The sequence below is a fragment of the Carcharodon carcharias genome, chromosome 4, assembly GCF_017639515.1.
Source record: "Carcharodon carcharias isolate sCarCar2 chromosome 4, sCarCar2.pri, whole genome shotgun sequence".
NCBI lineage: Eukaryota > Metazoa > Chordata > Chondrichthyes > Lamniformes > Lamnidae > Carcharodon > Carcharodon carcharias.
Genome location: NC_054470.1, coordinates 65868303 through 66012481, shown reverse-complemented (window position 1 = coordinate 66012481; position 144179 = coordinate 65868303). Strand labels below are relative to the sequence as shown.

General features: G+C 43.5%; 1 protein-coding gene across 9 annotated transcripts; it reads right to left on the bottom strand.

Moving 5' to 3' along the window:
• Positions 1-36226: 36226 nt before the first annotated feature.
• On the bottom strand, positions 36227-134198 carry mfhas1 (malignant fibrous histiocytoma amplified sequence 1). 9 transcript variants are annotated; one of them, XR_005942819.1, is made up of 6 exons: positions 131119-134198; positions 50413-50636; positions 48863-49069; positions 44568-44603; positions 42744-42891; positions 36227-37711 (listed from the first exon to the last, which is right to left on the bottom strand). XR_005942819.1 is itself a non-coding variant. In XM_041186189.1 (4 exons), exons 1-3 carry the CDS (start codon positions 133958-133960, stop codon positions 44590-44592), a joined length of 2979 nt encoding a protein of 992 aa, XP_041042123.1. In that variant the 5' UTR covers positions 133961-134198; the 3' UTR covers positions 36227-37711; positions 44568-44589. The 9 variants fall into 9 exon arrangements, 2 of the variants coding, with proteins under 2 accessions (XP_041042123.1, XP_041042124.1); XR_005942818.1 differs by lacking the exon at positions 42744-42891; XR_005942820.1 differs by lacking the exon at positions 48863-49069.
• Between the last annotated feature and the right edge of the window lie 9981 nt (positions 134199-144179).

Here is a 144179-nt window from a genome sequence, read left to right as displayed (position 1 = left end):
GTCAATGTCAGGGTTGGACCTAAGAGAACGGAGTGCAGCAAGTTCAGAGAGAGACAGGTTAGAGTGGGTGAGAAGAGCAGAGAAATTGAGACGACTAATGTCACGCCGACAGTTCTCAATGAAAAGATCAAGAGAAGGTAAGAATCGAGAGGGAGGGGTCCAGGTGGAGGCGAATATTGGAGGTGGATAAAAGGATCCGTTGAACGGGGAGAGGACTCCTGCCCAAAGAAGTGAGCACGGAGACGAAGGCGGCGGAAGAAGAGTTCAGCATCATGCCGAGCCCGAAATTCATTGAGATGAGGGCGTAAGGGTATGAAACTAAGTCCTTTGTTCACATAGAACTGCTTCAAGCAGATTTACATCGATTCAGCAGCCAGAATTTATACCTCATCAGGCAGGCGCACGCCCGACCTGAACAAACGTAAAATGACGCTTGATGACATCGGGTGAAAGTCCCAACATCATCGCACACTCGTGCGATATTTTGGTCGGCGGGCACGCGCAGAAATTGGCAGCGCGTCCGCCGACAATTAACAGGTCTATTAAGCTCATTAAAGTCCCATTAAATGTAATTTTTTGTTGCCTGTCCAACCTTACGGTTGGCAGGCAGGCAAAAAGGCCAAGCGCCCTTTGCACTTTTTAGGAAACTTCAACTACGGACGGGATGAGGTTTCCAACAGCAATTAAAAATACAATAAAAATTTTAACAATTCATTAAGGGCATGTCCCTGCTCATGTGACAGAGTCAATTAAGGCCAGCCCAGCATGACGTGCACCCGGTAGCGCTCAGTGTTACCTGTGCGGACGGTGGGGGAGGAGGGAGAGTCGGGGCCTGCACTCTTTTGCGCATGTGCGTGAAAGAGCACAGCAATCTCCCTGAGGCATGGAGCGTGTTTATCAATTGTCAAAAAAATTTTTATTCAGTAAAACCTTCATGAAACCTCATCCCGCCTGTGGATGAGGTTTCATGCAAAACGTGAAAGCTGCCTGGGCTCATCACATGCTCACCAACCTTAAGCTTGGACAGGCAGCCCTGTCGATTTAATTGGTTTATTAATGGCCTTAATAGGACTTTGACAGTTTGGCGGGCGCACAGTCGACTCTGGTGCGTGTCCGCCAAACAAAAGATCGGAATGATGCGCGGTGACGTCAGAACGCACGTCCGACGTCACCACACATCATTTTACACATCGGCATGTAGGGCCTGTCACCGCACGCCAAAGAGAAAATCCTGCTCTTTATTTTTCATTTTCAAAACTCTTTATCCCCCTGAGGCAGCTCTGTGCCTCAGAGAGCTTTTCCTCACGCATGCGCAAACTTGCGCGCTCACCCTCCTCCCCCCGCCAACACAAGCAGCGCTGGCCGCTGCAGCATATGTTCCATGCCGGACAGGCTTTAATTGGCCTGCCAACATGGAATCGCAGTCCGGCCCCGATCATGGGCGGTGGTCAGCTTCCCGACCTGCCCCTACCGAGCCCACCCAACGAGGGCAAAATTCTGCCCAGAGAAGGTAGACAGAATACTTGGAAAGTTTGATAGAATTAGATTAGGCAATAATAAGTCATTAAGATGGGGCCAGAATAAAGGGGAAAGTAAAAGGGCCTAAATCAGGGCTAATGTGCATGCATATGAATGCTCGGAGTGTGGGTAATAAGATTGGTGAACTGCAGCCACAGGCTGTCAAACGGAATGATATTATTACTTTAACAGAGACCTGGCTCAAAGAAGGGCAGGACTGGGTGCTAAATATTCCCATGTACAAGATGTTTAGGAGAGACAGGAAAGGATGAAAAGAGGGTGGAGTGGCATTATTGATTAAAGATGGCATTACAGTACTGGAGAGAGAGGATGTTCCAGCGGGGTTAAGAATGGAATCTCTCTGGCTAAAGGTAAGGAATGGGAAATGTGCAATAACATTGATTGGTGTAGTTTATGGACCACCAACTAGTGGAAGGGATGTAGAGAAACACATTTGCAAAGAAATTACGGAGAGATGCAAGAATTATAATCATAATGAGGGACTTCAATTGTCCAAATATAGACTGGGATAGGAATAGTACAAAGGGACAAGAGGGACAAGAGTTCCTGAAATGCGTTCAAGATAATTTTCTGCAACAGTATGTTTCCAGTCCAACCAGAGGACATGCACTTTTGGACCTGGTTCTGGGGAATGAGTTGGCTCAAGTGGATCAAGTATCCACTTGAGAGTCTCTAATAAAAGGGAATCCCAAGGTCTTCTATAAGCATGTAAATAATAAAAGCGTGGTAAAAGAAAGAGTAGGGCTGATTCGGGACAAAAAGGGGACTTGAATCTGGAGGCTGGCTAGCGCAGGTATTAAATGAATACTTTGCATCTCTCTTTACAAAGGAAGAGGACCCTACCCAGGCCGAGGTGAGAGAGGAGGTAACTGGTGGGAGTATCTCTAGGGGACAGTGATCATTGTATCATAAAGTTTAGGTTAATCTTGGAAAAGAACAGGGAACAACCCAGAGTAGAGATAATTAATTGGGGAAAACCAACTTCGATTGGATGAGAATGCACCTGAGTCGAGTGAGTTGGAATCAAATGTTGGCAGAAAAGACGGTGGCTGAACAATGGGCCATCTTCAAAGAAAAAGTATTGCAGGCAATGTCAATGTATATTCCTTTGAAGGGGAAAGGTAGGACAAATAAATCCAGAGTTCCCTGGATGACGAGAGAAATAGAGGTAAAGATAAAAAGGAAGAAGTGCGCATATGACAGATGCCAGGTATAAAATACAATGGAGAATCAGGCTGAGTATAGATGGACCAGAGGGGAAGTGAAGAAACTAATAAGAAAAGCAAGGAGAGAGCATGAAAAGAGGCTGGCAACGAACATAAAAGGGAATCCCAAAGTCTTCTATAAGCATGTAAATAATAAAAGCTTGGTAAAAGAAAGAGGAAGGCTGATTAGGGACAAAAAGGGGACTTGCATGTGGAAGCTGGAAAAATAGTGCAGGTATTGAACGAGTACTTTGCATCTCTCTGTACAAAGGAAGAGGACCCTACCCAGGCCGAGGTGAGAGAGGAGGTAACTGGTACACTAGAAGAACTTACTGTTGAGAGGAAGGAGCTGTTGAAAAGGCTACATTTACTTAAAATAGATAAGGTAACAGGACCGGATAAGATGCATCCAAAGTTCCTGAGAGAAGTGAGAGTGGAAATTGCTAAGGCACTAGTGATAATCTTTCAGTCTTCCTTAGACACAGGGGAGGTGCCAGAGGACTGGAGAATTGTGAATGTTACACCCTTGTTCAAAAAGGGGTGCAAGGGTAAAGGCAGCAACTACAGATGAGTCAGTTTGACCTCAGTGGTGGGGAAACTTCTGGAAATTATAGTATGGGATAAAATCAATAGTCACTTAGACAAGTGCAGAATAGTTAAGGGAAGGCAGCATGGATTCATTAAGGGAAAATCATGTTTAATTAACTTGCTTGAATTTTTTGAGGAGATTACAGAGAGGGTTGAAAAGGGAAACACTGTTGATGCAGTGTATATGGATTTTCAAAAGGCACTCGATACGTTGCCACACAACAGACTTGTGAGAAAATTCGAGGTCATGGAATAAAAGGGAAAGTAGGCACTTGGATAAGAAATTGGCTGAGTGACAGGTAACAGAATAGTGACAGATGGTTATTTTTCAGATTGGAGGAAGGTTTGTAGTGAAGTTCCCCAGGTATCAGTTTTGGGACCCTTGCTCTTCCTAATATATATTAATGACCTAGACTGTGGTGTGCAGGGCATGATTTCAAAATTTGCAGGCAATACGAAGATTGGAAATGTTGTCAGCTGTGATGGGAATAGTCTTGAACTTCAAAAAGACATAGACATGATGGTGGATTGGGCAGACAAGTGGCAGAAGAAGTTCAATGCAGAGAAGTGTGAGGTGATTCATTTTGGCAGGGAAAATATGGTGAGACAGTATAAAACAAAGGGAGAAACTCCAAAGGAGATGCAGGAACAGAGGAACCTCGGTGTATACGTACATAGGTCATTAAGGACGGCAGGGCATGTTGAGAGAGCAGTTAATAAAGCATATAGTATCTTAGGCTTTATTAATAAGGACATTGAGTACAAGAGTAAGGAGGTTATGTTGAATTTGCGTAAGAGACTAGTTAGGCCTCATCTAAGTACTGCGTCCAGTTTTGGGTGCCATACTTGAGAAAGGATGTGAAGGCATTGGAAAGATTACAGAGGAGATTCACAAGAATGATTCCAGGGATAAAGAATTGTAGCTATGAAGATAGATTGGAGAGGTTGGGACTCTTCCTTGGAGAAAAGAAGGCTGAGAGGAGACTTGATAGAGGTATTCATGATCCTGAGGGGTATGGACAAGGTAAATAGTGAGATACTGTTCCCTCTCAAGAGAAAATCAAGAACTAGAGGGCACAGGTCCAAAATAATTGGCAAAAGGAGTAAATGTGTTGTGAGGAAAAGTTTTTTTCACCCAGAGGGTGAACAAACTTCCTGAAAGAGTGATGAGGCAAGATCAATCGAGGTATTCAAAAGGGAATTGGATTGCTACCTGAAAAGCGAGAATGTGTAAGGTTACGGAGATAAGACAGGGGTGTGGGACTAGGTGGAATGCTGTTTCAGAGAGCCAGTGCAGACTCAATGGGCTAAATGGCCTCCTTTGGCGCTGTAAAAATACTGTGATTCACTGTGGCAGGCAGCATCCCAGGCTGCTTCCTGCACACCCCAGGCAACATTCTTCAATTATGTCAATGGAGAATTTCTCCCCATAGGTTTCTGTCGACTTCATCCTTAATTATTTCAACACCATTCATGAAGTTCGCATGACATCTATTTTTCCTGTCTTGGTGTAGCATTTTATGCTTTCCTGCATTACCCACTGGTTTGTCCAATTTGAACTTTTAAGCCTGGAGGTTTGGAAAGGGTCTATTCTTAGCAATGCTACCTCAATGATGGATAAATCCTAAATCAGAACACCAAGATCTGTAGGTATCCCAAACACAAGATCATAGAATTAAAATTGACATTTATCCACTTCCCTTTAAAAAGCTTTTTATGAATTCTGCTTCCAGTCCTGTTTTCAGTTGACATTCTTTGTCCTAGTATCTCTCTGTGTAAAATAATATTCTTCCAACCTTTCCCTTTGTTTTTTTGGATGATGATCTTATGCTTATATTCTCTAGAAACCAACTCGCTGACCAATGGAAATAGTTTTCCCTTATTTACTTTAATAGAACATCTCTATCAGTTTGTCTCTTGACTTTCTCGCTCCTGGGATCATCATAATGAATCTCTCCTGCACCCACACCACAGGTGTGACATCCTTCCTAAAGAAAGGCAGATAGAACTGGGTTCAACCCGAGTGAATTTCCAAGCATGTTCTCCCAATGGTCTATAGTAACCAGTGGTAGAACTGCGCATCTGTCAGAAATACTGGTTTTGTCATATTCTTGGATTTTCACAGCAATTCTGTTGAAGTTGCAGAGGACGAGCAGAAACTCACCTTGGATATTTCAACTGTGCCCTAACCAATGATTGGTATCAGTGCTGCAGTATCGCTTTGCTCTTGTACCCTGTGCCCGAATTCATAAAACCCAGGATCCCATATGCTTGTTTTATCACTGTTAATCTGCCCTTCCACTTTCAAGCAGTGCATCACAGGTCACAACTTGCAGCATATGAAGGTATTATTTTGGTTCTTTTGCCAATTCCTGTAAGTCTGCCTCCTCTGGTTACTGATCCTTCTGCTGTTGGAAACAGTTTCTCCTCATATACTCTATCGTAACCCCTCATGATTTGAACACCTCCATCAAATATTGACAGATTTATATATCTGAACCCTAAGTTTCTCTGATCCTCAACTCCTTTTAAACACCTAATGTATATTTCCTCCCTTTATTCTGCTTCTCAGCACTTATCGCCTCAAATTTCTCAGTATTAAATTCCATTTCTTCTCTGACCAATCTACTAACTTGTCCATATCCTCTTTAAGCCACTTACAATCTTCTTTACAGTCAAACATGCTCTCTATTTCACACCATCTGCAAATGTTGACATTATGCCATCCTATACCTAAACCTTGATCAATTATATACAGTTGAGAAGATTAATGGTCCCAACACTAGACTCCAGAGAGACCATTGTTTAAATCCTTCCTGTTTAAAAAACATTCAGTAGCTGCTACTCTCTATTTTCTATCCTTTAATCAACTTCCTATCAATTCGACCACACTTCCTTTATCAATAAACCTCCTCTGTGACATCTTATCAACTGACTTTTGCAGAATTATGTATACAACATCTACTGCCAGGAGAGATTTGATGGAGGCATTCCGCTTCATAAAAAGTTATGATGGAGTAAATAAGGAGAAACTATTTCCAATGACAGAAAGATCAGTAGCCAGAGGACACAGAATTTTGAGTAATTGGCAAAGAAACCAAAACAACCTTTTTCATACACAGTGAGTTGTGATCTAGAATGCACTGCCTAAAGGGGGTGAAAGATTCAATAGTGCCTTCCAAAAGGGAAATGAATAAGTAATTGAAATGGAAGAATTTACAAAGCTGTGGACAAAGTGCAGGGACTAATTGGGTAGCTTTTTCAAACAGACAGCACAAGCACAATGAGCTGAATGGCCTCCTGCTATGCTGTCTCATTCTATGGTTCCATGATGTTGTCCTTCATCTATATATTTTATTCTCTTTGTTCAATTTGTCAGACCAACTTACTTTTTATCAATCCATGACCGTCATTAATTGGGCCATGTCTTTCTGGCTGAGTATTAATTTTATCCCAACATATGGAAACTAGGCAGAACATTACATGACTTAATCATAGACCAATACAAACTTCACATACAGACCTGAAAGCAGCAAGGAATGGACTATTTAGCCCAAAGAGGCAAAAAGATTGGAATCCCTTCAGTGTAAGGGACTGGATGTCAGTATATTCTGTGCAGCTTAATTACTGGACCTGCCTGTCCCCTTCCAGTGATCACTAATTGAGTAACTGATGATGACTTGGCATCAATAAAACTTTATGTTACAAAAAGTTCAACAGGCTCAGTTTTATAAGGCAGTAGTTCTCAATAGTCAAATAAAACATATGAAACTCATCAGCCATCCACTGGTTTGATTGCTGATGATCATTAGAGATGGTGCAGGGGTGGGGAGAGATGTGGCTAGGAGTGGGACTCCTTTGCTGAATTTTGCCTGTTCAGTAGCTGCAGCAGATAGTGCTGAATTATTTGACGTCGTCCTGTGAGTATTTAATCAAACCACCAGGTGGGGTACTTTACTAAAGGGAGAAGCTGAAGCATTGGCTGCTGTTTTTATCTCTGTGTTTAACTGAAGTTTTTCCAGGTAATTCTGTTTTTGTTTTGGATTTCCAGCATCCGCAGTTTTTTGTTTTTGTCTCTGTGTTTAATTGACTGCCACTCCTCTTCAAGAAATGCCTACCTTGAAGAAGTTTTGTTCCTCTCTGCGACAAGATTTCCGTATATCTCTTTTGCCTTGTTCACCTTCATTGCTTTCCATTTCTCTCCTGGTGTTTGACAAGGTGTTTACTACATCTTTTGATTATCTGCTCCTATCACTGCTTGCTTGTCCCTACAACCACACCACCACCACACCGCACCACCCCCCCCACTTCTCTCCCCCCACCACCCCACCTTAAACCAGCTTATATTTCACCCCTCTTCTAATATTCAATTAGTTCTGTTGAAGGGTCATGAGGACTCGAAACGTCAACTCTTTTCTTCTCCGCCGATGCTGCCAGACCTGCTGAGTTTTTCCAGGTAATTCTGTTTTTGTTTTGGATTTCCAGCATCCGCAGTTTTTTGTTTTTATTTGCTGCTGTCCCCAGCTCTGATGATAGAGTTCAAATCTACCAAACCTATAGTGGGATTCTAGCACACTACTCTGTTCATATTTTAAAGGATCTGGATAGTTCCACCAACTCTCTGAGGCATTTATATTCTTACTGGGACATACCCAGAGTATAAAAATCACAAACAAAATTGGATGAAGCCGGAAGCAATAGATCAAGCAGAATCTTTGTTTCGGATATGGACCCTTCTTCAAAAGGGAAGCATGGGTGCACCGCTAATACATTCCAGCTGGTCTTTCTTCCCATTGGTTTGTATGTTACACAATAATGTGTCACATTATCAGGGCCGCCCTCTTCACAGATCCAGACTGATCAACAAAGTTTTACCAGCACTTCCTGTTTTGTTTTTGGATTTCCGCCATTTACAATTTATTTTTGTTGCATTTTGTTTAATGAAAACTGAAGATTGAGATTTTATAGAACCCTTGACATTGTAAACATCCCAAAGTCATCACAGGAGAGAAGAGGATCCTGAGCATCAGGAGGAGCAAACAGAAAACATGACTGAAAGGTTTGGCCTTGAGAAGCAAATGTAAAGAAGAATCAGTGAGGGGCAAGGGCTTTGGAAGCATGTTTCAGAAAATGAGTGGGTCAAAGCAAAGCTTCTGCTACTGGGAGCGCAGCAGAAGGATGGCGTGGTGAAAGGCCAGAGAAGCTGACAGAGGTCTTTGTGCCTCAGATCAGACAGTAAGTAGGGTTACCAACCTTCCAGAAGACTCCTGGAGTCTGCATGAGTTACGGGTTAATCTCCTGGAACTGCTGCGAGCGATCTGAGAGAAAAATGGTAGGGGCATTGAAAATATTTATGTGTAATGATTATTTATCATTATTGGATGGGCGGGAGTGAGAGACCATGTGATGAAACCTCCAGGCAACTTTAACAGTGGGAGTTCCCAGGCTTCGTCAGGGCTGCTGAATTTGCCTTTCAGCAACAATGTATTCAACCAGCTGTAGCCTGGTCCCTATTGTGACCGTTGTAGTAATGGTGACGAACACACTTTTTTGGCATTGTCTTTCTCATCTCACTCTTCTCTTGCAGAATAAGTGTGAGATGGTGGAAGGCTTCACAGACTGATAGGCCACACATGAACACTCCTTCAATATTTATACTGGCCAATAGTTGATTACAGCAAGAGAGTTTCACGGGCTCCCACGCTTTAGTTACTTGTTGGGACTGTCTGACTCAAAGGTTGGAATGCTACCACTAAGTTAAAGACTTGGTTCAGACAGTGTGGAGTTAAACAGGCTATCTCTGTTGACTTTTTAAAAAAATAAAGTTTCTCTTTGCACCAGTATGGAGGTATACATCTGCCTTGTGGTTTGTACCATATCTTAAATGAATAAATCATATTGATGACAGTGACAATTACTCCAGGTCCCAGTTGGAATCCAGTTCCTTATTACAGCTATCCACAATGCAGTTTTGGTTCTGATTCATTCTCAGGATGTAGGTGTCACTGGCTAGGCCAGCATAAATTGCCCATCCCTAGTTTCCACAACTGAGTGATTTGCTAGGCCACTTCAGAGTGATAGCTAAGAGTTAACCTCATTATGTGGGACCGGAGTTAGATTTAGGCCAGACTGGGAGAAGACAGCAGAATATAAGAAATAGAAGCAGGAGGAGTCTACTATACCCAACGAGCCTGTTCTGCCATGCAACACTATCATGGCTGATCTCCTTATCAATTCCACTTTCCCACTTGCTCCTCACATTTCTTGATTCCCTGAGGCCAAAAATCTATCTGTCCCAGCTTTGAATATGCTCAACACGAGAGCATTTATAACCCGCTAGAATAGAGAATTCCAAAGGTTCACAACCCTCTGGGTGAAGAAATTTCCTCAATGATTGACCCCTTATCCTGAGGATGCTGCCCCCATGTTCTAGATTCCCCAGCCAGAGGAAACAATTAGGTTTCCAACCCACCTGCAGCCTTCAGTTAATGCTGCACAAACAACAGCCTAGGTTAAAAACAACTTCCTTGATGTAATTCACTTCAATTGCTAAAATGTCTTCTTATAGATCCAAACCCCCACCCAAAAAAGGGACATCTCCCATGTTTACTGTCAATTTAAAGCTTATTGTAGTTGACAATGGCAAGGCCTTAAGGACAAGGCTGAAATTGCTTTTTAAAAACCCTTTCATGAATTTAATTACTAGTTTGAACAATGATACCCTTTGAGAACATAATGATCTATTTTATGAGGCCGGCTAGAATCCCGCTATCCAGCTTGCCCTGCTGCGGAGTAAATGACACCCAGGCATCCAAGTAATTGTGCCAATCCATAGCAGATCAGCAACCAGCAAAGCCAATAGGATGTTGAATTACACCATAAAACAGTAGAATACAAATTAGAGGAGATAGTGGCCCAACTGCACAGTGCTCTGATCAGCCTTCAGTTTGAGCATTTCTGGTCACCAAGAAATGAGAGGGATACTTGGAGGCATTGCAGTAGGGCAGAGCCGCTAGACTGATCCCCAATGTCGGAAGAAAGACTGAAGAATTATGGGACTTTTGGCCTGGTTTAAGCTGAGATAGGAGAGTAAGAATTCTGTCCAGTTGGTCAGCCTTGTTTTGGGGGTTGGTTACTCAGATATTGTGATGTCTTTGCAACATTAAAATGCTGAGTGTAACAATTTTTGATCCACAAGGCACCTGGTATAAAAGAGTTGGTGCTGTACTTATAACCAGGAATTGCCCCTTCTGCCATGCCTTTGGAAGAAAAGGGCCAACATTTATATAGCAACTTCCATAACTTTAGGACATCCAAAAGTGTTAGTTTCACAGCCAGTGAAGTACTTTTGAAGTACAGTCACTGTTGTAATGTAGCAAAATGCAGCAAATCCATCTCGGCCTCCTCCGGAGGTCCCCAGCATCACAGATGCCAGTTTTCAGCCAATTCAATTCACTGTACATGATATCAAGAAACGGCTGAAGGTACTGGATCCTGCAAAGGTTTTGGGCCCTGACAACATCCCAATAATAGTACTAAGACTTGTAGTCCTGAACTAGCCATGCCCCTAGCCAAGCTGTTCCAGTGCAGCTACTGGCATCTACCAGACAACATGGAAAATTTCCCACATATGTCCTGTCCATAAAAAGCAGGACAAATCCAATGCGAGCAATCATCCTCCTCTAGATCATCAGCAAAGTGATGGAGGAAGGTGTCATCAACAGTGGTACCAAGCAGCACTTACACAGCAATAACCTGCTCACCACTCCTCAGTTTGGGTCCTGCCAAGGCCACTTGACTCTAGACCTCATTACAGCCTTGGTCCAAGCATGCACAAAAAAGAGGTGAGGTGAGAGTGACTGCCCTTCGCATCAAGGGAGCATTTGACCAAATGTGTCATCAAGGAGCCCTAGCAAAACTGAAGTCAATGGGAATGAGCCCAAAAACTCTCTACTGGTTGGAGTCATACCTAGCACAAAAGAAGATGATTGTGATTGCTGGAGGCCAGCCCCAGGATGTCTCCGCAAGAGTTCCTCAGGGTATTGTCTTCAGCCCAACCATCTCCAGCTGCTTCATCAATGACCTTCCCTCCATCATAAGGTCAGAAGTGGGGATGTTCGCTGATATTGCACAATGTTCAGTACCATTTGTGACTTCTCAGATACTGAAGCAGTCCATGTCCATGTGCAACAAGACCTGGTCAACATTCAGGCTTGGGCTGATAAGTAACATTCGTGCCACATAAGTGCCAGGCAATGACCATCTCCAACAACAGAGAATCCAACCATTCAATGGCATCATCATTGCTGAATCCCCCACTATCAACATCCTGGGGGTTACCATTGACCAGAAACTGAACTGGACTGGAGAAGCCCTTTAATTATAGTGGCTATAAGAGCAGGTCAGAGGCTGGGAATCCTGTGGGGAGTAACTCACCTCCTGGCTCTCCAAAGCCTATCCTCAAGGCACAAGTCAGGAGTGTGATGGAGTACTCTCCAATTGCCTGGATGAGTGCAGCTCCAAAAATACTCAAGAAGCTCGACACCATTCAGGACAAAACAATCTGCTTGATCTGCACCCCATCCATTAACTTAAACATTCACTCCTTCTACCACTGATACTCAGTAGCAGCAGTGTATACCATATACAGGATGTACTGCAGCAACTCACTTCGACAGAACCTTCCAAACCTGCTATCTCCACCACCTAGATGGAGAAGGGCAGCAGGAAACACCAGCACCAGCAAGTTCCCCTCGCTTGGAACTATATAGCTGTTCCTTTACTGTTGCTGGATCAAAATCATGAAGCTCCCTTCCTACCAGCACTGTGGGTGTACCCGCACCAGATGGACTGCAATTGTTCAAGAAGGCAGCTCACCACCAAGTGCAATTAGGGATTGCCAGTGACACCCACATCACATAAAATATTTTTTTTTTCCCCCAGAGCAACTGATGGTTTCCAGGACAATAGATGACATGATTTGCTCATCCCTCGCACTAAAATTATTAAATATTAAATATTAGGAAGGCTGAAGGCATTGTCCTTGATATCAGGAACAAACTCTGCTCTGTAGCCAGCAACTCCATCCTCCCCAAGGCAACTGTCTGAAGATGAACCAACTTTGGTGCCATCTTTGACCCTGAGGTGAGCTTTCAAGCACATATCCGCACCATCGATAGACTGCCTATTTCCACCTCTGTAACATTACCTAATTCCCCCCGTATCAGCTCATCTGCTGCCGAAACCCTCATCCATGCCTTTGTTATCCCCAGCCTTGACTAATCCAACACACTCCTGACTGGCCCCTCAGCCATGATCTTATTGAATTGTGGGGCAGGCTTGAGGAGCCAAATGGCCTACCTCTGCTCCTATTACTTATGTTCTACTCTCTTGAAAATTGAGGTTATCTAAAAATTTGCTGCCCACATCCTAACTCACACCAAATCTCATTCATACATCACTCCTGTGCCCGCCAACTTATATCTACACTTATATCATCAATTTCAAACCCCTGCAAAGCCTGGCCCCTCACTATCTCTGGAATCTCCCCCAGCCTTGCATCCTCCAAGAAAACTGCGCCCCTCTAACCATCTCCAATTTTGCTCTGCCATTGGTGGCCGTGCTTTCAGTTGCCTTGCCCTAAGCTCTGAATTCCCTCCATACAGCTTTCTGCCTCTCTACTTCTCATCCTTCCTTTAAGATACTATATCTTTGACCAAGCTTTTTGGTCACGTACCCTAATGTCTCCTTATGTGTTCAGTGTCATAATTTGTTTTGTAATGCCCCTGTGAACTGCCTTAGGACATTTTATTACGTTAAAGGTGCTATATAAAGCAAGCTGTTGTTGTAATGGACATGCAAATCTGATTTTCTATCCTTACCTCTGCAGGTACGAAGAGTTTTTTCTTCTGGGAAAGTAATCCACAGCTTCGCCTGAATCAGGCAGCCATTTTACGGAAGTGTTAACACCCACTCCAATGTGCCCTTCTGCTCCTGAAGAGATTGGCATCTCAAGACAATTAAAATATATTCATATATAAAACTGCTAATTGTTTACATTCCAAGTCGATGTACATAGACTCTTTACCCTACAGAACAGGCTCAGATTTCCTGGATATGCAGCCTGAGGCCAGAGCGTTCCTCCAAACTGTGCAATCATTCACAGAACGTGGGACTTTCAGAAAGGACAATTAACCCAGCCTTACTTTGGTTTGTTATGGTCTCCATGGCAGCATCTTTCTGAATCACTCGCTTGCTGCAGCATGTTACAATTGTGACAAATCAACTCCAGCCAAAAGTCCCATGACTCCCCTCTCCTGTCCATACACAATAATTTGATTAAAATTGCACAATTAAGGATTGTTTTTTCAGCTACCACTGAGATTACATTTTATATGCTGTGAGATATTTTAGGTATGTATCTTATGTTGGGCACTGGGGATTCCGTCCATATTTGTAAGGGGCAGAGTGGGAAGTGGGAAGGGGGATTAGAGGAAGAAAGGACACACACAAGCAGACATGCCAAGACAGAGGTCTCCTTGCTAACTTGAAGATTCAGTGCAGTATCAGCATCATACAGATGAGTGCAGGCATAGCAGGCCACATGGCCCTGTGCTGTTTGATGTGCTATAGGAATTTCATTTAATTGACTCAGTGCAATGACCAAGGTTTCCTAACCTCCCCAGTAATGCCAGAGCCCTAAGAAATTGGAGATTAAACTCCTGGGAGACTGTCTGCTAGTTTGCCCACTGCATTTCGGAGAGATCTATTAAAATGAGAACAAGAGTCGTATATTCAGAATCAATTACTGCAGGGATGGGGATTTATTTTAGTTTCTTTTCCATTCCTCCCCACTTCTGCAAATTAGTTGGACTTGAGTGTTGCTGAAAAAAAGACACATTGTCAAAGCTTTTTATCTTGCACTCATCAGGACAATTAGCAAGAATACCAAATGTAAAGGTATCAACAATTTATATTTCATGATAAGAGAGGACTTCTCATAAAGTCTAAATTGTTGTTCCCTTTATTTTTGGTATCCTTGCGAATTGTCCTAATGAATGCAAGATGAAAAACTTCAACAGCATATGTCTTTTTTCAGCAACACTCAAGTGCTGCACTACCAAACAACTATTAGCTGGACTTCTTGGCCCAGCCAGATCAAGGGATTAATTAAAACTAAAACTGAGCTCTCTTATTGAAGTTCACACTGAGCATTGGTCTCCTCCATGCCTGATAGTGTATGCACAATTCCTAAGCAAGGAAGATTGGCTCAGTTTATTTGTTGGACAGTGCTTTTATACAGGTCGGGACTTTTCTTTGGTGCTCTGCGCTGTGGGTCTCTGTGTCCTCCATAGACCTGAGATTGAAAACGCAGACTTGTTGAACGCCATTGAATGCCCTGCCAGAACTCATCTTCCCCATCCCAGCAGATTGTACAGTAGAATCTTACAGCATGGAGGAGGCCATTCAGCCCATCATACCTATGGGACCAGCAATGCCCTTGGTTGGAAATTACTGATGAGCAAACAATAAAAGAAATGGAGTATACAAATTGCTCCTTTTGATAAACAGACCTCAACAGCCTGGAAATGACTGACGGGAAGTCACTGCCCAGAATACGTCTAACCAGAGATGCCAACACTAACCACATGGTCAATGAGACTTATTGCTTTGTGCAGGGGCTGCATATACAGTTTAAACCACTGTTCCCACTCTTTCTGCAGATATCTCAAGTTGTTGATACTAATAGATATCAGTGCTCTGATTTGAGATTTATCCGCCAATGAGGCAACAGTGTTAAGAATAGCCCTTTCCAAACCCACGTAATTTGCATGGCCAACCAGAAAATGAGAAATATAAGCACAAATGGAATTGAATTACCTGATTTTGGTGCCAGCTTGACAGGGCTGGGGTGGGCCTTATGTGGCCCATGGGCTGCAGGTTGGACAACAAATCTCGCTTATATAGCGCTTTTACGATGGAAAAGATTCCCCAGGAGAGAGAAAATAAATAGGTGAAAGGAGAGAAACTGATTATAAAGATGTGAGATTTAGGGGAAATTACCAAACCTTGGTCCAAAAAATACTTCTTGAGAATTTCTAAAGATGGAGCAGAGCAGAGCGATTGTGCCACCATTATTGGAACAAAGGGAAGGAGGGATGCATGGAAGGTCAGAGTAAGAAGAAAGAAGGGTGTGATGAGGGACAGATAGTGGAGGACAGCCCGGTTTTGGTACAGTGATGCAGTTGAAGATGATAAGGCTGAGGAAAACCTTGACCACCTTCCTGAATGTCTAGCCACTGGAAGCCTTTTCCATTGATCTCAGTTTTGCTAGCACTGCTTGGTGCCATACTCGACCCAAAGCATCCTTGATATTCAGGGCAGCAATTCCCACCCAACCTCTTGCATCCATGTCAGATTGAGACTGTGATGAGCCAAGTGGTTCTGGTAGATTCTGAAACTAAGCATCAGTGAGCAGGCATTGCTTGATTGTTTGCTTAATGACTTCTTGTCAGCTTTAGCTCAGTGGCATCACTCTTACCTCTGAGACAGAAAGTCATGGGTTCAAGTTGTAGTCTGAGTCTTGAATGCATAATCCAGGCTGACACTTGCAGTGCAGTACTAAGGGAGTGCTGCACTGTCGGAGGTGCTATCTTTTGGAGGCGATACTAAACCAAGGCCCTGTCTGCTCTCTTAGATGTATGTAAAATTCCCATGGCACCACTGAGAGAGGAATAAAGGGGTTCTGCTCCGTGGCCTGCTTAACATCTATCCCTCAACCAACATCACTAAAGGAACAGGTTGTCTGGTCGTCCTCTCATTGTTGTTCATAGAACCTAGCTATGCACCTATTGGCTGTTGTGTTTCATACATTAGAGCAATAACAATGCATAAAATGTACTTCATTTGACTGTGAAGTGCTTTCGAATGTCTTGCGGGTCAGGAAAAATGCGCTACAAATACGAACATGCAAAATAAGAGCAGAAGTAGGCCATTCAGCCTTTCGAGCATGCTCCACCATTCATTTTGATCATGGCTGATTTGTTTGTTCTTGAGTTCTACATTCCCATCCACCCCCAGTAAAGTTTTATTCCCTTGCCTAATAAGGACCTAACTACCTCTGCCTTAAAAATATTCAGTGACCCCACTTCCACTGCCTTCTGAGCCAGAGAGTTCCAAAGTCACACAACCCCCTGAAAGAATAAATTTCTCCTCACCTCTGTCCTGTAAGGGTGACCTCTAATTTTAAAAAGTGCCTCCTGGTTCTGGACTCACCCACAAGTGGAAATAATCTTTCCATGTTCACCTTGTTGAGACCGTTTAGGATCTTATATAGTTCAATCAAGTCACTGCTCATTCTTCTAAACTCCAGCCACTGCTCACTCTTCTAAATAAGCCCAACCTGCCCAACCTATCCTCATAAGACCACCCATTCATCCTACATATCAGTCTAGGAACTGCCACCAATGCATTTACATCCTTCCTTAATTAAGGAGATTAAAACTGCACACAGTATTCGAGATGTGGTCTCACCAAAGCCCTGTATAACTGAAGCATAACATCATCTTATGTTTAATTCCTTTTGTAATAAAGAATAACATTCCATTAGCCTTCTTGATTAAATGCTGTACCTGCATACTAAATTTTTGTGACTCATGCACAAGAACACCTAGATCCCTCTGCACCTCAGAATTTTTCAGTCGTTCTCCACTTAAGTAATGCTCTGTTTTTATTCTTCCTGCCAAAGTGAACAAGTTCACATTTTCCCACATTCTCCATCTGCCAGATTTTTGTCCACTCATTCAACTTATCTATATCCATTTTCAAACTCCTTATGTCTTCTTCACAACATACTTTCCCACCTATCTTTGTGTCATCTGCAAATTTAGCTACCATGCCTTCACTCCCCTCATCTAAGTCATTGGTGTAAATTGTAAGAAGTTGAGGCCCCAGTACAGACCCCTGTGGGACCCCACTAGTCACATCCTGCCAATCAGACAAAGACCCATTTATGCATACTCTCTGGGCGGAATTTTCCCAGATTTTCACAAAGTGCAGTAGCAGGCATGTAAAATGACGCGGTGGCAGGTTTTCACACTGTATCATCCCAAACCTGCCTCATTACTTATGCGTTCCTGGGAAACATGCCGTTTCCATGACAGATGGGCTCTCATTCGCCCTCCCACCATCACCCCGCCGTTGCATCACGATGGCCACCATGTTTAAAAGGCAGCCACCAGCACACCACTCATCGCTTCTAGCTCACCACCACTGCCCAGGAGACATGGCCAGCAAAGGAAAAATGACTGCAGCCTCTCGGTTTAATGACAGGTCCCTTGAGTGACTGCTGGATGCCATAGAGGCCCACTGGGATGTCCTGTACCCGCGCTCTGGCTGCAGGATGGGCAGCAATGTGAGGCGTTGGCAGCAGTTGTCAGTGCCAATGCCTTTCAGAAGAGGACAGCACCCAGTGCCACAAGAGGATGAATGACCTCCTCTGTTCCACCAGGGTAAGTCACTCTTGTCATCACTCTCAACTCTGACACTCACAAACCCATCACACATCCACAGGGCCCTCACTCACTGCCAGTTCAGGGGACATCACCATTCACTCTCTAACACTCACTGTCATTGTCCTCAGCCCATTCATGGGACCACTAACCACCTGCACAAACCAGGCACATCTATCATCTGATAAAAACAAAAAACTGCGGATGCTGGAAATCCAAAACAAAAACAAAATTACCTGGAAAAACTCAGCAGGTCTGGCAGCATCGGCGGAGAAGAAAAGAGTTGATGTTTCGAGTTCTCATGAACCTTCAGCAGAACTAGGTGAATCCAAGGAAGGGGTGAAATATAAGCTGGTTTAAGGGGTGTGTGTGTGTGTGTGTGGGGGGGGGGGGGGGGACGGTGGGGGTTGGGTGGGGGGAGAGAAGTGGGGGGGTGTGGTTGTAGGGACAAACAAGCAGTGATAGAAGCAGATCATCAAAAGATGTCACAGACAACAGAACAAAAGAACACATAGGTGTTAAAGTTGGTGATATTATCTAAATGAATGTGCTAATTAAGAATGGATGGTAGGGCACTCAAGGTACAGCTCTAGTGGGGGTGGGGGGAGCATAAAAGATTTAAAAATATTTAAAAATAATGGAAATAGATGGGAAAAGAAAAATCTATATAATTTATTGGAAAAAACAAAAGGAAGGGGGAAGAAACAGAAAGGGGGTGGGGATGGAGGAGGGAGTTCAGGACCTAAAGTTGTTGAATTCAATATTCAGTCCGGAAGGCTGTAAAGTGCCTAGTCGGAAGATGAGGTGTTGTTCCTCCAGTTTGCGTTGGGCTTCACTGGAACAATGCAGCAAGCCAAGGACAGACATGTGGGCAAGAGAGCAGGGTGGAGTGTTAAAATGGCAAGCGACAGGGAGGTTTGGGTCATTATTGCGGACAGACCGCAGGTGTTCTGCAAGGGGCGACCGCTTTGCAGAACACTTGCGGTCTGTCCGCAAGAATGACCCAAACCTCCGTCGCTTGCCATTTTAACACTCCACCGTGCTCTCTTGCCCACATGTCTGTCCTTGGCTTGCTGCATTGTTCCAGTGAAGCCCAACGCAAACTGGAGGAACAACACCTCATCTTCTGACTAGGCACTTTACAACCTTCCGGACTGAATATTGAATTCAACAACTTTAGGTCTTGAGCTCCCTCCTCCATCCCCACCACCTTTCTGTTTCTTCCCTCTTCCTTTTGTTTTTTCCAGTAAATTATATAGATTTTTCTTTTCCCACCTATTTCCATTATTTTTAAATATTTTTAAATCTTTTATGCTCCCCCCACCCCCACTAGAGCTATACCTTGAGTGCCCTACCATACATTCTTAATTAGCACATTCGTTTAGATATATATCACCAACTTCAACATCTATCATCTGGCCTGGCAGGCATCCTGCTTACACTTCCTCCATCTCTATCCATGCAGGACAAGCTGGTACACAACAAGAGAGGTTGCAGACCGGTGGTGGAATGACTGAAATCAAGGTCCTCATGGACTTTGAAATCAGAGCCATCCAGCTGGCCAGTGAGGATCTGGATGATTCCTGTGCTGATGGTGAGGTCGGTGCTGCTCTACCAAGTGAGGATCCAGCAGTGCAACATCCATCAACCATGCTGTGAGTGATGTGTCCTGTTTCATAGACCACTGCCATGCACTAATAATCTCCCCTTACTTTCTCAGGCACATCTGCCAAACACCCGATGGAGTCCATGACCCAGGACCTCCAATCGAGCCCTGAAGAAACGTCTGAAGGGGAATCGGAAGGCACCCTCCCTGAAGTCCCGTCACAGCGCTCACCCACACCCTCCACCAGCACAGAGACACACACCTCAGTGGGACCTAGCTTTAGAATAGACACGGGTCTACAATCTGGTGAACACATCGCACTGTCTGATCCATAGCAGGCGGCAGCAGGGACTTCCCAGGTCCCCAGTATTCGGAGGACTGCTGGAGGCCACAACATTGCTGAGTCTGAGTCAGATGATGAACCTCTGGACTCAGTCATGTCACAGTTGCTGGAGCTGTAAAGGCAAGCTAGGGAACATCAGGAAGAGATGTCCGCTGCACTCCTCAGATTGCAAGGCACAATGAAGGAATCCGTCTGCCTTCAGGCTGAGGTCATAGCGTGGCATGCCAACGCACCGAGGTCAACACTGGTAGGATGGCGGCCGCCATGGTGATCTTGGTCCAGGACATAGCTCCTGCACTGCAGCACAGCCTCAACTCCATTGCTGACACCATAGTTGGACTACAACAGTGTGTACATGAGAGGGGTGTGCGGTAGCTCGGTCTCACTCCAGCTTCCCCTTCCCCTCAAGGAGTCAGCCAGGGGCCCATGGGCACCCATGGGGAGGAGGATCAGCAGGTCCACACCTCTGGCCATCCACCCAAGTGACTTCGGGAGTGTCCCACCCATCTGACTACCCTCTTCCTGTGACCTCAGCAGCTCCAGCTTCACAGGCCGAGGAGGGTGCCACTGCCATACAGCAGAACCCCAAAAGCAGTCCGGGGCCTTCCAAGTCTTGGTCCTCCAGAGGACGCCTGCCAAAGGCATCACAGACAGGGTGTCGCAGTCAGCAGGCTGCCTCCACCTCTGCTGTGGATGTCTGGGGAGCACCAAGATGTAGAAGTGGGTTAGGAAAGTTAAGGAGAACTAGATGCACAGCCTGTGCATGGATGTTAATCACTTGTACATACTGTTCACTATTGTCAATAAACTCCCAAGGATGTCTCCCTGCCTTCGGCTCCTTGTTCTGATGAGCAGTGTTTGTGTCACTCAGATGTGAAACCTTTCTGGACAAGATAAAGGCTGGAGTCTCAGTCCAGGGCCTCCTCTGTGCTTTGTGCAGCCTTCAGACCAAAGTGATGGTCCATCCTCACACTCCCTAGAAATATTAGTGATGCCGACACTTCGGCGGTGTTTGTCATTGCTGCCAGAATGTAATGGGTAGGTGCCACAGGGTCCTGTCATTCTCTCTGTGTGCTCTCAGCACCTTTAAGGAGGGGCTGGCCCCCATCTCTTCAGCATCTGTGACCACTGATGCTGTGCTCCAGATCCTGAAGGGCTCAGGTGTTGAAGGTGGAGAAAGCACCAGATGCTTCGAAAGTTTCTTGGCTGCATCTCTATGATATGACCCCAATCACGGAACGCAAGCGAGCTGCCCTCGGCCAGACAGGAGTCAGACATTCTCAGAGGCTGTGTGAAGATCTATGGAGTGTCCTCACTGCATGTTGTCATCATCCTCCTGCAATCGAGTGAATCTTAGGGCCTCCACTGCATCTCCATGACAGGAGCATTCTCACAGACGGTATTCACGCTGCCATTAACCCGACTGGAGTCAAATATTCACAGACGTGATGTCAGGATCTATGGTGTCTCCTCACTGCATGACATCATCATCCTCCACAAATCTAGCAGCTACGGTGGACTCCCAAGTGTGCCTGCCTCGTCTAGTCCGTGCGAGGGCCTCATCCCTGTCATTGTCGCCTCCGAGGACCTCCTCACCCTCATTCCTGCCAGTGTCCTCCTCAGCTGAGGAGACGTCCAGCTCTTCCATTTCCTCCTCAGTCAGCTCCTCACCCCGTTGGAGCTCCAGGTTGTAAAGGGTGCAGCAGATGACGATGATGTGTGACACCCTCTGCGAACTGTATTGCAAGGCTCCACCAGACCAGCCCAGGAACCGGAACCTCATCTTCAGCATCCCGATGGTTTGCTCCACCAAGTTGTGAGCTGTAGCATGAGCCTCATTATACCGTCACTCTGCTGCAGTCTGAGGCCGTCGAACAGGTATCATCAGCCACGGCCTCTGCGGGTAGCCCTTGTCCCCGAGGAACCAACCCTGCAGACTCTGTGGACCCTGGAAGATTGCAGTGAACTGTGACCGACTGAGGATGTAGGCGTCATGCACACTCCCTGGAAACCGTGTGCATACCTGCAGGATGTGTTTCTGGTGGTCGCACACCAGCTGCACATTCAGTGAGTGGAATCCCTCGCGGTTGATGAAGTCCACCGAGTGGAGCAATGCAGATCTGAGCGCCACATTAGTGCAGTCAATCACACCCTGCACCCATGGGAATCCCGAGATCAGGGCAAATCCAATGGTCCTTGCATCCTGGCTGTCCCAGTCCCGAACGAAATGCACAAAGTTGTGTACCATGGAGAAGACGGCATCCGTGACCTCATGGATGCATTTGTGGGTCGTGGATTGTGAAATTCCACAGAGGTCGCCTGTGGAGCCCTGAAAGGAGCCATTGGCATAGAAATTGAGCACCGCAGCCTCTTTCACAGCCACTGGCAGTGGATGCCCTTCATGTCTCCTTGGCACCAGGTCCTGCAGTAAGGGGCAGGTGTGAGCCACCAGGTCCCTGGACATGCGCAGCCGTCGGCGACACTGGATCTCAGTCATCCACAGGAATGGCAGGTGGTGTCTATAGGACCTGGGTGTCACTAGGTGCCGACCAGCCACGGCTTGCTGTTGCTCCTGGGCAGCCTGTGCGGGAGCCCCTGCTGCCCCTTATTCATGAAGTTGCTCCTGCCTATGCACAGCCAGGAGCCTCAGTCGCTCTCTCCTCCGTCTTCTTCGCTCTCTGTAGGCGATCAGGCACACAGCTAGGTCACCAGGATCCATGCTCCTGATGTCCTCCTGCAGCATGAAAGAGAGAGAGACGTGGTTATCATGACTGCACTTAGCACCTTTCCTGGCCCTGTGTGACCACCCCTTAATGCTTCCCAGAGAGTGCTGGTCACCTCTCAAATGGCCAGAGGTAAGTGCGCTGCATGGCTGCCCTATCAACCTGTGACATGGGGGAGATAGCTCCTAACTGGGTTGCTGAGGTTGCAAGGGGCTGTGAGTGCCTCCAGCAGTGACAGCTACATGACCAGTGTTGGCGAGGAGATTGTACAACGTGTGCAGTCCAACTGCTCTGCGGTCCAATAAAGTGGTCGCAGGCTCGCTTTCTGTGCCAGGGGAATGGGGGTTGGGTAGGGGGGTGGGGGGGGGGTGTAAGGTATGGAGCGCTCAGTGGCCCTTTGGTGCCTCTACGTTGCTTGCATGGGTGGGCAGGCTAGGAGCCCGACCCCAATCATATCACTGTGGCTGTGCCTGATCTGTCTCAGTTGCAGAGGAATAATGAGTTTATACAGGTGCCCCTAATATGTGACCACTTCCCTCGCTTACCCTGATCCTCACCTCGATTTCTTGTGTACAGGATCCAATGCCAGGGCAGCAGTTGCTCCCCCCCTCCTACCGCCACCACCGACAACAGCAACAGTCACCTCTGAGGCTGGTCAGCAGTTGCCCCTGGACACCACCATAGACTGTCGCCTCTGAGGCAGGGTGGCACTTCACCCAGGCTCCTTGGTGCCCCTGAAGCCTGCAAAGCAACAGGCGACCTTGGTGAGCTATGGATAACGCTGCTGTTCACTCACCCCAGTTCTCCCAAAGTGAAGGCCGCCAAGTGCACATCGCCTGTGTGCTGTGGTGAAACACATCGACGTGCTTTCCCGCTGACATGGACAGACGATCCAGCGGGGGTCTAAGAGCCTGGCAGGATGGCCTTTTAATGACATGCTGATGTATTACAATGAGCTCCCCAACAACCATTGGCTGGAAACACAGTCCGCCATTGGCAGGCTGAGCGGAAAATTGCAATATGTCTTGCCACCGTCATGAAACCGATCGCACCATATAGCTGCACCAAGGGTCTACCTGGCCACTTCCATGGCTGTAATGGAGCTGTCACTGGCAACTTTTGCAGTTGCTGACATTGCACAGCTTTCTATTTCGCCATCCATCCCAGGCCGCCATAGATAGCTGTGCGCTATTGTCTTCATTCGGGAAATTCCTGCATGTGCACTGTGCAGCTCAATTAAAAGTGGCTCCCTCCCCTTTGGAGGAACTATCACTCGGGTCCCCACAATAAGATACCAGCCTGGCTGGTGATTTCATGTCTTCTAATGAAGCACGGTTTCATTTCATCAGATACAGGCTCCTGTGACCAGCCATGTAGCACTTCTTCTTGTACCTGAGATAGGACCGGGTCCCGACTTGTCCAGTTTTTGATCTGTTGAGCACATACTGAAGAGAAATCTAAGAAATTTAGCAGTAAAAAAAGTTCCTGTGGAACTGGGACATGCTCATCATTTTCTTGTAAAGGCAAACAACTAAGGGCATCGGTGTTTGCAATTCGATTGCCAGGCCTATGTACGAAAGCGTATTCGTGTGCTGCCAGAATTAGCCCATCATTATATTCTTGCTGAGGCTATGGATAGTATAGCCTTGTCCTCACTAAATAAGCCTAACAATAGTTTGTGGTTTGAAATGATTGTAAAATGGCGGTCATATACGTACTGGTGAAATTTTTTGATACCAAAGGTGATAGGCAGGCTTTCTGTTTCTATCTGCAAGTATCCCTTTTCCACTGTGGTGAGCGTTCTTGATATGTAACCTATGGGCTGATCCAGAGGGAGATGCATCCCATGTCAGTACCAATTCTTTTGTCTGGTCATAATGCACTAATAGATTGGATGAGTGCACCAATTATTTCACCTTTATGAAAGCTTCTTTCTGGGGCACCTCCCAAGGCCTGTATTGGTTCTTTTTGAGTAGAGAATGCAAGGGGGCCAGCACTGTACACAAATTGGGTAAGAACTGCCCATAATAGTTGATCATTCCTAGGAATGATTTGAGCTCTAAGGTGTTCTTTGGTGCAGGTGCCTCTCTTATGGCTCTCATTTTCTCCTCAACTGGGTGGAGGCCCTGTGAATTTACCCGATGACCCAAATAGATTACCTCCCTCGCTTGGAAAGTGCACCTATCTTTCTAGTGCAGACTTTAACCTCGGCTTTCTTTATGACTTCACTGTTGATTGGACTTCTGTCTGATGCCAGCTCAACTTGTCTGAGCTCAGTTGCTTAGTCTCCCAAAATTTCATTACCTGTCTGCTTCTTGGAAAATTCTGCGATTTTCACTTCTAAAACTTCTTTCGCTTCATTTAGCTGATTCTTCAGTTCTTTGCCAGACAGCGAGCTTCACTGCGCTGGCACTGCCTTGGAGTTTATCCAAACTCCTGTCTCCTGGCTGTATCCAGCTATACACGACTCCCAGGACTTCTTGTGAGCCCTCTCCAATTACCAGGGCTTCTTCTGAGCCCTCTTTGCATTTCTTCTGCTGTTCTTCTACTCTACTGTTTGAGACAGCCTTCATTTCTTCATGTTGCTGAATCATTACGCATTCCTTTTGCATTTGATCTTAAAGGACAATCAACTGTCCTTTCAGCTGTCTAATTTCTTGTTGCTCTCCCTCTGGGGTCTCCTGCTGCCTTTGGCGGAGTTGCCCTCTCCCTGGGATCTCTTGTTCCCTTTGGCAGAATTGCCCTCCCTCTGGGGTCTCTTGTTCCCTTCTGCAGATTTGCCCACTTTCTGGGATCTCTTCCAATTTTCTGTCCGTAGCAATTTTTCTTGTATTTACCACTTTAAATGTATTGCTGCTTTAAGAGCTGTCACTTTTTTTTAACTTGAGCAATCTCTGCAGCTGTTGGCATTTCCGTGTTGTGTTTTCTGTGTTTTTCGAGTTTTGGTAGGATCCCCACGATCGTGGGCCTTCTTCTCATTTAACTTTTAAAACTTAGTTCCTGTTCGGATAAAAAGCACAGCAGTGATTTCTTCTCCCTTTTGTGGGCAATTCTGCCATTTTCTTTCCTTTAATGCTTTGCTCACCCCGTCTTTTGGATTCTCACTCCGGGGTCTTGCAATTTTGGTATTTTTTTAAATGTCGGGAGTACTGCAGGAAATTTCTCAGCCATTTGGATCAGGGGCTGTTTTTTCTTTAACTTAAAGCGACAGCATACCTGGTGAGTATATCCTCCTTTCTTTTTAAATATCTTAGATACTCACAATTGCTGGGTGAGGGACAGTACCGGATCTGATTTATCTTCATCGCCAGTTTGTTGTAGGGTGGCTGAGTTGTACTATTAGTGATAGAGTTGATCTGCAGACACTTTTTGCGTGGAAACATTAAGTTTATTTACAATATACTTAGTATCAACTACATGTGTGCTTTTAACTCCAACTCCATTTCTTTACTGCCTGTGGAGGTAGCCCGTGCTACTCTCCTATTGGTTACTACAGATCATGTGATCTTCCTTAACAAATGTTATTCTTAAAGGTACATTGCACATTAATTAAAACCATAATTACTACAGTGGGCCCTCCCTTTAATATTTTTCTTTATAGTAGGAATATACTTATTCTGAGTATCCTGAAAAATCCCCTGAAATGTCTACTATTGCTTCTCAATTGATCTATCCCATAGCCTAATATACCATTAACTTAAGCTAGCTCAGCTTTCATGCCCACATAGTTGTCCTTATTTTAAGCTTAAAATACTAGTGTTAGACCCACTATTCTCCCTTTCATACTGAATGTAAAATTTAATCATATTGTGATCACTGCTGCCAAGGGGTGCCTTTACCCTGAGATCATTAATTAGTCCTGTCACGTTACACAACAGCAAGTCTAATATAACTTGCTCTCTGGTTAGTTCCAGAACATGCTGCTTTAAGAAACTAACTCAAAAGCATTCGATGAACTCCTCATCCAGGCTGCTACTGCCAATCTGATTTTTTCAGTTTATATGTCAATCAAAGTCAGCCATGATTATTGCCATACTTTATCACAAGCACCCAATATTTCTTCTTGTCCTACTTTGTGGTTACTATTAGGGGCCTTGTAGACCACTCCCACTAGTAACTTCTTTCCATTACTATTTCTCATCTCCACCTAAACCGATTCTATATCTTGATCTCCTGAACCAAGGTCATCTCTAATTATTGAATAAATGCCATCCCTGATTAAAAATACTACCCCTCCACTTTTACCTAGCTTCTTATTCCTCTTGAAGGTCATATACCCCATAATATTCAGGACCCAATCCTTGTCATCCTGCAGCCATGACTCCATAATGGCTATCAGATCACATTTATTTACTTCAATGTGAGCTATTAATTTGTTTACTTTTTTCTGAATGCTACGCACATTCAGATGCAAGCTTTTCTAGTCCTCTAACATATTACTCATTAGTTAAAGGAAGCCCAGTTAGATTTATGACTAGAACATAGCTAAGTAATTTCTCACATTCTTGGGTAAATGCTAGAGTCATAGCTGCACAGCAACAGCTTGGGAAGGGTGATGGCACCCCTTAAGTATTCACTGCTTCCATCACCAGTGCACAGTGGCCTGCAGTATGTAGGTGCACTGCAGTAACTCACCAAGCATCCTTTGACAGCATTTTCCAATCTCACAACCTCTACCACCTAGAGAACAAGGGCAACAGCCACATTGGGAGCACCATCATCAGTTGCAAATTCCCTCCAAGCCACACACCATCCCGATCCGAAAATATACCACTGTTCCTTCACAGTTGCTGGGTCAAAATCCTGGAACTCCCATCTCCACAAGGACAGCAGCACAGAATCACTGAATTGTGGAGGCCATTCGGCCCATCGTGTCTGCACCAGCTCTCTGAATGAACAACTCTCCTACTTCCATTCCCCCGCCTTCTCCCCGTAACCCTGCACATTCTTCCTTTTCAGATCACAGTCTAGCTCCCTTTTGAATGCTTCAATTTAACCTGCCTCCACCACATTCTTAGGCACTGCATTCTAGATCCTAACCACTCACTGCATCAAAAAATTTTTCCTCGTATCACTTTTGCTTATTTTATGAATTACTTTGAATCTTGGCCCTTTCATCCTCAATTCTTTCACGAGTGGGAACAGGTTCTCCTTATCTACTTTATCCAGGCCTCTCATGGTTTTAAACATCTCCACCAAATCTCCTCTCAACCTTCTTTCTCTAAGGAAAATAGTCCTAACTTCTCCAATCTACCTTTGTAACTGAAGTTACTTATTTCTGGAACCATTCTCATGATTTTTTTTTGCATCCTCTCTAATGCTTTCACTTCTTTCCTTATGTGTAGTGCTCAGAACTAGATACAATACTCTAGCTGAGGCAGAACTAGTGACTTATATGAATTCAGCATCAACTCCTTGGTCTTGTACTCTATGCTCCTATTAATAAAGTCCAGGATATTGTTTGCTTTATTAACCGCTCTCTCAACCTGTCCTGCCACCTTTAATGATTTATGCACAAATACACCCAGGTCCCTCTACTCCTGCACGAGCTTTAGAGTTGTACCCTTTATTTTATATTGTCTCTCCATGTTCTTCCTACCAAAAATGCATCACCTCACCGTTCTCTGCATTGAACTTCAGCTGCCACCTGTCTGCCCATTCCACCAATTTATCTATGTCCCTTTGAAGTTCTACACTATCCTCCTTATAGTTTACAATGCTTCCAAGTTTTGTATCATTTGCAAACTTTGAAATTGTGCCCTGTACACCAAGGTCTAAGTCATATATATGTGGATAGCATGTTCAGAGTTGTGGTCACACGGCAGTTTCAAGGCCTGGAGACAGAGGAGGAATGGGTGACCACCAGGCAGTCCAAGAGAACTAGGCAGGTTGGTGTAGGAGTCCTCTGGGGCCCCACTCACAAATCGGTTTTCCTTTTTGGAAGCTGGTGAAGGTGTTGGGTCCTTAGAGGAGTGCAGTTAGAGCCAAGCTTGTGGCACCACCAACGGCTTGGTTGTACAGTAGGGGAGGAAGAAGAAAGGAAGAGCAAAGTGATAGGGGATTCATTAGTTAGGGCAGCAGACAGGCGTTTCTGTGGCTGTGGACATGACTCCAGGATGATATGTTGCCTCCCTGGTGCCAAAGTCAAGGATATCACAGAACAGCTGCAGGACATTCTTCTGGGGAAGGGTGAACAGCCAGAGGTCATGATCCACATTGGTACCACAGACTTAGGTAGGAAGTGGTCAGAATTTAGGGAGTTAGATTGAAAATTAGCAAGCAGGACCTCAAATGTAGTAATCTCCAGATTACTCCCAGTGCCATGTGCAAGTGAGTACCGAGATAGGAGGATAAGGCAGATGGATTTCAATGAACGACATGACGCTAGGAAGTTCTGAGGAACAAGAGGACCTTGGCATGTGTGTCCATAGATCTCTGAATGTGGAGGGGCATGTTAGTGGGGTGGTGAAAAAGGCATACGGGACACTTGCTTTTATCAATTGAGGCATAGATTACTAAAGTAGGGAGGTCATGTTGGAATTGTATAGAACCTTGGTGAGGCCACAGCTGGAGTAGTGTGTGCAGTTCTGGTCACCACATTAGAGGAAGGATGTGATTGCACTGGAGGGGGTGCAGAGGAGATTCACCAGAATGTTGCCTGGGATGAAACATTTAAGTTATGAAGAGAGATTGGATAGACTTGGGTTGTTTTCATTGGAGCAGAGAAGACTGAAGGGCGACCTGATCGAGGTGTACAAGATTATGAGGGGCATGGACAGGGTGGATAGGGAGCAGCTGTTCCCCTTAGTTGAAGGGTCAGTCACGAGGGGAAATGGGTTCAAGGTGAGGGGCAGGAGGTTTAGGGAAGATGTGAGGATAAACTTTTTTTACCCAGAGGGTGGTGACGGTCTGGAATGCGCTGCTTGGGAGGGTGGTGGAGGTGGGTTGCCTCACATCCTTTAAAAAGTACCTGGATGAGCACTTGGCACGTCATAACATTCAAGGCTATGGGCCAAGTGCTAGCAAATGGGATTAGGTAGGTGGGTCAGGTGTTTCTCATGTGTTGGAGCAGACTCGATGGGCCAAAGGGCCTCTTTTGCATGTGTGATTCTGTGATTCTGTGATTTTGGATGCATGGCTGGGAAGATGGTGAAGGAGGGAGGGCTTTAGATTCCTGGCACACTGGGACTGGCTCTGGGGAAGATGGCACCTGTACAAGCCAGACGGGTTGCACCTGAACAGAGCCCGGGCAGAGTTCCTTGCGGGGTGTTTTGCTAATGCTGTTGGGAAGGCTTTAAACTAACTCAGCAGGGGCGTGGGAACCAGGAGAGAATAATAGAAAGGAATACCAGGGTGCACAAAATACTGGGAGAGACAGCACTAGTATAGAGAATAGTAAGTTAATAGGTGGAGTCAGAGTAAGGGAGAAAGTCATGAAGTCTAAATCAGGGTTACTTGTGCATGTTTGTGAATGCACGGAGTATAGTAAATAAGATTGGGGAGTTACAGGCACAGGTTGCCATGTAATATGATGTTGTAGTGATAACAGAGACCTGGCTCAAGGAAGGGCAGGACCGGGTGTTAAATATTCCCAGGTACAAGGTGTTCAGAAAAGATAGGAAAGGAAGAAAAGGAAGAGGGCTATTGCTTAAGGAGAGCATTGCAGTGCTGGAGAAAGAAGACGTCCCAGCGAGTTTAAGGACAGAATCAATTTGGCTAGAGCTAAGGGACAAAAAGGGTGCAATTAAACTGCTGGGTGTAGTCTATAGACCACTAACTAGTGGGAAGGATGTAGAGAAACAAATCTGCAAGGAAATTACAGGCAGGTGCAGACGTTATAGAGTAGTTATAATGGGGGACTTCAATTACCAAATGTTGACTGGGACAGTGGTAGTGCAAAGGGCGGAGAGGGGAAAGAGTTCCTAGATTGTATTTAGGAGAATTTTCTACAGCAGTATGTGTACAGTCCAACAAGAAAGGATGCACTGTTGGACTTGGTTTTTGGTCTACTTGGCCCACATCATTTCCAAGTGTCAGTGGGGAAACATTTAGGAGACAGTGATCATTGTATCATAAGTTTAGGATGATGATAAAAAAGGAGAATGTGCATTCCAGGGTAAGAATAATTAACTGGCGAGAGCAAACATGAATGGGGAAAGAATGGAGCTTGGCCAGATAGGCTGGGACCAAAGGCTGGCGGGAAAAGCTGTAGCTGAACAAGGGGTTACCTTCAAATAAAAAATGGTTTGGGCACAGTCAATGTATTTTCCCTTAAAAGGGAAAGGTAGGGCAAAGCCAGAGCTCCCTGGATGAAAAAGGAGATATAAATTAAGTTAAAGAAGAAAAAGTGTGCTTATGACAGGTGTCAGGTAGAAAACACAATTGAGAACCAATACAGAAGGTTCTGAGGGCAGGTGATAAAGCAAATAAGAGAAACAAAGAGGGATTATGAGACAAGACTGGGAGCCAACATAAAGGGGAATCCCAAAGTCTTCTATTGGCACAAAAATAGTAAAACAAATTCCATCATACCACGCTTAACAGTTGGAGGAATGTTAGGAACATATTGATTCTAAATATATAATCATTAACAATACAGTGTTCACATTTTAACAGAATTTTCTACTGCTATTCTACAGCTCTCCCTTCTCAAGGACAAGCATATATCACAGCAAACGACAAGGGCTTTGACATCCGTGTTAACATATAAATGGTCATGACCCATTAAATATTTTCCCTTGAGGTTTTCCTCATCATTCTGTGATTTGTTTCGACTTTCTCACCGGCCTGTGCAGGCAATCCCTATTTCATCTCAGTTCAGGGGGCTTCCAGATCCTTCCCTTGCTGTAACATTGGCTGGAATTTCACCAGCCCTTTAAATGACAGGCTGGGAAGCCAGAAGGCTGGAAAAATGGTGCGGTCAGACATTGGCGGTGCCCATCTTCCCATCGCTATGCCATTTTGCTAATGGTGCCCCAGTTGGCACATCAGCCAGCTACCATGGGCCCAACTGAGCCAATTAAGTGGTTAATTAAAGGCTACTTCCCACCTTTGTGGGCATTTTGCTTGGCATCCCCAACCCCATTTACCCCTCTTCAAGGGTGCCAGGTCACGGAGGTGCCCTCTCCTTGCAGCTTCAGCAATGGCCACTGCCAGCGGTAGCGTTGCTGAGCTATCGTCCCTCTGATTGGGCAAGCAGCTCTTGCAGGCATGCCACCATCCTTAATTGGAATATGGCCGCCTACTTTCAGCCCCTGTGCTGGAGTCTTTGCAGTTCCAGTGAAATTCAGCACATCATCTCTGAACAACAATCAATATTGTTTTTTTCCATTGATAGTCATCCTTGGGAAATTTAAGGAGAAGTCTTTGCTTAACAGTCAAAAACACTGCTGGTGCAGGGTCAGCAAGAAAGTTGGTGTTAGGCCTTTTGTAGCATCCAAGCTTAAATAAGCATGGGCAAAAGTTAACCAAATTCACACAGCAATGAATTTATTACAATTGTGTACACTCAATAGTAAAAACAGAACCGAATACATACTTGAAAAGCAAAGGTTTACAAGGCAATGGAAAAAGAGCGGAGGTGGGGGTGGGAGTCATTGGATTGCTCTTTCAAAGAATTGGTAAAGGCACAATGGGCTGAATGGCCTCCTTCTATGCTGTATAAGTCCATGATTTGACGATTTAGTGCCTACAGTAGCTGGAGCAACCAGAAACAATTAAAATAAAAACAGAAAATGTTGAAAAATCTCAGCATATCACACAGAATCTGTACAGAGATAAAGGTCAAGTCCAGAACCCATCAAAGATTAACGGGATTAAATGGACAGTGTCAACAAAACTATTAAAACAGGAAACACTGGGAAATACACAGGAGATCGCCCAGCATCTGAAGAAAGCTAAGAAATTGTTTCTGGTTTGCCACCAATTGCAGAAGTCTTTGTCACGTGATAGATGGGCCTCCTTCCAGTTATTAAAAACAAAAAACTGCAGATGCTGGAAATCCAAAGCAAAAACAGAATTACCTGGAAAAACTCAGCAGGTCTGGCAGCATCGGCGGAGAAAAGAGTTGATGTTTCGAGTCCTCATGACCCTTCCACAGAACTGAGTGAATATAAGGAGAGGGGTGAAATATAAGCTGGTTTAAGTTGGGGTGTGGGGGTGCGGTGGTGGGAGAGAGAAGTGTTGGTGGGGCCGGTATGGTTGTAGGGACAAGCAAGCAGTGATAGGAGCAGATAATCAAAAGATGTCATAAACAAAAGAACACAGAGGTGTTGAAATTATCTAAACTAATGTGCTAATTAAGAATGGATGGTAGGGCACTCAAGGTACAGCTCTAGTGAGGGTGGGGTGGAAAGACTAGCAGGGCATAAAAGATTTAAAAATAATGGAAATAGGTGGGAAAAGAAAAATCTATATAAATTATTGGAAAAAACAAAAGGAAGGGGGAAGAAACAGAAAGGGGGTGGGGATGGAGGAGGGAGGTCAAGATCTAAAGTTGTTGAATTCAATATTCAGTCCAGAAAGCTGTAAAGTGCCTAGTCGGAAGATGAGGTGCTGTTCCTCCAGTTTGCATTGAGCTTCACTGGAACAATGCAGCAAGCCAAGGACAGACATGTGGGCAAGAGAGCAGGGTGGAGTGTTAAAATGGCAAGCGACAGGGAGGTTTGGGTCATTCTTGCGGACAGACTGCAGGTGTTCTGCAAAGTGGTCACCCAGTTTACGTTTGGTCTCTCCAATGTAGAGGAGACCGCAGGAGAGACCAAACATAAACTGGGTGACCACTTTGTAGAACACCTGCGGTCTGTCCGCAAGAATGATCCAAACCTCCCTGTCGCTTGCCATTTTAACACTCCACCCTGCTCTCTTGCCCACATCTGTCCTTGGCTTGCTGCATTTTTCCAGTGAAGCTCAACGCAAACTGGAGGAACAGTACCTCATCTTCCGACTAGGCACTTTAGCCTTCCGGACTGAACATTGAATTAAACATCATTAGATCTTGAACTCCCTCTTCCATCCCCACCCCCTTTCTGTTTCTTCCCCCTTCCTTTTGTTTTTTTTAATAATTTATATAGATTTTTCTTTTCCCATCTATTTCCATTATTTTTAAATTGTTTATGCCCTGCTAGTCTTTCGACTCCACCTTGTGAGCTGTACCTTGAGTGCCCTATCGTCCATTCTTAATTAGCACATTCGTTTAGATATCACCACCTTTGTTCTTTTGTCTGTGCCATCTTTTGATTATCTGCTCCTATCACTGCTTGCTTGTCCCTACAACCACACCAACCCACCCCCCCCACCCCCGCCACCCACCCTTAAACCAGCTTATATTTCACCCCTCTCCTTATATTCACTCAGTTCTGTGGAAGGGTCATGAGGACTCGAAACGTCAACTCTTTTCTTCTCCGCCGATGCTGCCAGACCTGCTGAGTTTTTCCAGGTAATTCTCTCCTTCCAGTTACTTGCTTGAATCTAGAACCAGGACCAACAGGTAAGATGAGCAAATGGCAAAATGGAGAAACAGTTGCAGCAAGAAACTGAGCTTCATAAAAGGAGGGGGAAGTCAGCTTCACCACAGAGATGCCTCTTTGCCAAGGACTTGGATTAATGATGTTAGGGCCTGGATTAAGTACCTGGTGTTGTGGTATATTTTGACAAACGGACCACAGGAGGCTCAGGTACAGGTCACCATCATTTATTTGAGCAATTGCAAGGAGAGAACCATCTCAAGGCCGCTTGAGATAGCACTCTGCTAAATTACAAGTGTTCAGCATATTTATACTTTACTGATCACGTATATCTCTGGCATCAGGTACATCCCACTTTTCACCCACGCAGAGACCTTCCCTCCTATCTAAGCTGGAACCATCTGTCCTTCCCCTATATGTTAAAGAGCACACTTAATCTTAGTTATTTTCCAACCTAAGTCTCCAGCCTGACTCCAAGGACACCCAATCTATCTTATTTTTAATTCCTTCATGTCCAGTCTAGCTCCAAGGACCTTGCTGGTGATTGCAAGCCCTGTGGGTGTACAAAGTTTATCTGGTTTAGCTGTTGATTTACTGCTTTGTGCTGACCTGCCTGTAGATTCTAATTTAAGTAATTCATTCCCTTATAATGAATTCTCCCTTACAATAAATTCTCACTTACATTCTTCCCCCTAACACTGGTGACGAGTAAACCAGATTATCATTAAAAACATAACCGACTCACTAATGTCCTTTACGGAAAGAAACCTACCATCCCTTGTCAGTCTGGCCAACACACGGCTACAGACCCTCCATCAATTTGGCTACCTCTTAACTGTTCTCTGAAGTGGCCCAGCAAACAGCTCAGTGTATCAAACCTTGACCAGCACTTCAAAAAGGCAGCCACCATCACCTTCTGAGGGCAAATCTAGGGATGGGCTATATATGTTGGCTATGCTAATGACACCCACATCCTGAGGGTGAATTAAACAGAAAACCACAGACTGGATATTAAAACAAGTGTTCATGGAATCAGGGCTCGGTGCCAGCCACGATTGGGTTGCAGTTAGGAAGCTCCGCTTGGTAAAACTACCATTTGATGAGGTATTGGTTTATGTTTATACTGTAGTCAGGAGCATTCTAGTATTACACATATGTGCTTTGTGGTGCCCACCATGGAGTTGTGAAGATTTGCTGATACCCAATGTCCACTTCATGAGGAGTCAAGCTCGTCATTTGATAAATGGCCAATTCGTGACTGACCCCCTGATAAAGGGTGGAAAGCAAGGACTGTATTGCGGCTTTGGTGGCTTAATAGAATTACACAAACTTCAGCATAAAAATAGGCTGCTTGGCTGTGTTAGGCAGTACAGTTGCTAGTTGTGGGTTGTTGTTGTTACCTCTCACCCTTGTATGCTACGCTGTTGATTAACGAGCATGTTGCACTGTAGCAGTGTTGTCCAATACTTTGGTTCTCAGGTACCATGACAAGGCATTAGCTGCCATGGATTTCCATGTGTTGGTCCATGGTTATGCTTGGTAAGATATTTCAATGATTAGCCGTTACCTTCTGCAAGTTCTGGCTGGCCAGGAAACACTTGCATCCTTACCGCCTGTCATAGGCATCTTGGAAGGATTTGCAGATTGACAATCAACCTGCTTGGCCACATTATGCACCTTCCTTGGAGTATATACATGCTTCCAAAAAATTTCTACTATGTAGAAGTATCTCACCCCCCCCCCCGCCCCCACCACCCCACTACCAATTCCTATTTGGGGAGGAGTTTGAAAGAACATGCTACAGCACGTTCAATGGCGTCTTCATTCATGGTTCTTGGTGACAACATTTTAAAATGGGGGCAAAATTCAGTTTATTAAATCCGTGAATGTGGGCTGGCATTAGAGGATAAAAATGACCTTGCAAAAACTGTTGGGATTTTTACAACAATACAACTGGCTCATTAAGGTTACTCCATCAGGCCTATATGAGATACACTACACGGATAACTCAATATCCTATTAAATGCCTTTACAAGCACCTCAGTTGTAAAAGCTATGTCTTCAGGGTAACTAGGGATGGGTAAGAAATGTTGCCTTGCGAATCTCGTTACATCCTGGGAACAAATATTTAAAACAATGCTTACCAAAGCAACTTTCTACATCACCGGCAAACTTATAAACATCATTCAACCTTTGCACATTATTGTGTGTTTGTGTAGTTGGGATGACAAAAGGGAAGCATGAAAATTTTCCACTGATCTTTTTAATAAGTGTCATTTATCCAAGGTGACTTGATGTGCAAATGTTTCAGTTCCATCACAATACGCTTATTAGCAACACAAAAAATAAAATAGTTGTAAGCTGCATGGATTTTCCTTCTTCCTTCCAGATGTATTCATTTTTTAAAAAATGGCTTTGAAGATGCACAACTTTGAAAAGCCTTTTGCAGCAGAAAGTAATTGTCTTCTTGTCTTTCTAAATTGTCTTATCATGCTTAATGTCCCAACATGGTTCACATTCAACGGAATACTTTCAGAAATATAGTCACTGTTTTGTGTGCAAAAACAGCCAATATTTTGCCACACAGCAAGATCCCACAATTAAAAGAACAACAAGGTTAATTTTTTTTGGTGGTGTTGATTAAGAACAGCAAGAGAACATCCCTGCTCTTCTTCAAATAGTGCTTTCACATCTCTTCAATAGGGAGGGCAGAAAGGGCCTCTTTTTAACACCTCATTGGAAAGATGAACCGACAGTGTAGTACTCCCTCGGCACTGCACTGGAGTGTCAGCCTGGATTATGTGCTCAAGGTCTGCAGTGGGGCGTGAACACACAACCTACTGACACAGAGATGAGAGTGCTCCCACAGAGAAGGGCAGAGCATACATTGATAGGGTACAGAAAGGCTGAAAGAATAATGTAGATTTTGTATGTGCTGTTTGAGATATTTTTTTGTAAAAAAACAATGCATCTTCCAAACAGCTCTTGTTCCCCAAGACCCTATTTTAATGAATACCCCTGAACAAATATATAGAAACAGTGGGAGCTTGCAGCTTTAACCTAATCCTTTGTCCGTAAGGAGATCTGACGGATAGATCAGGATCAATTGGAGGTCTCGCTCAACTGTGATTCAGGGGAAGGGTGAATATAACACAAAGTGAATAGGATTACTTTATCACACCGAGTATTGCACAAACAGTTCCTTGAAAACTCTAAATTAAATGTTTCAGTGGGTTTAAAGAAGAAAATAGTGCTGATGTGCTTACACAGACTCAGTGACATCTGTGCCTCAGACTCAAGGGCAGAACAATCGCGTTTGGCATTTAATTCCTCCAGCCTTTAGACAACACTGAAAGTATGGCTTTAGAAAAACACTGCAAAAAAAAATCCCTGAGGAGCCACCGGTTCCAAAAATAAGTGGTGGAAACCCTGCGTCTACACTATTCGTTGGAAGAATGGGTGTATCAGGTCAACTTGCTTTCAAATGATGAAAATCCCTTGCTCCACATCCAGATGAGGACTGCTTAGAATGGACGAGAAAACCTCTCTCTATGCTTTGTGTAGACAATTAGTCGTTCAGTCAGGTGCAATACTTCCAATGTCCTGTGCCCATCATGGAGCTGCTTGGAATCCATTGTTTTAGAGCTTCTGCAGGTTAGCTCTTTCCTTCCACATATCCAAGGAAAATAGACATTCCACGACTGGTCACAAACACTCCAGCTCAATATCAACCTAATTAAAAGAGCAAAAAGGAAATTAAAAGTCTTAACATAACACAGCCTTGTGTCTAACACCAGAGAACTGCTCTTGTCTGCATTTACACCACAGATGCAGCATTGGTTAAAAGTAATTTTTAACCTGACAACACAAAATAATTGAAGAGGAAGGAAGGCCATTCAGACATCTTAGAGTACCTATGCAAAAAGGCCCTAAACTCCCCTCACTATCGCATCCAACTGGGGTTTTAAATGATTTCAGAGTTTTTGCCTTCACTATTCCCTCCAGCGGTTCAATCCAAGCAGCTCTTCTCTGCACTGCGCCCCTCCCAGTGCTTGTGTGACTGTGACCAGAATTAGATACAGTGTCCAAGGTGGTGAAAGGTTTGGTACAGTTTGATCGCTACTTCCTCTGACTTATACAAATGCGAGACTGCAGGAGGGAGCCTTGCTCAGATGTCATCAGATCAGACCTCAACTCTAGATTTATACAACATGAAACCTTTAGCATTTGCTAACCACATTGCACTAGCCTGAAACCTGCTGTATGATGGTAATTGAACACCGTAGAAAAAGTTGTTAATAGCATTTACATGTCTGTCCAGTGAAAACTCATTAATCCCACTCAACTTCCACAGCAGCAATTAAAACATAGAAAGCTTCATATACCTTTAAAACATTGGCTGGGATTTTCCGTGTTTGATCGGGATGGGCATGTTTGGTTTGAAATCACAAAATACCGAGAGAAGGCTCTAGGCACGTTTCCTGATGGCATAAAACCAGGAAGCGATTGTCCCCTCGTCCCACCAATGTCGGACCACGTTTCCCACTGCTGAACGCCGTGAATGTCCTTAGCATGCATTTACATCTCAATATTGTGGCCACACGTTGGAATTACCCGCCCACATCAAATTCAAATGCCCCGTCGGCATGAATGGAGAATTGCATTCGAGTGAAGCAACTTTGCCCACTCAAGCAATACTAATTCCTGAGAGAGCCAATGATTGCTCTAGTTTTAACACCTCAGGTGCAGACTTCAAAATCTATGGAGTGTTATGGAGCAGCAGAACCATTGGGCAACTGGGCAAGCCTGAGGATTCCCTTGGGAGAAGTGGGCATGGAACACGCACTGAGGGTAGTGTTCTGAATCCCTAGCATTAATGTTATGTAGGCATTGAACATTCACCGTCATGGTCCAACGAAATCTCACAGCCTTGGGAGTGCAGTTTAGGACAATGCCGGTGCCTGAGAATGCAGGATGCAGTCAAGTCACTGAAGCTGTCATCACTCAGTCATGTGGTGTGGGGCGGAGGTGGGTGGGGTTGTGGTGAACCTTCATGTGCACTAAACACTGGGCATCCATTTGGTGGCCATGACTCTCCAGCATGAGTGAAGGGGCCTTGAGACAGCTGAAGGCAATGACTTGACCAAGAGCAGCCCTTAGGAGACAATTGCTGATCCTTGCATCTCTCTGTTTGATGCTGCAGTGAGGAGACCATCAGGAACATGGAGCTTGGTGAGTTCGCTGTCTGCCTGATTGCCTACAGGGAGGCGAGAAGGAGAAGAATGTGACAGAGGTGCCTGGCTCTGCAAAGGGAGGTGCAGAATCCTCAAGACTATGGGGGGGCTGGCCTTCTCCACACACAGAGGGTGATCGTCAGAGCCATCGTTCGTGGGCACCTCGTTGGACCCAGGGTCTATAGCCAATGGTGGTGAAAGTAACTGCTGTGCTCAATTTCTACGGCAGTGGCTCCTCCCAGGGCTCCACTTGGGACCTGTGCAGGATCTTGCAAGCTTCCACCTGCAAATGTATCCAGGAGGTCACGGACGCCATTTTTGCCAAGGCGCACAACTTGGACAGAGATCAGGCAAGCCAGGATGCAACAGCACTGGGATTTGCTGAGATTTCGGTCTCCCACAGGTGCAAGGTGCCATTGACTGCACTCGTGTGGCTCTAAAATCTCCCTGGCATCGTGCAGTCCAGTATGTGAACCGCAAAGGTTTCCACTCACTCAATGCTCAGCTCGTTTGCGACTGTAACAAATGGTTCATGCAGGTACACGCAAGAAACCCTGAAAGCCTCCACAACTCGTACATCCTCAGCAGGTCTCAGATCCTTGATGTCTTTGAGGGTCCACACAGGCTGCAGGGTTGGTTCCTCAAGGACAGGGGCTCCTCACAAAGGGTGTGGCTAATGACACCCATGTGTCAGCCTCAGATTGCTTTGGAGAGAAGGTACAAGGTTCATGCCACAACCTGGAGGTGGTGCAGCACACCATAGGGATCCTGAAAATGAGGTTCCAGTGTCTCAACAGATGTGGCGGAGCACTCCAGTACACTCCCCAGAGGGTGTCACGCATCATCGTGGCTTGCTGCGCACTACAAAACCTGGCGATGCAAAGGGGGGGGACCTGGATGATGAGGAGATGGAAGAGCTGCACATATTCTCCGAAGAGGAGGAAGCAGAAGGGGATGAAGGGGATGAAGTTCTGGAAAGTGAGGATGCAGATGAAGAGGCCATCACACTGGTCAGGCATGTTCGTGAGGGCATAAGATTCCACAAGGATGATGATGAGATGCAGTGGGTACAATTCTGAGATCTTCACATTGCATCTGGGAACATCTGACAGCTGACTGGCTGAGGGCAGTGCACATACGCTCTGTGAAGAGGCTCTTTTGGAGGCACTGCTGAGATGCAGCAGACACAAGGACTTTAACAGCACTTGATCTTTTGGCAAGCTTCATCACCTGTTCCCTTCAGCACCACACCTTCACCAGTCAGGAATGGTGACAAGATGGGGGTGGGGGGGGGCAGCGGCCCTGCCTCTAAAGTTCAGAGAGCACATAGAGAACATCACGGAGCCCTGCGACGCTTGGATACGAGACTCTTGCAGCAAAAACAAACCACATCAAGGTGCAGGCATCACTGATCCAGAGAGTGACTTTGGAACAGGACAATCACTGTGACCAGAAGGTTACACACTTGCCTTTAGTATGTGCAGGAGCCAAGGTTTTACGTTTGATTTCCACAAACAGTGCTCTTCATAACAAGGAGCCATAGACAAGGAGACACAATTGGGAGTGCATTTACAATTGTCAACATTCTGTACAAGTAATTAACACCCATGCCCACGTTGTGCAACTACATCTTCTTAACCTTTCTAACCTTGCCACTACATCTTGGTGCTCCCCAGGCATCCACAGCGCAGGTGGAGGCAGCCTGTTGTCTGTGATGACATTGGCTGGTGTCCTCTGGAGAGCTGAGACCCTGCTTTTGGAGTCCGGCTATGTGGCAGTTGCACCCTCTTCAGCCTGTAGAGCTGGTGCTGATGGGATCACATGAAGAGGGGATTCGGATAGGCTGGTAACTCCTGGCATGACCAAGGTGGATGGCCCCAGGGTGTGCATCTGCTGGTCACCTTTCTTCTGGGTGCCCAACCACCCCTGGCTGACTTTTTGAGGAGAAGGGGCAACTGCAGTGAGATGGAGATGCCACGCCCTCCTCCCTCATTGACAATGATGGATGCTAGCAAGTGCCTCAGCGGTGGAGAACAGCTCCTGCAGCAGTGCAGGACTGATGTCCTGGACCAAGGTCTCCATGGAGGCCGCCATCCCATCAGTGTTAACATTAATGCAATGGTATGTTGGTGCTATCACCTCGGACTGAAGGTAGATGGACTCGTCCATCATGCCTTGCAATCTGAGAGGTGCAGTGACACCCCTCCTGATGTTCCCAAGCTTGGATTTGCAGCTCCAGCCACTGATGTAAAACCATGTCCAGAGGATCAGCATCTGACTCAGACTCAGCAGATTCCTGGCCTCCAGCTGTCCAAGTGCCAGCACTCTGGAATGTCCCTGCCTCCGCCTGCTGTGGATGTGCTCACCAGATTGTGACCCCGAGGCTACTCCTGAACTAGGTCCCACCGAGGTGTGTGTCTCTGCGCTGGTGGAGGATGTGGGTGAGGCTGTGATGGGTCTTCAATTAGGGTTTCATCAGATTCTTCTTCTGAGGTATCTTCGGAGTTGAGTCAAGGGCCTGGCTCATGGACGCTCTCGGATGCTTCCCAGATGTGCCTGCGAAAGGCAGGAGAGGTAATTGATGCATGGCACGGGATTGTAAAACAGAAAACATCACTCACAGTATGATTTTCTAATGGATGTTGCAGTGCAGGGTCCTCACTTGGTTGAGCGCCGCCGACCTCACCGTCAGCACAGGAATGGTCCACATCCTCGCCGGCCAGCTGGATGGCTCGGTTTTCAAAGTTGGTCAGGACCTTCAGTTCCGTCATTCCATCCACGGTCTGACAGCTTTCCCTTTTGATGTGTGCCAGCTTGTCCTGCATGAAGACAGTGTAAGCAGGAAGCCTGCCAGACCAGATGAAGGTGTATGTGAGAGAGTAAATGGTGATGTCCCTTGAGCCAGCAATGAGTGAGATCCCTGTGGATGTGTGATGGGTTTGAGCGTGTGAGAGTTGAGAGTGATGAGAAGGGTAACTTACCCTGGCGGAACAGAAGAGATCATTCATCTGCTTCCTGCGCTGGGTGGCTGTCCTCTTTTGTAGGGTATTGGCACGCACCACTGCTTCTCATGCTGGCTTTGTCACCTTGGATGAGGTTCTTTGCTCAGAGCGGGTCTAGAGGACTTTGCGGTGGGCCTCCACTGCGTCCAATAAGCACTCGAGAGAGGTGTCACTGAATTTGGGAGCAGAATGTTTCCATCCTTTGGAAGCCATGATTTTCCATCATCTTTTGATCTCTTAGGGAGAGAGCACTCTGGGAAGGGCACCCTTTAAATATGGCACTCAGATTACAGAAGGCCTGGGCTCATGGCGGGGCTGGCGAATCAGAGGCCGCCCCACCAGCGATTCAACATGAAACCCGTGCCTCTCAATTTTTTCCACCAAGTTGCGCATGCCAAGGGGTGAAAAGTCACCATTGCCATTGGCAGGTCAAATGCCAATTTCCTCACCCACTTTCGGACTTTGCCGATTTTACAGAAAATCCCGGCCCTTGAGTTTTATGCTAAAATGAGGAGTGATTGCTCTCACCAGAATGCATCCACTTGGCTGGAAGTTTAAAGAATTTCAGGCCAAGTAAAAATCCTTTCCATGCGTGGAGCTTTCTGATGCACAGTCATGGTAGACAGAAACCCTGGAGTATCTTTCCACCTAACTTGAGTCAGTGGGACACTACAACCTTGAAAACAGGTGCAAGAAGAACAAACTTGCATTTACATAGCACCTTCCAACATCATTAGAGTATTTCAAAGTACTTCACAGCCAATTAAGCATTTGAAACGCAGTCACTATTGTTATATAGGCAGTGACAGCAAACTGAACTCAGCAAGATCCCACACAAAACAATGAGGAAAAATAACAAGTTAAGATTGAAAAGGAATAGATTTGGAGGACTCCAAGGGAAAAGCAGACGAGTGGAACAAACTTTTTTCAAAGAGCTGACACAGGCACAAAGGATCAAATGGCCTCCACCTGTGCTGTGTAATTCTATGATCTGTTTCAGTGATGTTGGTTGATATATAAATGTTGGCTAGGATGCTTGCTCTGTGTAAAAATAGTTAGCATTTCTGTAAGTACAGTTCACTCTTCCCATGTTTCGTTTTGGTCAGTCTTACAATGCAGGGATGTCCAATGTGCAGTCTGCGGGCCACATAAGCCCTGTTGAGTCAGCCCTCTTTGCACTAATATTCTTTATTCACTGACCTGTCCTGTATACCTTATCGGCCTGGCAAATTGGAAAGGGCTGCTCTTGGATCTTTACCTGATTGGTGTTCTGACTGAGGATGTATCCACCAATCATCAGTAACATGAAGTCACTGCAAGTTAAGACGGACAAGCAGGTGGCTCCATAGCTCAGTGGTTACAGCACTGGTCTTTGTAAGTCAGGGACCGCGAGTTCAGTTCTCGCTGGAGCCTGTGGATAACCTTCAGCAGAGAATGGAAAGCTGAGAGGCTGCAGAATGATATTAAGAGGGACAAGGGTTTAAGCTTTTTATGTAAGCTTGACATTACAAATCTGTGTAGCTCCTGAAGACAGAAACTTGAGGCACCCCTACTATGAAGGAACTTGTGCCCTTCCTAGTCTGTGTTGCACTGCCAGGTACAGCATACTGGATCACCAATCCGCTTACACTTTCCAGCAGCTAAACATTGCATTTATTAAACTTTGTCTGAATGATTTAAATGTAACCATCGAAGGGGCAATGCTGTGGAGATTGAATGGAGCAAAGATCTTTGGGATTGTGGGACTTTGAAAAAGGTTATAGCTTCAAGCGCCAACTGATGCAGCATGAGCTTTGCCATATAGATTTTCATTTCTTGTTTCATTTTAAATTGAAAATAAATTTCAGAAAAGATAACTTGCAGCATCAGACATGATACTTGCATATCATTCCACTGCTGGTCATTATGTACTCTGTACACACAGTTTATGATAAGATATCCTGCAAAATATATTTGTATGTTTGTACATCGTGCAGTGTACAATGATAAAAGTAGGGAATTTAGTCAGTGTGGAACCAGTATGAGTCACTGAAGCACTATTGACAGGGTAAGCTCAAAGTCCAAGCTCACAGTAACGCCCAGTATGTTTACAGATGCAAAGACTAGGTTATTGAATCAATCACAAAGGCGTTAAGTATGTTTACTGAATAAATGCAGAGGTCCTAAAAATCTCACTCAAACCTAGAATAATTACTATCTATCCACATGGTTAGATGGCGATAAAGCTAGTCTCCTGGTAACACTAATACTCATGAACTCTTATGGTGCCTCTTTAAAGACTCTGGGACAGAGCTAAGGGCCAGTCTATGGAGCAGATGCCAATATAATACAATACAATGGGGAAGAACATACCTTCAATTTAGAGTGGAGTCCTCTACTGACACAAGCCTGCAATATAAAAACTAATCAAATTAAATATCCATCATTTGAAAGAAAACAAAGTAAGTTTCCTACAGTCCAGAAATTTCAAGGCATTCTCCAATGAAATAACCTACAGTGGTCATGACCTCCATGGATATAGATAATCAGCCTCATCACCCTTGCACCAATGTCATGACAGCTTCCTACAAGAACCTCGATATTTACATTGCAATAGAGTATCCTGCAAACCAATAACTAGCTGAGAGAAAAGCAGGTGTGTTATGGAAATCACTGATTCGCATTGCACAACTTGCTCAGTTTTGGGAATCTTTCCATTGACTGGGGAAAGGTGCACTTGTTTCCTAGATTTCAAAAGGGTAGTATGTCAGAACAAGCAAATTATAGTCCTGTTTGTTTAACTTCAGTTATGAGCAAATTATTAGAAGGGATCATAAAAAATAGAAACAGGATCCATTTGGCCCATTAAGCCTATAGTGCTATTCAATAAGATCATGGCTGATCTGATTGTGGCCTTACCTCCACTTTCCTGTCTGTCCCCCATAATCCTTGACTCTCTTGTCAATCAAAAATCTAACTCAGCCTTGAATACATTCAATGGCCCAGCCTCTACTGCTCTCTTTGGAAGAGAATTCCAAAGATTAACCACTCTCCGAGAAGAGAAATTCTTCCTAATCTCTGCCTTGAATGGGGCCTCATTTACTTTTAAACTATGTCCCCTGATTCCAGATTCTCCCATGAGGGGGAACATCCTCTTAGCATCCACTGTGTCAAGCATCCTCAGAAACATACATGTTTCAATAAGATCACCTCTCATTCTTCTAAACTCCAATGATTAAAGGCCCAACCTGCTCAACCTTTCATCATAAGACAACCCCTTCATTCCAGGAATCAGCTGAGTGAACCTTCTCTCAACTTTTTCCAAAGCAAGTACACCCTTTTTTAAGTAAAGGGACCAAAATTGTTCACAGTACTCTAGGTGCAACCTCAACAATGCCCTATATATTTGTAGCAAAACTTTCCTACTTTTATTCTCGACTCCCCTTGCAATAGAGGCCAACAGTCCAATTGCTTTCCTAATTATTTATGTACCTGCATGTTAACTTTGTGATTCACACAAAAGGACACCCAGATCCCTTTTTGCCACAACATTGTGGTTTATCGCCATTTAAATAATATTCTGCTTTTCTATTCTTCCTGCCAAAGTGGTCAACCTTAAACCTTCCCACATTATACTATATTTGCTAATTTTTTTGCCCACTCATTTAGCCTATCTAAACCCCTTTGCAGACTCTTTGTATCCTTGTCACAACTTGCTTTCCTACCTATCTTTGCAACATCAGCAAATTTGGCTACAATACAGTTAGCCAGTCCCTTTATCAAAGCCATTGATGTAGATCATAAATAGTTGAGGCCCCAGCACTGATCCCTATGGCACTTCATTAGTTACAGATTGCTAACCAGAAAATGATCTATTTATCCCAACTCTGTTTCCTGTTAGTTAGCTAATCCTCTATCCATGATAACATATCACTCCCACCACCATGAGCTCTAATCTTGTGCAGAAATCTTTTATGCAGCACCTTACCAAATACCTTTTGGAAATTCAAACACACATCTACTGGTTCCCTTTTATTATCCTGCTTCTTACATCCTCAAAGAGCTCTAATAAATTAGTCAAACATAATTTCCCTTCCGCAAAGCCATGTTGACTCTGCCTGATTGCATTATATTTTTTCTAAATGTTCTGATACTACCTCTTTAAAAATGGATTCTAGCATTTCCCCATGACAGATATTAAGACTAACTGACCTATAGCTTTGTGTCTCCCTCCTTTCTTGAATCTTGTTAGATTGCAGTTTTCCAATCGACGTGGACTTTTCCAGAATCTAGGGTATTTTAGAATCTCTGCAGACACTTCCTTTAAGAGCCTAGGATGCAGGTGATCAGGTCCGGGGGCTTGTCAGCCTTTAGTCACATTAGTTTTCCTAGTGCTTTTCCTGGAGTGATAGTGATTGTTTTAAGTTCCTCCCTCTCTTTTGTCCTGTCAATGTGTCTTAGGTGTTGGTTAATGAATTAGATGTATAAGCCTAGCCAGAGGGTAGTTACTATTGGTAGCAGTTCTGGGTGAGGGATGGTCACTAGAAATGCTCCCAGGATCAGTGTTGGTTTTCAAAACTTTCGTCAGTGATTTGGATGAAAGCAAGTTCACAAGTCTGCATAATACACAAAGATATGTTACGTTCTTGGTTGAAAATAAATGGCCTGAATCTTGCGAGGAGTGGCAGTCAGTCCATTCCTTTTTTGCACCACACCAGAGCTCTGTATTTCTGGCTGGGACTTTCAATTCTGGCTTCTTTAGAAATGCCTTCAAATATCTTCAAGTACCTTCAAATCAACTGCTTCCTCACAGAGCTGGGATCGTCAGGGAAAGATCAGCTACAACCTCTTTTTACAGCACTAGCAGTCATATTCTGGTAAGTGTTTAAAGGTCCCAAAGCTTCTCAGCGTGTTAGAGTGTATGAGTGAATGTGTGAGTGAGTGGGTGAGGTCAGTTGGCAGGTGGATAGGTGGGTGAGTTGGTGAGGGGGGGCGGGGAGTTGGATTGGGTCAGGAGGGGTTGTCATGTTAGGAGCAAGTCAGGTCAGATCGGGTTAGTCAGGTCGGGTTGCGGAGTTGGGCAGCTGGTGGGTTTTTCTGCCTAGCGTTTCTTGGGTGACCACCCGGATAAGTAAATCACAACTGTTCGAAGTCTCTGGCTCTAACTCAGAGTTGGAGGATTTTTTGGAACTTCCCAGGGAGCAGGGGAAGTTCAATCTAATGGGCAATTCCCACGGATTCAATGCATTGGGACTTCCGAGGATTCTCATGGTGCATCTTGGGGGGATATTTTTTTGGTCTCCAATTATCTGGAGATCAGAAGATCTGGGCCAATATTCTGCAGGTAGGTGTAAATAAATTGGAGAAATGGGCGAAGAGGTAACAGAGATATATTGTAATATGAGTGCAGTATAATGCTTTTGGGCTTGGGATAATTCCAGGCATGCACGCATCATGCAAAGTCAAGGATGCAAGGCCGCTGAGTAGAAGAAGGACCAGGGTGGGAGTTCTGGAGCTCATAGTTCAGGAGTCATTGAAGAACCATGACCAGTGCTGTGAAGCCATTGAAAGCTCATTGGGTATTAGGATGTGTAGCTAGAACAATTAAATGTAAAAACAGAAGGGAATATCCAATTCCTGTTGAGAGTATAAACAGATCCCAATTGTGGGGGCAAGGGGAAAGAGAGAGTTTAATTTTGCCTCTATCTTCCTTAAAGGAGTTGATTTTCTTATGTTGCAGTGCATGGTGTTGATTCCTGATGTATTCCAAGGTTTTACAAAGTACTTACATCATAGAAACAGGCTATTCAGCCCAACAGATCCGCGCAAAGCCTCCTCTCAACCTTTTTCATCTAAGCTCATCATCTATCCTTCTATTCTTTTCTCCCTTATGTGCTTATCTAGCTTCCCTTAAATGCATCTATCTTACTCACCTCATGCTAGCTAGTGAGTTAGTTCCTCTTGAATTCCCTATTAGATTTATTAGTGACTATTTTATATTTATGGCCCCTAATTCTGATCTCTCATACAAGTGGAAACATCTTCGCGACATCTACTCTATAAAACCCTTTCATAATCTTAACAAGACCACTATCAGATTGCCCCTCAGTCTTCTCTATTTGCTAGAGAAAAGAGCCCCAGCTTGTTCAATCTTTCCTGATGTGTATAACCTTTTAGTTCTGGTATCATTCTAGTAAATCATTTTTGCACCTTTTATAGCTCTTTCATTATATCAAAACCAGAACTGTTAAAAGTACTCCAAGTGTGGTTTAACCAAAGTTCTATAGAAGTTTAACATAATATTTTGTTTATTAAAGTTTCCCAGTATTTTGTCACAGTCATTTCCCTATATGAATCACACATTCCCCCAATTTGATGTCATATGCATATTTTGAATTGTAATTCTGATTTAAGGATTTATTTTAATTCAAGTAAATGGAAACTGCAGTCCCAGCACTTATCCATGTGGAACACTACTTCCCAACGTTTGCCAATCTGAGTAACTATTAACCACTGCTCTCTGTTTTGTACCAGTTTGCTATCCATTGTCTCCCCTGCTCCTGGACTCCACAAATTCTGACCTTAGTCATGAGTATACCATGCAGCACCTTATCAAAAGGACTTTTGGACGTCCAAATATATACATCCACTGCATTAATTTTACCTACCCTTTCTGCTCTTTGGTTTGGTTCTTCTGCAGCCAGCTTCACTGGGGGCAGTGGGAGCCTGGCACGGCAGTGTCTGTCAATATTTCCTGATGTCAGTGGACTATTGTGACCATTACTTTGAGTGAACAATGATCAAACCGAGGAGATTAAATCAGTACAAGTATCAACTGGAAGCATCTTCTTTATGCTGGATTCATTAAAAAAATGCTGCAAAAACATAGATTTAAGATAACTGGCAAAAGAGCAAGAAGGGAGGTGAGAATTTTTTATGCACTGAAATATGATGATCTGGATTGCATTGCCTGACAGCAATGTGGAAGTACATTCAATAGTAATTTTCAACAGGGGAATGGGATATATACTTGAAATGGAAAAATTTGCAGTGATACAGGGAAAGGGTGGGAGAATGGAACTAATTGGATAGCTCTTTCAGAAAGCAGCACACGTTAGATGAGGCGGATAGCATCTTTGTGCTGTATGATCCTATGGTTCCTAAATAAAATTCTTTCCTTTTACAAGGCCTTAGTCTGGCAATGCCTAGCACAGTGTCAGGTTCTGATCACCTCCATGCTTGGGGATACTAAGGCCTTGAAGAGGATTGTTCAATTGGTACCTAGATTGAAAGCCTTTCATTATCAAGAAAGCATTTCCAAAACTCGTGATCTCCACAATCTGGAAGGACAAGGGCAGCAGGTGCATAGGAACACCACTCCCTGCAAGTTCCCCTTCAAGCTACACTCCATTCCAGAATTAGAAATATATCACCATTCCTTTATTGTTACTGGATCAAAATCTTGGAACTCTGTACTTGACAATTAACTATTAATGAATATGAAAATGCTTATAGACCAGGTTTTTGACCTGGAAGAGGTAGACTTTCATTAAGTCTGTGATTAAGTGTTTTAAAACAATTCAGGTATTATATTCTGTCTGAGTGAGTGGATTATTTGGGCTAGGTGGGCATGAAGAACTAGAGGCATCAGTAAACGTTATTAAAGCGGAAAGTCAACTTAGAAGGCAGGACCATGAGTTGCCATGAAGTGTAGTGACTTAATGCAAATGTTCATAAGGTAGCTGGATGTGTTCCTGCAAGTTATAGAAGGGGTGTGAGTTAACTGGGCTAGCATCACCAGTAACTGTGGAGCCCTAGATTCTAGTCTGATTGCCTCTGGGAGGTCATAAAGAAACTTCCCTGGATTTTTATTTTCCTAAAATGGCACTTTTCTCTTTTTGCTTTGCCTCTGCGGGAAGATTAGAATTGAATGACTGTAGGGCAAGGGGGCTTCAATGGTGCTTGCATCATAAGACAGCTTTGACCAGCTGTTCTTTTGTTGCTCTTTTTCTTGTGTTTGATTGTTTTTAAATTCATCTGGTACATAAAATGTCAAATCATTGTATTGCGCTTCAATTGGAAGATCCACTCAAATAAAAACTCAAATCGATTTTGTTTGTGATTTAGACTTAAGATTCAGGGGGCTGCCATGCTGAATCTTTAATGGTGATTGAAGAGCACGCTACAAAATCCATCATTTTAAGCGCGCATACCCTACCTTATTCTTGCCAAAACCTTGTTGTCTGCCAAATATTTGAACAGAATTTTAAAGGTATCGTTTCTGATGAGGACTAGCAGGGAGGCCCACTGCTCACTTACAGCAGGGACTGATCACAGTGGGAGTCGGGGGATAAACCAGAGCCACATCCACACGCTCACTCCCATTTTTGGGACAGATGATCTCAGTCACTCCTTCCGGCCTGGATTGGGTCAAGAGCTCCCCTGCGGATAAATGGGAGAGAGAGAGAGAAAGAAAAAAGTTCATTAATGAAAGTAGTTTAATCCCTTTATTTTAGACTCCCGTTAGCAGTTTTCATTTGAAGGATTAATAAATGAATAATCCCAAGCTCTCCAAAGAATTGGGCAGGGACAGCACATGAAGCTCCTACTGATTGACAGCATTGTAGCTTTAAGCAAAACACACCAATTCTTAAGCTCCCCTCACGGCCAGCTTGGGAAGTAACTTAACCTTCAAAACACTGAAAAATTAACTAATTGTTTCTGAATTTGGATTGTGATTCCCATTTTGGGAGTAATCCCAATTTTGGATCAGTGTGTCAAACAGGTAATATTGGATTGGCCAACCATTATACATCCTGCTCAACTGTCCTTCTCATTGTCTTCAAAGGAATCGGCTCCTGTGGTGAAAATTAAAATTTCCCCCTCTGGGACAAGTAATTGTCAATGAATAGAAACACGACTCTTTTATGGAGTATTTACAGATGCAAACACCTTGAAGTAAATTGTTTTTTCTCTAGTTACTGAATAGACTTATTGAATTACAGCTCCAACAGGTGACGGCTTTCCAAATATCATAACTGGCATGATATTTTAATCTTTGCATTTATATCTTAATGTGAGAATTACCTGTAAAAAGCTATGTCAACTGGATATATGAGAGAGTGTATAAAGCTATTCATTAGACATTGTCAAAATTCAGCCTAACAATATTAAAGGGGTCCAGGCAGTTATAATCAAACAAAATGGTTTCTTTAGATTGATAAATGGCAAGTACCAAACACCACAAACCACATATCATTAAAGATTACAGACAAGGCCCAGGTTTGATTTTTAATTAACTTCAATCTTCTTCATTCTCCCTCATCCAATAAAAATGCATAAAACTGTACTTGAAGATTTATATGCATATTTATGTTTCCTGCATTAAAACATTGAGCACTTCATTGATTGTAAAGCTCTTTGGGACATCCTGAAATTGTGAAAGGTGCTATATAAATGAAAGGCTTTTATTCTTATGAGCAGTCTTCAATTAATCAGGTTATGTGCAATGACTATTATAATGTGAAAATATGTTCGATTTATGTCCTTGAATTAATTTTATTCCTCTCTTGTCATCTCCTCTGCTGTGATCTCTACCATCAAAAACACAAACAAGAGAAGCAATGTTATGAGAACAATCATCACCCAATTCGCATACACCCTGTTGGACATATATTCCATTACTGTTGCCAGGTTAGGATCCTGGAATTCCTTACTGAACACTATTGTGTGAGCACCATCATCACAAGGGCTGCAGCGGTTTAAGGAGAAGGCCTACCACATTCTCAGGGCAACTGAGAATGGTCAATGAACGTAGACTACAATGGTGCCACTTTCTGAGAACACAAGAGAATCGGATGAATGAATCTCTTCTCTCACCAGTTGATCAGTCATGCTGACAGTTGTTAGCATGTCTCTGGCCTGGTCCCTCTCAATTTGATCACCAGGTTAAATACTCAACTCAAGTTTCCCCTCATTCACACAACAGAGGGAAGAAAGACCTGCATTTGTATCACATCTTCCACATTTTCAAAATATGCCAGAGCACATCACAACCAATTAATCACTTTTGAAGTGCAGTCACAATTGTGCACAGCATGGTCTCACAAATAGGAATAAGATGAATGATACTTTGGTCTGCTTTGGTAGTATTGAACTGGGGTGAATGCTGACCAGCACATTGGGAGAGTTAACCTACTCTTCACAGGATAGTGTGATGCCACATTTTACATGAACCTGCACAAGCAGATGATGACCTTGGCTTAATGAGCATATAAAAGACAGCACTCCCTCATATGGCACCAAAATGTCAGCCTAGAAGGAAGCTAAGTCAGTGGGAGCTGGGAGGAAACAGAAGGCAAGAGGAGAGCTAGAAAGGCTAGGACAGAAAGACAAGGTTAGACTTGGCACTACTGGGAAAAACTTGGGTGGATGTGGCTATTCATGAAGGAAATTTGTATTTTGGATTTAAAGGCCTTTTCTTGCTCCCAAAATAATCCAATTGTAATGTTACAAATACAAAGCAAACCCCTTTGATAACTTTATTTCTGTAGTTTTAGTCTGTCTCCATGCCATGGTGAAAGCTTAAAAGTTGGTCAGCCCCAGGAGATAGTCCTTTCTCTGGATTTGCCCAGCAGATGAAGGGTTAAGTATGTAGAGTATAATTTGTCAAACTTACACTATACAGGGAACTCCAACACTAAATATGGCAATCTGATACTGGAAATAAAATGATTCCAATTTCTTGTTTGTTTTTTGTTTGAATGGAAACCTGCCCACATATTTTAATATTTGTTTTTACTATAAGGTGTTCTTATTAATAAGGTAAACTGTTAAAAATCTTCTGTCAGTACAAATTCTATTACTTTGCAATTAATTTCCAGTGTAACTCTTTCGAGTACAAACCCGTTTCCATCTGTTCCTATTCAGATGAAGTTACATTGTTTCATAGTTTGCCATTGTGAGATTTGAACTCTTAATCTTAGGGTTACAAACCCAGTACCATAACCACTTGGCTATTTAGGCCAAGCCTAAATTCCAGTGTAATCTCACCTAATAATCTTAGCACTAATTGTCACAGGCCTCACCTGCATAAATTAGAGTGTATGGAACCAACAAACCTTTCAAATTAACCAATGTCAACTAAATGATGCAGATGCAGGAGCGACTGAACAGAAATTACACACTTATTAAGAACCTGGTTCAACCATGATTCAATATAAAAGTCCCAGAACTCTCAATACTATATGTTTATTTAAAGATAGCATGGAGCAACTGTACGGTTTCAATATTATAAAACCAAGGACCTAACTAGTGATTTGCAATGAACAATTCTGAACCTAACCAGTGCTCCCGATATGGTATCATAATGTGACAGAAAATGTTTACTTGGGAAATTAGAAGTTATTTATATACAGAATCCTATTATAACTTTATATACGCAGTTTTCATTATAAATACTGACATGATAGATGTTCCAGGGAGTTAAGTTTGTGGAGAGGAAGTAAACAAATGTACAATATTAAAAAAAAAATAAAGATATTGGCACTTAGATTTCACAGAAATTAAGGTCCTCATAAAATTACCGTGACCTAGGGCATCGAGATAAAACCCTCTCTGATGAGGGGGCTAACCGGGAAGGTGGAAAACCAGTCGCTGACAGCTGTGAATGCGAATTTGGATGGAAGTCACTAACTAGCTCATTAATGTAGACCTACTCAGTGTGGGTGTGAACATTCACATTACATGAGAACCTTATTGGTCTGGGTTGTCTATCAGATCAGCATATGATGATTTAAACCAACTTTCTTTTGCACTAGGAGTGCATTGGGTAAGTGGGCCTAAGGCAAAGGTATCTTTTCATTAAAGGAAGGGGATGGAATGTGTAAAAGTGACTCAACTATGTCCATGATGATTTGGAATATATTAATTTGGTCACTTGTGTTTATATTAATAAAATGATAGGAAGAGCTTATAAGTTGATTTTGCAGGGCCAAGTGCATTGGCTGGTTCCATGTTGTTATTCTGTTATCAGTTTTATGCATTTTTGATATACTATGATTTATTGATATTATGCATGGATAGGAATATAGAGATCAAAGGTATTATTTGTATAAGAAAGGAGAGTCAAACTCTGTAGTTTGCGCTCATACTGGAATTGTGAAATATGATAAAGGCCTGTTCAGTAAAGCCCTGATCTTGTAATTTTGCAACAGCAGGTATGTATATTTTGATGCTTAAAGCAAAAAGATAAATTAGAATAACAGAGCAGACCAGCACTTGGCAGCTGAGATAATTAATTAGGGATCTTCAACTTTCAGCAAAAGGAGCTTCCTAAAGGGCCTAAATCATTAATGTAAGTTCATAAGCAAATGAAAACTAATGGTTCTCAGTAGGGCAAGCAGATTGAAGTAAAATTGATACATGACGGAGCAATACAACTCAAATTGCCTGAAGGTTAATAGAGAATTTCCTGCACATGGAACAATAAAACCAAACCGGCCTCAGCAGCAGGAGCCCACTCCCATTCAAAGCAAAGGCTCTTCTCTGATTAGAACAGGACACCAGATGGATGTATTACTTCCACTTATCCAGGAGTCATACAATTATTACGGCATAGAAGATGACCATTCAGCCCATCAAGTCCATGCTGGATTCCAGCAGACTGTGGCATATTTCACGACTTAGCTCTAGTCAGCCTCTCTACCTGCACATGTTGGAGTCTGTACTAGATTAATTGTGTCTGTGTCAGTATTCTCACAGAGGGCTTAAACATAATAATATGCAACATCATGTTGATTATTTCTCATTAGGAAGGTGCAAACTATGGCGAAAAAATAATTTTAATCTAAACTTTTACTGCAAGAACTTTCTAGTGATTTGATACACTTGAGTGGCCAGTCAACCATGTTGGTGTGGGACTGGAATCAGATATAGCTACATCAGGTAAGGATGGTGGGTTTTACTTCTTTAATTTAAACATAGGAACAAAAACACACCGGCTAAAAAGGAAAAGATACCTATATAATGCTTCTAACACAAATATTTGAATACTTAACAGCAATCTGCCTGTCACATCAGATGTCTCAGTCAGAGAAGGTGAGTCCCTCTTTGATCTATGGGAGGATCTACCAGAATGCTGCTCTCACTTTTTGAAAGAAAGAATTACATTTACACAGAGCCTTTCAATAATTTCAGGTATCCTAAAGCACTTCACAGCCTCTGAAACATTTTCTTTTGAAGTGCAGCAACTGTATGGAAATTCAGCAGCTGAATTTTCCACTGCAAGGTCCCAACAAACAAATAATCTGTTTTAGTGATGACAATTGAGGATAGATGTTGGTCAGGATGCCAGAACTCCCCTGCTCTTCTAATAGTACCCTGAGATCTGAAAGGGCAGGCAGAGTCTCGGTTTAATGTCTTAGCTGAAAAATGGCACCTCTCAGTGCAGCACTTGCTCCGTATTGCAAAGTTAATACCTATCCTTTAGCGAGGACATAATTCCAACCTAAGACTGCATTTACCCAATTTTTATAAATCCAAAGCCTAAACCTTGCTATGTGTCAGTCTGGGTCACCTACTCACATCCAGAGAGGGGAATGCATGACCTTCCAATTTAAGAGGCAGGAGTCACAGTTGATGACTAGGGATTAACACCCTCAATTTTAATACGAAGATAGTTCAATGTCAGCTAGAATCATATCCGTAAACATTCTTCACTGAACTCCTGGCTTGTATTGAACAATGTAATGGCCCAGTCAATGTCAAGGAATTGAACAGTGATGCCTGCGCCAAGCAACAACAGCAATCACTGACATACCTACCTCACTCAGTAATGGAGAAGGTCTACATGCAATTACCCAACATGGAGTTTCTCTAAACGGTTGTTAGAAATATTTTGTCAGGACATTTATTCGGGGGAAGGAAAAGTGAATACTTCCTCCACCCTCATGTTCTTTCCCCATAAGTTAAGGTACATCACAAGACACAGCTCCTTTCACAATGGTAACAGAATTTAAAGTAAATTTCCTGTCAGTAATGGGTGTGTTCCAGAGTTCATATCATATCTCCACATCTACAAACAGAGAGTCAGAAACTATGGGATTCAGTGCATGAAAGCTTTAAACACGTCTGATTTATCAGCACTGATTAGGGTCAATAGAAATGCTTCTTCACACGTACAGACTGGACAAGTTCTAATTGGCTGGAATCTGACATTTTTCCAAATCCCATAGGTGTCTATGGTGTAATCAGTTAAAGGGGTCAGCATCCAAATAATCAAACAATCGCTAAACCTGGAAGTGGCAACTAAATAGCACTAATATGAGAAACTCCAGAAACATGAGCACATAATTCATGTTGGCACTTTAGAGCAGTACTGAGGGAATGCTGAACTGTTGGAGGTGCCATCTTTTTGATATATCATTAAACTGAGAACCCAACTGCCCTCTCAGTTGAATGTCAAAGATTTCATAACACTATTCAAAGAAGAGCAGGGGTTTCTCCTGGTTTGCTGGGCAATAGCTAGCATCCAACCAACATCACAAACACATTCTTTAGTCATTGCATTTTTCTAGCACCATTTACAACCTCAGGACGTCTCAAAGCCAATTAATTACCTTAGAAGGATGGTCCCTATTGTAATTAGGAAACGTCATAGCCAATTTCCACACAAGATCCCAAAAACGGAAAAAGTGAAAACGTCATCTGTTTTAGTTGCTAGTTGAGGGATGAATATGGGCCAGTGCACTGGCCAAGCTTCTCAGCTCTTGTTACAATAGCACTGTGGGAACGTTTCTGTTCATCTAGGAGGGCCGACTTGTATTTATTGTCGCATCAGAAAGATGACAACTCTAACAGTGCAACACTCTCTCAGTAAAGCACTGAAAGGTCAGCCAAGGCTATGTGCTAAAATCTCAGGAATGGAGCTGGAACCCACAAACTTCTGACTTGGGCGAGAGTGCTAGCACTGAGCCACGGCTGACACCTGTTGCCTCAGCCTGCCACCCACATATCAAATACTTCACAACATTTTGCTTGGGCAATACAGCCCATGTTGATTTAATAGTTCCTTCATAATCTATAGAACTTAACCACAGATGTTTCCTTTTAAGCAAAGTTAAAAGATGGGCCTCCTCAAATCACCCATCAGATTGGAATTTAGGTGACTGGCTCCCAGTAACGCTCTCTAGGACTTTGCTGATCACAGGATAAATCCTATATGGGTTGTAAACCCTCCAGGATTGTGCTGGAATCTCCAGGGGCAGAACTTTTCCCTTGTTGGGCAGGCGCACGCCCAACCTGAACAGGAGAAAAATAGTGCGTGATGACTTTGGGCAAGTGTCCCGACATCATTGTGCACCCACACAATATTTCGGTCAGTGGCTGCGCACGCGAGTCGGCAGTGCGCCCGCCAACAATTAAGAGAGCTGTTAAGCCCATTAATCAATTAATTAAATAGAATTTTTCCCTGCCCTGTCCAACCTTACGGTTGGTGGGTGGGCCAATCGGCCAAGTGGCCTTTGGATTTTTAAGGAAACCTCAACCAACGTTGGGGTGAGGTTTCCGGTGTAAATTAACAATAAAATAAAAAGTTTTAGAACTCAGTTTCAACATGTCCCTGCTCATGTGACAGTCACGAGGGGACATGTTTTCCTTTTTTTTGAAAACTATTTTTCATGTGAAAAATCTTTGGCCCCAAGGCAGCTCTGTGCCTTCAAGGAGCTTTCTGCGAGCACACCCGCATGCATGTGCTGACTTCTGCGCTCGCCCTCTTCCACAGCAACCCACCCCCTGGCAGTGCTGAGGTTATCAGCATGCGTTTCACACTGGCTGGCTGTTAATTGGCCAGCCAATGTGAAATCACGGGCAGTGGTCCGTTGCACGTCTGCTCCCGGGCCTTCCTGCTGCGCCCACCCGACGAGGTAAAAATTCTGCCCCAGGAATTGAATAATAATGTCCAGGATGCTGCTGCAAGCAACCCAGTAGAAAAATCCCAGGGGCATAAAACAAAATGGTGTTTTGCTTTTTGAACTGCTCAATTTATTAGTTACACAACCATTGCTGGTAGAGAATAAGGCTGTTTCATTAACAGTCAAGATTAATCCAGTTAGATAATGAAGAGATTATGCCCTTTCCATTTGGTGTGGCAAGGCTGTGCGCCTGCAGGATGGAGAACGATCCTGGAGAACGGGATTGTGGGGATGGAGTAGTTTGAGGTCGGAGATCATGAAATGAAACCTCCAGGAATACACTCAACCAGAGTTGCCAACCTCAACCCCATAGTGTAACAGCGCCATCACCATTGGTGCTCCCAGCTAGCAGAGTTTTCCAGCTGCAGTGGACACTCGCAACATTATCCCCATAATCTCATCCCACATTGATGCAACATTCACATTGCTAGGTAACAGAATATCTATTGAAAAAGCACTGCATGAAATACAGCATGCTGCAACAGGGGACCACACCTAATCAGCTCTCAGCACTTGCAAGAGACATTTTACTCACTGAAGAATATTCACATCCCTCATCTTTAAAATGGAAGCAGCCAACTCTTCCAAATGATTTCATAAGAATGGATGATTGTGTCCCATGACCAATGACACCAGCCATTACCATGGTCACATACATCTCATGGGATGCACCAGAAATGGTCAAATGCCATTGCTTCAACTCCCCATTCCTAACTTCATTACAAGGATTACAACAGAGACAAGTCTCGCCCAATTATAGGACTTGGGTGTGGGTCATGGTTCAATGGGCCATACAAGCAGTATGTGAGGCAGGAAGTTGTGGTTCAAACTTTACTCTCAGGGACTTGAACATGTAACCTAGGCTGATACTTCAGTGCATTACTGAGGGGTATTGCACGGTCGATAGCCTGCACACCATTGCTCTATAGAAAGTTCAGGAGTTTGCTAGATTCCTGCTTACACATCTGAATTTGAGCTTTAAGCTCCAGTAAGCTCAAGAACCAGATACAAAGCTCTCCTGAAGTCTTTTGATCTTCTATTTATTAACAAGCTCTACCACATTAGCTGGAATGAGGCAAACCCAAACAAGCCGGGGCTTGCTCAACCGACTTTTGTGTTAATAGTCTGTCTTATTGCAATGAACTGATGCGGTTTTTATTGACTTCTTCTTGCTAAATTCATTGACCAACAATCCAATAAAATGCCAACTATGTTAATTAATAGAACAGAATAAATTCAGTTACAATGAGTGTCTCCGTACAACTGATCTTTGTTTTCAGTACAATGACTGCCAGGTTATTGATGGGAGAAATTCCAGAGCTTTGGGCATAGGTAGCTGAAGGTACAGCTGCCAAAGGTGGGATAATGGAAACTGTGGACACATGAGGCCAGAGTTGGGTGAACGTTAAAATATTGGAAGGCTGAAGGGATGGAGGAGGTTACAAAGAAGGGACAGGTGAGGCCATGGAAAGATCTGAACACTAGGTTAGAATTTTAAATTCAATGAGTTGTTAGACTGACCAGGAGTCAATCTCGGTCAGTGAGCACAGGGGAAATGGGTGAATGGGACATTGTGCACGTTAGGATACTCCTCCTACTTTTAAACCTCATAAACTTACAAGGCTTCATCTGCTCTCTCATAAAAGATTCAATTGCACTATTTGAAAAGGAGAGTTCTTCCTGGTACCTTAGCCAATATGTATCACTCAACCAACACCACAAAAACAGATTATCTGGTCATTTACCTCATTGCTTTTTGTGGACCTTGCTGTGCTCAAATTGGCTGCCATGTTTCCTATATTACAATAGTGAGTACACTTAATAATTGGCTCTGAAGCATTTTGGAAGCCTGGAAGTCACGAAAGGCACTGCACCATATACCTGCACCAATGTGAATCTGTCGCCCTCTCTGGACAAAGAGCCAGCACAGGCACATTGGGCAGAATGGCCTTTTCCTTATCCTGCAAAATTCTATGATCTTTGGTAGTTATTTCCACAGCCCATTTAAGAATTTGAAGAAGAGCAGCAGCTCTGTCTTTATCCCCGATCTACAGTACCAGACATATCTAAAAATGAGATGACAACCAGGTCAGGCTACAACACAGGACCATGTGCATGCTAAACAGGGGAAGCAGCATATGATTGACAGAGCAAAGCCGAGTCATGTTAGTACAGCTACAACCTGACCATGTGGAAATTGCCCAGGTATGTCCTATTCACAAAAATCAGGACAAATCTAATCCCCAGCCAATTATCACCCCATAATTCTAAGCTCAATCATCAGCAAAGTGATGGAAGGGGTCATTGACAGTGCGATCAAGCAGCACTTACCCAGCAATAACCTGCTCACCGATGCTTAGTTTAGGTTCCGCAAGGACCAAATGGCTCCAGGCCTCATTATGGTCTTGGCCAAAAATGGACAAAACAGCAGAATTCCAGGGAGGAAATGAGAGTGCTATCAAGGCAGCATTTGATTGTGTGGTACCAAGGAGCCCTAGTAAAACTCAAGTCAACGGGAATCATGGAAACCGCTCCACCGGTTGGAGTCACACCTACATAAAGGAAGGTGGTTGTGCCTGTTGGACGTCAGTCATCTCGGCTCAGAACATCACTACAGGAGTTCCTCAATGCAGTGTCCTAGGCCCAACCATTTTCAGCTGCTTTATCAATGATCTTCCTTCCATCATAAGGTCAGAAGTGGAGATTTTCATTGATGATTGCACAATGTTCAGCACTGCTCGCAAATCCTCAGATAATGGCAACAACCATCTCCAACAAGAGAAAATCTAACCAACTGCCTTTGACATTCAATGACATTACCATTGCTCAAACCCCTACCGACAACATCCTAGCGTTACCATTGACCCAAAACTTAAGTGGACCAGCCATATAAATACTGTGGCTATAAGAGCAAAGCCTGTCCACCATCTACAAGTGACAAGTCAGGAGTGTGATGGAATACTTCCCTCCTGCCTGGATAAGTGCACATTACTCAATAAGCTTGACACCACCCAGGACAAAGCAGCCTGGTTGATCTGCACCTCATCCACCACCTTAAACATTCATTGCTTCCCACCATCTTTTCCCATCCAGAAGAAAAAGGATAGCAGACACATGGGGCAGGATTTTATGGTCCCACCATGGTGTGTTCTCCCTCAGTGGATGCGGCGAGCCATTTAAAATCTTCATTCAGTTTGGCGGGACTGGCCGTAAAATCCAGGCCATGGGAACATCACCACGTTGAAGTTCCCCTCCAAGCCGCTCACCAACCTGACTTAGAAATATATCACTGTTCCTTCACTGTCGCTGGGTTAAAATCCTAGAACTCCCTTCCTATCAGCACGGCGGGTGTACCTACACCAGATGGATTGCAGCAGTTCAAGGCGGCGGCTCACCACCACTTTCTCAAGGAGAATTAGGGATGGACAATAAATGCTGGGCTTGTCAACGATGCCTACATCCCATGAGTGAATAAAACAAATTCCCTTCAAGAAATGCTCTTGGAAACATTAACTGACCTAATTAATTGACTATAGGATCTTCCTGTGAGGTATTTAATTGCTTTGCTATCTACATAAGAACAGCTGACTATGCTTTTAAAAAGTAACTGTGGGAAATGCAAAACTTATAATGAGGCAATATGTACTGGTAGGTCAAGGTCTTTAAATGTACTGAAAAAGAAAAACACTCTAGCCCACCCCTCGTTTTTGCTACCTATTTTTATACCAAGATGATCGCCTTGGCATTTCCTGAGGATTTAATGTTTATATGGAAGTAAACAGAGGGGTGTGCCAGCGGAATGATAGAATGGTTACACAGCACAGGAGGAAGTCATTCAGCCCTTTGTGTCCATGCGTCTCTCTGCAAGAGTAACTCAGTTAGTCCCACTCCTCTTGCCCTTTTCCCAAAGCTCAGCAATTTGCTTTGGCTGCAGGTGCTTATCCAATTCCCCTTAGAAAGACACAATTGAATCCGCCTCCATCACACACTCAGGCAGTGCATTCCAGATCTGAACCCCTCTCTCTGTAAAGAGGTTTTTCCTCGCGTCGCCATTCACCCTGAATCGGTGCCTTCTGGTTCTCAACCCTTCTGCCAAATGGGAGCAGTTTTTCCTCATCTACTCTGCGCAAACCTCTCATGATTTCAAAACACCTCTACCAAATCACCTTTCAACCTTCTCTTCTCTAAGAGGAGCATCACCAGCGTGCCAATATATCCAAGCAATTGAATCCATGTTAGGGGAGCAGTCACAGGGGGCTTAAAAACCCTGCAAACAATGAATCTAGAGGGACTCACAGGGCTTTGGGATGCAAGCACCATCTGAACTTCAAGATCAAGAAATGCCATAGACTTTCCAATTTGAAATATTTGAGAGCTATAATCACATAATCCCTGGCTTTGGCACAGTCTTGGATGAGTGAATTTGGGGGATTCTGCTCTAGAAACTTCAGTGAATCTTTTTCTTCCCTCTGTATGATATTGTTGCCATTACAAAATCATGTTTAAAAAAAATGGAAATGTGTTTGGATTCTAGGAGCTGAGTAAAAGAGGTCACCTTTTTTTTAAACTAAAATAAGTGAAGCTTAAGAAGCTTCGAGGTTGTACTAAATGAGTACTAAAATGCCTTTTTTTGCAAGTCCTAACTGCAAGATAATCACATGAGATTTGACCCCTCAATCTCCTAAACTCAAGGGATTAATAACCAAGTTTATGCAACCTGTCCTCATAATTTAACCACTTAGGTCCTGTCATCATTCTGGTGAATCTGTGCTGTACTCTCACCATCACAAATCTGACCATCACCTCCTCACTTTTGCATTCCAGCTCCTTTCTGAGATAAACATTCCATCAGTCTTTTTGAATGCTTTTTGCACCTATGCACTAGTTTTTAGTGCCTATGTACTAGTTTTTAGCAATGTGTACACTGACACCTACATTCCTATGCTCCTTCACAGTTCCTAGTGCCTCACCATTAAGAAAATATTCCAATTTATCTTTCTCAGATCCAAAGTGGATGACCTCACACTTCTCAACATTGAACCCCGTCTGCCATAGTTTTTCCCCATTAACTTCATCTATCAATGCTCCTTTGTAACTTCCTGTTCCCATCTTTACAACTTAATGTGCTTCTAACTTAATGTCATTTGCAAAGTTAGATGTACAATTCTCTATTCCTTCACCAAAGTTGTTAATTATGGATGGCGAAAAGCTGAGGCCCCAAGATAGATCCCTGGGAACACCACTTACACGTCTTAATTGCCAGAGAATGTTCCCATTATAGAATCATTTAATGGTTACAGCACAAGAGCAGACTCTTCGGCCCATTGAGCCTGTGCTGGCTCTGTGCAGGAGCAATTTACCTATTCCCACTTCTGTGCCCTTTGCCCGTAGAGCTGTAATTTTTTTCCCTTCTGGCGTGTATCCAACTTCCTTTTGAAAGCCACAATTCAACCTGCCTCGACCAGCCTTTCAGACAGTGCATTCCAGATTGTAACCACTCATTACATAAAAGCTTTTCTTCATGTCATCTTTCGTTCTTTTTTCAAACTCTTTATCCCTACTCACTGTCTCATTCAAGCTTCCTTGAATTTTGGGAATTTATCAGTGTGCTTTTATGGGTGGCAGTGCCATGTAAAGGAGCCACAATTCCCAAGGGTCACATCTCCTGAATGAAAGCACAATCCAACAAAACTATAATGGCAATGTCAAGTCATAAAAGAGGAAATGTAGAGGAAGCATTTTTGGTTTTCTTGCCAAGGTCAACTTGTGAGAAAACATAACAGCTTTTTCAAGCACCATGGGGACCTTCATGTAGAATCTCCTGCCCCCCCAAGGCCTCGCTATGGGCAGCATCCCAGAGCAACGACACTGCAAACAGTAATGGGCCACCATTTCAGGTGAGCTCAAGGTTCTGCATCAATGCCAGCTAAACCTGTGGGATAACTATGCTGGAGGATGCAAACTTCCCAGCTGGAAGGTTTGGTTTCCTGGCTCTCAAGCCTCAGTCAGGAACATGAGCCAATCACAATTTGGCGTGCAGCCAGCGTCAGATGGAGTTGACAATCATGGGAGTGCTACATCCCTGGCTATTGGCTACTTATACCTGAAGGGACTCTGCTGGTTGCTTACGTCAAACATCATTATTGAGTCAATAGCTCTGCCTGCACCTGAATATATCTACTGTCTTGAACTGTGAGTCAGCTTCTGTAATAATCCTGGGTAACTGGAATCTCCTTTCCAGATGACTTTGCTCCTCACCAGTTGTCAGAAAGTGCAATGCAGTCAGCGTCCAATAAACTGGACTGGTATAGAATCATAGAAGGAGACTGGGTGAATTCTATCTGCCTTTGTCCGCTTCTATTTGGACCTCTGTATACCATCAAACAGGGCATGCTGCTGAAATCTCTCCTATGAATCAAGCAATTGATCTCTAAAAGAATGGAAAGATTTTTTAAACTCCCAATTTGAATCTTTAAAATGCCAAACCCCACACTTCAGTTAGTTCCCTAAATCATAGTGAATACAGTAGAATGATAACATGCTCCAGGACTGCAAAGGGTCAATTAGCCCATCATGTTAAAATGGAGTTTTTCAGCACGAGTCATCCAGTTGAATCCCACTTTCCTCCTCAATCCTATACCTATCTATATTGCAAAGAATCTACAACACAGAAGCAGACCATTTGGTCCAACTACTTCACATGAGTCTCCTCCCATTCCATCTACCCCACCTCAGCATATCTTGCTATCCCCTCTTCCCTCATGTACTTGACTAGTTTTGCTTTGAAAGCATCTAAGCTATTTGCCCTCAACCACTTCTTGTGGTAGCAAGATCTATATTCTAACCACTCTGAGTAAAAACATTTCTCCTTATTTTCCTATTACATTTATTAGTTGCCATCTTGTATTTTGGCCCCTAGTTTTAGATTTTACTCACACATGGAAATATTCTCTCCACACATACCCCGTCCAACTCACTCAAAATTTTAAGGACCTCCCTCATCTCCTCGAAGTTTTCTCCTTTCTGTAGAAAAAAGATCTTCAATCTGTTCAATCTTTCAATAATCGTAATCGCTCAGTTCTGATACTTTCCCTGAGAGACTTAGTTGCACTTTCTTGAGTGCTTCCATTTTCTTTTTACAGTATGGAGACTAGAACTATGCACAGTACTCCAAGGGTCCTATACAAGTTTAACATAACTCCACTACTTTTGAATTTTATCCCCCATGAAATAAATCCCAGTATTTTTGATTGCTTTGCTGACTGCAATAATACTTTTAATGATTTATTCACCTGTATCCAAGATCTCTTTACTCTTCTACTCCATTCAGATCCTTCTTTTCTAAGGTATTGATGATTTTTCTATTTTCCTACCGAAGTGCATCAGTTCACATTTATCCATGTGAAAGTTAATTTGCTGCTTAAATGTATGGTCTGCAAGTTTTTAACCCCTTTTTGTATCATGTTCCTTCCTTAGGGCTAGTTATACCTCCCAACCTGGTATCATCTGCACATCTTGATATTGAGTTACTTATTCCTAAATTCAGATCATTAATGGAAATTATGAATGAGTGGTCCCAGCACCGATTCTAATGGGATACCACTTTCTACCGGCCTCCAATTTGCATAACTACACTTCAGTTTTTCTCTCTGCTTTCTATCTTTTAGCCGGTTTTCTATCCATTCAGCTACCTGTCTCCTAACTCCACATGCTCTAACCTTTGTCATGGGCCCAACCATGTCATATCTGAACAAAGGCATTTTAAAAATCTCCGTCTGGCTGAACTTGTTCTCACACTGAACAATTTCTCCTTCAACTCCTCTCACTTCCTCCAAATAAAAGGCGTGGCCATGGGTACCCGCATGGGCCCCAGCTATGCCTGTCTCTTTATGGGGTATGTGGAACATTCCTTGTTCCAGTCCTACTCCGGCCCCCTTCCACAACTCTTTCTCCGGTGCATCGATGATTACTTCCGTTCTGCTTCATGCTCTTGTCGGGACTTGGAAAAATTTATTAATTTTGCTTCCAATCTCCACCCCTCCATCATTTTCACGTGGTCCATCTCTGACACTTCCCTTCCATTCCCTTCCTTGACCTCTCTGTCTCAATTTCTGGTGATAGACTGTCCACCAATATCCATTACAAACCTACTGACTCCCACAGCTACCTTGACTACAGCTCCTCACCCCCCGCTCCATCCCATTCTCTCAGTTCCTTCACCTCCGTCGCATCTGTTCCGATGATGCTACCTTCAAAAACAGTTCCTCTGACATGTCCTTCTTTTTCCTTAACCGAGGCTTTCCACCCACGGTCGTTGACAGGGCCCTCAACCGTGTCCGGCCCATCTCCCGCACATCCGCCCTCACGCCTTCTCCTCCGTCCCAGAAACATGATAGGGTCCCCCTTGTCCTCACTTATCACCCCACCAGCCTCCGCATTCAAAGGATCATCCTCCGCCATTTCCACCAACTCCAGCATGATGCCACCACCAAACACATCTTCCCTTCACCCCCCCTCCGTTGGCATTCTGTAGGGATCGTTCCCTTCTGGACACCCTGGTCCACTCCTCCATCACCCCCTACTCCTCAACCCCCTCCTAAGGCACCACCCCATGCCCATGCAATAGATGTAACACCTGTCCCTTCACTTCCTCTCTCCTCACCGTCCAAGGGCCCAAACACTCCTTTCAAGTGAAACAGCATTTCACTTGCATTTCCCCCAACTTAGTCTACTGCATTCATTGCTCCCAATGTGGTCTCCTCTACATTGGAGAGACCAAACGTAAACTGGGCGACCGCTTTGCAGAACACCTGCGGTCTGTCCACAAGAATGACCCAAACCTCTCTGTCGCTTGCCATTTTAACACTCCACCCTGCTCTCTTGCCCACATGTCTGCCCTTGGCTTGCTGCATTGTTCCAGTGAAGCCCAACGCAAACTGGAGGAACAGCACCTCATCTTCCGACTAGGTACTTTACAGCCTTCCAGACTGAATATTGAATTCAACAACTTTAGGTCTTGACCTCCCTCCTCCATCCCAACCCCCTTTGTTTCTTCCCCCTTCCTTTTACTTTTTCCAATAATTTATATAGATTTTTCTTTTCCCACCTATTTCCATTATTTTTAAATCTTTTATGCTCCCCCACCCACACTAGAGCTATACCTTGAGTGCCCTACCATCCATTCTTAATTAGCACATTCGTTTAGATAATATCACCAACTTTAACACCAATGTGTTCTTTTGTTCTGTTGTCTGTGACATCTTTTGATGATCTGCTTCTATCACTGCTTGTTTGTCCCTACAACCACACCACCCCCTCCACTTCTCTCCCCCCAACCAAACCCACCCCCCCCTCCCCAAACACCTTAAACCAGCTTATATTTCACCCCTTCCTTGGATTCACCTAGTTCTGTTGAAGGGTCATGAGGACTCGAAACATCAACTCTTTTCTTCTCCACCGATGCTGCCAGACCTGCTGAGTTTTTCCAGGTAATTCTGTTTTGTTTTGGATTTCCAGCATCCGCAGTTTTTTTGTTTTTATTTTAAAAATCTAAGCTGGTGACATCTACCACATTACCCTTGTTTGTTCTTTCTATTGCCTTTTTAAAGAATTCTATCAGGCTAGCTAAGCATGGCTTAGCCTTTCAGAATCCACACAGAATATTTCTGATTATATTTTCTGTTGTCTCCAGACCTGGGGTTTTATCTTTTTTAATTTTGCTAGTTTGTGAATTATTTCCTCCCTTTCTATCCAAACTGTATTTCTATATTTTTAAGATCATCCTCTAGTGAAGTGGCCATTTTGTTATCCTCTTTAGTGAAAAATGAGGCGGAGTAGTTACACTGCCATTTCTTTATCATTTCCCACGAGTTTACCTTATTCATCATTTAGTAGCAATATCCCTATTTTCATTTTTATGTTATTCATGTCCAGAGAATGCCTTCCTATTTTTTCTATTCCATCATAATTTGATTTTGTAATTTCTCTTTGCCTAATTCTTGATGGTTTTATCTAACTTCTTTATATTCCTTTTTGTCCTTCCCCTTTTAGCATGTAAGTATTTTGCATATGCTTTTTCCCTTTAAAATTAAATTTTCCCTTTCGTTCTTTATTTATTCACATCTCCAAGCTCACTTGCTTTTGGCTTTTGGTGGAATACATAGGATAAATTCTGATGGTGGAGAATGTGCAGGGAAACAGGGAGAAGGCAAAGGAATGACACTAGGTAAATTGCTCCTTCAGAGAGCCAGCACAGACACGATGGGCCAAATGGCCTCCTTCTGTACTGTAACCGTTTTATGATTAATTTCTTTTGAACTCTATTGATTACCTTTTAAAGATTTCTCATTTTTAAAAAATCTCTGTTTTTCAAGATTTTTTCCCCAGTTTACCTTCTTTAGTTCCAGCCTCATTCCCTCTTAGCTGGCTTTTTTCTATTATCTTAACCTTTGTCCTATTTATGTCACTCTCAATCCTAATCTTGAACCTTAGAATGCAGTGATCACTACTACCTCCTGCTCTGGCTGATTACCCATTGTAAAATCCAGCAGCGACTTTTCCCGTTGGACTTATATACTCAGGAGTCCTAAATACACTAAAAGCTTGATTTCCCTTTTCTCCTTTTGCTACTATGCTCTACCAATTTATCTGGAAGTAATTGAAATCTCTCATGATTATTATTCTGTGTCTACTATTCATCTCGTAGATTTGCCGACATATTTCTTCCTCCATTTCCCTTCAATTATTTGGTCTAAAATAACCCATAAGGATTCTATATTGATTTTACTGATAGTTACATCCTTTTTTCGACCACCATGAAATTCTTTTTAACAAGTACAGCTATTCTACCTCCCCTTCTTCCTTGCTAAACATACAATATTTAGTTGCCAATCCTCTTCTCTATATAGCCATGTTCCAGTCATTCCTACGAAATCCAGATCATCTCTACAAGCTATTGCACCCATTCATCTATTTTGGTTTATATACTTTTCAGTTCTGTACACTTTATGCCTCTTCGTTATTTTACCTTTACACTCTGACTCCAATCTCTAGCCATTAGAGTTATCCTTATCCCTTTAGTTTGTCCTTTACTCTCCTTCCCTGATCCTTTTATTGTAAGGTTTCTGTCATTTCTAGCAGTTCCCTCCCATGTATTAGTTTAAAGTTTTATTTACAGTCCCAGTTACCTTTTCCACTAGGATCTTGATCCTAGCCTGGTTCAGGTGCAATCGGCCCCAATGGTACAGCTCCCTTCCCTCCCAGTACTGCTGCCAGTGTCCCATGATATACAGCGCCTCTTCCCCATGCCACTCCTGTTGCCACATATTGACTTTCCTAATCGGTTTGTCCCTATGCCAATTTGCACATGGCTTGCGTAATTGTACCAAGATTATTACCTGCTTAATTCTGGCCGGGATTTTCTGGTCCTGCCTGTGGTAGGAATTGTCACGGGTGGGATGCAAAATTTGATGGACCAGCTAAAGATCCGTTGACTTTGGGCGGGAATTTCCAGTGCCGTGGCAGGCGGGACCAGGAAATCCCGGCCCTTGCTTTTCAATTTAGCTCCTAAACAGGACAATCTAGTCTAATCCCACTCTACTCCTCCTACCTTTTAATATCCTACCTTGTCTGATTCCACTTTCCTCCTCACTCGCAATGCCCTTTAATATTCTACCTAGTTTAATTCCGCTCTCCTGCTCATTCGCAGTACTGTTTAATATTATTCTTTTTCCAAGCCATCCAATTTAATTCCACTTTCTTGATTGAACCTATACAGTTTAATATTCTCCCCAGTTTATTCCCAATTTCTTCATTACACTCACTTCTTTTAATATTCCACCCAGTCTATATTTCACTCTGCTGATTGCAGCCCATACCTTTTAATATTCCACTCTCCTGCTCGCTCCCAGTTTGTTTAATATTATTCCTTTTTCAAGTCACCCAATTCCTTTTAAAACAAATTAATTATTGACTACTTCAGCAACAGTTTGAGGCAGAGGATTCCAATCTAGCCATCCTATGTATATAAAATATTTTCTAACCTCCCCTTTAATATTTCCCCCCCCCCGATTATTTTAAATGTACTCCTTCTCATTACCATCTCAGTGAGCAGTGGAAACAATTGCTCATGGTTTACTTAAACCAAACCATTCATGAACTCAAAAGCCTCCATCAGATCACCTCTCAACTCAAGTGAAAAACAACTGCCCCTCTCCCTGACTGTAATAATTCCTTACCCCTGATACTTTAATGTTTTCTATGTCAAAGACAGTTCATATTTTGGAAGATAATAACTCTCCATTTGTGCATGCTGCACAAAAATAATATAACAGTGCAAACAAGTGCTTTCAATGTGAAAGGAATATTGTTGTTAAATCAAGAAATCAAACGCTTTGACTTTTGAAGTAATCAAAACATCTCTACGCATTATTAGACAACCAACTCTAAATAAAATTGCCAAATCAGAGACACGACTCTGCCAGTTCCTATTTATAAAAAAAAAATTGCCCTTGAATTCCATTTGTCAACAAATTAATCACTTGGGCCACAGAGCTCAAGGCTGTGAGAGACATGGTTTCATTCACAGACACAGCTTTCATCTTTTCAAAGGGTTATTAGAGTGAAAAATAAAGCAATTCTCAGCCCACTGCACTTCCCCATATTGTGCACTAAAATTAGGAAAAACAAGCTACATTTCCCATATCCTGCAGTGACAGCAGAATGGGCTTTTCTTGTTCATACTGGATCAGTTATTGTAGTTACACATGTTGCTGTGACAATATACACTAGCCAATCTCTAGACTCGGCAGCCTGGTCTATTCTCTGTCTCAGCTACGCTTGTGGAAGTTTTGCTGGCCCTGACTGTTGTGATATTGACTGATGTGTTTTCCCACAGTCACCAAGTTTAGATTTTTTGTTGGGATGGTGGTGGTGGGGGGAGGGGGCAGGGAGTTCGCATTGAGGCAGAAAGAAAGGAGAAGCTGAGACCAATAGTTGGTTATGAGCACATTTTTGTTGGAGAAACAGGAACACTCCTTTTTCAATCCTTTCATGGTCTTGTAGAATCTCCCAACCTATTGTCATTTTCCTCCTCCTAGTTTTTAGTCTTGTGCTATAAGCGCTTCAAAAAATGTTCCTTGAGTGACCTTATGACTAATTTAGTTTGAGCCATGAACTATTGACATTTGAACCATGAACAGGAAATGACCTTTGTTACAATTGTAAGAACATAAATTCTTTACAAAATGAAAAAGCCCATTCAGCCCATTACACTTGTGCTGGCTCTGTCAATGAGGTACCCACTTAGTTCGGGTCTCCTACATTTTCCCCATACCCTCCAGTTTTTCTTTTTCAAATATTGATTCACTTCCCTTTTGAAAGCCAATATATATTTTGCTTCCACTGTTGGTTTTGGTATTCCATGTCTTAACAACTCTTAGGCCGGGATTTTCCGTGCCCGCTGGCATCGGGCATGTTCGATGGCATGAGCAGACAATATGGCATGATCAGTTTCACAAAGGAGTGAAACCAGTTTACCATCATCCGCTCAACTCGCCAATAGTGGGCCATGTTTCCCACCATCAGACATTGGCAACCTCTGTCATACACCAGCATATCATTATAAGGCCAGCCCGCCGGACTCATCCCCCCACCCCCGCTGGATCGTCCGCCCACGTTAGTGGGAAAACATGCCGAAGTGTTTCACAACAGCATGTAAGAGATGTGCACCTGGCGAGCTGCACTTCGCTCGGGACTTCAAGGATTGTTTGCCTACCTTGCTTCAGGCAGCACTCACAGTCATCAGTGCCAGGCTTCACAGACATCAACACATCACTTTTAGGGGGAGCTCACAGGCAGGTCTCTACCTTCTAGATCAGCCATGTGTGGGTGGCTTTTCAATGGCTGCAGGGCAAGGTCTTGCTTGGGGAAGGGGGAGAAGTGGCCTCAGGCAAGGGACAGAGGCTGCAGGACGAGGCCTGTACTGGGGAAGGAGGGTATCCCAGGGTGTGTGTGGAGGTACATGCTGATTTGTGCATGTTGCCTCAAGATGGTGAGTGCTGAGGAGGCAGTCTACAGAGGAGATGAGGCCAGATGGACATGTGAGGGTATGTGTGTGAGAATGGGTGGTGATGTCCCTTGAGCTGGCAGCAGTTAGTGAGGTGCCAGTGAAAGTGTGATGGGCTTGAGTATGAGAGTTTAGAGTGATCAGATGGTTGCCATACACTGGCTGCACATATGAGTTTATTCATCCTCTATCTGCTTTGGATGGCCAACCTCTTCTGTGCTGCATTGGCACTGACCACCGCTGCCATATTGGATTGGTGATGCTGCTGCCCATCCTGTGGCCAGAACAGGGGTAGAGGACATCACTGCAGGCCTCCATGGCATCCTAATGGCATTCCAGTGGCGCATCATTAAACCTGGGGTCTGCAGTCTTTTTGCCTTTCGTGGATATCTTCCCTGCAGTAGTTGTGGGCTGGAAGTATTGAGACGTGTGCATGCGGCTGGAGTTTAAATATGGTGTGATGGGAGAATGAAAGCCCACCTGCCATGGAAACGGTGCATTTCCCAGGAATGCATAAGTAATGCGGGAAGTTTGGGACCATAGGGCATGAAAACTCACCATCACAGCTGGTGGGTAAAATGTCATTTTATCCACCCACTGCAGCATTTAATGGAAATCTGGGATGATTCTGCCCCGGGTGTAAGAAAAAAAATCAACTTCATTATTTCGATGATGTTAAGTTTATGCCCTCAAGTTCCTGACTCCCCAACCGGTGGAAAGCATTTTTCATCACTTTTATCTCATCAAAACCCCTCATAATTATGAACACTATAAGATCTCTTGACCATCTGTTCTAATAAAATAGCAAGTTTCTTCAGTCTGTCCCTGTATCTAAAGCTGCTCCATCCCTGTATCATCTTAAGGTGAATCTCCCCAGCACCCTCTCCATGGCCTTTATAGCCTCCCTAAAGTAAGATGCTCTATACAATATTCTAGCTAGGGACTAACTAGACTAACCAATATATAATGAAAAGCGTATGAGGAAACATAGAGAGACTGTGAAATCGGGAGAGATTATAGGATAAACAATGTCTACCCATGAATTACAGATACACAGAAATGATTACAAGGCCACTCTCTCATCAAGGGATCCGTAGGTCATCTGAAACCACAAGAGCAATTAATATCTATCGTCCCTATTTACAAAGTCAAAACTGCATCTCTGAAATACTTCAGTCTTTTAAGGTGACGCGGCTTAACTAGAAGGGGGAAGTTATAAGATTTCTGTTTCCTGCACAGAAGGCCACAATGTCTCAGGAGGCTCAGGGTATCATGGCAGGTGGTGACAGACATTTTGCAGGCTGCTGGAAGATGACCTGGTGAACACACTTTACCAGTAACTGTCAAAGTCACACTGCTCTCAAACTTCTTCGTCTCTGGCTTCTTCCAGGGCTGTGTCGGAGACATTCGCAGGAACTCAGCACACTCAGTGGCACACAAATGCATAAGGCCATGTTTGCCTGGGCAGGCGATTTTGTACACTTTGCCACTGAGGATGCCAATCAGAATGAGCTGGTGTTCAGGTTTGTGGGGCTTCCCACTGGTGCAGGCGTCACCATCTGCACGCATGGGGCAATTAAGACAGCCCCCAGATTACCCAGGAGTACTCGTTAACCTCAAGTGTTTCCATTCCATCAATGTGCAGCCAGCATGAAGCCACATAGAGATGTTTAGGTAAAAGTAAACTGCTGCAGAAACCCGAAATACAGAAAGAAAATGCTGAGAATGCTCAGCAGGTCTAGGAACATCTGTGGAGAGAGAAGCAGAGTTAACTTTTCAGATCTGTGACCTTTTACCAGGACAGGGAAAAAAATAGAGAAGTATCAGGTCTTAAGCAAGCACAGAGGCAGTGAAAGGTGGGAGGGGATGAAAAGAACAAAAGGGATGGTCTGTGTTGGGTGGAAGACAGGAGAGATTAGAGATGTTTAGGCAAGTATGCGTAAGATTCCCAGGAAACTGCCATGATGCTTTCATCCTGCACCAGTTCATTCTCCCTGATCTGGTCACACCTCGAACCAGACTTAAAACTAGCTGCTCAAAGACAAGGAGTACCCACTGAAATCAGAGCTGGTGACACTCATGAAGAACCCAACCAATGACACCCAGGAGTAATACAATAAATGCCATCCGACAACGGGGTGGCACTGAGCAGCCATCTTGAAATCCAAAAACCAAGCATCCCTGTCACAAACCTCTCCACCACCCTACTCATTGCTCAGTGTTAATGCTGATCTTAACATTCATCATAAATGAAAAGGCCTCATGCCAGGCAAGACAAAAATGGGCAAATCAGGCAAGTGGTGTAAACGAATGTAAACAATTACATGGTTCAAAAATTAAACAGAAACTTAATCTTCTAATGTTGTGTAACACACCCATATACAAGTTCAGGGTTGTGATTCAAGTCCCACTCCAAAGACTTGAACATAAAATCCAGGTTGATGTTAGTATACAAATCTTTACTGTTTGCTTCCTAGCACTTCTGCATGGTTTAGCCTCTGTAGTTTCAGTAGAGGTAGAGGCAGCCTGTTCAGATCCCTGCTCTGGCTGCGGAATTGCTCTTTGCCAACCCCCTCTGGGTTTTGGACCCCCTGAGAGCCCCAGCAAAGAGTGCTCCACCTACGCCTGTGTGGCAGCATACCTGGTCATTGGGAGATGAGGCAGTATGTGAGGTTCTGACTGGCAGTAGGGAAGAGGGAGTTCTCAGAAAGTAGCAACTGCCACATGACGATTCAAGAAAGCAGAGAGAGACATAACAGAGGATTTCAGGTCAGTTCAGCCAACCAGTCGTCAAGAAAATGCTGGAACCCATTAAAAAGATGTTTCTTAGGAATGTAACTAGCAGGGTAAATAAAGAGGAATCAGTAGATGTGGTATATTTGGATTTCCAAAAGGTATTCAACAAGGTGCACATAAAAGGTTAACATACAAGACAGGACACATGGAGTTGGGTTAATGTATTAGCATGAAGAGATGATTTAGCTACTGGACAGAAAGAAGAGGGTAGGAAAAATCAGGGCATTTTCACGCTGGCAGGCTATAAATAGTGGAGTGGCACAAGGTTCAGTGCTGGCGCCTCAGCTATTTACTATCTAGATTAATGACTTAGATGAAGGGACCAGGAGTAATGTGTCTGATTTTGCTGACAATATAAAGCTTATTGGGCTTATTGAGCTGTGAGAAGCACACAACCCATCTAAATCCCTCTGTGGACTTTTTAAAGTGAGTTGGCAATAAGATGACAGATGGAGTATGATGTGGGGATACGTGGGGTTACTGACGTTGATAAGAAGAATTTAAAAAATCAGAATATATATTAAATGGTGAGGAGCTTCTAAATGTTGGCATTAAGCGAGGCTTGGATGAACTTGTACAAGAAACACAAAGTTAGCTGCAGGTACAGTAAGCAATGAGGAAGGCAAATGGTATGTTGGCCTTTATTGCAAGGGATTGGAGTACAATTCTAAGGAAGGCTTATTGTAATTGTATGGGGCTTTGGTGATAAGACACTGGAACACTGTGCATAGTTTTGATCTCCTCAGCTAAGGAAGGATCTACTTGCCTTGGAGGTTCACCACACTGGGTCCTGAGATGAGAGGGCTGTCCTATGATGAGAGTATGCTGAGTAAATTGGGTCTACACTCTCTGAAGTTTAGAAAAAATGAAACAGACAAGGTTCTGAGGGGGCTTGACAGGATAGATGTAGAGAGGCATTTCGCCTGACTGGAGGGTCTAGAGCTAAGAGTCACAATCTCACTACAAGAGGTCAGTCATTTAAGACTGAGATGAGGAGAAATTTCTTCACTTAAAGTGTAGTGAATCTTTGGAATTCTCCACCGCAGAAAGCTGTGGATGCTTAGTCATTGAGCATATTCAAAGCCAAGGGGAACTCTAGGGGAATCAATGGATATTGAAATTGGGCAGAAGAGTAAAACTGAGGTCCAAGATCATTCAGAAATTCACTTGAGCGGCAGAGGAAGGCTTGAGGAGCCCTATGGCTTACTTCTCCTCCTATTCCATATGTTCTTACCACAGCACCAGAGAGTGGGGCCAGAAAAGGGAGCTGGAACATAGTGAGCTTGCCACCTTATCTAACTTTCATCTGGTGCCAAAACTAACAATGGAATCATGACAACCGTTCTTGTTTGTGTCGTGACTTTAACACAGAAAATCTTTCACAGATGTCATAATTCAGGGGTGTTTTAGTGGGGCAAGCCATTAATCACGTATTCCAACTTTGTGGCAACCTGTCAAATTTGTTTACAGTAAAGGCCCAAGACCTTCTCAGAAGATTCCTGCTTAAGTTGAATTCTAGGGCAGAACAGGTCAAGGGAGCAGATAGGTGATCTGAACCTTGGGCAAAATTTATGGCTTCTGAGAAGTTTTGTGAAAGTGGAACGGGAAGAGGCACACATTGTTTGAATTACAGTGAACTTGTCCTTACAGTTGACTGGAATGTTCCATTCGAGACGCCAGATTCTAGATTGTGGATGTGATGCTGGGTTCCACTACTGTAACCATGAGCTCCACTGACATTCTGCTCTTGTCTGGGAGCCCAGCCAAAGAATTCAGAACATGCAAGAATCTTCTGGAAGCTCCTTGGGCTCTTACTGTAAATGTACATGACCGGGTTGCCAGGAACTGGGTTATGTGATCTACCACAGTGGCACTCCTGTCTGAGGCATTAAATTCACAAAAACAGTGAAAAAGAGTGAGCAGCCTCAGGGTGATATGTTTTACTGAAAATAATAAACTTTGCATAAACTGTGCAACTCCTAATGTTAAGTCACAGATAGAATTAACACACAGCTGCTAGGGAACAAAGTTCTTAGGATGTGGGTGCCCTGGCAAGGGTAGCATTTATTGCCCTTCTCTAATTGCCCTCAGGAATGTGGTGGCGGGCTACCTTCTTGCAGCAATTTGATGCAAAACAGTGGGCAGTTCAAAGGATAGTTTAGAGTCAACCATGTTGACATATACCCGATGGGATAAGAGGTACAGGTTTCCTTCTTTGAAAGATATTGGGTTTTTTTTACAATCTGACAGCTTCATGGTCACTTTTATAATGATACCTGCTTTTTATTTCCAGATTTTTAAAAACTGTATTCAAGTTCTGATCTCTCATTTTCAGGATTATTAGTCTAAGCCTCTTGGAATTACTAGTTCAGTAACATACCATGTCCCTCAAAGCCAACTTAGATTGAAATTTAACAAAAAAAAGTCAAACAACTATCCTATCCCAATCCACTCCCACCGGTTTGTCACAGCTTCTGCAGAGGTATCTCACAGCTCTACTTCTCAAATTGACACAAGTGAACCCTCACAATTCAAAAGTATTCTATAAAAGTCAGGATGTGAACAGCATCTTGCACATGGTCCAATGATCCTTTGCCCTATAATCCCGCTTACAAAGGTCTACGCTTTGTGCCAATTTCACCTTTGTAGTACTATAGAAACCAACTCATAATAAACTTCTGGAAAGTGCCATACTTTTCAGTCATTCGCAGTCCTTGTCTGGTTAGTACAACTATCCCAATCTTTCCAAGTCTCTTCAATTTGTCTGTCTGTGCAAATAATTGACTCATATTTTCTCAAATGCTGCAAGCTACAGGCCAAGGTCTGTAAAATAAATCAAAAATAATGGAACAGCTTCAAGCTAGCTGTAAATATAGAAAAGTTTAAAATGGTCAACACTGATTCTTATAATTAGGATAATCTACACTTTCTACCACCTGTGACTGCGCTCTCTTTATAGTTGTAAAGCAATCTTCAAATGTTCTGTGCTTCATCAGCTCCTTCTCCAACGTATCTGTTCCACAATCACTGCCAATTCCAAATTAACCTGTCAATCCAATTTACACAGGGCTCTGCTCTGCACTCTGATCTGCCCATGATTCATCAGAAGAATGCAAAGACTTAAAGCAAAACACAGCTCAGTCATTACACCTCTAGCTTTTGCATTAATACAGAGAAAATGTCTTATAGCAATGGCTAATATCCAGGAAGACATAAGCACTTAGCACACCAGCAAACATATAGACGTTCACAATGGAACAAACCATCTTCTTTCAATCAGAAGAACCAAGGTACAACGGAAGATTGATGCGAATGAGGAATAGTTCTCTGCTGTACAGAAAAAAATGATCCAACTGAGAGTAATTCCCCCTAAATAGTGCAATGGCCATTGTTCGTCTTCACCTGAAACATGTTAAATTACCAAAGATAGACTGTCACTGTAGCCTCGAGTGAGGAGAGCTTTGAGAATATACACTGCTAGCATATCAGTGTAAAAACCAGTGCATGACTACTCTGTTTTTTAATGAAAGCTTTACTAAAGAAATATTTATTCTCAGACTGTTATTTGTTACATGCTAGACAGTTTTCTCATTTCAACTGACTAAGTCAGTCTGCATATGCTGGCTTGTAATCAATGAAATTCAGACAGTGCAGTTTGAAGGACTGCATAATTGCAAGGTCTCCTCATCTGGATTAACCCCTCCTACCCTGCCCCAACTCCTCTTTGTAATGCAACAGTTGTCTACAGAATATATACACACACAAAAACACATAAACGTATTCCTGCATTACAGGGGCTATGTCCACAAAGTACAAAATGCATTCACTACACAGAGACTGTGTACACAAAATACCATGCAGTGAACAGCATATGGACACTGTATTTGGGAGATACCACGCACATAGCACAAGGCTATACTTAAAAGCACCAAATGTTATGCTGCATACAGGCACTCACGTGCACAACATCCATGGATTGCATTACATACAATAACTTTGTGTAAAAAATATCTCACATATAGAAACATAGAAAATAGGAGCAGGAGTAGGTCATTCGGCCCTTCAAGTCAAGTCTGCCTGAGAATTCAGCTTAAGCAGGAATCTTCTGAGAAGGTCTTGGCCTTTACTGTAAACAAATTTGACAGGTTGCCACAAAGTTGGAATACGTGATTAATGGCTTGCCCCACTAAAACACCCCTGAATTATGACATCTGTGAAAGATTTTCTGTGTTAAAGTCACGACACAAACAATGGAATCATGACAACCGTTCTTGTAAGTTTTGGCACCAGATGAAAGTTAGGTAAGGTGGCAAGCTCACTATGTTCCAGCTCCCTTTTCTGGCCCCACTCTCTGGTGCTGTGGTAAGAATATATGGAATAGGAGGAGAAGTAAGCCATAGGGCTCCTCAAATATGATCATGGCTGATCCATTATCGCAACGCCGTACTCCCATGCTACCCCTTGACGTTTATAAGAGTCCAGGAATCTAACTATTTCCTCTTTAAACATATTCAGTGACTTGACCTTGACAACCTTCTGTGGTAGAGAATTCCATAGGTTCACCACCCTCTGAGTGAAGAAGTTCCTCCTCATCTCAGTCCTAAATGGTCTACCCTGTATCCTGAGACTGTGACCCCTTGTTCTAGAATCCCCAGCCAGAGGGAGCATCATCCCTGCATCCAGTCTGTCCATCCCTGTCAAGATTTTATATGTTTCAATGAGATCTCCTCTCATTCTTCTAAACTCCAGTGAATACAGGCCTAGTCGGCCCAATCTCTCCTCATACAACAATCCTGCCATCCCAGAAATCAGCCTGGTGAACCTTCGCTGAACTCCCTCTATGGCAAGTATCTCCTTTCACAGTCTCCACAGTCTATAGTCTCCACCTCTATTAGTGGGTGTGTTAGTGTGAATGTGATTTGCCTGCTATCCATGATGGCTGGTATAACATTTGACAGGCTTTATGGTGAGCGTTACCATCCCATATCGAATATCTGTCAAATTACAATGAGAAAATTCAAAATAATACAAGACAGTTCTGTAGGAGGGTCTGTCCAACCAAAAGGTGAAAACGCTTCAATTTCATTAGGTCACGCATTGATTTGGCTATTTTTCTTAGTCTTGCACCATATTAATCTTTGATCTCACAATGCAGTCGGACTTTGGGAGCTCTGTATTTCATGCATGCTCATAAAAGTCATGAACATTTTTTTTTCTTCATTCTTTCATGGGATATGGGCATTGCTGGCAAGGCCAGCATTTGTTGCCCATTCCTATTTGCCCTTGAACTGAACATTTCAGAGGGCAGTTTAAGAGTCAACCACATTGCTGCGGGTAGTCCTTGTAGATATGTAGTCATATCTAGGCCAGATTTCTTCCCTAAAGGATACTGGTGAACCAGATGACCAAAGTCATTTTATACTTGTCATGGTCACTGTTACAGAGGCTAGCTTTATATTCTAGATTTATTAACTGAATTTAAATTCCACCAACTGCCATGGTGGGATTTGAACCTGTGATTCCAGAGTATTAGACTGGGCCTCTGGATTACTAGTCCAGTGACGTAACCACAACACCACCGTCTCCACCTAATTTTGTTTATTGATGTAGCTCCAATACTTTCATACTGATTGTGGGAGTAAATACAACATTGATCAGCATTTTGATTGAATGTGGTAACATTGGCTAGTGCCAGTCTCATGGGATGATTATTGCCTGACTGAGTGATGTCATAAGCAAAGTGCGGCAGATGCTGTAAGTCTGAAATAAAAAAGCCACCATCGAACACATCTTCCCCAGCCTTCCCCTTTCTGTATTCTGAAGGGACCAAACCCTGCTCAGCATCCTTATCCACTCCTCAATCACCCCAACACCCCTTCCCTTCACACAGCACCTTCCCACGCAAGCACAGGAGATGCAACCCCTGCCCTCTTACATCCTCTCTCATTACTATTCAGGGCTACAACCACTCCTTCCAGGGAAAACCGCAATTTACATGTACTTCTTTCAATTTAATAAACCGTATTTCACTGCTCACAAATAATTAGGAGCAGGAACAGGCCATTCAGCCCCTCGAGCCTGCTCTGCCATGTGATAACATCATGGCTGATTGGATTTTGGCCTCAGCTCTACTTTCCTGTCTACCCTGGTCAGTCAAGAATCTATCTAACTCAGCCTTAAAGATCTTCAATAACCCAGCCTCCATTGCTCTCTAAAGAAGAGAATTCCACAGACTAACAACCCTCTTAAATAGGAGACCGATGCGGTCTCCTCTACATTGGAGACACCTGACACAGATTGGGTAATCGCTTTGCAGAACACAAGCATGACAATGAATTTTTGGTTGCCTGTCATTTTAATCCTCCATTTTGCTCCCACTTTGACCGTTCTGTCCTTGGCCTCCTCCCACACATTGCTGTGGGTCTGGAGTCACAGACCAGGTAAGGATGGCAGATTTCCTGAACCAGATTGGGTTTTTACAACAATTGGCAATGATTTCATGGTCATCATTAGATGATTAATTCCAGATTTTTACTGGATTCAAATTTCACCATCTGCCGTGGTGGGATTCAAACCCAGGTCCCCAGAGCATTACGCTGGGTCTCTGGAATACTAGTCCAGGGACTATACCACTATGCCACTGCCTCCCCATAAGGGTCATTGACATGAAACATTAACTGTTTCTCTCTCTTCACAGATGCTGAGTGTTTCCAGCATTTTCTGATTTCAAATGAGTGATGAGATGTTCAGGATTTAAAAGGAAGCATCCCTATTTTCTGACAACCCCAGCCTACATGATACTATTTTAACACGCTGTGCATCTTAGCGAGTTGCGAATTAGTGAGTAAACCCAAAACAAATAGAAAGCTTAAGATGTGATAACTGGCAACTTTGAAATTGGCATTAATGCAAATGGATAATGGCAATCCCTGTTTGGGAGGGATAGTCAATACTGAGGTGGACTGCAACAAATTACAGGAGGGCATTAATAAACTTGCAGAATGGGCAAATAATTGGGAAATAAAGTTCAACACAGATAGACGTGAGGTAGTACATTTTGGTGGGAAGTATAGGGAGGAGTACAGTCTAGGTGGAGTAGAAAAACAAAGAGATCTCACTAATCATTATCACTGACAATTATGCTACAGATTAGCAAGACCATTAAATAAAAAGCAAAGCAAGCACTTTATTTCTCGAGGGATACAATCAAAAAGTAAAGAAGTTATGCTAAACCTGTACCAAACCTTGGTTAGGCCACAACGCTGGCTGGACATATGCCGGGAGATGTCGACGGAGGTGAAGTCACGGAAAGCCGGCAGGGTGGCGCGAATGGATTCTAAGGGAGCGCGCGAGAGGAAAACAAAACAACTTTAATTAGGTAAACGGAACAAGTTTGCAGCGAGGGTGAATAATGATTAAGATTTAGAGGGAAAGAAGCTTTGCTCATTCTTAAGGGGCTTGATGCGAGTTCCAACACCATGGTTTCAATCATGAATATTAAAAACTGCTAAAACCAAGGAGCAAATAATGTTTTTCTCTCTCCATCTCTGTGTTTTTCATGCAATTAAACCCCCCACTCGCACCCAGTGCACTCAGGCAAATGCTTGCTGCTCACGCCTAATCCCTCTGAAATTCAAATCCCAGCAATCCCATCGCTACCTCTAAAATCCCAACCAATTGGAGCCCTCCTGACTTTTTCTTTGGCTTAAGGTTTGAATTTGATTGGGCGGTGCTGTGTCAGATGTGATGTCACTGCGTGATAATGCTCAAGATGGGAGTTGTAGCTTCTTCCCCTTCTTGGTGGTTGCACATGACGAATTATGGGGCTGATTTGTTTAAAATGTCATTTTAAAATATCCTAGATTGCTTTCTTTGGCTTGCAGGAGAACGAAGCCGATTCCAGGAGAATTCTGGGAGAGGTGTGCAGTTCCGATCGTCTATACAAAGGGTACAAAGGCACCGGTGAGGGTGCAGAGAAGATTTACAAGGATGGTACCAGAAATGCGTGCCTATAAATATCAGGAAAGGATTGACAGGCTGGGTCTCTTTTCTCTTGAGGTGACCTAATTGAGATCTTTAAAAGCATTAAAGTCTTTTTTTGGAACGGATATAAAGAGAATGCTTCCTATTGTGGGGAAGAGCATAACTAGAGGCCATCAATATAAGGTAGTCACCAAGAGATCCAACGGGGAATTCAGAAGAAACTTCTTTACCCAAAGAGGAAGCTAGATAAGCAAATGAGGGAGAAGTGAATAGAGGGTTACAATTATAGATTTAGAGGAGGAAAGATGGGAGAAGGCTCAAGTGGGGCATAAACCCTGGCATGGACTGGCTGGGCTGAATAGTATGTTTCTGTACTGCATATCCTATGTAATCCAATGTAAGCAACTGCTCATTTTAAATGTGGGTATTTTCCGTTGTGGAAACTGTATGGGTTGGATTTGGAAGATACCAGACGTGCTTACAGTAATATGTTCTAGAGCCCCTAAACCTTATATTGTACATTGGGTTGTGTTAATCTTACAGGGTTTAAACAAACAAGAATTAATTCAAAGTGCAACAAATCTGTCCCTGAACAAGAGAGGGGACAGCCTATTCTCGATTAGCCACATTAAGCCATTTGCAGTCACCAGCACCATTCAAGGTTAGTCCTAAAGGTCAACTTTCAGAAAGGCCTGAAAGTGGGCCCACATTACTTGGAAGGTGCTCAGCAGCAGCTCTCTTTACCCTCCTTCAAGCTAAACAAACAGACCAGCCTTCCTGAAGCACATTCCTTGGAGGGCAAAGGTCATGTTTGATTGACATTTGGCAGGAGAAACTCCGAACAAATTTTCTGGCAATTACCGACTTAGGACAAGATGTAATTTGGGAGGAGATCTTTCAAACAGTCCAGAAACTAAATCCAACCACTGCTGCCCATGGAGTTTCAACAAGAACAGTTCACTGCATTTGGAGAAGTGTCAGAAAAACTCATTATTACTGGGATCACAAAGCCAGGGATTGAACGTAATCAACAGATTTAAAAACACATGCACAAAATGCTGCAAATTAAGAGGGGGGACCCTGCTACAACTGGAGACCGGACTGGGGGAGGAATGTTGGATTTCTGTCGTGCATCAGGATTGCTAACTGTGGTTGGGTGTAGCCCGGGAGGTTTCATCACATGGCCTCCTGTCTCCAACAGCTATACCCACCACTGGCTGCTTGTCACATCCATCCTCACAGCGCACCACCTTCCCACACTGATTGGAAAACGAACAGCCTCTTACCCGATTGGATGACTGTTGATTATTAGTCAAACATTACAGGTCAGTTTCCCACCCCTGCCATCATCATCAAGATTTTTATAACAATAAACAAAAGTGTTTCATGCAAATGAAAAATGAAAACCCTATGATTTTTCTCTCAGGTTTATTATTCTGGAGATTAACCCTTTAATTTTAAAGGAATGCTGCACGCCAGGATATGACCTTGTTAATATTTTTACCTTAAGCCTTTTTTGGCACATGAACACACAGAGATTGCTGTTGTCCAAACTGGCAACTCCGGCGTTTCCTACATTACAATTGTGATAACACTTTACAAGTACATCATTGGCTATCAAGCACTTTAGGATATCCTGAGGTCGTGAAAGGCACTATATAAACACACGTTCCATCATAAGATTAAAACAAAAACTTTAAAAACCACAATCATGCCATTTTAGTAAGTGTAGCAAACAATGCAGTAAATTTAAATCCAGAATGCTTTGAGAACAGTGGCTAGAAATTCCCGACTGACATTTAAATTGTGTGTATTGCCCATTAACTGGGAATGTAGGTAAAAAGTCACATTAAATTAATGCGACTTGCAAGCAGCCAGCGAGTACATTAAGGGACTCTGCACTGTTGCCAATTTTTGATTTAATTGGACACAGGATTGAGGAAGTTTCCATTACTGATGTTCCCTGAGAGAGGATATAATCAAATGAGCCAAGACCCTGGAATACAGGCTCAGTGTTATTTTAAGCTAAAAATTAATGTTTAAATAAGGGATGCTTTTTATGTCCTTATTGTGCTGTTAAAAGACAAATAGATAGACAATGAACATTCTTGAATGAGGCATCTTTTTACAGAATTGTTAATGGCAATTTAAACATGGTACAAGGGCCCAGTGGTCATGGTACCAGATTAGTAATCCAGAAGGTGAGAGCTCAAATCCCACGATGGGCAAGTAGTGAATCACAAAAGGCAAGTTTGCAGGCACAATAAATAATTAGCAAAGCTAATAGAATGTTCATTTATTGTGAGGGGAATTGATTATAAAGGTAGTGAGGTTATGCTTCAGTTGTAGAGGGCACTAGTGAGACCACATCTGGAGTATTGTGTACAATACTGGTCTCCTTCTTTAAAGAAAGATGTAACTGCGTTAGATGCAGTTCAGAGAAGGTTACTAGGTTAATACCAGGAATGGGCAGATTGTCTTATGAGGAAAGGTTGGACAGGTTAGGCTTGTATCCGCTGGAATTTAGAAGAGTAACAGACGACTTGACTGAAATTTTTAAGATCCTGAGAGGTCTTGACAGAGTGGATGTGGAGAGGATGTTTCCTTCTGGGAGAATCTAGAAGCAAGGGTCACTGTTTAAAAATAAGGGATCACTCATTTAAGACAGAGATGAGGAGAAACAACTTCTTGCAGAGAGTATTGAGTCTTTGGAGCTCTTCCTCAAAAGGCGATGGAAGCAGAGTCTTCGAATATTTTTATGGCAGAGCTAGATAGATTCTTGATTAACAAGGGGGTGAAAGGTTATCAGGGGTAGGCAAGAATGCAGGTTGCGGTTACATTCAGATCAGCCATGATCTTATTGAATGGTGAGCAGGCTCGAGGGGCCTACTCCTGCTCCTAATTCATACGTTCATATGTCAAGCTGTACTCAATAAATTTGGTAATTTGTGGTAGGCACCAGAAAAAAAAAGTGGCTGTTAAAGCTACTGGATTATTATAAAAACCTTACTGGTTCATTAGTGTGCGGCAGAGAAGGGAACCTGACAGCTCTACCTAGTCGGGCCTTTGTGTGAATCCACTGGACAGGGTGAAAAATACAATAACAGAATTCAGTGAACTATTATTTTCATAACAGCCTTGCCAATATCGCCCATATCCAGAAAACAAAGTACATAAAAAGATGCAAATATTTAACCTCACAATTATCCTACTGGGATCAGTACGATTTATTTGGCAGAATTTACAAACTGCAATATAATCAGTTTTACTGCAACTTAAATCACCCTTTCTTGAACTCAGTCCTTTATATTATTATAAAGAGCTCCAACCAGAATGTCCAACAAGAACAAATTTTAATTTGTACGCAGGTTCCTTCCACTTTTTATTGCATTACATCATTAAGGTGGTTAATCAGTGTTAGTATTCCTCGGAGTCAGAATATGCAGGGTTCAAACCTCACTCCAGACAGTTCCTGTGAGTGGAGAGCAGAGTTTCAGCATGATACTTGCATCCAGTGGGTGTGTGTGTCCTTGCCTCTTGTGTGGGCTGTACGAGCCCATAAAACCCTCCTGCCATACAGGACTAACTGCCCTATCGGCTGGTAAAGGATGGTCACAGCTATGCAAAGAACATTCATGTCATGGTCTGTCAATCAGCCTACAAATCCTTCCACTACCTCACATTCTTCCCTTGGAAAATAGAGAGAGTAGATACAAAAACAACCCCATCCATAACAAGATTCTTAGCTATAAAGCAATTGAAGGTTTTAATTTCCAGAGTAGTGTTTCAAAACACTATTAATCAACAAACCCTCCAGAATTCCCCTGTCATCTCCAGGAATTAATCTCTTGGACAGTGCTGTGAGCAGTCCAGGAGAAAAATCATTGGTGCATTAAACAAAACACTTGTTTACCCCCACTTTCTTTGACCACTTCCATTTATTAGGTATTAAAAACATTTCAGATGGGCCCCAATATAAAACAAAAACAGAATTACCTGGAAAAACTCAGCAGGTCTGGCAGCATCGGCGGAGAAGAAAAGAGTTGACGTTTCGAGTCCTCATGACCCTTCGACAGAACTTGCGTTCGAGTCCAAGAAAGAGTTGAAATATATTTCAACTCTTTCTTGGACTCGAACGCAAGTTCTGTCGAAGGGTCATGAGGACTCGAAACGTCAACTCTTTTCTTCTCCGCCGATGCTGCCAGACCTGCTGAGTTTTTCCAGGTAATTCTGTTTTTGTTTTGGATTTCCAGCATCCGCAGTTTTTTTGTTTTTATCCCAATATAAAAGCTGTTTGACTGGGTGGGACAGTGGAAGATCATGTGATGAAACCCCTAGGAACGTGTCCAACCAGAGACGGTATAAAGCCTTGTATGTCTCATGAAGGACTCTGATTTCCAATAGGATGTTATTTTGCGAGATGTCAAAAAATTGAGAGATTTATAATGTAAAGGATCCTCCCAGACCACATCCTTCCGGAGCCAGACTGCAACAGTGATTTGCATGATCAGAGAGATGTATACAAACTGTTGCTTCTCCACCCTTCCTTCCAGTCTTGAAAGGAAGGAAGACCAAAGTCATTCTAGATAAGTCTAGAAGAGACATAGGAGAACAGTCAGTCAGCCTCAGAATCTCCTTGCACCCTACCCACTCCAGACCATTGCTTCACAGTACATGAATTTGCTTCCAGTGAAGTTACAATGGCACAGTGGAAACTTAATCTAGGCCTGATATCCGGCCATTTTACTTCATCTGATATGTGATCAACCAATGCAGTGAACTCCAGGATAAGCAAAAACCATGGCAATTAATTAAGAAACAATTGGATGCTGCAATGGTGAGACTGTGGGTTCTCTCTGGAGGGATGAACCAAGGTGGACTCAATGGTCTATCGTGTTGAGTCTAGACTAGTCTACATACCTGGTGTTTCGTGGGAATAAAAATTTTTTAAAAATCTTGATCACTCGCAACCCAAGTCTGAGAGGTTACCTTCTCCCAACACTATTCACCATCTATTCAGATGGTAAGTTATCTGCCTACTTCCACTGCTGCTCCCCAACCAGAGATGTGGAGGTTTCTCATAGGAAGTGCCAGTCATCCCCTTTTGCTCCAATGATGCACTGTACCAGAACATCCATAGAATCGCAAGGAAATCAATGAAAAACAAATTGATCTCAAATCTTCCTTATATTGTAATTGTTACAAAGACTGCTCTGTCAGCAAAGTCTGACAGGAAACAATAAAGTCAGTCTGACAGATTAACCCTGAGAGTGAGGCTTCAGCTTTGGCGAGTGATACACAGGGCGTGAGATTGCAATGAAACAACTTTCATTGATGTCAGGCTCCAATTGCTATTAAAGTGAGAGTGCTATTAGCTTAAATGAGAAACTGGACACTCTGTCAATCGGAGGCTTGCTCCTGGAGTCACCTACAAATGGACAGCAATTTCCTGTGCCAGATTTCCTAAAGGAGCACAACATTGTAATAAAAATGCCTTGAAACGGTTTTGAGTTGCTGCAACTTGCTGTGAGGGGATCAGGTTTACACGGGGCATCCAATGGTAATGAGGCACTGGCCACCAGTGCTCCCAGCAGTCTCAGTATACTGTTCTACCAAGAGATGAATGGAGAAGTAATGCCGAACAGACACAGGCACTTAAAGAGCGGGACTGTTTGCCATCAAAGCCTTTTCTCAATATCAGTGACAGAAGATTCTGATTGAAATTAACTTTTTTTTGTTACATCCATTTATAAAGGCGCCTTTTTGTTAAAGCATGGTGCTCGTAAAATAGCTGGGAGAGCTACTGGCAAATACCTAAGCTCAATGCTCCCTGCGAGGAAACTGAATAGCCCCATTCTAAAAGCTGCTACAACCTTGGGTTTGTTCTTCTAACAGGTCAATGTTAATGTGGCTCGCTCACATTCTCAAAAAAACTGTAAACTCTTCCAGCTAATAATGTCTCAAAAAGTAACTATTTAAACAGAAAGAAACACAAATTGGCATTCAAATTACAATTCTGTTTTTTCCCCTCTAACGAAAGCCAGTCAAGTGCCCAGTCGCACTCCAGTATCCAAGTACCTAATTTCAGATGAAAGTAATGGAGCTCTAGAAACTTAGCAACAGTTTGGAGAGCAGGAAGGGGATGGGAAATCCCTGTTTTTTTTTGTGGAAAGTTGACAGAATATAAATATTGATGAACCTGTAATGTTATTTTTAGAAAACCAAGAACAAATTTGTACTCCCGGCCACTTAAGTGCTTTTGGTGAGTACTCACTGTTGTAGTGCAGAGAAACAGAGCAGCCAAGTTGTATAGAGCAAGAGCCCACAATCAACAATGAATGACCAGTTAAGCTGTCCTAGTCATATTAGCAACGTGATAGATCTTGGGTAGGGCAGAAATCCTCAGCACCTCTTTGAATAGTAGTATGGAATGTTTTACTTAGATTATTGTTCAATAATGTCAACCTCGGTGTTTCATAAATCGTGAGGCAGACTCTTAAAAATCAGAATTTGGTATATTGCTTTTTTCCCCTCAAAGTACCATCCAACATAGATTGACAGAGGCTTATAAACCTCAACAGCGGCTTATTTCATCTCAGAGGCCAGAGAGCTTTATAAAGGCTATATTACTGCATCTGAAAATACTGTACAAAAAAACTTTTAAATATCCTCTCTCTTACTTGGGTATGATCATGCCCCACCTGAGGTTATGCTGGAACTGTATAAAACACTGGTTAAGCCACAGCTAGAGTATTGTGTGCACTACTGGGATCTGCATCATAGGAAGGATGCGATTGCACTAGAGAGAATTATGAGGGTATCTGCCTCTACCACCCTTTCAGGCAGTGAGTTCCAGATTCCCACCACCCTCGGTGAAAAAATTCTTCCTCACAGCCCCTCTAAACCTCCTGCCCTTTACTTTAAACCAGGATGTTGCCTGGGCTGGAGAGTTTTAGTTATGAGGAGAGATTGGATGGACTGGGATTATTTTCCCTGGAACAGAGGAGATTGAGGGGGGACATGATTGAGGGGCATAGATGGATTAGACAGGAAGGAACTTTTCCCATTGGTGGAGGGATCAATAACCAGGGCGCATAGATTTAAGGTACTCTTGTAAATTGGTCATGTTGTAATTATACTCCCCTGCCAGCAATGACACTTTAGCATGTCTCCTGGTGGAAGGGGTTACAGCATGACCAGTTTACATAGGCAGTTTTCATTATAAATGAGACGGGAATTTATAAGGGGGGGGCGCTATTGGCAGGAAGTGCATATTGATGTGAGATCTTTAATATAGTATACATTGATATACATATAATAAAACAGCCGAAGTATTTTACAAAAAGTATGTACTGCTTTGAAACATTGGCACCTATTCAAAAACAAAATGAAAGAAGATCTTGTCACTGGCACTGTTGACAGCCAGAGCTGGGTTTATATTTAGCTTCCTAATTCTGCCAACGCTTACAAGCAGCAAGTCTCATCAGTTTGCAGAGGTTAATAAAAAGGCCTAGAGCTTCCTATAAAAGGAAGGAATAACTTGGTCTGTAACACATCACAGAACTGTTAAACATGGCCAATAACTGCAACGCGATAGCATGCCAAGCTCCCATGAGAGAGATGCATCTAATACAGAGAGGCACTCTACAGCAATTGTATTATATTCAACGCTTTTCCGGCCACCCATATTGCAATTCGAAGCAGTTGCTTGCCTAATATGACCTCAAACACTAAGCAGCAATACTTTTTCCAGTTAGAATGCATGCCCCAACCCCTATTATCTAGAATGATTAATTTCTGTTTCATCTGGCTTCCTCTTCTCACGTTTCGCTCTCATGCTCATTTTGGATACTGATCCTCTACGATGGAATCCTGTCCTTCTCATTTCTCTGAAATGCTCTACACAATGACTGCAGCTTTTCCAAAACTGCCGCAATTCTGTCCCCTCAGGGATGGTGACAACCAGCTGGAAATGGAGCATCTGAGGCAGCAGAGATCGTAAGACCTCCTGCTAGCTGGCTTAATTTCAGCACTCTTCTTCCCACACCAACTTATCACCAAAAAGGTTTGATGTTAATTACAAAAACGGTCCCTCTTACCATTGGTCTGTCTTGATGTAGCCATCTACCCATAGAGAGAACTGACAGTATGGTACATTTCCATTAACTCAGAAAAGTTTGCTTAAGAACCAAAAACTTGCATCAACATTGTACCTTCAATACAAAGAAAACTGTACGAAAGATGTATACGATCATAAAGACATGAGAGAAAAAGAAACAGGACACTAAACCAAAGGTGCTCAATACCTCTGATCCCCAAAAATTTTCATTCAATATTTTTCTTGCTTTACCTTCCATGGTGATTTGGAATATTTGTTTAAGACACAAATGCCTTGTTCATTCTTCCTTCTAAACGAAAACATTTTTTTTCTCAGTTATACACTTTTATAAAAAGATACATCCTCCCCCTTCAAAAAGTAAAATATGGCAGATGCTGGACATCGGAAATTAAAACAAAAAATGCCGGAAGTACTCAACAAATCTGTGGAGAGAGACACAGAGTTAACATTTCAGCTCGGTAATACTTCAACAGTTCTCAGGCCTGAAACGTTAACTCTGTTGCTTTCTCCACAGGTGCTGCCAGACCTGCCGAGTATTTTCTGCTTTTATTTCCTTCCTCCTCCTTTACTTCCCACAGTGACTATGTAAATCTTTCTGAAGTACTGACCAGAAAAAGCTCCTGCCATTGGTAAAGCTCCAAGAATCAGCAGTTTGAACAAGGGCTCATTAGCCACACTTCAGGCAGTGACTGACCACAATCTAACTCAACATCAAAGCACCCTTTGGTTTTAGAGAAGAACATCATTCTTGGAATGTGGGTAATGCTGGCAAAACCAGCAGTTTTTACTCATCCATACAGCTCAAAAAAAAGGTGGTGGGGAACCTTCTTCTTAAACCGCTGCAGTCCACATTGCGAATGTGCTCCCAGTCCTGTTAAGTAGGAAGTTCCAAGATTTTGGCTGCGGCAGTGAACAGCAACAGCACAAAAAATAATCTCATCCCCAGATAAAGTTAGCTCAGATTTTTTATTTAATAGGATAAAATGCTGATGAAAACACTTTGCATTTGATGCTGCTCCGCTATCATTTGTGCTTCAGTTGCTTATAAGTGTTCTGTCTGGCTTTTATCTGACGTCTAGCCACTATAGCTCCTGACACAGGCTGTGAACTAAATCCCATGATAGGCCTCTCACAGAACATGTCAACAGATGTTAGAACTTGGCAACATCCTACACTATCAATAAATGACTCAGAAGGACTTGCCTGATTGGTCTGAGATGCTGAGGTCACACACCAGTGACACTAATAGCCTGAGGCAAGGAGAGCATGTGCCAGTTGTAGGGCGGACCCATTGTAAGAATGGACCCAATATGAAAAGTAGACGGTCACTGGGAATTCTGTGGCTGTACAGGTCACTCAACAGGAGTGGCGATTGGACCATCCTGAGTGCAGGCAGTGCTCTCTATAAATCATCGTACAGAAGCTTGACCAGCCCCAAGGCCTAAATCAGCAGGAACTTCAGAGCTGTTCAAGCTGCTACATTCCCTCTGTGGTTCATGCTCTCAGAGGTAAAGCTGATCTTGACAGCTTCTTGAGTTGATAGCTTAGAGTCCAGATCAGCCATTTGTGCAGGCACTTAAGCTCGCAGCTCCTGCAGCCAATCCCTCAGAGACCCAGGATGCAATGTTTGGTTTATGTCCCGTTTGCAGCATGGAGACTTGCTCCATGGAGAAAGTGACCTTTCCATACCCACATATTCCAACAGCCTTTGTTCCAAGGTATCTGCAGAGCCTCCAATGGTCAGCAACACAACTGCCTGCTGCCGCTCTTTAAGCTGCAATGTTGACAGGATGCACGAGTGGGTGGATGCACTTAACTAGTCCCTTCTGGCTTACCATGGCACCAGTGTAGATTTCCCCTGCCCAGAGAACACAAGGGGGGAATATAAGGTGTAGCATTCATAGTGCAATGGACATGGAGCTTTTGGTGGAGAAGGGACAGGCTTTTGACCAATAAATGCCAACCATTCTCTTTCAGACACAACTGCCACACAGAAAAGACTTACTTGGCTGATGGCTCTTTCACTTCTGGTGGGGCTAACTCCACTGCTGACAGAGAGCTCCAAAAGGTCCAATATGCAATCCTTCCAAGGGTGTAGGTTAACATCACCCTTCGCCACCATCGCCTCCCTCCAACTATTGTTACTGTTCATATTGTGCATGACCTTAGCCTAATACAGTTTACAATATATCGACTACACATTAAGAATTTTTGGCATCAACATTTCTGCCATTCATCTCATTATTTTATTTGCTACTTGGAACTGTACAAGCATAATGAAAAAATGAGTTGCCTTTGCTCAGGTCTCACAAATACATCAAAGTGTTCAGCTTTCTTGCTGCAGTTTTTTTTTGTTCTTGGGATGCATTTATTGCTCTTTAGTTGTCCAGGTGGACATTAAGGGTTAGCCACATGGACTAACTGTCCCAAAGTATATTAGTGAAATAACTGCATTTTTATGACAACTCAGCAGCTTTTTTGATTATCTTTCCCTGGTGCCAGCCCACAGAGAACTAGATGTATTGAATTCTGTTTCACATCTTGTCGTAGAGAGATTGGATTGCTTGATCTCTGGTTTACTAATCCACAACACTACCATGCCATATTCAACCAGTAGTTTACACAAGGTGTTTAAAAATGAGGGGTGTGTGTAAAAGTGATTATCTTTAAAAGTCTTAAACGAACTTGCCTGGAGCAGAAAGCATGGACAGGCTACCATAATTACAATGTGTTTATTGATCACTGGCTGCAATCAGGAACCTATGCAAGCCAATGTTCAGAAATGATTAATTAGAAACTCAGGGCTTCAGTACACCCTGTGCCTGTAAAGCAGCCAGGATATTTGCACAGAAAAATGCCAGAAAGCTACCAAAAATGGTTAAAACACAATCCTTGGTGTAACATGCCAATATTATCACTATCATTCTTAACACTCGCACTCTCTTACTTCCACCTGAAGGCAACAATCTCTGATCAAGCCAAATATGGGCTGTTTTATAACCATATTTAGTAAGTCTCCATACTAGGGCTTGGATTGCTTATCAGAGCAGAACTTGAAGAATTCAATACAAACTGAAAGTGTTCCTCATTTGGAATGAAGGATAAACATGGCTCCTTATAGTCAACACACTGTGTCTGAAACACTGCTTTCGATTAACAAGTCACAACTGTAAAAGAAGGGGTGATTGAATCGTGCCCGCTGATGTCGGGTGTGTTCAATGGCGTGAATGGACAATGTGGCAAGAAGGCCAAAAATCGATTTCACAACATTTTGAAACTAGCTTGTGAACTGTCCGCTCAGCCCATTGGGGGTGCCTGGTTTCCCACCATCGGACGTCAGGAACCTCATTGTAATACAGCAGCATATCATTGTCAGGTTATCCCACCAGATCCCCACCACCACTCCACACTGGATCATCTACACGCCAACTTGTTTCACAGCATATAAAAGGCGTGCACTTGGTGGGCTGCACTTTGAGGGGAACTCAGAGGTGAGTGCACAGTAAGGTTGTGCAGCACTTGTGAGGGGCACCTGTTGGACATCAAGGTTGAGGCGTGTTGGTGGGGCGGGGGTGGGGAGGCTGCCTTGCGATTGAAGGTAGCGCATAAACATGTGGGGGGGGGGGACAGACGGACTGTGGGCAACAGAAGAGGCCACGCATTAGGGACACCTTGTATAAAGTTACCATTGCTCTGCAGCTGAGACAGTTCAGACACAGCCACAGAGACAGGATTGGAGTCGGTTCTCTAGCTTAACCGCCCACTCAAGCAAAGCAGAGGCATCAAAGTGCCACCAAGTGCTCCAGAGCTTTTTACCCCCCAGACACAGACTGCAAACTAACAAGCATTTTAGTGGACTGCAGAACAATTGGATGACTGGGCACGTTGTACAATCTCTTTGCTGAAGCTGGACATGGAGCAGTCACTGGTAGAGGCGCTCACAGCCCCCTGCAATGTCACCATCCTGGTTTGGACCAGTCTCCCCCATGGTTCAAGCTAACAGTGCAGCTTTAGTATGGGTTAGGAGAATGCCTGCACCTGAGCTGAGAGCAGAGCATGCAGTACAATGGGCAAAGCTGCCGCCAATCGATCAAGCGGAGTGGGGCAGAAGTGGGTGAGGTTTCGGGCAGCCATCGAGTGCACTAATCTCTGGCCATCCAAGTGGTGGCCAGCACTCTCCGGGATGCATTAAGGGGTCTTCAGACTTAACCAAGAGTGGTTCTTAGTACACCCATGCTAACCCACGATCATGGAGCCTGGTGACCTAGCTGTATGCTTCTTGGCATACAGAGAGCAAAGACGACAGAGAAGACAAAGACTGAGGTGCCTGGTTGTGCAGAGGGAGTACCGCCACCTTCTGGAAGAAAGGGCAGCTGGGGGTCCCACACACGGCACCAAAGAGCCACAGCAATCCATCGCTGGTCGACCTCTAGCTAGACTCAGGGTCTTTAGGCGCTGCCTTTCATTCCTGCATTGGACCGAGAACCGGTGTTGCCGCAGACTGTGCATGTCTAGGGAACTGGTTGGTCACATCTGCCAACTACTGCAGGATTTGGCACCACGTGGACATGGAGGGCATCCACTGCCAGTGGCTCAGAAAGTGACAGCACTCAATTTCTACGCTAGTGGTTCCTTTCAGGGCTCCACAGGTGACCTCTGTGGGATATCACAAACCTCCACCCACACATGCATTCATGAGGTTACGGATGCCTCTTCGTGAGGGCACACAACTTTGTGCATTTCGACTGGGACCAGGAGAGCCAGGGTGCAAGAGCAATTGGATTTGCCCAGATCTCAGGTTTCCCACTGGTGCAGGGTTTCATCGACTGCACTCACATGTCACTCAGATCTCCATCACAACACACGGTCAACTATGTCAACCACAAGGGATTCCAGCGATCACCACAAACACATCCTGCAGGTCTGTGCACAGTTTCCAGGGAGTGTGCAACATTCCTACATTCTCAGTCGGTCACAGATCCCTGACATCTTCCAGGGTTTACGGAGGCTGCAGCGATGGCTCCTTGGGGACAAGGGCTACCCACAGAGGATGTGGCTGATGACACACATGTGCAGCCTCAGGATGTATCAGTGTGAAGGTATAATGAGGCTCATGCTGCATCTCGCATCTCGGGAGAGCAAACCATCGGGACACTGAAAATGAGGTTCTGGTGCCTGGACCTGTCTGGTGAAGCCTTGCAATATAGTCCACAGAGGGTGTCATGCATCGCCGTCATCTGCTGCACCCTTTACAACCTGGCACTGCAACAGGTAGAGGAGCTGGCTGAGGAGCATATGCAGGAGCTGGAGGTCTCCTCTGACGAGGAGAACGTCAATGGTGATGAGGGTGAAGAGGTCCTCGAAAGTTACGATCACGGTGGTGAGGCCCTCGCACTGGCCAGACAAGGCAGGCGTGCTCAGGAGGCCATCATAACTGCTAGATTTGTGGAGGATGATGACAACATGTAGTGAGGAGACACCATAGATCCTCACATTGCATCTATGAACATTTGACTCGTCTGGCTTATGGCAGTGCACGTACTCTCTGTGAGAATGTTCCTGTCATTGAGACACAGTGGAGGCCCTAATTGTCGCTCCATTGCAGAGAATGATGATAACATGCAGTGAGGACACTCCATAGATCTTCACATAGTCTCTCAGAATGTCTGACTCCTGTCGGGCTAAGGGCAGCTCACTTGCACGCTGTAATCAGGGTCATATCATAGAGATGCAGCTATGAAACTCTGAAGGTACCTGATTCTTTGTCAGCCTTCAGCACCTTCAGGAGCACAGCGTCACTGGTCACAGATGCTGAAGAGATGGAGGCCAGCCCCACCTTAAAGGTGCTGAGAGCACACAGAAAATGACGGAACTCTGTGACACCTGCCCACGACATTCTGGCAGCAATGACCAGCACCATCGAGGTGCAGGCATCAGTAAGATGTCCATGGAGTGAGAGGCCGGACCATCACTTTGATCTGAAGGCTACAAAAAGCACAGGGAAAAGGCCCTTGGACTGAGATAACTGCCTTTATCTTGTGCAAAAAGGGTTCACATCTGAGTGACACGAACAGTGCTCATCAGAACAAGGAGTCATAGGCAGGGAGACACTCTTGGGAGTGAACATTATGTATAAATGATTAACACCCGTGCCCAAGCTGTGCAACTACATCTTAAGTTTCCGCTTGGCCTAAATAGCCAAGTGGTTATGGTACTGGGTTTGTAACCCCAAGATCAAGAGTTCAAATCTCACAATGGCAAACTATGAAACAACGTAACTTCATCTGAAACAGATGGAAACGTGTTTGTACTCAAAAGAGTTACAAAGCTACAGCTTGGCCTAAATAGCCAAGTGATTATGGTACTGGGTTTGTAACCCCAAGATCAAGAGTTCAAATCTTACAATGGCAAACTATGAAACAATGTAACTTCATCTGAAACAGATGGAAACGGGTTTGTACTCGAAAGAGTTACATCTTAAGTTTCTAAACCCTGCCGCTACATCTTGGTGCTCCCTGGACATCCACAGATAAGGTGGAGGCAGCCTGCTGGCTGCTATGCCCTGTGATGACTTTGGCGGGCGTCCACTGGAGGGCTGAGGAATGGAGGGACCTGGCCTGCTTTCAGAGTCCTGTTGTGTGGCAGTGGCACCCTCCTTGCTCTGTGGAGCTGCTGAGGTCACAAGAAGAGGGGATTCGGATGTGCCGAACACTCCCGGAGTCACCTGAATGGATGGCCACGGGTGGGTGCACCTGCTGATTCTCCTCCCTATGGGTGCCCAAGGGCCTCTGGCTGACTCCTTGAGGGGGGGGAACTGGGGTGAGATCGGGCTACCCACACCCCTCTCGCATACACACTTTTGGAGGCCAACTATAGCATCAGCCCGCGCAGCAGTGCAGGAGCGATGTCCTGGACCAAAGTCTCCATGATGGCCGCCATCCTACTAGTGTTGACCTCGGAACATTGGCGTGCCGGCACTATCACTTCAGCCTGAAGGCAGAAGGACTCCTCCATTATGCCTTGCAATCTGAGGAGTGCAGCAGACATCCCTTCCATATGTTGCCGAGCTTGCATTTGCAACTCCTGCAACTGAGGTATGACTGAGACCAGGGGCTCATCATCTGTCTCAGACTCAGCAAACTTCCGGCCTCCAGCAGTCCTCAGAGTGCCAGGGACCTGGGAATTCCCTGCTGTGGATCAGACAGTGAGATCTGCTCACCAGATTATGATTCTGAGACTACTCTAAAGCTAGGTCCCACCGAGATGTCTCTCTCTGCGCTGGTGGGGGATGTGGGTGAGCGCTGTAATGGGACTTCAGGAAGGGTGCTTTCAGATTCCTCTTCAGAGGTTTCTTAGGGGCTTGATTGGAGGCCCTGGGTCGTGGACTCAATCGGCTGTTTGGCAGATGTGCCTGCGGAAGCAAGGAGGGATAATTTGTGCATGGCAGTGGCCTGCAAAACAGGACACATCACTCATAGCATGGTTGTCTGATGAATGTTGCACGACTGGATCCTCAATTGGTAGAGCAGCACTGACCTCACCGTCAGCACAGGACCGGTCCAGATCCTCGCCGACCAGCTGGATGGCTCTGTTTTCAAAGCCCGTGAGGACCTTGATTTCAGGTGTTCCCCCATCAGTCTGCGACCTCTCCCCCTTGTTGTGTGCCAACTTGTCCTGCATAAATAGAGGTGAAAAGAGTGTAAGCAGGATGCCTGCTAGGCCAGATGATAAATATGCCTGGCATGTGTGGGCGGTGAGTGGTCCCATGGAGGAGATGAGGACAATGAAGGTGTGAGAGAGAACATGAATGGTGATATCCCTTGAACTGGCAGTGAGTGAGGATCCTGTGGATGTGTGATGGGTTTGTGAGTGTGTGAGTTGAGAGTGATGAGATGAGTGGCTTACCCTGGCAGAACAGAGGCGATCATTCATCCTCTTATGGCAGTGGGTGGCTGTACTCTTTTGCAGGGCATTGGTGCTGACCAGCACTGCCATCACCTCCCTAGCCAGATTGGTGATGTTGCTGCCCAACCTAAGGCCAGAGCGGGGGTTGGGGCTATCATGGCAGGCCTCCAATGCGTCCAGAAGGTGCTCAAGGGGCACATCATTGAACCTGTGGACTGCAGAGTTCTTGTCTTTCGGGGCCATATCTTCTTTCCAGCAGTTGTAGGCTGGAAGTACTGAGAAGTGTGCATGCGGCTGCACTTTAAATATGGCGCCTGGAGTGATGAAGCAGCAAGGTGATGGCGTGGCGGGTGAATGAGAGCCTGCTCACCACGTTTCCTGGGAATGCATTATTAATACAGCAGGTTTGGAAAAATACAGCGTGAAAAACCACCATTGCGGCCAGCAGGTAAATTGTTTTTTTTCCAGCCTGCTACCGCACTTAGTGCAAATCTGGGACGATTCTGCCCGATGTCTTTAAAACGATAAAGGGATTTTAATAGGTACGTAGAGGGAACCTATTTGCCCAAGTGCAGGAATCCAGAACAAGGAGACATAAAATCCAAGCTAGGCCGTTTAGGAGTGAAATTAGGAAGCGTACAAAGGGGAGTGGAAATCTGAATATTTCTTCTGCAAAAAACTGTGGGTGAACTGAAATTTTCAAGCAAAAACATTAGATTTGTATTAACTAAGAATATAAAGGGAAATGGAGCAATGTGGGATCTGATGAGCCAAGGTCTAATTGAATGGCAAAACAGGTTCAAGGGACTAAATGGTCTATTTCCTGTTTTCCTAAGAAAGAAGCAATTAAAGTATCGCAATGTCTCAATTACACCCTTGTGGTGTAACGCACTCATTTCTAAGCAGCACCATCCATAAGCAAATCAAAGAGGTAGAAAAATGAAATATTGTACCCTTTGATTCATAAGGAGCAATGCTTTCATACCAAGTTGCTCCATGACCAACTAAGATGGGGAAACACGTCTCCTAGGACTAGGCAGGTGCTGAATACCAACAATATTTGGCTTCAAACTCAGGATTTCCCAACTATACCTCTTCCAATTTTTAATAATTTTTTAATAGAGCAGGTGATGAAATTTTCCCACTCGGTTGGAAGGACAGCAGTACTGCGGAATCAAATGGTTTCTAACTTCAGGTATCAAGATTTCTGAGCTCACTAGAAATGCTGGAATCAACTCTATTTTCTGTGCCCTAAAAATGCATCTCAGAAGATTGCCTCACATGGCACAAGTAGGATATTTCTGTGCCACACACGTGGGAGTGAATTTTATGTGGATGGTGGGGGTGGGTTGATTTGACCTCCCTGGTCAAAATGTCAGTCAGCACGACAATTTTAAATCTGGCTGCCCCTCAACAATAATATGCTGCGGGCGGTCTAAATGAGGTTAGAGTGGGACTTCCGTCACATGGGGAGGGGGTGGTGTAGTGATAATGCCACTGGATCTGGAATCCAGAGATCCTGGGTAATGGTCTGGTGGACACAGGCACAGGAGGTCTCTCTCTCTCTCTCTCTCTCTCTCTCCCCCCCCCCCACCTCCCCCACCCCCCCCACAACCAAAGGAAGTACCCTGCCCTTCCTGCTCACCTTTAGCCCTTCAGTGAAATCTTTCCTTCAGCCTTCCAATAGTGGCGGAGATGGAATGAGATCCTTAAGTGGCCATTAATTGGCCACTTAAAAGGCCTCAATAGGCCTAAGGGTAGGCAGGCTGCTGTAGCTTTACCTGCCCCTTAATGTTGGGGGACGGGTCAGGGATGGGCGGGAAGGCAGAGAGCTGGCCACCTGATTTATTTTACATGCCCTCCCCCTGCCTTCAAATACGTCAGCAGAGGATTGACAATTTAGCATCAGCTTTGTGCTGCGCACCAATATCTATTAGGAGGCAGGAAGGTGAACCAGAGGCGGGAGGGCTGAGAGCATCCCCAAGGGAACCGGGCAAGGAGCAAAACGGTGAAGGAGGAAAAAGAAAATATCCATTAGGGACTGGGTTCAGGTGCTATAGGACTCAGCAGGCCTTCATCTCTACTGGGCTGAAATTCAAGTCCCAAATGGTTTCCTAACTGTGGCATCCACTCCCTGCAGCTAAATAAATGCCTGTTAACACTGCTTTCACACTGTAAAACTGGCCTTGCCAGAATATTTGGCCTGCAGTCATAAAAACCTCCAAACCACTGCTGTAGTAACTACAACCAGTTGTGTTAAATCTGACACTCCTACTTCCTTTCGAGACCATGGAAACTAAAACGGGCACAGCAGGTTCTTCCAAGACGCGATCGACTCCCTGAAAATTGGGTCACTGTAACTAGGTCATAAACTGGCAATATCAGAGTAAGCAGCAAGCAATGTTATGCATTGTTCAAAGTGCCTGTATAGTACCATCACTAATGCCCCACATACAAACAGAATAGGAACTGTGAACCGTGAGAAAAGGACAGGCTCAGCGTACAGTGGTTAGATATTTGTTGTACCTTTTAAAGGAAAGACAGGCTTGCATTTAAATAGTGCCTTTCACCACCTCAGCACTTTACAAACAATGAAGCAGTTTGGAGTATAGTCACTGCACACAGCAATCTCCCACAATCAACAACATGATAATGACCAGATCATCTGTCGAAGGGTCATGAGGACTCGAAACGTCAACTCTTTTCTTCTCCGCCGATGCTGCCAGACCTGCTGAGTTTTTCCAGGTAATTCTGTTTTTGTTTTGGATTTCCAGCGTCCGCAGTTTTTTTGTTTTTATATCTGTTTTCCATGTTGATTCAGGGACAAATGTTGGCCAGGACACCAGACAGAACTCTCTTGTTCTTCTTCGAAATAGTGGCATAGAATTTTTTTAATGTTCACCCAAGAGGGCTGACGGGGCCCCAGTTTAAAATCCATGGAATTGTACCTCAGCATCAGCAACTAATCTCCAAAATTAAGATTTATTTGATGGCCATCAGCTAGAAAAAAAATACCCAGCATTCTTGATCAATTCCCAGCATGAGTTTGAGGAATGACTGGCAATGAATCATCTTTTGGTCTAGAGGTGCTGCAAGTAATTGGGTTGGAAATGAATGGGTTATTACAATGAGTCAAAAGATTGCCAACATTAACAGGAACTGCTGAATACCAAAGTTTGAAAGACATTGAAGGAAATGGCAGGAGTTTTAAAAAGATCAAGGACCAATGTTGGGAAGGTTTGAACCAATCAAGTGAAAAGCTCCTCCAGCCCCAACAGGACAATAACTCCTTTGATTCATCCAGGAAGCAAAGAACCTTGTTGAAGCTCAGCCTGCAAATGCAGTCCCTTCTTCAACATGCAGGAGGACGGAAAGAGTAAAGGAGAAGGGGGAGAGTGAAGGAGTGCAGGAGGAGAGTGAAATGAAGTGCCCTAAGAGAAAGAAGGCTGTGCCAACTGAGTCCAGCCGCAGAGGCCTAATCAAGTTGGTCTTCAAGTTGATAAAACTGCAGTGTGCAATCAAAGTGCTAGGATGCAGCCTTCAGGGCTCAAAACCAAAGCTGGATATCTCCATTTATACATTCTTTGTGTGCTTTGAAGTTGTTGGACTTGTCATACCCCTATTGGGAAAACTTCCCTCCATGTGAACAAACTCTGGATTTAAAGCTCTAAATGCAAAGCTATTGCCAAATTATTTGCCACTGACAGCTCCAAAATTTAAATAAATGCACCTCTTTGAATAATAATGTGGGATCCTTTACGTCCACTTGAGATGGCAGATGGATCTTGGTTTAACATCTCATCCAAAAGCCAGTGCCTCCGACAGAGCTGTACTTTCCCTCAGTATTGCAGTGAGGTGTCAGCCTCAATTATGTCACTCTCTAGAGTAGGATTTGAACCCACAATTTTCTGACGTAAAGGTGAGAGTTCTACCACTCTGTCACTGCCGATATGTGGGAGGAACTCATCACTGTATGTGACAACCAAAGGCTGAACAATTAGGTATAAGTTTAATGATAACAGTGGACTAGATGAGAAAGCGATGTTCTTTTCACTGCCCAATAAGACAGTCATTTCTGTGCAATGTGTGCAGTTTTACTTGCTTTCAGTAAAGCTGCCAACCTGCTTGTCACACAGACGCCACCCGCCTACCTGCACATAGCTCAGATGCATCAAACCTTCTTTGAAGTCTCGCTGCAGTGTCCCTGTGGCCAGTGTGTCACTTTTTGCCCAGGCTAATCCTTTGCTTATCCCGGGTTATTGCCCTTTTCAAAAAAGGCTCCACTGCAAGTCACAGCCCATCAGATATAATCCGTGGTAATTTTTTCTTTGAAGTTATTTTTAACTGACATCCCTCAGTTCAAAGAGCACAATAAAAAGGCAATGGGTGGAGAAGGCGGCAGGAGGGAAGCAATTTATAGAGAGAGAAACACCTCAATGAAAATTAACGTATATTTTCTTCTAATAAATGCCTGTTATTTTGAGCTGGGAATTGGCTACACGAGAAGAGTGGAACGCTGTCAGGTTTGTGCTACTCTTGTACCAAGACTGTTAGTCTTGGTTTAGAGGCTGCCATCACAGGGCAAGCTGACAGCTATGCAAGACAGGGCATTTGCAAGATATCAAACAGATACTACAGGTTTAGCTATGGCTCAGGAGTATCTTTCTTGTCTCCAAGTCAGAAGTTGTTGATGAAGATCCAGTGCAGGAACATAACCGAGGTTGATGTTCAAAGATGCCATTCAGATGGGATGTTAAATTGAGTCCCGCCTGCCATCTCAGGTAGCTGCAAAAGATCCTGTGGAATTATTCAATGAGCAGAGGCCAATGTTTATCCCTCTGCCAACGTTAAGAAAAAAAATTGATCATTTTAACTCAGTGCTGTTTGTGGGAACTTGCTGTGCACAAATTGAGCGCCACGTTTCTGACATCACAACAGCAACAACACTTAAAAACCGTTTCATTGGTTGTTAAGGTGCAGCAGGATATCAAGAGGCTGCGAAAAACACAAAATAAATGAAAGTCTTTTTTTTTGTATCACAGCGACAATCAATTCAAGAAAATCATTTGAAATGTTGACCTGTAAGAATAAGCCTCAGTTTATAATTTTCCTAAACATCACTCAAGTCACAGCGCAGCCTTGGATGCTTGCCAGAGACTGAGTTTTAATTTATGTGTGAGATTTCCTTAACTTCAGGTCAGCTTTTGTGCTAATGGTGTCAGGCTCTTCCACATGCTGATTCAGCAGGATGTGCATTGACTTGGAACAATTAATACCATTGTAACTATTTACAGTTGATTAACAAACAATTTTAAGGTCTGTATTCAATAAAAGTAAACCTTACTGAAATCTAGGATGCTGCAAAGAATCTGTTCAATTTTGTGCAGCTGGAGGAACCAGTTACATCTCCTCCCTACACCCTCCAGGAAATTAATAGGCATTGGTTTCACAAATGGGGCTAAAAACTTAACCAAAAACCTGCATTACAATAGTGACCACACGTCATAAGACTTAAACGACAGTAAAGCACTCTCGGGCATCGTGTGATCAGGAAGGGTTCTTTATAAAAGGCAAGACTATTTTTTCTTTTAAAATTAGAGAAACACTAGGGATTTCAAAAATAATCAGCTAACATTATGTTCACACTGAAACTTGATGTTCTCTTGATTTTTGGCACAGGATTACTATAATTAGGGTATGCGGGCATCGGTTGGCTGAGAGATGGAGAGATGATGCTGCATGGGAGAACTCGACGGCAAGAAATGCAGTGTGTGCAGCCTGAACACAGGTGAATATGGTTTGATAACGTAGCTGTTAAATCTGCGAAATATTGAAGCTGAAATGGTAATCAGCATCACTCTTCTGAACCAGAAGGTTGTGGATTTGAGTTCCACTCCAGAGATTTGAGCACACAATCCAGGTTGACACTTCAATAGTGCTGAGGCAGTGTTGCACTTGTCAGAAGTGCCATTTTTTGGATGGTTCAGAAATCAAGATATTGTCTACCCTCGAGTGGACACAACAGGTCCCATGGCATGATTTCGCAGAGCATGGAAGCTCTTTGTGTCCTGGCCAATTGTATTGTTCAACTAACATCTCTCAGACAGATTGCCTGCTCATTGCTGTTTGTGGGATCTTGCTGGGTGATCACAACCAGCTACAACTGGCTACATCATAACAGTGGAAAACGTAGGAAAATGTAGCTCATTATCTGTAAAGAGTTGTAGGACAAGTTGAGGTCATAAAAGGTGCTACATAACTGCTAGTCCTGTTTTCTTTTTAAACAATTTTATAATTGGCAAACCAATAGCAGTGTGGAGCATTGCACATCTTAACTTAAAAAGCAGAGTATGTGGTAACAAAGTACAGCTTCAAAAGTCAATCATGAAATCCTCTCAAGTACTGGTGCTTAGCAACCCCTCATCCATTAAAGATTAATAAAGAACAGGATTATTACTAACAGAGAACAAAACTGTTAAATGCCTTCATGACAAGCATCAAATCCGTAAACCCATTGCCCTTGGAATTCCAGACATTCAGTGGGAAGAAATACTGAACAAAAAGGCAGCATATTTCCGCAAGGGAAATCTTGAAGTAACGTTTACTTTGATGATTCAAGGAATACTCATTCGTGGAGACAGTAATTATGGTCATAAGAGATTTAAAAGATAAAAAGTACAATCTTTACAATTTAACAGAATGCATGCAAGGAATTTCAGAAAAGAAATGACTGCCTGATTATGTTCAGTGATCCTACAGTACATTGCCCAGCAGAAAAACAGCAATTATGGCAAAGACACACACTTGAAATACACAACCATCACTTATTGGAATGATAGAATCCATTGCAGGAGGCCATTTGGCCCACTTTGTCTGTGCCAGTCCTTTGAAAAACCAATCCAATCAATCCCATTACTTTCCTCTTTCCCCAAAACCTTGCAATTTGTTCCTTTTCACATATTTATCCATTTTCATTTTGATTGCCGTTACTGGATGTGCTTCCACCACCCTTTCGGACAGTGCATTCTAGATCAAAACAATTCATTCCCTGGTTCATTTCCTGAGATTGACCAGGGGAGCAAAGATAGGATACTGGGGGCCAGATTTTCTCCAAACAAGGAAGAGGTGACACACCCAGGGCAAGGTGTGTAGCTGGCCCCTAATTTGTAGAGTTGCCAGGGGACTAAGCAGCTTCATGCACGACTTGTACCAGCTAATTATCAGCACCACCAGCATATCAAGGGCAGAATTTCTGACTTCATTTCATGCCTTATTTAAAAAATAGACAAGGCCAACATGAAAGCTGCTCTACATTCAGTGAACTATAAAAATCATAGACAGAATTTCAGTCTCCAGGAAAACTAGTACCAGACAAAAAGATTCCTTTTGGATGGAGAAGACAACAGCTTTGAAGCGGTATGAATATCCACAGCTCGACAAGGTTATGAATTCTATGGCATTTGTGTGAGCGTGTATGCTATGTTAGTGGATGTGAGTGAGAATTAGTGTGAGAATGTGAGTATTTATATTGAGACAGAATGTTTGAGAGAGTGCCAACATGTGCTGAGAGAGCATGTTTGTATTTGAAACAAAAACAGAATTACCTGGAAAAACTTAGCAAGTCTGGCAGCATCGGCGGAGAAGAAAAGGGTTGACGTTTCGAGTCCTCATGACCCTTCGACAGAACTGGGTGAATCCAAGGAGAGGGGTGAAATATAAGCTGGTTTAAGGTGGGGGGTGCGGGGGGTGTGGGGGGGTGGTGGGAGAGAAGTGGAGGGGGGTGGTGTGGTTGTAGGGACAAGCAAGCAGTGATAGGAGCAGATATTCAAAAGATGTCACAGACAAAAGAACAAAAGAACACAGAAGTGTTGAAGGTAGTGATATTATCTAAACGAATGTGCTAATTAAGAATGGATGGTACGGCACTCAAGGTACAGCTCTAGTGGGGGTATAAAAGAATCATCTCAATGAATTTTGGGCTCGGCACGATGCTGAACTCTTCTTCCGCCACTCTCCCACCAACATGTTTGTATTTGAGTCTAGGAGTTGGATTTTCTGGTTCCATTCCTGCCAAGTCAACGGCTACTCCCCAAATTTTCCAGTGCCATCCACAACAATTCCTGCCGCTGGTGGGACCAGAAAATCCTGGCCTAGGTGGCAGTATATGAGCCTATGCATTTTACAGAACGAGTGAGTGTGATTGCCACTAAGATTGAAACAATCTAATGAGCTGCCTCTGCCATGAGCCTCCCTTCCACTTGCCCACCAGGCCAAACTTCCTTTAAAGCTTCCCCCGCCCTAGCCCTAAACTTGCATCTTTCTCTAGTTTCTCTCCTGCCCCCTCACTGAGCTCATCTTGTCCACCAGACCCACTTTCAGCTCCCTTGACCCTATTTGCATGAAACTGCTCATGGCCCAACTTCCCTACCTGGTCTCTTTGTTGCCGATATTGTTTTCTCTCTTCAGGTGTTGTTCCTCTCTCCTTTAAATTTGGCATCACACACACCCCTCGAAAAATCAGCCCTTGAGTCCATTGTCCTTGCAAATTATCACCCCACCTCCAACCTCCCTTTCCTCTCCAAATTCATTGGAACAATTTGTCACCTCCCAAAAACTCATGCCCATCTTTCCTGGAACTCCATGTTTGAATCTCTCCTATCAGATTTATGTTCCTGCCACAGCACCAAAATGGCTCTTATCAAAGTCACAAATGATATTTTATGTGACTATGACAGAGGTAAACTATCCTTCCTTGTCCTTTTCAACCTGTCTGCAGCCATTGACACAGTTGACCACACCATCTCCTCCAATGTCTCCCCATTGTCGACCAGTTAGGTGGGACTGCTCTCGCTCTGTTCCATTCTTAGCTATCCAATTGTAACCAGAGTATCCAATTACAATGGCTTCTCTTCTTGCTCCTGCTACTTTAGCTCTGATGTCCTCCAAGGATATATCCTTGGTCTCCTGCAATTTCTCATCTAAATGCTCCCTCTCAGCGACACCACCTAAAAGTTTTCACATATACACTGACAACACCAAGCTCTACCTCACCACATCTCTCGACTCGTCCAGTGTTGCTAAATCATCAGACTGCTTATCCAACTTTCAATGCTGAATATGCAGAAATTTCCTCTAAATATTGTGGAGTTTGTAGCTGTTGTTTTCCGGCCCGAGTCCAAACTCCATTCCTTAGCTACAGAATCCATCCCACTGCCTATCAGCAGATTAAGCCAGATAGTTTGCAACCTTGATATCATATTTGACCCCAAGATGAACTTCCGATCTCACATTCATGCCACCACTAAGACCGCCTACTTCCACCTCCGTAACACTGCCCGACTTTGCCCGTCTCAGCTCCTCTGCTGCTGCTCAAAACCACACTAATGCTTTTGTTATCTCTAGACTCAACTATTCCAACATAGTCCTGGCTGATTTCCCACATTCTACACTCTATAAACTGGAGGTCATCCAAAACTCTGCTACCTGTGTCTTAACTCACCCAACCTCATCCTTCACTCCTGTGTCTGCTGACCTCCATTGCTTTCTGGTCATCTTGATTTTAAAATTCTCAAACTGGTTTTCAAAAACCTCCATGGCCTTGCCACTCCATAACTCTAATCTTCCTCCAACCCCATGTGCTTCCGAAATAGCTGCACTGCTCTAACCCTGGTAGCTTAGTATATTATTTTGTTTTATAATTCTCCTGTGAAGTGCTTTGCAAAGTTTTATTACGTTAAAAGCATTGTTATTGTTGTTGTTGAAAGCATGGCCATTTCATAATTACCAAGCAAATTAGTTAATCCACTGGAAAATGCGATTTACGATTAGCATTATTGTCATGGGCTAAGCATTTCATTGTTGCTTTAGTGGCTAATTTAGTTTAGTTCAAAGTCATGTCATGTACTGGCTTCAACCTCACAGCTGTGATTCAACATCATGAGAAGAGACTTAGGGCTTGATTTTTCTGGGCTCTGTGGACCCCGCACTCCTAGATAAAAAGTCAGTGGGAACCCCCACCCATAACCCCAATGGCAGCCTCAGAACAATTTAACACTGGGAGCAGCATTAATTGCTTTTCTCGGGAGGAAGTCCTGCTTTGGTGAGCTGCCAGCCAATTGGACACCCTGCAGCGCCGTAGTCCCAGCAGCACCAATTGGGAGCAGTGGCCACTGCTGGAACTACAGGCTGTCCCACACACCAAAGAGTCCAGGTAAGTCCAGGGTTGGGGGTTCTCAGCGAAGTGGATGGGGGGCTGGGTTCAAGAGGCCAGGGGGGTTGGATGGGGCTTTAAAGTGGGGGATGACATTGAGGGAGGGGTGCCTCCGATGAGTCTAGGGGCCCGCAAAGCTGCCGGCTCACTGCATGGCATTGGCCTTCCCCCACCGCCCCCAAACGAGCATGGATAAAATACCAGAAGTAGGATAAGGCCTTTAAGTTTTTTTAAAAATTCTTTCATGGAATGTGAGTGTTGCTGAAAAGGCCAGCACTTGTTGTCCATCCCTAATTATCCTTGAACTGATAGTTTCATGTCATGTTTCATGTTTCATACTGAGGCTAGCTTTCAATTCCAGATTTATTATGAATTTAAATACCAGGTGCAATGATGGGATTTGAACCCTTGTCCCCAGGGCATTAGCCTGGACCTCTGGGTGACTGGTCTAGTGACATTACCACTACGCCACCGTCTCCCACTAAGTGGGCATTAATTGGTCAATTAAAGGACTCAAAAGGCCCTACTGCCGCTTCCCCCATTCCCCTCTGCAGGTTGGGGATGGGCAAGTAGACAATGGGAAAAGCAGCCACTGGATCTTATGTGTCTCCCTGCCACCATTCAATCTTACTGGCAGGGGAACATAAAATCCAATCCTTGGCCTCTTTTCAGAGAGAACTTAGAGAACATAGAACCTTCTAAAAGTGGATTGTTACTTGAAAAATAAAAATTTAATGGGGTCTGGGAAAAGAACAGGCAAAATGGAGGAAGGAAATATTTCTTTCAGGGAGCTAGAGAATGGGATGAACATTTTCCTTCTTTTCTATATGATTTTATGAAAAACTTGATTGTAATTCCACAGAAATTACCAAATGGCTCAATAAATCAAATGTTGGTGTTTTTCCTCTACATGAGTAATACTAATCCAGATGTTCATCCTATTACCCTTTCCTTCAATTATCCATCTAACCGAAACATTGCTATGGTCTCTGCACCATTTTATAACTCCAGTAATGCATTCCGCGGACTTTCTCTAGCAATGCCTCTCTTGCTCTCTATCATAAAGGAAGAGTAAGAGAAAATAAATACTTGAAGGGCAAAAAATTGTAGGACTACTGGGAGAGCGCAGGGAGAGGAACTAACTCGATAGTTCTTTCAAAGAGCTCGGACAAGTGTGATGGGCTGACTGGCCTCCTTCTGTGCTGTATGATTCTATGATATAATTAAAATAGAATATAGGACCACTCAGAATTAAAAGATCCTAACAATAACAAACCAGAATCACAGAATCTCAGTGCAGAAGAGGTCCTTCGGCCCATCGAGTCTGCACCTGACCTACCTACCTAATCCCACTTACCAGCACTTGGCCCATTGCCTTGAATGTTATGTCTAACATTTTGGTAAATTTATTATCCTTCAAAATTTCCACACAGCTGAGATGCAACAATTCAGGAACTTCAGGAAGTAGCTTTCCATCAGCAGAAGTTCTAGTTTCTGATATTAAAATGAACAGTTATACAAATGGCGGTCATCCCATTAACCTGCCATCTTACCAAGCAGAGATGTCCCTTCCCTGTACGTCAAACTGCCAGAAACCATCAGCTTTTGCATAATGTGTCAGAGACCCAGATGGATGAAGGCTGCATCTGTTAATCAAAACATTTTAGCTGTGTGCACAATGTACAGATTTATCTTCTAGCTGTTCATCATTTTATCTCAATCCCAGTGTCATTGCTAATACAAAGCCTGAATAGTAATGCCCCCAACCACTTTAAATTTTACAAAATAAGTATGAGGGAAATACAGGCGGAAGCAGGATCTCCAGGTTCACATAACCCTTGTAAAACGCTTAAAATACACTCTTCTGGTCTATGACCCACAATATTACATTATTGCTCCTTACTCCTAGCAATTGCTGTCTATATGGAAGGGACTATGTGGTACCAGTGTCAGAAAAAGACCTCTCTCAATGCAAAATGCCACAATCTCTTCCCACTGCCAAACTGTTCATCCCAGTAGCAGAGGGTAATCATTGGCCGTCTATCTTCAGATATCTCCTATCCTTCAGTTCAAAGCTAAAACATCCAAAGGGACATATTAGTACTAATTATCTGAAACCAAATTAAGCTGGAGTTTTGCATGCAAGAATAAGGAAGAATGTTACTGCATTTCTGAGCTCAATAAAATTGTGGATTTTCAATTCTGAGCAACCTCCTTCCTCCATCTGAGCAACCTCCTTCCTCCACCAGTATCACTGAATCTCAGCATCAATGTCTCAGGTAAGGCATAGTAAAAGAAAGACATGATCCCTCTACTCTTTACTCTGAAGCCTAACTACCTGAGGGATTGTGTACTGCACCAGTATGATTCTTATCTCAGTGGTAGCTCTCTTTCCTCTGAGTCAAAGGGTTTAAGTCCCACACCAGAGATTTAAACACATAATCCAGGCTGACATTTCGATGCAATACTGAGGGAATGCTGCACTGTCAGAGGTGCTCTCTTTTGAACAAGACAGTAAAATGAAGCTTATTTGCTTTCTCAGTTGGGCATGAAAAATCCCAAGGCACCATTCAAACAACAGGAAATTTCTCCTAGTGTCCTGGCCAATGTTTCTCCTTCAAACAAAAACATCAAGAGATTATCTGGTCATTCGTCTCATTGGCGTTTGTTGGACAGTGCTGAGGGCCACTGTTTTCTCTAGATAATTGATTGAGTGCGCCCATATCTGAAAATGAAGATGGTTGATGAGAAGAAACCAGCTCCCAAGAAGGGAGTCAAGAAAGCCTGAAAGAAACCGCCAACAAAAGGCGGCAAAAAGCGGCGAAGGTCGAGGAAAGAGTGTTACTCCATCTACATTTATAAAGTGATAAAGCAGGTACACCCCCGACACCGGCATCTCCTCCAAGACCATGAGCAACATGAACTCGTTCATGAATATTTTCAAGTGCATCGTGAGTGAGGCTTCCTGTCTGGTCCATTACAACAAGTGCAGCACCATCAACTACCGGGAGATCCAGACTGCCACGCGCCTGCTGCTGCCCAGGGAACTGGCCAAACATGCCGTGTTGGAAGGGACAAAGGCAGTGACCAAGTACATCAGCTCCAAGTAAAACTCCATAATGGACTGAAAAACAGAGTTACTGTTGCATTATTCAATGATGGACTCAATGCCAGATCCCAGATGGAAGGATGCCCTAACTCCTTTCTTCAGCATGTCCCAAGTGTGCAAGGATTTAAGGTCATCTAAAGCAAAGGAAGTTAATGACACCCACAGGCTAAACCTCTTAAAAAAAAATCCAATAATATTTTATACATTAATAGCTTCATGACAACCATCCCTTCAATCCCTTCATCCAAGTCATTTTATATAAAGTGCAAACAGTAGAGGTCCCTGTACTGCTCCCTATGGCATGCCACTTGTTACATCTTGACAACCTGAAAAAGATCCATTTATGCTTACTCTCTGCTTCCTGTTAGCCAGCCAATTTTCTATCTATGCCAATATGTTACCCCATACCATGAGCTTTTATTTACTGCAATAACCTTTGATGTGGCCCTTTATCAAATGCCTTCTGGAAATCTAAGTACGGTACATCCACCAGTTCCCCTTGATCCACAGTACATGTTACTTCCTCAAAGAATTCCAATAAGTTGGTTAAACACAATTTCCCTTTCACAAAACCATGTTGACTCTGCCTAATGACCTTTAGCTTTTCCAACTGCCCTGCTTTAACTTCTTTAATAATAGCTTCTAAAAATTTCCCTACAATAGATGTTAAGTAAATGGCCTGTAGTTTCCCGCTTTATGTCTCCCTCCCTTTTTGAATAATGGAGTTACATTTGCTATCTTCCAATCTAACAGGACCTTCCCTGATTCTAGGGAGTTTGGAAAATTAAAACCAATGCATCAACTATCTCACTGGACACCTCTTTTAAGACTCTAAGATGAAGTCCACCAGGACCTGGGCTTTTGTCAGCCCGTAGTTCCAACAATTTACTCAGTAGCACTTCACTGGTGACTGTAACTTTCCTGACTTCCTTCCCCACTTCCATTTCCTGGTTTATAGCTGCTTCTGGGATATTACTTGTATCCTCAATAGTAAAAACTGATGCAAATAACCTGTTCAATTCATCTGCCATCTACTTGTTTTCCATTATCAATGGTCCAGACTCACTTTCTATAAGAGCAACGCTCACTTTGTTAACTCTTTCCTTTTTTAAAAATTTATAAAAACTCTTACTCTGTTTTAGTCATCAGATTTTGAGCACCAGTAAACTGAAGAATGTTAAGGTGCGTTCACACTGCATTTATTCAACTGAAACCTGTAGCTACTGTTTGGGTTCCAGTTAGGTTGGAGCTTGTTTACTTTGGTGGCTCCTGGTTGGCTTGAACTAACCTTCCTGTTTTGGAGGGCACTGTGTGTAAGATTGTATCCACAATAAGCAGGGCTCTCTCCCAATAAACTGAAGTGCAAATGCTCAGCCACTAGCGATGGGGAATAACAACCCCATAAACAATTTATGTGGAGGTCAGGTAGACCAAGAACAGTACCCAAGAATCTAAGGGATAGCTGAGCATTTTATACAACTGGTTTAAAACTGAATTAGATTTATACTTCATGCAGTGTCGAACCGAAGCACAGTTTGACTCCGCTTCACTCCAGAGGCAGATCAGACCCCAACACACGAGAACCACTTTACAAAGTTGCCAAATAGACAATAAAAAATGCAACCTTAGAAAGCAAGAGTGCCATCTCCAACTTGAAGCAACGGAATAGAAGCCAAAAAGAATTTCCTCTGAGGATAAGGGTTATAAGCAACCTCTAGTCACCTGCCACGATTACTTGGATATTAAATTGCTCTGGTCATAGTGGGGATAACCGTTCGTATAAGCAAAGGGGTGAAGGGTTATCTGGGGTAGGCAGGATGCAGATTTGAGGTTACTTTCAGATCAGCCATGATCTTATTAAGTGGTGCAGCAGGTTTGAGAGGCTGAATTGCCTACTCCTGCTCCTTGTTCGTATGTTGTAAAACTAGTTCTGAAATTGATTGCATTGATTTTCCAAACTTACTACAAATATTAACTTTTTGCTGGTAAAGTTTTGAGCTTTGAGACATGAAAGGGCATTGTCGTATGACAGGTACTGAGGACTTAAGATCAATCTCAGCACATGTTGTAGATGTAGACTGCTCAGTACATTAAGGTTAGATGGCACCTTGGGACAGAACAGCAGCAGCAAAGGATAAGTTCTTTACTTCTCTATCACTTGCGATGCCATGGCATACAAGGCTATGGGCCTAGTTCTGGAAAATGGGATTAGAATAGTTAGGTACTTGTTTGACCGGCACAGACTCGATGGGCTGAAGGGCCTTTTCCTGTGCTGTAGACCTCTATGACTCTATGACTAAAGTAAGAGAGCACCCAGAAATGATTGAGGGTATGAAGAGACTGGATTATGGGGAATGATTATGTAAATTTGACAAGTTCTCACTGGAAAAGAGAATGTTGAAAGGTGATTTTATGGTTGCTATTTTAGGATTCTAAAGAGACTAAAAGGACAATAATGCAGTTAAGCTGTTTCAGCTTGTCCAGGACAAAAAAAATACCTAGATGACATGGCTTGTGCTTGAAACAAGGAAAATTCAAAACAACATACAGAAACATTTTAGCGAACGGATAGTCAATCTGCAGAACAGGCACCTGAGGGAAATGGCAAAAGCAGTTAGCACTGATTCAATCATTCAAATTAGATAGATTTCTTTCAGAAAATAATATTTTGGGATACAGTATCTGAGTAATCTGAGACATGACATGTGGCACTGTGCAGGTGACTTTGGACATATGGTTCTCAAAGCCCTCCACCATCAGGATTTTCCTCACCTCATGTCTGAGTCTGTTGTAGACTAATTGATAGAGATTGTTATAATTAATCAACAACTTCATTATCATTGTATCATGTGACAACCGGGATGGTAAAAAGATAACTATATGGAACATGATCTTTTTCTGACCCAGCAATTCCTATGCTCTGGCCTGGTGCACTGCCTGAAACCATTTGGACTAATGCAAATAGAAAAGGACTCAGCCGAGACTAAGACAGATGATTCTGGGTATTTGTCAATAGGAAGTCCCCCTGGAAACAGTTAGTGGTTTTTATACTAGAGATTGGAAACTGTGCATGGGGAAATTGCATCACATGGTACTGAGTCACACAAATCAGGTCACAGGTTGTTACACTCCATGCTGAGTCAGCTAATCTCAACCAGACTACATTTCAGCTCGGTGTCCTTGGACTCAGGAGTGAAGGAGTAGGGAAAGAGAACAGTTTTCTTTTAAAGGCTGCTAACATCCCTCTACCGCCAGGCCCAAGTATCCATACATCATAGAATAAATTTAGTTGGCTTGTGCAGGCAGGACATTCCATTAAGTATACATGACAGAAGGGCCAGTTCTACTACCCTATCCTAATCCTCAATAACAAGGAGATGTCAGTAACAAGAAAAGCATCCAGACCCCTCCCAACCCTCAGGGAGAGCTTTTCTTTGCTGTCTTGCTACAGCTTTCACATATGTGTTGATTCAAAGTCTGGTTTTTGGTGTTTGCACCTGTGGAACTGCAGCTGGTTGCCAGCTGCATAAAAGAGGACATCTGGAATATGGTAATTCACTAATGGAAATTGGCTAGCACTCAATCTACTGAAAATGAATTCAACTACAGTGTCATCAGGAGTGTTCTGGTCTTCAGACAAAGCACATTTGCTTTTGGTGCACTATTGTTGGATGTAGTTTTGTGGAGAACACAATGTTGGAACACTACACTGTGTATGGGGGAGGTATGAACTTTACCTCAGTACTTGGTGCTCTCATTAAACAGGTTTTTGGCTTTGCATCAATGATTAATTTGTCCACTGTAAAGTTCACCTTTACAGCCTTATTTCACTTCACCCTGGGCTCATTCCCCAGACAGTGTCACTCCACTTTGCCACAGGCTCTGGTTCCTGTTGCGGACTGCATCTGCACAGCAACTGCATTTTTCTTCTTTCCTGGTGTGTGAGCATCACTGGCGAATTGAGTGGCTTGCCACACCAATTCAGAGGGCAGTTAAGAGTCAACCATATTGCTTTGGGTCTGGAGTCATATATAGGCCAAACTATGTAATGATGGCCGACTTCCTTCCCTAAAGGGCATAAGTGAACTAGATCGTCTTAAAAACCAATCAATGATAGCTCCATGGTCACCACTGAGGCTAGCTTTCAATTCCAGATTTGTCAATTTAATTCAAATTCCACCAGCTGTCATGATGGGATTTGAACCCATGTCCCCATGGCATTAGCCTGAGCCTCTGAAACACTAGTCTAGTGAGATTACTGCTATGCCACCATCTCCCCCATCTGTAGTGCTGGTATGGAACAGAACTGTTTTGCCCTGCTGCTACAATTGGAATGAGACTGCAGACTTCATTGTCATCCAAGTAATAAATAGCAACGACAACTTCCATATATATATATATATATATATATACATAACACGGTAAAACAAGGGCTCAACCACAGAGTAAAAAAAGCTTGGAGTTCAGCCACGATCAGAAATGAAAATTAGTCAAACTCTATATCCTGAATCAAAGTAAATTTGACTTAAATGGGGATCTCCTCTCTTGGATCTTTGCACCAGGCTGATACACAATAACCAATATGATCAGTAGTAGAATTGAGCAATTATTAGCAATGGGATACTTGCTCTGCTACTGTTGTAACCCAGTGAGCTCATCCGAAACTTTGCTGCCATATTCTACTTCAAAGCAAGTCCCACTGACCCATCACCTCGCTACATCGGCTTCCAGTTGACCAACGCCTCAATTTGAAAATTCTAATCTCAGTATTCTAATCCCTTCATGGTCTCGTCCAGCCCTACAACCCTCCGGCAACTCTGCATTCCTCCAATTCCAGCCTCTTGTTCATCCCTCTTTTTCTTCACCCTAACATTGGTGGCCAAGCCTTCAGCTGTCTAGGCTGCAAGCCTTGAAATTTGCTCCCTAAAACTTTTCACTTCCCCCTCCTCTTTTTAAGACGCTCCTTAAAGCCTACCTCTTTGACCAATCTTTTTACCTGTTTGGATATTTCCTTCTTTGGCTCAGTAATATTTAGTTTGATTATTTGAAATGAAGTGTGAAGCTCACGTGAAGTGCCATGGGATATTTCACTATGTTAAAGATGCTATAAGATGCAAGTTGCTATGGTGTTTAATTTTTATTTCTAGTTGCATCGAGTGTCTCCATGCAACTGAAAGTACAATTTAGAGACACTGCAAAGCACCAAGGAGACTAGAAGAACACAAAAATTAGTTAGTAACTTCAAACCTTGTTTAACAAACATTCCAATTAAAAATTTCATTACACCTAACCATTGTTTTAAAAATAGATGTGTTGATTAGTTCTGATGTTTTAAACATAGTTGGGCACCTTTAGGTGCAATTGTTTCACTCCTCAGCAGCTTTCTTTTTTCGCCAACTCTGATGCATCACCCAGCCATTGAGTATGACAGAGCACACTCACACCCATCTCGGGAGGCAATATTGACACTGCTGTGCCAGCCTACTCCAACGGTGCCCATTATAACCTGGTGCTTTTCAAATGAAGTGCCTACCAACTACCAAGTTTACAAAAGCTAAAATGCAAGATAAAATAAATTTGCATTCATTGACAGTCTTTCACATACTCAGGATGTCCTAAAGCACTTCACAGCCAAATAATTCTTTTTAACGTGTGTTTTGAAGCTGTTGCAAGGTAGGAAAACACAGCAATCAATATATGCACAGCAAGGTCCCACATACGGCAATGAAAAATAACATGAATCTGCAATACTGTATTTTGCTTTTGTAAATAAGCAGTTAATCTGTTTTAATGATGTTGGTTGAGGGATAAATGTTGGCCAAGATAGTTGGGGAGAACCCTCCTGCTCTACAATAATTGCTCTATATAGCTGCTCTACATAATTAAACAAAATAATTAAATAGTTAATTAAAACATATTAAGGATGTCAGGACAGTTGATGTGTCACAGCTGCAGCATGTGAATGCTCCTGGATGCCAGTTTGATCCAGGGCGATTACATCTACAGTAAGTGTTTGAAGTTTGAGCAGCTTCAGCTCAGAGTTTATGAGCTGCAGGTTGAACTACTGTCACTGCAAAGCATCAGGGAGAGGGGGGAAGTGACCTAGATTCTTTATACCAGGAGGCAGTCCTGCTTCTTAAGACAGGTCTTCTGATTTGGTCAATGGTCAGGGACAGGAGTGTGTGATTGTGAGTGAGGCAGGGAAGGGGACTCAGAGGACAGGAGTGTGAGCCTCTGCAACTGTCCAACAGGTTTGAGTTTTTTTCAGCTTGTTTGGATGAGAGTGGGGGCTGCAGGATGGATGAACAAACTGACCATGGCACTAAGGTACAGGAAGGCATTCAATTGGGGAGAACAAAAAGGAATGTAGAGGTAGTAAGGGAGAGCATAGTCAGAGGGATTGACACCGTTCTCTGCAACAAAGAGCATGAGTCCAGGCGACTGTGTTGCCTGCCTGGTGCCAGGGTGCAGGACATATGCTGGAGAGGAACTTGCAGTGGGAGGGGGGAAAGACCCTGTCGTCATGGTCCATGTAGGTACCAACAACATAGACAAGATAAAGGAAGAGGTTCTGCATAGTCAGTATGAGGACCTAGGCACCAAATTAAGAAGGATTTCTGGATTAGTACCTGAGCCATGTGCAAATTGGCATAGGATAAATCAGATTAGGGAGATGAATGTGTGGCTCAAAGACTGGTGTGGGAGAAGCGGGTTCCAGTTCGTGGGGCAGTGGCACCAGTACTGGGGAAAGTTGGGACGATCTACACCTGAACCGTGCTGGGACTGGTGTCCTTGTGAGCCGCAAAACTAGTGAAGTGGAGAGGGTTTTAAACTAAATAGTGGGAGTAAGGGGTCAAATTTGGAAAGATGTGGGAAATCAAAGAGCAGAGACTAGACAAAAGAAAGTATTATTATGGGAAATGAAAAACAGACCATGACAGGAAGAGATAGAGAGTACAAATATAACAGTAAATCAACAGACGAAACCAGGGGTTATAAAAAGAATAAAAGGATAAAAGAGCTCTGTATCTGAATGCATGTAGCATTTGAAGCAAATCAGATGAACTGAGAGTGCACATAGAAATAAACACTTACAATTTGACAATTTGATAGCCATTATGGAGACATGGCTGCAGGAGGACATGGATTGGGGCCTAAATATTGAAAGGTACACGATATTTAGGAAGGACAGGAAGTGAGGAAAAGATGGAGGGGTGGCTCTGTTAGTTAATGATAGTATTAGCATGATAGAGAGGGATGACCTTAGTTCAGGAAGCCAGGATGTGTAAATGGTTTGTGTAGAGATGAGAAATGGCTAAGGCGAGAAGTCACTTACGGGAGTTGTGTACAGGCCACCCAACAGTAGCCACATGGTAGGGTTGAGCATAAAGGAAGAAATAATTGGAGCTTGTCAGAAAGGTATGGTGATAATCATGGAAGATTTTAATTTACATACAGACTGGAAAAGTCAGGCGGGCAAAGAAAGCCTAGCTGAGGAGTACATTGAATGTTTTCAGGATAGTTTCTTAAAAATGCATGTCCTGGAGCCATCCAGAGGGCAGGCTATACTAGATCTGGTATTGTGCAATGAGCTTGGAGTAATTAATGATCTCATAGTGAAGGTGCCCCTAGGTAGCAACGACCATAATATGAGTGAATTTCATATTCAGTTTGAGGGACAGAGGAGTGGGTCTGAGACTAAGTTTTTAAACTTAAATAAGGGCAATTATGAAGACATGAAAGCTGAGCTGGCTAAAGTAAATTGGTAAAGAAGGTTAAGGGATAGGTTAATAGAGATGCAGTGGCTAATATTTAAGGGGACATTTCAGAATGCACAAAATAGATACATTCCTATGAGTCAAAAATAGTCCACGGGACAGACACACTATCCATGGCAAACTAGGAAGGTTAAATATAGTATCAAACTTAAAGAAAAAGCACAGAATTGTGCAAAGACGGATAGGAGGCCTGAAGGTTGAACAGAATATAAGGAATAACAGATAATAACTAAAAGACTAACATGGAGGGAAAAATTAGAGTATGAGAGAAAACTAGCCAGTAATATAAAGACAGATAGCAAGAGTTTTTATAAATATTTAAAAAAGACAGATAGTAAGAGTTTGTATAAATATTTAAAAAAGAAAAAAATGTTAACAAAGTGAGTGTTGGTCCTATAGAAAGTGAGTCTGGAGAATTGATAATGGAAAACAAGGAGATGGCAGGTGAATTGAACAGGTTATTTGCATCAGTTCACAATATAGAGGATACAAGTAACATCCCAGAAGCAGCTATAAACCAGGAAATGGAAGTGGGGAAGGAAGTTAGGAAAATTACAGTCACCAGAGAAGTGATACTGAGTAAATTGTTGGAACTGCGGGCTGACAAGACCCTGGGTCCTGATGGACTTCATCCTAGGGTCATAAAAGGAGTGTCTAGTGAGATAGTTGATACATTGGTTTTAATTTTCCAAACTCCCTATATTCGGGGAGGGTCCCATTAGATTGGAAGATAACAAATGTAACTCCACTATTCAAAAAGGGAGGGAGACAGAAAGCAGGAAACTACAGGCCATTTAGCTTAACATCTGTCATAGGGAAAATGTTATAAGCTATTATTAAAGTTAAAGCAGGGCAGTTGGATAAGCTAAAGGTCATCAGGCAGAGTCAACATGGTTTTCTGAAAGGGAAATCATGTTTAACCAACTTATTGGAATTCTTTGAGAAAGTGACAGGTGCTGTGATTAAGGGGAACCAGCAGGTGTACTGTACTTACATTTCGAGAAGGCATTTGATAAAGTGCCACATCAAAGGTTACTGCAGAAAATAAAAGCTCATGGTATGGGGGTAACAAATTGGCATAGATAGAAGATTGGCTGGCTAACAGGAAGCAGAGAGTAAACCATAAATGGGTTTTTTTCAGGTTGGCAAGATGTAACCAGTGGCATGCCACAGGGATCAATGCCAGGGCCTCAACTGTTTACAATTAATATGAAATGACTTGGGTGAAGAGATTGAAAGGATGGTTGCCAAATTTGCTGATGACACAAAGATAGGTAGGAAAGTCAGTTGTGAAAAGGACATAAGGAAGCTACAAACAGATATAGATAGGTTAAGGTGTGTGGGCTAAGATCTGGCAGATGGAGTATAATGTGGAAAAATGTGAAATTGTCCATTTTGGCAGGAAGAATAAAAGAGAAGCATATTATCTAAACGGTGAGAGATTGCAGAGCTCTTAGGTGCAGATGGGTCCAGGTGTCCTAGTGCATGAATCACAAAAGGCAAGTAAGCAGATACAGCAAGTAATTAGGAAAGCTAATAGAATGTTATCATCTATTGCAAGGGGAATTGCATACAGAAGTAGGAAAGTAATGCTTCAGTTGTACAAGGCAGCAGTGAGACCACATTTGGAGTACTGCGTACAGTATTGGTCACCTTATTTAAGGAAGGATGTAAATACATTGGAAGCAGTTCAGAGGTTTACCAGACTAATACCCGGAATGAGTGGGTGATCTTCTGAGGAAAGATTGGACAGACTAGGCTTGTATACACTGGAGTTTAGAAGAGTAAAAGGTGACTTGATTAAAACATTTAAGATCCTGAGGGGTCTTGACAGGGTGAATATGGAGAGGATGTTTCTTCTTGTGGAAGAATCTAGAATGAGAAGACCACTGTTTAAAAATAAGGGGTGGCCCATTTAAAATGGAAATGAAGCGAAATTTTTTCACTGAGGGTTGAGAGTCTTTGGAACTCTCTTCCTGAAAAGGTGGTGGAAGCAAAGTCTTTGAATATTTTAAGGCAGAGGTAAATAGATTCTTGGTAAGCAAGGGGGTGATAGGTTATCAGCGGTAGGTGGGGGGGATGCAGGTTTCAGGTTACTGTCAGATCAGCCATGATCTTTTTAATTGCAGAGCAGACTCAAGGATCTGAATGGCCTACTGCTGCTCCTTGTTCATATGTTATTTAAATGGGATCCTTTACATCTACCTGAAAGGGTAGGCAGTTTGCCAACTCATCCAAAAGAGCAACTCTAACCAGTGCAGCACACCCTCTGTACTTAAGTATTGGGAGCCGGTGGAGGTGGATGGTGACTTGGTGATAATGTTACTGGTCTAATACTCCACAGGCCTAGCTAATTCTGAGGACGTGGGTTCAAATCGTACTGGTGGAATTTGAATTCAATTAATTAATAAATCTGGAATTAAAAGCTAGCATTAGTAATTGTTTCCATTAAACTATCAAGATTGCCGTAAAAACTCATCTGGCGGAGGCAGGGTCAATTGAGGCCTTCAAAAGGGAATTGGATCATTATTTGAAAAGGAAACATTTGCAGGGCTATGGGGAAAAGGGAGTGGAGTGGCACTAGGTGAATTGCTCAGAGGGCCAACACAGGCATGACAGGCTGAATGGCCTCCTTGTGGGCTGTAACCATTCTATGATCCTATCGCTTATTAATGTCCTTTAGGGAAGGAACTCTGCTGTCCTTACCCAGTCTGGTCTACATGTGACTCAAGACACACACACACACAATGTATTTGACCCTCAACTATCCTCAGGAATGGCCTAGCAAGCCACTTAGTTGCCCAATCTGTTACAGAATAGTCAAAGTGGGTATACTTACACCAGATGGACTGCAGTGGTCCAAGAAGGTTCTCAAGGGCAATGAGGAATGAGCAACAAATTCTGGCCTTGCCAGTGACGCCCACATCCCATGAAAGAATAAAAAGATACAACCGTCAAGATTTTGGCTTAGATGTTGCTGGAGCACAGCATCTGGTGGCATGCCCTCATTACCTGTTAGACTTGTCAATGTATATTTATGTTTTATAAATCTTTTGCTAACAAAATTGTTGGAAGGGTGAACTGATAATGATGCAGTAAGGTGAACAGGGCATCTGGGATCTTGGTGAACCATGGAACAAACAATATATCTGCTTAATGAGTTTTACAGATTGAGAAACAAACAGAGGAAGGACTGAGAAGAAGGGTGAAAGTCAAATTAGGTGACAAGAAATAGAGATTAAGAAAGACAGAAAAATAAAAGTTTTTTTAAAGTTTGATATTTTAAAAATCTAAAACAAACCATTCATATCTTGAAAGACTGAGACCCCACACTTATAACTATTGACTTTCTAGGCAAGAGAAATTGATTGACAATCAAGAATTATCATATCATTAACAAAGTACTTGCTGTAAATTAAAAGACTTTACTTTGTACCTGGGTTCAATGGCCAATTTATTAGCAACTGCAAATTCATGAAAAGTGGTTAAGCCGTTTTTGTGAAGCTTATGGCAGCGCAGTGCAAATGTGCCAGCAACTTGTGCTAATTCACAATTCAGAGTATCTCTTCCTCAAAACGGTTCACTGCCCAATTTACGTATTAATAACAGCTTGCATCCTATAGACATCATTATCTTTTCAGTAAAACCTGAAGCCATTCCTTCAAGTTTCAGGAATGGGGCTTGAACCCACGACCTTCAGAAATGTCACTGTTTTGTAATTTACAGCCTGTTTAAAAGCCATGCGACTTTGCACCTGGTTCTGACCCAGTGACCACAAAGAATAAATTCCTGATCAAAGCTTTCAACAAAGGCCGACATTTAGCTGGAAAACTCTGATCCTTAAATTAAATGCAGCGAGCCCCCTGATAATTTTTCCACAGGAATGTCTGCTCAGTCGGTGCCTCCCTAATAAATTCCTCAGAAGAAAACAAAGCCAGACACCAAAAAGAACAATATAGCAAAGTAATGGATGTTGGCAGCAGTGCAGTGGGGGAGGGGAAAGAAAGGAAGCTGGCCACACAGCTCAAGAGAAAAGTATGCCTGCAATGAGGCAGTATAAGGAATTACATACTTAGTATTGCGTAGTACAAACAGGACTTTGTGGAAAGGCTACTTACTGAATATTGCTTTGTATTAACAACATGGTCACTTCACTTTAACATCACAGAGGAGCCTCTGTAAAGTGACAACTCACCCAGTGCATTGCAATTCACAACAGCAAAGGTTAAACAGTGAAAGGGAAAACACTGCAGCATAGACCTCAGTTTTGGGCCAGTAACTGCAAAACTCACCATTGCTGAAAAATGAAACGCAATAGAACTAAAAAGGAAACTACCAACCTTCACAAGATGTGTCCTATCTGGATCAGTTAACCATTAAACTGAGGTCATCAGGCAGTGTAACAGGAATAAGCCCATCCTTTCTGCCTGGCCAAAGTCGGACTTTGGACCTGTCAAGCTCCCTTCTCACAACCCTACAATAATTATGCTGGACCAGGCGACGAGCGTTTGTGCACGGCAGCTAAGAATCTGAGCTTGTGCTGCCATTAAGGCACTCACAGACTTGAAAGTTTATACAAGGGTTTAAATAAAGGAGCAATGGAGTCAATTCAGGGACCTGGAATGACTTGGAGAGGGATCCTACAATACTGGAGCACGGGAAGGGCACAAGGTCCTGGGTAAATGTACACGAATGCCGGGCAGCCTTGAGGTGAGTTAGGGCTGGATAGTGGAGAATTTCATGGCTTGGTGTGAGATATGGTGGGAGAGTCCTGGGATGAGGAGGATTGGGACCATCCAAATGCAGTGTTTGCGTGTGTTGGGAATGAGGAGGAAGTTAGGGTCTAGCTGTAATGCAAAATTTAAATAAGGCTTTATATACTGCCTTCCTTAATCATACAGAATGAGCATGAGATCCACGCCATTCTACTGGTGCTGTCACTCAGTTGTGTTCTATCTGCAAATGTGCTACAGCTTAAAAAGGTCTGCAACATCACATAGCAGGACGAGAAAGGCTGTAACTCAGATAAAGTCACTGCAAATTCAATGAGCAAAACTCCACCTCCCTTTAAATAACATCACTTCCTCTCTCTCCTTTTACCTTCAGTACTGCACTCGCAAATTTGTACACCATCCAATTCCCTACTCCTCTCTTCCACGCAGCTTTTATTTTTCATGCTCTTATGATTAAACTGTGGGTTATTTTCTAAAGATTGAGCAGCGAGCAAGTAAACTTATATACAGGAGGCCCTATGCCCATTCACCTGTATCTTGCACCTTCCAGATCCTAGCAGCATCCCTGCAGCAGTAACACACTCACCGGAGTCAGATGATCATGGCTTCAAGCCCCCATTCTAGGGTTTGGTCACATAATCAAGGCTGACACTTCAGTGAAGTGTTGAGAATATGCTGCACTGGCAGGAGGTGCTGTCTTTTGCTTGACATTGAAACAAGGTCCCAGCCACCACTTCAGATGGGTCTAAGGGTTCCTACCAGTGGCAGATGTGCAGCAGGTTGTTCCTGGGTCACCATTGCTCCCTGTAGCAACAGCATCTTAAACAGATCAACCAGTCATTCATCTCATAACACTTTGTGGGATCTTAATGCAGTAGCTTTAATTCATTTTGTACAGTGGCTGCTCAAAATAATTCATTAGCCGAGAAACGCTTTGGGACATCATGAGAATAGGAAAGGTGTTGTAAAATTGCATACATATACACACATAAAACAGAGGAGCTGTAAAGAAAAGCTCCAAGCAAAAGATCAGTTCTTCCACAGAAGTATAAAAAGATCCCAGAGCAGATGAATCATCAGAGCTGCTCCCACACTTCCTGGAATATGCATTCAGCAGTGACAGACTGAACTGGAAAAGTATCCTCTTCCTGTACCCAGCCCAGGGAATTTCTGCATTGGGCAGGGATGAAAATAAAGAGAGTTACAAAATAAGAGCACAGAAAAATTTCTTCAAGTCATCATTTCACCCCCCCCACCCCAAATTTTCCAATCTGCACTCTAAAGTCTGTCGTTTCACCGGTTCGCCGGGCACATGTTGAATCTCTCTTTATCTGTGAGCCTGGATAGTGATCAGCAATGGATTGTGGGCTGATCCTCATCTTCCCTAAAAGCACGGCAGCTAATCTTAATTCTACCTCTCTCCCCAATCGGTTGAGCATAGGCTATCGGATACAGGAATGAGTGTTCAAGATTTTGCTCTCCTAAGGGGAGATAACCATGGAGCTCCATCTCGCAGTTTTAACAGGGGGTGACTTTGAAATCTGTCAGGACTGAGAACCCCAGGTAACTCTCCTCTTTATAGGGACCGAGGTTAATTGTAAACACCTTTTTCACCAATTGAAATCACTTCCCCAGCACAGGCCAGGATTGAATCTGCAACCTTTTCGGTCAGCAGGTTTCAGCAATTATCTGGATAAACTCATTAAGCCTCCAAAGTGGGGGTACTAATTCTACTGAAGGTTGCATCAAATTTTGGGGCTCAGAATAAATGCAGTGCTTTCCTTTCAGTACAAAGACACAAAAAGATAATCTGCTCTCAATTACTGCCAATCAATCTAATCTGTACATTTGGAACTCCTTTAAACCATTAATAGTAACTAAAAGAAACCAAGAATCTGAGCCATTAAAGTTGCTTGCAATCCAATCCAGTTAGTAGAGCAGAGAAGCTACTGAATCTAATCACATACTCCACTTTCATCAAAAGGTTAATTAGAAGCAGACAATGCACCATTACTATAGCTATACCCTTACTATAGATTATAAAAACAGTGCACACCATTAGAAAACTACTCCAACACAGAGTACTGGGTATAGTTCTGGATGCCCATTTGCTAGAAAGGACTTCAAAGCAAAAGGAGCTTACAGCATAGTTGTTGCTAGAGGGGCAAGACTATAATTATGAAGAAAGGCTTGGGATTGTGGGAATAAAAAGATAAAATGCTGAAAATACTCAGCAGATTAGGCAGTATTTGTGGAGAGAACGCGAGTTAAGGTTGCAATGACCCTTCCTCGGAACAGACAGTGCGACTATTTCCACTTGGGCAGGAAAGCATAAGAATTGATTTGATAAAAATAATGAGGTTTTGACAGAAGAAAGACTAATTTCCCCTGGTTGGGGTGGCATTGATGAGGAGTCATTAATTTAAAATTGCCACAAGAGAGTGAGGAGTGAGATTAGGGGAAATTATGCAGACTTGGAGCATGGCATGCTAAAGTCCAATGAAGAAAAATTGGATAAATATTTGAAGTGTAAAAGGACACTGGGCTATGGCAGGAGAACAGGGCATTGGGATTCGTTTTGGATTGCTGTAACAAGTGGCACAGGCAAAGTGGACTGAATGGTCTATTTCTGTGCTATAGACATTTATGGCTCACTGCTGCAGATATCCTCCAGTTTAAAGCTCTCACAAATGTATTCTAACTGCAAAGAGGTCTTCAACATCACAGACCAGTGTCAGAAAGTTCCATTCAACAATTAGCTCAGTGCAAGTCCTCTCTCCCTACACACCTAACACTACATTTTTCTTAATCTCTTCTAACATTTGATTCTCTGCTCATCTCTCCTCCACCACATCCAGACTTTAACTATCATGTCCCTCAGGCTGAAGTGAAAATTAAGTTTTATTGGACAGTTCCTCAATAAAACTGAAGACCAGGTTATTGATTACTTCTCCTCAGTGCTGCCCTTTATCAGTAAGTAGGCGATACCATACAAACAATACCCCATCACCTCCCAAGCTACTTGTCACTTAGCACAACTCCTATGTTGTAATCATGACGGCTGGAATTTCACCGATATGCTGGAGTCCTGAGCATGCACGGGCAAATGGCAGGATCACACAGGAGATGCTACAGGTGCCACCCAAGTAATGCCTCTGGTACCCCTGTTAAGAATGGTGGCATGCCTTTCTGAGCTGCTGACCCAATTGGAGAGCTAAGCTTGGCAGCCACTGCTGAGGCTGCAGGGAAGAGGGGGGGACTGGGGTTAATTTTTTTGATGTGCTCGGGCCAGGCAGGCAGGCAGGCCCGTTGATTGGAAGGGCCCAGCGGTGGCGTTGGGGCTGCAGGGAGGCCATTGCCACTGGGGGAGGGGGTGGCGGGCCGGCTCCTCTGTAGACCATCATACATCATTAAAGAAAGACATTCCTGGGAAGCCGCTGAGAGGCTGCCTCAATGTACCAGGTGACCTCCCCACACAGTGGGAAGCTGGCAGAGGCATAAAAATGGCCATTAATGGGCCAGTTACCTTAGTTGGCATTCACATCCCTCCCAATGCCTTCCGCTGCCATTTACTTACCACCCAGCTCATACCCAAAGGGCTGGTAAAATCACAGCCTATAATTTCAAACTCCTCGCAAAACCCCAGGACTCCTAATAGTTCAGGTGAGCAAACAGAAGATAGTTTCCGGTTTATAGATTAAATCTGCACCTCAACCAAAATTCAAAAATAATTTAATGAACATTGAAGTATGTTAATGACTAATTGTGCCCTGGATTCAACAAGTCTTAGAGAAATAGGACACTTTTTTAGAAAACTGGACAAGAGAGTTCCAAAGACTGAACCCTCAGAAAACATTTCTCCTCATTTCCGTCTTAAATGGGAGACCCCTTATTTTAAGCTGTGACTCCTAGTTCTAGTCTCTCCCACAAGTTGTAACATCCTTTCAGCATCTTCCCTGTCAAGTCTGTTCAGGATCTTATATGTTTCAATAAGGTCTCTCTCATTCTTCTAAACGCCAATGGATACAGGCCCAGCCTATCCAACCTTTCCTCATAAGATAACCGCCTCTCCCTCTCCAGGTATCAGTCAAGTAAACCTTCCCTGAACTGCATCTAACACATTTATATAGTTTAACGAAAGAGACCAAAACCGTACACAGTAGTCCAGATGCAGTCTCACCAAAGCCTTGTACAACTGTATCAAAACATCTCTACTTTTATGTTCCATTCCCCTTGCAATAAACAACATTCCCAATTGCCTGCCTAACCACTCGCTGTACCTGCATACTAATGATTCATGTACCCAGACATCCAGATCCCCCTCAAGAGTCCTGCAATCTCTCTCCATTTGATTAATATTTTTCCTGTCAGAGTGGACAAGTTCACATTTTTCCACATTATGCTCCATCTGTCATATTTTTGCCCACTCACTTAACTATCTGTATCCCTTTGCAAGCTCCTTATGTCCTCTTCACAACCTATTTTACCTATCTTTGTGTCATCAACAAACTTAGCAACCGTACATTTGGTCCCTTCGTTCAAGTCATGGATATAACTGCAAATAGTTGAGGTCCCACCATTGATCCCTCTAGTGCTCCCTCGTCACATCCTGCCAACCCGAAAATGATCCATTTATGCCTACTCTATTTTCTGTTAGCTAATCAATCCTCTATCTATACTAATATGTTACCCCCTACACTATTTGCATAGTAATCTTTGATGTGGCACCTTGTCAAATGCCTTCTGGAAATCCAAGTGCAGCATATCCACAGACTTCCTTTTATCCACGTTGCTTGTTACTTCCTTAAAGAACTGCAATAGTCAAACATGATTTCCCTTTCACAAATCCATGTTGACTCTGCATTGAAATTTTCTAAGTGCCCCACTATAACCTCCTTAACCTCCTATGACCTTCTGGGCACTGGTGTGAGCAATTGTCTTTTTCACTTTCATTGTTTACTATTGTAAAAATATTTGAAATGGGGGAGGCGGAGGAGGAGAGGGCGTTTGGCTGAAACAGAGAACCAGGACTGAAACAAAAACAGAATTACCTGGAAAAACTCAGCAGGTCTGGCAGCATCGGCGGAGAAGAAAAAACAGTTGACGTTTCGAGTCCTCATGACCCTTCGACAGAACTGTCGAAGGGTCATGAGGACTCGAAACGTCAACTCTTTTCTTCTCCGCCGATGCTGCCAGACCTGCTGAGTTTTTCCAGGTAATTCTGTTTTTGTTTTGGATTTCCAGCATCCGCAGTTTTTTTGTTTTTATAACCAGGACTGACCTATGTGCAAAGAGCAGTCAGTGAGGGAATCGGGATAAAAGTGGCAGCAGTAGTAACACAGCGCAAGTGGGAACAGCATGGAGGGAGTTTTTTTTAAAAAAAAACAGAAAAATGCTTGTGTCAGGTTATAGGTGGTCCATGGAACTTTTATAACATGGAGTGAGAGGCCTCAGAAGCAAAAATACTATGAACCTCTGACTTAGTCTATCAGTGTCATTTTGAAACATTTTGCTCCCTTCTGTGTCACTAAACTTTTTTGTCCATGGGCCACCTTAAGCGGGGCAAGATCTGCAATTACCTACTGGTCCCACCTCTTTTACTTCCCAATGCAAAAAACACTTATCAGAATTAATGGGAAAAATGAGGCTGCTTTTGACGAGACAATGAGGTGATGTTTTGGTTCCAAGCTGGAGAACTTCAGTCTCATGTTGGGCTCCACGTTCAGTTGGTTCCTTTTGTTTTCAGCCCCACAAGTGTTGAAAATCCAATCTCGCAGTTGAATGTTGTAACAGTGACATAAATCTTGCATATGAAATTACATTGCTGTTGCTTTTGCTTATTGCTACTCATGCTGCACACACGGGAGTCGCTCTGGTCGTATGTCATCTCCCAGGTGGCGGGGTTGAGGGTTCTGCTCTCCCTCATATGGCCTCGGCTGTGGCGTTGCTCGAAAGTGACTGGCATTTTGGAGCAGTCTGTAGACCACATGTAGGACCCTCAGGACCACCAATGATCCACAGACCACACATATGGAGAATCATTGACAATAGCATTAGCAAACATGGTTGCGTGGTTATAAAGTCAGCAAGGGGTTCAAGAGCTACAACTTTCACAATTTCAAATATGAATTTCCAGTTCTGGACATAAAATTGAAAGGTCTAATGAATTTAAAGCACAAATAAAACATACAAGTGAAAGCTTACTCAATCTCACATATGTGGAGGTGTTGAGACAGTTGCATCTAATTATCTTACCTGGAAAGGTATGAGGATTTGAGGACCCTCTTTTAAGGCACTTGGAGCACAGGACATGCACAGTGAAGTATAACCCCGGCCATTCCTGGAGGAGCACGTTTAGTTCTTCCACCAGAGGGATTATGGCTTGCCATGCTGTCCAAATATTTGGCAATGAAGCATGACTAGCAATAGATAAGGTGTCTGCTTGCAAACTACTTTGGGTTGGTCTGTAACTGATCACCACTGGAACCTTGCCCCTGTAAGCAAAGATCTGGTACTTGCCATCTGACCGCTGTACAACATGAGAGTTGATCTGGACGCTATATCTGGCAAATAGGCCTGGCGGGAACAAAAAAGGAAAACTGTATTCCACTTGGAGCTGTTCAATTGCAAACGGTTGCCCAGAGAGGTTAGACCCATTGATCCAGGCTTCTGCATGAGGAACTTCATTTTTCACATAACAGGGGAATTTGAACCAAACCGCCGCACCATTTAGAGGCTTAATTTTGGGTTTGTTGAGGCAGTAACAAAGTCCCATCTTCTCCAGTAGTTCCAGAATCAGATGGAGATCCTGCTGAGTTTTGATGTGTGGCTTCAGAAGCAGTCGAATAATATGCAGAGGGAGCAGTCCATGAAGCAGGAACCCCTCCACGTAATGGTGGAGTTGTGTGGCCCTCAGCTCATCAATATTGGCATCTGCCAAGAGCTTCTGGAGCAGAACTGAGGCATCGCGCTGGAAGAAGACATTCAGGATGTCGATCAGCTTGGTCAAGTTGTGAAAGACACACTCTTTGAGAGTCAAACTGTCCTCAAAATACAGCAGTTTACCACTTTCGTGTAGGTAGGACAGGGCGCTTTGGAGTCGGTCTTCGGTAAGACCAGCTTGTAATCCCAGTCTGGCCGAGTCCCACCAGGAAAGCCAGAGCTCCTGGGGTTTATAATGGAGCTCTTCCAACCTTTGCCAGGATTTGGGCAAGATCCGGTGCAGATTAGGGAAAATCTCCCGGTGCTCAGCCACAGAAAGCAACTTGTCCTTCAAGCGGTTAATTCCAATGTGGTCTTCCTGACAGCTCACAGTAATAACTGGGGATAGTATCTGAAGGCGGTTGTTCAATAGGTATTGTACCTGGGCCTTCTTCCTCCTCAGATTCTTATCAGAGACTCCATAAAAAGGTGCATGTGGGTTAGTAGCTCGCAGGTCAAACTCCTGCCCTAGAGCCCCGTCCACCTTCTCGGCCACAGCCTGCATGACCTCAACGTCTCGCTTCTCTTGGAGGGCAATTTGATGATGGATGTCCAGGCATTTTTCCTCCACTTCTTTCTCATTGCACTGGTCCACATGTGCGCCCACCACACACACAACGCCATGAGGGACCCTGGCCCCAAGTAGGTGCAAGAAATACCCAACCAATTCATAAAACCGACCAGAGACATAAGCTTTCAAACTAACTACAAGGACATAAAGAGCGCCAGGAGAAAGAAAGAACGGCTGGATAAGATCATAGTTCTGGTCCCCAGCCAAATCGTAGACAATGAAGGTTAAATTCTTCTCAGCATCAGCCACCCACTGAGTCACCTCGATTCCTTTGCCATGGATTGCAGGGAGACTTGACAGGTTTCCGACCAGACACTGTCTGAGTGATGTCTTGCCAGCGCATTTAGAGCCCATCAGTACCAGTTTCAGCCTAGGTTTTACCGCAGGCTGGGACAGGGCTAGCTCTTTCTGATAGGCCGCTATGTAGGGGATCCCCTTCATACAGACTTCATAGGGCGGCTGGATCAAAGGGTTGTCCTTGATTTTCCACAGGCTGACTTTGGAGAGCTTCCCAAACGAATCGGGGAGGATGGCGATCTGGTTCCCCTGCAGGACCAGTTCTTCCAGGTGGACCAGCTCCACGATGGAGTCGGGCAGGTACCTCACCCTGTTGTTATCCAGCCACAGGGTGGCCAGCCTGCTGATGTTGGAGATCTTGGGCGGGATGGCGGACAGCCGGTTTCGGCTCAGGTACAGCTCCTCCAAATTCACCAGCTCCAGGAGGACAGCCGGGAAGTCCTCGAAGCGGTTGGAGGACAGGTTGATCATCTTGAGGCGCCCCAGGTCGCCGAAGCTGGGCGGCAGGGAGTGCAAGGCGTTGTTGTCCAGCATGAGGCTCTCCAGGGCGGTGAGCCTGCAGAAGGTGTCCGGCAGGCACGACAGCTTGAGGCCGCTGAGCCAGAGGATTTTCACCGAGCGCAGCATCAGGATCTCCTGGGGCAGGACGCGGATGCTGTTGCCGGAGAAGTCCAGCTCTTCCAGCTCGCCGAGGTGCAGGATCTGCGGGGGGAAGTGGGTCAGCTTGTTGTGGTCCACGTCCAGGGTGCGGAGCCGCTGCAGCCGGCCGAAGGTGCTGGGCAGCTGGCCCAGCTCGTTGAAGCTGACGTCCAGCTCCTCCAGGCCGCCCAGGTCGCCGATCTCGGGCGGCAGGAGCTGCAGCTTGTTGTGGCTCAGGCAGAGCTTGCGGAGGCGCTGCAGGCCGCCCAGCTCGCCGGCCAGCTGGGCTAGGCAGTTGTGGCCCAGGTCCAGCTCGTCCAGGTGCCGGAGGGCCGGGAGGGGCGGCGGCAGGCGGCAGAAGCGGTTCCTCCGCAGGATGAGCGCCCGCAGGTTGGTGAGCGAGCTGTCCAGCCCCTCGGGGAGCTCCTGCAGCGAGTTGTTGGCCAGGTTGAGGATGTGGATCTGCTTGATGTTCTCCGGCAGGGTGAGGTTCTGGCTGCTCTGGCTGGACACGGTGAGCTGCCGCAAGTTGCTGCGGAGTTTCCTGCAGCGCAGCGCTGCCTCCCGCCACACTTTCGCCGTCTTCACGCTGCCAGGGTTCTCAGCCATGTTGAGGCGGGGACACAGACCTTTCTCCTTCCCCCGCTTCCCTACATGTTCAGCCGCTCCCTCCCCCTCTCCATTGGAGGCTCTGAGCACCGAGTCCCCGGCGGCCGCCGCATCTTCCACCGGGAGTCATGGATGGTGAGAGGGGGAGAGAGCAGCCCTCTCTGTTCCCCTCTCGCCGTCTACCCGGGGCGGAGACAGAAGCTGCAGCTCTTCCCTGCCACCGCTCCTCCTCTGACACCGGCTGAAAGCCGCAGCCAATAACACAGCGCGTCTGGCCAGCCTCGGGGCCCTGGGAGGAGCCGCCGCCCCTCCTCAGCCTCCTTGCCGCGCCCCCCTCCTTGGCCAAAGCAGCCGGCAGTAACAAAGAGCAATCTGGACTGGGGAATAAACATTCTCTCAACCTGGGATCACCTCCTGCTCTGTCTAGAGAGCATAGCTGTCTCTGTTTGCAATTGACTGTAGTGAAGTAGAACAACTGTAGAACAGCAAATTCCCTTTCAAATAATCTGATCATTCGTACACTGATTTCCTCTTTGCCATGTTATAATTATACTCTTTTGCTGTTCTACCTCGCCTCCACCTTCAATGACTTTGCCCCCATTAAACCATTACTCTCTCTAACCTTAGCCCTTCACCCTGGCACAGCTCTTATTTCCGTTCCCTTAAGCCTATGCACTGAAGATTTGAACATGTATAGTCATTCAACACCAGATCTAGCTGGACAACATAAAGCACTTTCTGTTCCTGTTCTCGCTGACTAAAACTGCTCATTGTTCCAGGACCATACTGACGCATGGGAACACCACCATCTGGAAGTTCCCCTCCAAGCCACTCACCATCCTGACTTGGAAATATATCATCGTTCCTTCACTGTCGCTGGGTCAAAATCCTGGAACTACCTTCCTAACAGCATTGTGGGTTTACTTACGCCACATGGACTGCAGCGGTTCAAGAAGGCAACTCACCACCACCTCTCGAGGGCAATTAAGGATGGGCAATAAATGCTGGCCCAGCCAGAGACACCCACAACCCGTGAATGAATTTAAAAAATGAGCATAAGTACTCATATTCACAGCATCACTATGACCACCTATTTCTGCCTCCGTTACATCACCCAACTGCACACTTGTCTCAGCTCATCTGCTGCTGAAACCGTTACTCGTGCTTTTATTACCTCTAGACTCGACTATTCCAACACACTCTTGGTTGGTCTCCCACATTCTACCCTCCTTAAACTTGAGGCTCCCCAAAACTCTGCTGCCCAAGCAATGTCTTGATTTTAAAATTCTCATCCTTGTTTTCCAATACCTCCATGGCCTCGGCCCCTCCCTATATTTGTAATCTCCTCCAACCCCACAGCCCTCTGAGATATCTGTGCTCATCTAATTCTGGCCACTTGAATGTTCCTGAATTCAATTGCTCCAGCATTAGTGGCAATGCTTTCTGTTGGCTAGACCCTAAGCTCTGGAATTCTCTCCCTATACCTCTCCGTCTCTCTACCTTACTTTCCTCCCTTAAGGTATTTCTTAAAATGTACCTCTTTGACCAAGTATTTCGTCATTTGATCTAATATCTCCCTCTATGGCTCAGTGTCATAGTTTGTTTTATATTGCTCCTGTTAAGTGCCTTCAGATGTTTTATTACATTAAAGGGGTTATATAAATATCAGTTATTGTTGTTGCCATATTTTGTTTTCATAATGCTCCTGTAAAGAGCCTTGGGACATTCTATAATGTTAAAGATGTTATATAAACATCAGTTTCTATTGTTGGAATGCAAAGATAACCACTGGCTTCTTTCCTGTATGACAACCTGTCTTTTTGAACCCCTCTCTCTTGCCTCCTGCATCAATGGGTGTAAAGAGCTATGGATTTTTGACCAAGACTGAGACCATATGATCATCTGGCCCTGTCACTTCCCTCCCTTTTCCAAGCCCACCGGGCCAAACTTCTTCTAGCCCTGAACTTGTATCTTTCTCCAGTTTTTCTCCTATCTCCCCTCATGCCCTCTCCAAGTTCATCTTGTCCATGAGACTCTCCTCCTACCCACTCGATCCTATTCACAGTGAACTACTAACAACCCAACTTTTCTTCCTGATTCCAATGTTAGCTGGCATTGTTAATGGTTCTCTCTCCTCAGGTTTTGTCTCTCTCTCCTTCAACTGCTGCCGTCAACTCCCTTCTCAAAAAAGATACCTGTGACCCCATCATCCTTCCAAACTACTGCCCTATCTCCAATCTCCTATTCTCTTTGAATTCCTTGAAAATGTTGTCATCTCCCAAAAACGAATGTTCATCTTACCCAGAACTTCATGTTTGAATCCTTCCAATCAGGTTTCTATGCTGCCACAATGATGAAACAGCTTTTATCAAAGTCATAAATGACATCCTATGTGGCTGTGACAAAGGCAAACTATAGCATACCTTTCTATTACTTCTCCCTCATGTTTACCTAGTTTCCTCCTAAATACATCTGTTCTTTGCCTCAACTGTGCCTTGTGGTAGCATGTTCCACATTCTCACCATTCTTCAAGTTAACAACTCTTTAGATGTTGGACTTCATGTGGTGCTCTGCATAGAGTATTTATGATGGTTGTTTTGAAATAGTAATAATGTAAGTTAATTGCCAGACATATTGCTGTCAAAACCTTTTCATATCTTTATTAAAAAGGATAAACAAAACGTTATCCAAGTATATGTAATTACTTTTTAAAAAAGTTTCAAAATATTTATTAAAGGTAACAGGTTTATGATCAGCTCCACGGAATTTCTCATGTGTAAGTGAGACCACCAGTTTGTCCATAAAACCTGTTATGTTTCCAACTTTTTCCAGTTCTGATGAAAAGTCGTTAACCTAAAATGTTAATTCTGAATCTATCTCCATGGAAGCTACCTGACATGCTGAGTATTTCCAGCAAGTTCTGTTTTTATCTCAGATTGCATTGTCAGATATTAGTTGTGCTGTTCCACCTCTATGTGCAGTGCCGTGTAACATAATTATTTTTCCAGCAAATTGAAGTTAGAATTTGCCACTGGATGAATGGGGAGCACAACTAATAGTGTTTGTACCCAAGATCTCTATTGCAGAAAATTCAGGATCATTAAGTTAATTCAATGATAACAGGAGGGAGAAGGAAATTTGGTGCTCAGTAAGAATGCTATCTTGAATTACAATTATGCCTGGATTAAGTTAAAATGGGGCTGCTGGTAAGGTAGTGAGACCAACAACAGAGGATCCGAGAGGCTGTGCTGACAGGGGAGCAAAGGCAAGTGGCTAAAAATAATAAGAGGATGAGGGTGACTACACTTCAATGGGTTTCGGGTAGAAATTTAGCCATGTGTGATAAAGACCACCAAAGAAAAATTCTAAAGGCTATATTATTGAATAATTTGTTCTCTTCCAACATTTGAATATAATGTCACAATGTGGTACAGCCCTTTCCATCAATGAAGATAGAAGAATCATAGAACTCTGTACCTTCAGAGGGGAAGCATCAGAGAGCAGAAACAAAGTGAATAGAATATTGGGAGAACATAAGAACATAAAAAATGGAGCAAGAGTAGGATATACAGCCTCCTCGAGCCAGTTCTGCCATTCACTAAAATCAGTTGATTTCAACCTCAACTCCACTTAACTATTTGATCCCAATTTCCCTTGATTCCCTTAGAATCCAAAAATCTATCAATCGTAGCTTTGAATATACTAATAACTGAGCATAAACAGCCCTCTGGGTAGAAAATTCCAAAAATTTGCTGCCTCCAAGTGAAGAAATTTCTTCTGATCTCAATACAGACCCATTACCCTGACATGGTACACTTCAGTTTTAGACTCTCTATCAAGGATAATTAGCCTCTCAGTGTCTACCCTGTCAAATCTTCTCAGGATCTAATATATCAATGAATCACCTCTCATTCTTCTAAACTCAAGAGAGTATAGGCACATTCCATTCAATCTCTCCTCAACGGACAACCCTCTATTCCAGGAATCAAAGTATTGTATTGAACCTGCATTGGATCCCCTCCAAGGCAAATATGTCCTTCCTTAGATAAGGAGACCAAAACTGCACACAGTGCTTCATGTGGTCTCACCAAAACCCTATATAATTACAAAAAGAATTCCTTACTCCTGTATTCCAACCCCTTACAATAAAAAACATTTGCTTTCTTAGTTATTTGCTGTACCTGCATGTTAGCCTTCTGTGTTTTGTGTATAAGGTTACCCAAATCCCTCTTGACACCAACATTTAATACTTGCTCAATATTTAAGAAATATTCTGTTTTTCTGTTGTTCCTACTAAAGTGAGTAAGCTCACATTTTCCCAAAGTCTACTCCATCTGCCAGCTTCTTGCCCACTCATTTAACCTATCTATAGCCCTTTGCAAACACTTTATGTCTTCCTCACAGCTTACCTTCTCACCTAGCTTTGTATTATCAGCAAACTTGGATACATTATAAACAGTCCCTTCATTGTGTCATTAATATGGATTATAAATAGTTGAAGTGTTGTTCAGAGAAGGCTTACCAGATGAATACCTGGAATGGGTGGGTTGTCTTATGAGGAAAGGTTGAACAAACTAGGCTTGTATCCACTGGAATTTAGAAGAGTAAGTGGTGACTTGATTGAAACATATAAGATCCTGAGGGGTCTTGACAGGGTCAATGTGGAGAGGATGTTTCCTCTTGTGGAAGAATCTAGAACTAGGGTCACTGTTTAAAAATAAGGAGTCACCCATTTAAAACAGAGTGAGGCAAAATTTTTTTGCTCAGAGGGCCGTGAGTCTTTGGAACTCTCTTCCTGAAAAGGTGGTGGAAGCAGAGTCTTTGAATATTTTTAAGGCAGAGATGGATAGATTCTTGGTAAACAAGAGGGAGATAGGTTATCAGTGGTAGATGGGATGCAGATTTCAGGTTACTATCAGATAGATCAGCCATGATCTTATTAAATGGAGCAGGCTCGAGGGGCTGAAAGGCCTACTCCTGCTCCTTGTTAGTATGCATACTGATCTTTACAGGACCCCATTACTAACTGCCTTCCAACCTTAAAATAACATGTTTATTTCTATTCTGCCCGTTAACCAATCCTCTATCCATGCTAATATATTACTACCAACTCCATGAGCCCTTTACTGTGGCAGCTTATTGAATGCTTTTTGAAAATCCAAATATACCACATACATTGGTTCCCCTTTATTTACCCTACTAGTTACAGCCTGGAAAACTCTAATAGATTTGGCAAAAACAGTTTTCCTTTCCGAAAATTATGCTAATCATATTATAATTTTCTAAGTGACCTATTTTTTAATAACGGATTTCAGCATTTTCCCAAAAACTGATGTCAGGCTAATGGGTTCCCTGTTTTCTTTCCCCATCCAAGATCACAACCAGTGCATCCACTATCTCTGCAGCTACCACTTTTAGAACTTTAGGATATTGGCCATCAGGCCTACGGGATTTGTTGGCTTTTAGTCGCATTAATATCTCCAGCACTTTTTATTTACTAACAATAAGTACTTTTAAGTCCCTTGTTCTCATTATACACTTTGCTCCCATTATTTTGATTTTTTTTAGTGTTTTTGACTCTGAAGACAGGCACAAAATATTTGTTTAATGTCTTTGTCATTTTGTTATTAGCTATTATAATCACCCCTGCTTCAACCACTAAAGAGCAAGGAGGTTATGCTGAGCTTGTGTAGGACACTAGTTAGACATTAGCTGGAGTATTGTGTACGGTTCTGCAAGACACATTTTAGGAAGGATGTGAACATATTGGAGAGAGTGCAGAAGAGATTTACAAAAATGATTCTAGGGATGAGAAACTTCAGCATGAAGATAGATTGGAGAAGTTGGGACTGTTCTCCTTGGGGAGGAGAAGGCTAAAAGGAGATTGGATGGAGGTGTTCAAAATCATGAGGGGGCTGGACAGAGTGGATAGGGAGAAACTGCTCCTGCTTGTAAAAGGATCAAGAATGAGAGGGCAAAGGTTTAAAGTGATTTGCAAAAGAAGCAAATGCGATGCGAGAAAAAACTTTTTTCACACAGCGAATGATTCGGATCTGGTGGTGGAGGCAGGTTCAATCGAAGCATTCCAGAGGGGATTCAATGATTATTTAAATAGAAACAATGTGTAGGATTACAGGTAAAAGACAGGAGAATGGCACTGAGTCATAATGTTCATTTGGAAAGCCAGTGCAGACACGATGGGCCGAATGGGCCTCCTTCTGCACCGTAACAATTCTGTGATTCTGTGTAAAGACCCACAGGTACTTTCGTCGCTATTTCCTTTGACATACTAGTAGAAGCTCTTGCAATCTATTTTATATTGCTTGCTAGTTTACTACCATATTCTATTTTCTCTGCTTTTATCAATTTTTGGTCATCCTTCGCTGGTTTCTAAAAGTCTCCCAATGCTCAGGCTTATTACTCTGTTCAGCAATATTATAAACTTCTTTTAATCGAATACCATCCTTCACCTATTTAGTTAGCCGCAGATGGGTCCCTTTACCAATGGAGATTTTAATTTCTCAATGGAATGTAGGTTCATTGGGTATTGTGAAATATTTCTTTAAATATTCACAAATATCCATCTACCATCATACCTTTTAATCTAATTTCAAAATCTACCTTAGCCAACTCGTCCCTCATATCTATATAAATGGTTTTATTTAAGTTCAATACTCTAATCTCGGACTTTTACATGTCACTCTTGAACACAATGTGAAATTCCATCCTGTTATGATTGCTCTTCCCTAGCAGATCCCTTACTAAGAGATTACTAATTAATCATGTGTCATCACACAGCACAAGATTGAACATAGCCTCTTGCCTAGTTAATTCCATGATCTATTGTCTTGAATGCATTCCATGAATTTGTCCTCCAAACTACTTTTGCCAACTAGATCTGTCCAGTCTATATGTAGATTAAAATCCCCCACAATTATTGCATTGCCTTTGTTACTAGCTCCACTTCTTTTTTGGTTAATACTCTGTCCACCAGTAGTGCACCGATAACTCTCACCAGTGTTTTCCATCGCTTATTATTTCTTATCTCCACTCACACTGACTCTGCCTCCTGTTCTTCCAAGCTAAGATACTTCCTTAAGACTGTCCTGATGGCCAGGATTTTTTGGGTGGCAGGGTTTCCTGCCCTGCCATCTGAAGAGTCTGTGGGGAACGTATCCCCACTAATACTGGCTTCCCACAGCCATTTAATTCTCCAAGGGGCATTAATTGTCTGGAGGCAGAGCATATTTCAGATGAGATGTTAAACTGAAACCTCATCTTCCCTCATATGCAGGTGGACATAAAAGATCAATGCCACAATTTTGAAGAAAAGCAGGGGAGTTCTCCTTGCTGTCTTGGCCAAACATTTATCAAAAAGTAACTCATTGGTTACAAAGTATTTTGGGATGCCTCAAAGAGGTGATAAATTCTGTCTTTCACATGGCATAATTTATCAACTAGAATGTTAAATTGATATTTTGGATCTGTAAAAATGCCTTTTTTGTTTACCAAAATCAGGATCTTTTTTCAGTGCCCCAGCTCATACTTAGTCCTTTTGACCAAATATGAGTGCAAACCCAATCTTGAGTGGTGTATCAGGATTGTTTTCTGCCAGGAAAGCCTAAAGAATATTTATCCAGGGTGAGGAAGCATTCTGAAAAAGAAAGTCTTTCAAAAGAATTTTTACAATCCACAGCACTGACAGAGAGCACCAAAGGCAGAGGCCATGCTGCCAGCAATTTGATTAAAACATCATCATTCATTGAGTTACTCACTCTATTTCATAATTAATTAAGGTGCAATTTTAACTCTACCCACTTGGCAGAAATTGGTGATGGCCAGTTAAAAGTGAGGGCATGGAGTTTCTTATCCACTTGACCCTTTCCTGATAATGATGATTTTATCAAATTAGTCACCAGATATGTTAAATTACTGGGATGTGATTGGAAGGGAGGATGAAGATCAAGAGGAAGAAGAAGCAATTGGTAGGGACAGAAAGATCAAGAGGGAGGGAAGAATTAGGAAAGGAAGTGGTTCAGTGGAAGCTAGTAATGATCTTCAGCATTGCATTATATCTGGGAGAAGCATTCCTCTGCATGCATTTAAGGATTTGTTTTAGCAAACTTACTTTTTAGGTGGCAGTCCACAACAAACCCTTTGGAGACTGCTGTGTAGGCCACATGAAGACCACATTTTCCTGAATGCAGCTGGCCTGCCACCAGCTGTATTCATGACAGGGAAAAATTGCAAAGGGATAACAATAGGTGTTAGACCTCGATTTGGGTATGCGAAGTACCTAATGACACAGGCTGGAATGCTTTGGTGCTCATCTTAAGTTTGATGTCAGCCATATTCTAAACCAGAGTCATAGCAGTAATACACAGGTAGTATGTCAAGTTTTAATCAAGAGACTGTGAGGTTCAATCCCTTAGCCTAGAGTTGGCAACTAAAATAAAGAGCTCAGTTTTTGTATTTAGAAGTTGTTTTGAAAGATGGGCAAAATGCCAAAAACATGAAAGCAAACCCAGAAAAGGGACAGGGTGTGTGCTTTATTTCTTTTCCTCATGTTTCAAGGAGAGAAGTAAATATTAAATAAAGTAAGTGAGGTTTGATTGCAACTGTCGCTCTGTATGTTCACTGCTGCCTGAGAAATAAAGCAGTTTAATGGTTTACATCAGACTTCAAACCTTAAATATGATTTTTCACTGTGTTAAGAAAGTACAGAAAAGCACCCATGAGGACATAGGAGAAAAGTATAATAGCTAGTTCAAATAACAAGTGGGTCCTGTTGTTACACCCATGGGTAACTATTATAATTAATGTTGGACAATGAAGGTGCACTCCAAACATGCAATGCTCAGATTGCTTGTGAAAGTGACCAGCACTACAATATCCAAGTGAGTATAAAAGCATACATTGAATACTGTAGACTGCTCTAGAAAACTTCATGAACTTTGCTTCCAAATTCCATCCTCTCCCCTTCACGCGGTCCATTTCTGACTCTTCCCTTCTCTTCCTTGACCATTCTGTCTCCATTTTTGGGGATAGGCTATCAACAAATATTTACTCTTAGCTCACTGACTCCCACAGCTACCTCAACTACACTTCCTCACATCCCGCCTCCTGTAAGGACTCCATTCCATTTTCCCAGTTTCCCTTCTCTATCACATCTGTTCTGATGCCAATGTTTCTGATATGTCTTCCTTTTTCCTCAGCTGAGGAATACACCACTCCGTGGTTGACAGGTCCCTCGACTAGGCCTGCAGTAAGTATTTGCGGCTGAGGAACTTCGTTCGGCTCAAAGGTTGAACTGCAGACTCTGAGACTCATCAGGGAGGGGGAAAGTTACCTGGATGCTTTATACCAGGAGGCAGTCACACCACTTAGGGTAGGGTCTTCTGATTTGGTCAGTGGTCAGGGACAGGAGGGTGTGACTGCGACGGTGGCAGGTAAGGGTACACAGAGGGTAGAAGTGCAGGAGTGTGAGTTTCTGCAATTGTCCAATAGGTGTGAGGTTCTCTCAGCTTGTTTGGATGAGAGTGGGGGCTGCAGGATGGATGAACTAACTGACCATGGCTGCGAGGTACAGGAAGCCATCCAAGTGGGCGGAGCAAAAAGGAATGTAGAGGTAGTAGGGGACAGTATAGTCAGGGGGATTGACACTGTTCTCTGTAGGAAAGAGTGAGAGTCCAGACGGCTTTGTTGCCTGCCTGGTGCCAGGGTTTGGGACAGCTGCTCAGGGCTGGAGAGGAACTTGCAGTGGGAGGGGGAGGATCCCATGGTCAAGGTTCATATAGGTACCAACGACATAGGCAGGATGAGGAAGGAGGCTTTGCATAGTCTGACGAGTTAGGCACAAAATTAAGAAGCAGAACCTCAAAGGTAATAATTTCTGGATTATTACCTGAGCCATGTGCAAATTGGCATAGGATAAATAAGATTAGAGAAATGAATGCGTGGCTCAAAGACTGGTGTGGGAGAAGTGGGTTCCGGTTTGTGGGGCACTGGCACCAGTATTGGGGAAAGTGGGAGCTGTACCGTTGGGACGGTCTACGCCTGAACCGTGCTGAGGCTGGTGTCCTTGCGAGCACATAACTAGGGAAGTAGAGAGGGTTTTAAACTGAACAGTGGGGGCAAGGGATCAAATCTGAGGAGATATGGTAAACCAAAGAGTAGAGACAAGGTAGGAGAAACAGGTATTAACATGGGAAATGATAAA

Excerpts from the sequence above, each read along its gene's own strand:
- mfhas1 (XM_041186189.1), bottom strand. The coding sequence starts at position 133,960 with ATGGCTGAGAACCCTGGCAGCGTGAAGACGGCGAAAGTGTGGCGGGAG. Across the intron at positions 50,637-131,118 it reads AAATCCTCATACCTTTCCAG|GGGAGCTCTTGACCCAATCC; the intron begins GTAAGATAATTA and ends ATTTATCCGCAG.